We start from the raw sequence: 119,081 nt of genomic DNA, 5'->3' as shown, positions 1-119,081 counted from the left end.
CCCCGCGTTCACTCTCCTTTCAATATCACTATCACACTTGCCATCTGATGTAAACTTTGATCCTAGATAAACAAACTCTTTCACTTGCTCAACTTTTTCTCCTCCAATCAAAATATTACATGTTGTCATTTCTTTCTCCATTTCAAAAACCAGTGTTTTAGTTTTACTTACGTTCACTTTCAATCCTTTCTCTTTTAAAGCTTCATGCATACAGTTTACCATCTCCTGTAGCTCCTCCACTTATGACGCCAGTATAACGTGATCGTCGGCATAGAGCAGACATTTGACGAGTAACTCATTCATCCTTAATCCACTTTCAGACTCTTTCAAATCTGTCAAACAACTATCCATAAATAGGTTGAACAGCCACGGTGACGCAACACATCCTTGCCTAACGCCTTTCTCAATCTTAAACCACTCAGTGTGCGCTCCGTTTATCCTGACGCAAGCACTCGAATCCTCATATAAGGATTTCAGTGCTCGTATTAAGAGACTGCTCACCCCATGCATAAAAAGTGCTGACCACAGTTCATTCCTCTCAACTCTGTCATAGGCCTTTTCATAAATGCCGTATTCAACGTATTGCCGAAACAACTTTCTTCGCAAGTATCGAGCCTAGATGAAAAATGCGACATGCTGGAGAGAATTTCTCGCAAGACATGCATTCAAATAAGAAATGTCCCCAGACAGAAGGCGGAAACCAAAGAAAAGCTTTTTGAGATGGTCAATAGCCTGTCTTCTACGCTGGGTGTTCAGCTGACGGCCACCGAGGTGCGCGACGTGTTCAGGATGCCCGCACGTCAAGATAAAACCAACACAACAATAGTAGCTGAATTCTCCTCAACGCTTGTTAAAGGAAACATGCTTACCGCAGCCAAAAACCACAAATTATCCTCTATGAGATATAAAACAGAACAACTGAACTCGTCCCACATGGGGGCTGAAGGCCAAAAAATGGAGATATACCTCTCAGAGCATCTCACTCCTCAAGCTTCTAGGCTTTACTTCCTGGCACGAGAGTTCCGCAGGTCAATGGGGTACGACTACTGTTGGACTTCCAATGGACTTGTGTACCTTCGTAAAACTCAGGGGCAGCCCTATATTTTAGTTAAAACAGAAGCCCAGCTGCAACAGTTGCGGACTAAATGACTAACTTTTTTCATCATTATTGTTAAACTACTTATATTTGTACTATATTTAAAAAATAGTTTTGTTTATCTTTTCTCTCGTGTGCACTTTGTTTATTTACTTGCATGCACATATGGTAAATGTCAGTCATATTATGATAAATTTTTATTCAATCTTTGTGCACTGGATATGGAATGGTTTAAACTCAATACAATATTTGTTTTATGTTTAAAACTTACACAATATAAAAATAGTCTTAATGATTCCTTCTCTAGTGTGTACTTTTTGTATAGTATTTCATGCACATATGGTAAAAGTCGGACATCTTATGATGGGTTTATATTCGTCCTATATGCACTAAATATGAAATGGGTTAAACTCAATACAATATTTGTCCCATATTTAAAACTTATACAATTTAAAAATAGTTTTGTTGATCTTTTTTCTAGTGTTTACTTTGTTTATAGTCTTGCATGCGCTTATGGTAAATGTCATTCAACTAATGATAATTCAATGTTCGATCTTTATGCACTAAATATGAAATGGGGTAAACTCAGCACATTCCTACTAAGTTACCCAAATAACACTTTGAATCGTGGTTATAAACTCCTATACTTTTCTGACATTAAAATAAATCTTGAAACGACTTACCTCACTACTGAACTCATATATGGATAACAGACAATTATTTGATGAAATTGACCAATCGTGTTCCACCTCTTGTAAGCTAATAAATGACCCTAACCAACTGGGTTTGGAACTTTCTAACCGGACAACAGATAAAAATAGTAGATTTAATATAATATCCATGAATATAAGGAGTATAAATAAAAACCTTGATAATTTTTTGATCTATGTGACTAGAATTAACGCCAAAATAGATATGATTGTGCTATCGGAATGTTGGTGTGACGAAGACACAGTCCCTCCGACCATAGATGGTTTTTCAGTCTTCTTTACAAAAACCAGTCACAACCAAAATGATGGCGTGATTATCTACATTCACGACACTGTAAAAGCCACAGTACGAGAAATCAAGCTAAAGGATGCTACTTGCATGTCTGCTCAAATAGGTAATATGACTGTTTTTGGCATTTATCGACCATTTGGTTTTACCGATCCAACTGCCTTCCTTGATTCTTTGGACACATTGTTAACTACTAATAAAACAAGAAATATCGTAATCACAGGGGACATTAACATCGATACCTTGAACACATCCAATACCTACGTACGAGATTATTTGGAAATAGTTGGTTCACATGGACTGCAAACCACTATCGACATGCCTACCCACACTAAAACCTGCATGGACCACCTAATGTGCAAACTGACGGGTTCCTTCCAAAGCTATGTCCTTTCCTCTGACATCACAGATCACTACGCAACATTCCTGTCTATCAAATCATCCTTATCACCAAATACCAGCACAGCAACAAAATTGACGAGAACCAAAATTAATTACAAGACCTTAGAAGATGCTATCAAAAACTATGATTGGAATCCATTCTTAAATACTGAGGACCCCAATACAGCAGCAAACATACTAATCAATACTTTGCAAGATCTCATTCTACTTAACACATGCACATTGACTTTCTCTAAAAGAAAACGACCCCTTAAACCGTGGATTACAATGGGCCTAATTAAATGCTTTCGGAAACGCGATCGTTTGCACTTACTAGCAAAAAAGAATCCGGATGATATTGACATAAAGCATGTTTATTTACAATATCGTAATGTCTGCAATGATACGGCTAAAGCTGCTAAAAACGATTATTACAGAAATAAATTCAACCAATATCATAAAAACAGCAAAGGTACTTGGGATACTGTTAAAGAACTATGTAATCTAACAAGTAGCCGTTCCCTAGCTGAGCCATTGCTTAGTTTGCTACCCAAAAAAGAAGATTCCCTGAATCTTGTAAATAGCTTTTTTACTTCAGTCGGCGGAAACCTTGCAGCAGACATATTAAATAAACTAAACACCACTGAATCTGACCTAACGTTAAAATCTTCAAGTAATACTTCGCAAAGAACGTATTCCATGTTTATGTGCCCAACTGACTTTATTGAAATTGATAAAATTATAAGAAATCTTAGAAGTAATAGTGCTCCTGGTGTTGATCTAATTCCTACAATTATACTCAAACATTCACGCATAATTCTATCTACTCTCGTAGCTCACCTGTGCAACCTAAGTATGTCCACTGGATCGTTCCCTACCATATTTAAGAGCGCTGTTGTTATACCTGTTTATAAGGGTGGTGGGAGGGACTCGGTGTCGAACTATCGTCCTATCTCTTTGCTCAGTACCATAAGCAAAATCTTAGAGAAGGTTGTCAATATTCGGTTAACCAATTTCCTAGAGAACAAGGGACTGCTAGCGGACAATCAATATGGTTTCCGACATGGTAGAAATACTGAAGATGCGGTGGTTGCCCTGTCTGAAATTGTTATTAAATCTCTAGACCAAGGCGACAGATGTCTAGCTATTTTTCTTGATTTGAAAAAAGCCTTCGACACCGTGTCCATTCCGCTACTCTTAATTAAATTACAGGAATTGGGTGTCAGGGGCTCTGCTCTTGATTGGTTTAATGACTATTTAAATAACCGGTCCCAAGCTGTAAAAATTTCCAACACATTGAGCTCTAGTTTACCGATCACCCATGGTATCCCGCAAGGCAGTACACTTGGACCTTCCCTATTTCTCATATATGTTAACTCTTTATGCAAATTGAGGATCGACGGTAGTATTCTGGCTTTCGCTGACGATACTGCCCTTATCTTCAAGGGAAGTACGTGGTCCCAGGTGCAGATAAACGCTGAGCATGGACTCCAAAAGGTTATGACATGGCTTGACAATAACCTCCTCACCATCAATGTACCTAAAACCAAGTACCTTTGTTTCAGAACCTGCGGTGCCACTAAACCTCCTGACAATTTCCGCCTTAAAATCCATTCAGGAAGCTGTAATGAAGTCGACACCATAAGTAACATTTGTAACTGTCCCCTTCTAGCTCAGACGGATACGCATAAATATTTAGGGATTATTATCGACCAAAATCTCAACTGGGCACCACACATTACGTTTCTTAGCAAAAGAGTTCGCAAATTAATATACCTTTTTAAAAATCTTCGGGAGTCTGCAGACTTGAAACTTATGATAAGAATATACTACGCGCTATGCCAATCACTTTTGACGTATTGCATTCCAGTTTGGGGTGGGGCTGGGTCCACTCATCTACTTGACCTTGAAAGGGCCCAGAGAGCCGTCATCAAGGTCATGTTAAAAAAACCTAGGTTATATCCTACGGACAAACTTTATAAAGAATCTGGTTTACTCTCTGTCCGGCAACTATTTATATTCAACTCTGTTCTTCGACATCATAAAACAATTGACCCGTCTTCGCTAGTCTCTCAAAACAGGAGACAACCACGGCCGCGGGTACCATCATATAACCTTCAACTTACCCGTTCCCAAACTTACTACTCCGGACCTTTTCTTTACAGATATTTTAATGACAATCTGAGAATATTCCCTATGTGTAGGACATCACTAAAGACAGCTTTAAACCAATCTTTAAAAACCCTTACCTATGACTCAACTGAACAACTTCTTAAACCTGTAATTTAACTGACCCACGTGCCAGGCCATCTTCATTCTTTCTATTAGATTTGACTTCATTTCTACTTTTTCTACTTTTTACCACGTATCCGTGTACTAAATTTCAGCAAAATTCTACCCACTGACCTTCGCATGTTCGTGTTATAAACGTACCCACACGCGAAAAATACAGTCACACACTTACATACTTAATAACTGACCTACTGATTTGGTGCAATTTTACATCCATCCGTACATGTATTTCATACTTAGTGCAAACTTTCCAATAATTTCCCTATTCCATAGATTTATTTACCTATCTAAACCTTTTGTATTTTTAAATGTTCACTTATAATCTAATCTTAAAAGACCAATTATTGGGGTGGAGGGTTGGTAACCTGAGACACAGGTTTTCTTAGTTCAGGTGCCAGCCCACCATGGTCCTTACAGTGTGTATTAGCTCTTAAGACTATTGTCACATTTGTATCGGATTATGGTGAGAAATAAATGTTATTATTATTATTATTATGTTTCTCCGCTTGGATTTCACGGGTCTATACACCCCGGATTTTTGAGAGGCTTGCGTGGGGATATAAATCCAACACGTAGAGGCCCTTTGGAGAAGTTGATGTTATTATTATTATTATTATTCGACAAACTTACGGGTGACGAAAGCTGGATTTATTGTTATGATCCAGAAACTAAAAGGCAGTCGGCCCAGTGGGTGTTTCCGTTCGAGGAGTTGCCCACAAAAGTGAAGAGAGGTCGAAGTGTGGGAAAAAATATGGTGTCAATGTCATTGTCAAGAATAACAGTTTGTAATGGACATACAATAAATCAGTTTGTCATGGCGTCATCATGCGACCGAAGCTCGAATGTGTTTTATTTCATAAAGTCCTATATGAAACACAGGCCATTACGCAACAATTGTTTTAGAGAATCAAAAAACAGTTAATGCAGAGTGGTACACCAATATTTGTTTGCCACTTGTCTTTGAAAAAGTTCGGGAGAAACGACCTCGCAGCAGAATCCTCCTTCATCACGACAACACCTCGGCGCACACCGCCAGGCGAACCATTAACTTTTTAGAGACATCAAATGTGGAATTACTGGGTCACCTGCCATACAGCCCCGACTTTGCACCTTGTGATTTCTATTTATTCCCGAATATAAAAGAAAAACTTCGCAGTTAACGTTTTGTGAACGCTGAGGAAGCAGTCGCTGCGTCTGAAAGGGCCGTCGAAGAGACACCTAAGGAAGAGTGGGCAAGGTGCTTCTCCAAATGGTTCCATCGGATCTGCATCCGATGTATTGACGTAAAGGGACTATTTTGAAAAGATATGATAAAACTAATATAGTAGAATGCTAAGTTTTTGATTTTCTAAAAACTTTTAGTTTGACCCTCGTAACATCAATACGAAAGAAGTATTAAATAACAGACAGTCCTAAGCCTGCAAAGCAAAGCATGAAAGAAAGTTATACCTAAGCAAACCACACAGACACACATAATCACGTCGATATCCCTTGCGGGGTAGACAGAACCAACAGTCTTCAAAATACTGATATGCCACGTTCAGCTGTTTGGCCTGATAGAAATGCGATTCATATAAAAAGACAAGTTGCTAGCCCGTCGCCTTTTACGACATCCATGGGAAAGAGATGGAGTGGTCCTATTCTTTTTTCTATTGGTGCCGGGAACCACACGGCACGACAAAGCAAACCATAATAATTTAAACCAAAAATATACCATATACCATCTACGATATTTCGGGCTCAACCGTCACCAAAGGGAAGATGTTCCGCCAGACTAGGATCAACTGGATTTCAAAATTTTCAAGTGTAGAAAAAGCCATTATGTGCGCTCCACACTCTCGTGGTTTTCTCGCCTCCTCACCTCACACGGTTCTCGTGTGAGTGTGGGTGTGGAGGATGTGTGGTGTAGGAATGTGAAAAAAAAATCGATTATGGAAAAAATCGATTAAAAATCGATTTTTTTAAAGCAAAAATTGATTTTTATACGTGATTTTTTTTAAATTAATAATCGATTAAAAATCGATTTTTATAATCATACAATAAATGCACTCCGACATTACGTTTTTGTCTTCTGGCTTGGAGCCCGGAACGCGAACTGCCAAAGAATACTATCATAGCTCCATAATATTACATTAACGCCATCTGTGCATTCTTTCTTTGCTCTTAAAACAGTTTAGATACATACATACATATGTTCACGTCTATATCCCTTGCGGGGTAGACAGAGCCAACAGTCTTGAAAGGACTGAATGGCAACGTCCAGCTATTTTGCTTAATGATAGAATTGAGTTACAGTTTAGATGATTAATTTAATCAAACATTCTCTAGATGGAATTAGTCGATGAATAGTATTTTACCGACATTCGGTTGATATTTTATTCATTATTCGTTGCTGAAACTTCATTTTGATTCACACTTGATTGTTAAAAACTTTAATTTGTGTTGATTATATAAGAACTTGCTGTTTCTGTTGTTTATTTTTAATGAATAAATCTATTGATATAATGTATATGGCGTTTATTTTGACATAAATTGAAAAATTAGGAAAAAATCTATCAATATAATAAAATCGATTATTTTCTTAAGAAAAATCGATTATTTGTTAATCGATTTTTCATACTTAAAAAATAAATCGATTATAAAAAAATCGATTTTTTATCAGCAATGTCACATCCCTAGTGTGGTGTGTGGATCTTATAAAATTCGTTGTTTCATTGCTCATCCCCTAAACTAACCCAAAATTAAATCAATCCAATCCAGTGTTGCCAACATAACGCTTTCGGTGCTTAATATGACACGTTTTTTAACCCATTGTTAACTTTTACAACAAGCAATATTTTGTATAATATGTCACCGGAAAATAACAAGAATCGCAAATATATAAACTTCCTAAAAATTTATTAACTTTCGTTGGATTTTAAACGAGAGATGAATTGTATGGTTTTACCTCCATGTTAAGAAGGTTAGTCGTAAGATCTATTACACTTTTCACTCTCAACATTTCTTACCGTTTCAATCCAGGGTCTTATTCTTTCAATACTGGACTGTAAATGCTGATCCGTGCTTGCTGGTCGCATTTACCTACCATACTTACTATTTCTACTCTCGGGACTTCTTTTTATTCCTATTACTTTTCTGCTCATACTGTTAGTCTGTAGAATTAATTATTTATTATTTACCGCATGATATTCACGATTCCCAAATTCTTTCCTCATTTAAAAGAAGAGTTCAGAACTATTATCTCTCGAAATAAAATTCATATTTATGCACACGCCAAACTGCTCCATATTCTTCTCTCTTCTCACGTCTAATAGAAGAGATTTCTATTGAAATAAGTAGCACCTTTGTTTTCTATAATTCTATATTAATGCTCTTGTATGTTTTTGTGTAGGTACTTACATAAATAAATAAATAGAATCCCAAGTTTATTAGCCTTTCCCTTGATGGCTTTTACTATCAGGGAACGTAAGCACATACGAGTACTATAATATTTTTTCTTCGCATGAATACTTGCACTAGAAAAACGCCTATTCGCGTTTTACGACATCCGTGGGAAAGGGATAAAATGAACCTATTGTGGAGCCGATAACCACACGGCATAATATTAATTCATAAAATGAAAAGATTTCAAGGCAACTACAGGTTAATTTTTGGGAAAAAAAAAACAAACCTTTTTTAGCTAGTAACTGTCCTATCCGCTTGTTTTTGTCAATCTGGCGCTTTTTTATGATCGATTGAGCTCCTCTTCATTTGAGATAGTTGGCAACAGTGATCCAATCACGCAACAAAAGTTACGTCATTCATACAAATTCTAATTTCAATTTTCCGATAGGGCGCTAGGTACTTACCTAGATTTCTAAATACTACTTTGATTTTTAACATTTATTCAAAATGAGCGCCTGGAGGCAATTTGGCCTTACGTAAGTGTTATTGTTATGAATTTTGCAACAATACAGGAATCCAAGTTCAAAAGCTAACCTATATTTTAACCTTCCAGTTACATAAACTACTCAAATATTGCTGCTAAGGTTTTGCGTAAATCTTTAAAACAAGAACTGCGGAATGAGGCACTGCGCCGTGATGAATCTTTCATCCGTATAACTCCTTGGGTCAATGGCAAGCCAGCTCGTAAGTTTACAAATTACATTTTTTTTTAATAGGTACAGTAACAACTATATTATCAAGATACTTTTACTTTTTATCGCTAAATAAGTCCTCCACAATTTTATATTCTCATTCATCAAGTACAAAACCAAATTTTTTTTTCCACTGTCACTATTTACAATGTTTCAGATGAAAAGCAGTAATGGGAATAATCTGTAAGTTAGATTGCATTATTATGCAGTCTATGTGTGTGAATGCGCTTTTTTAACCATTATGACAACTGATGTTTTTATTACTTTCAATTTATTGAAGAACATAATGTTAACAGTTACTGCCTTACCTTAGATTACTAGAATGGCTGCTTTAAAACTTGCTAAAACCCAGGAAGTGTTAAAAATTAATAATATGAAATGTTGAATTCTGAACTAACCAACCATGTTTATTGCATCTAACTTGTAGTTTTAGACAAAATGACTATTATTAGAGTTCTAGTTTGTGAATTGTTCATTCAAATTTATACATGGGGTAAATTTTTATTGGGTATGCCATTAGTCACGGACTCATTTCTATATTTTATGAAAAAATAACAAAACTGTTTGTCTGTCTTATGTGTTATAATTTTGTAAGAAACCAATTATAATCCTTTTATTATTCAGCAAATTTGAATAGCTATTATATCTTATCCTTCACCATACAGAGGTTTAACCAGAGATAGACAGTCTGGATCTTATATTATGATAAGATCCAGACTGTCTATCTCTGGCCTTGTATGCAGGAAAGCATACAGGCTCTTTTTTAAAATACTATGAAAAGCTAACATGTGCTCTCAATCAAGGTCCATATAGAGGATACCTATTTTGATAACACAACATCATTATCATGTAGGAAAGAATTGATTTGATCCTATAATAGTGTGCAATAACCAAGGTGTATATATTTTGAGATTGATGTATATGTATACATCTGATCTCTGGTAATAATACAAGGGATTTATGGAATAATTATATCATTTCAGATTTACAACAAGCAGCGGCTAAGGCATAATCAGGGGTATCAATTGAAATGTGGAAGTTCAAGAATCAATAATTTATTTTAGAGCTTTAATTTAATAAAAACTGTGAAAAAAAATAATTTTTATCTAATTTATAATCACTTCCCATCCTCAATCCTGGAGTACAGAATCCTAAAGAATCACAATAAATTCTTCATAATGTAGGCACCTACTAATTGATTAACTAATCACTATCTAAATCTTAATCATTAAAGCACCCTTCAGTGGTATTAAGACATTAGTTCTGTCTACCCTGTAAGACATGCATGTTATGTTTTGATTATAAACACATTTTTCTCAATCTTGATACTCTAACAGGTAAGTTTGACTGTTTTACTTCATTTATTAAACTGTTTCCTAGTGGAGCCACTGGTTCAATAGAGCTGATTGGAATATCAGCAATAATTCCACATGGTTTTCTAAGTTTCTCAATTCCATTCCAAGCTATCATCACCCCATTATCTGTACATAATCTAGGTGGAGGTCTGTACACTTCATATCCTAACTTTTTAGTAACAACCTGAAGTGATTTATAAATAAAATCATTACAGGCAACACCCCCAGAAACTACTAAATTCCTATATTCACCTAGCAGAGTATTTTTCTCACAAAATATAACTGCCCTCTCTGTTCTATGTGCAATGTGCTCTGCTACTGCTAGCTGATATGCTGCACATAACTCATTTACTTCTGGAATAATGCCATCACCCATGACCCCATGTTCCAATTCTTTTTTCATCAAATTGCGGTCTAGTGCATCTTTTAATCCACTGAAGCTGAAATTACAATCTCTATATTTCGCTAAAGGAAGTGGGAATCTGAATAAGTCAGGATCTTTACAGTGCTTTGCAGCTAATTCAATAGCTCTCCCTCCAGCCATTTGGGAATATGTTGGTATATTTTTCAACTTCATTCTTCTGGCACCTTTATCTAAAACTTCTCCAGGGGCGTTGTCTAAACTTTTCCCGAGTAAATAAAACTCATCAACATCTTTCACTACAGCCAAAAGACAATGTCCTCCAGAAATTAACAATGACAAATAAGGGAATGGCACATCCTGTGACACCCTGACTACCAATGCATGAGCTTCCATGTGATGTATTGGTATCAATGGTTTATTGTGCTTTCTAGCAAGATATTTAGCATACTTGACCCCTACTTGTAAACTCATAAGCATACCAGGTCTTGTTGTTACTGCAATAGCATCAATGTCATCTACTGTTAAATTTGAATTTTCCAGGGCTTCAGCAACAGCCTGTTCAATATTTCTACGATGTAATTCATTTGCAATTAATGGATTAACTCCACCATAACGTACATGTACAGCATTTTGAGAGTGCAATGACTCTCCTAAAATCTTACCAGTCATATCAACTACAGCGCAACCCGTATCATCACAGGAAGTCTCTATACCTAAAACAGATGCATTGCGAAGAACTTCTTGACTCAAATATCTTCTCGGACTTAAAATCTGTAAATTTCTTAGCAATTTTGCGCATTGTTTTAGGCAATACGACATATTCTGAGTTTTCTGAATAACCAAAACTCATGGGAGTCTCAATTTGAGACTCAGGGTTTTCTTTAACCTCACTGTTATCTTAGGTGCATCTAAAATTGTATATAAGTTTGAATTCTAATTAGAAAACAATGAAATTTTGGTGAATCAAATTATGGGAGCAAAGTTTGTTTTCATGCAAATGAAACCACAGACTAAAAATATGAAATTTTTTTTTTTTTTTTGGATGCTGCATATATACCAAAATTTTACGCGTTCAAGTTTTGCACTCTGGTTTTTATGTACAAGTACGTAAACCAGGGTATTGCTCGAAATATTAATTATGCGCTTCAAATTAAATACTCGAACGCGCGTGACATTCCACATACTTGCACTGTCAATCAGAGCTCAGCCCGAAATAAATACTTGTTATCCGTTTCAAAGTATTTTACTCGTAATAAGCACGCTCAACAATGTTAAATAGAATATATATTTTTTTTCCAGACTTATTATGGATCTCAGCCATGTGGTTCCCAGCACCAGTACAAAAAAGAATAGGACCACTCTATCTCTTTCCCATGGATGGCTTACAAACTCGGGATTCTTTTTTTGGGCGATGGGCTAGCAACCTTTCACTATTTGAATCTTAATATCTATCATTAAGCCAAATCTTTTCAAGACTGTTGGCTCTGTCTACCCCACAAGGGATATAGACGTGACCATATGTATGTTATTATGGATCATAGTTGCGTGTGCAACTCTTAAACCATCAAGTATTTCTTTTTGCCAAACCCATTGTACCTAAAGTTTGTGTCAGTAAATATTGGGATTATGTTCCCATAAAATACAGCTCTCTTTGTTCCAGAGATGCCCCTAAATAGCGACAGGAATAAATAAAATAAAGAGATTGCAAAAATACGGTCTTTACTTTTCCTCGGACATAACGAGACACCAACAAAACACTATTAAAAATTACATTAAAAATAGAAGAAACATTCTGAAATCCAACTTTTTGGTCATCCCGAATTATACTCAAACGGGACCCTCGCCCTGTTACTCCTACTTGTACTTTTAACACTTTTAATAAAAAAGCTCTTCGAAAAAGTTAAAATAGATTGTTAATACGGATATTGTAGAAACATTCATCCATTGGTTTCATTGTTAGTTGATACAAGCCTATTATGGCTTGCCGCCACCGACGAGAAAATTTTCCGCTAGGCTAAGTCTGATGCCTGGGGAACCGCGCCACCGACGATGTAGCGTCTGATGTTTTAGTTATGCTCAAATTTGTGAAATATTTGTTTGCGGGTAAGGCTGCTGAGTATAATAGAGTGTCGGTCGAGATGCTAAAAGCAGGAAAAGGCGTCGTAGCTAGACAGTTGTACTGCCTTTTCAATTTGTGTTGGAGAAGCGGCCGAGTACCAAAACATTGGTGTAAGGCTGTTATCGTGCCACTTTACAAAGGAAAAGGGTCACAACTGGACTGCAAAAATTATCGTGGTATAAGCCTGCTTAGCGTCGTCGGCAAATTGTATGCTAAGGTATTGATTAATAGAGTCAGGAATGAAACTGATGATAAAATATGGGATGCTCAAGCGGGATTTCGAAAGGGAATGGGATGTACTGATCAGGTCTTTTCTTTGCGGTGCATAGCCGAAAAGTTTTTGGCCAAGAGTCAAAAAGTCTATTGCACATTCGTGGATTTGGAAAAGGCCTATGACAGAGTTGAGAGGAATGAATTGTGGTCAGCACTTTCTATGCATGGGGTGAGCAGTCTCTTGATACGAGCACTGAAATCCTTATATGAGGATTCGAGTGCTTGTGTCAGGATAAACGGAGCGCACACTGAGTGGTTTAAGATTGAGAAAGGCGTTAGGCAGGGATGTGTTGCGTCACCGTGGCTGTTCAACCTATTTATGGATAGTTGTTTGACAGATTTGAAAGAGTCTGAAAGTGGATAAAGGATGAATGAGTTACTCGTCAAATGTCTGCTCTATGCCGACGATCAGGTTATACTGGCGTCATCAGCGGAGGAGCTACAGGAGATGGTAAACTGTATGCATGAAGATTTAAAAGAGAAAGGAATGAAAGTGAACGTAAGCAAAACTAAAACACTGGTTTTTGAAATGGAGAAAGAAATGACAGCATGTAATATTTTGATTGGAGGAGAAAAAGTTGAGCAAGTGAAAGAGTTTGTATATCTAGGATCAAAGTTTACATCAGATGGCAAGTGTGATAGTGATATTGAAAGGAGAGTGAACGCGGGGAACATGGTGAATGGAGCTTTGCATGCCTTTATGAGCAGTCAGACACTATCCAAAAAGGCTCGACTGGCTGTGCATAGGGGCGTGTTGGTCCCGACAATAATGTAAGGGAGTGAAAGTTGGGTATGGCAAAAGAAGCACGAAAGCAGAATAAATGCAGTGGAAATGAGAGCGTAAAGGAGTATGTTGGGTGTGAAATTGAGTGACAGGATAAGGAACAGCGTGATAAGGGAATGTTGTGATGTGAAAGATGTTGTTACAAGAATAGAAAAGGGTATGTTGAGATGGTTCGGTCATGTGGAGAGGATGAATGAAAACAGGTTGACTAAGCAGATATACAAGGAGAGTGTGGAGGGAAAGGTCGGAGTGGGAAGACCTAGACGAACGTATCTTGATCAAATTAAGGACGTCCTGGTAAAGGGTCAGGTCAAAAGTACCCAAAACCGCCGAGCTTGTATGAGGAGAGTTATGAATGTGGATGAAGCGAAGGAAATATGCAGAGATCGTGGCAAGTGGAAAAAGGTAGGTCTCTGCCTACCCGAAAGAGGCGTGATTTTATGTATATATGTTTGTTTGCGCAATTTAGACCCTCCGCCTCTTTCGCCGCCTTTCTCCGATCAGAGTCCGAATCCGGAAAATAATATCAGATTCAAATCACTGTCAAAAACATTGACACTTGCCTTGACAGTCAGACAAAGAACAAAAAAGTGCAAGAGCGAGAAGAGGCGAGACGGCGGGGCGACCAGACAGAACCAACAAGAAATATAAATTACGGGTGACTTCACTTTCTGATTTGGCTTGGGTAATAAATAAGTTAAAATTTGAATGTATCTTACATTAACAAAGTAATATGCTTAATCAGTTAATCTTATATTCGTAACTAAATGGGAAAATTATTGATAAGTGAAGAATAATATCCTTCAAGCATTTTAATTCTTTTGTGCCCCACCGGTAAATAATCAAATAATTAATGTTGCTTTTGAAGAATCTTCCTATCTTTTGACATACGCATCAATTTAATATGATATTAATTTATTTTTTCTTTTAAAACGTCGCAAATAAATTTGGTTTCTAACCTTAAATTGTTCTCTTTGTTACGAAATTATGAACCCTGAATCGCAAAGTAGATTTCAAGTCAATTTACAATTAGATTTTTTGGAATTGTGATTACTATCTTTACTATACCTTTATTTTCAGATTAATGACTGCAAAAGGACGGTGACAAATGTGAAAATGGTTGACTTAAAAGTTTTAAAACAATCTACGATTGTTCATTTGTGTTTCGCGATATCATACTTCACGTCTGGTTTGATACTAAATGTTGTGCAGGCAGTTTTGTACTTTGGTCTTAGGCCTTTCAACAAGTCTTTGTACAGGAAAATTAATTACTATCTTTCATACTCATTTTATAGTCGTAAGTATATACATTCATTTATTTTATAAGATACCTGCTATGTTCTAATTCATTAAATCCTATAAAGTAATATTAAATATGTGGCATGATGAAAATGAACTTATTCTTGTTTGGCTTGAGTCTTGGATGTTTTTCTTTTAAATATCCTGTAAATTGACAGAAGTCTTGACCCTCTTTGGTCTTGCTTTTGCACATAGCCTTCCACAAAAATATTAGAATAAGGCTTTCTTTGTCTGTCTTTGTGCCAAATATCTGTAAAATAGGCATAGAAAATATTGTGTGTAAATGTATAATTTAGATCAGACTTATATTCAACATGTTATTTCAGAATTAGTGTTTATGTCAGAATGGTGGTCAGGAACAACAATGTCCATTTACATAAAGAAAGATGAATATGAAAAATTCTATGGCAAAGAACATGGCTATCTTATCATGAATCACAGCTACGAAATAGACTGGCTTATGGGATGGCAGTTTTGTGATGGCATTGGAGTTTTAGGTGTAAGTTATCTCAAATTATTATTACAAATTTGGCAAGAGTGATACTTAAAAACCAAAGCATATTAAAAAAAATATTTTCAAATAAAATAGATATTTTTCAAATATTGTGAATACTGTTCTTTAATTCATTATATACATTCATATCTTACGAGTGTCCTGGGGGGCTTTGTCAGCGATGCTCATGAATTAAGCTGTATATTTTTACCCGTTAGTTAGATAGTATGGTTTCAATTCAAAGTTTATAAAATCAACAAATCTTTTTTCATAACATAAATGCTTGAAACACTGCACCATACTTCGAAGCATAGAAATATTTATGTAAAAAAATCATCATTGACGTCACATCATAATATCCACTACCACTTCCAAAGCCCTTGTGTAGAAGAAGCGGCATAACAATCTATATCTATTTACAAATACCTATAAATCTCTTAAATCTTATTCATGGACGATTGATCATTGTCTACGTTAAAAAAAAATGTGTAAAAGATTAAAATTAATGATTGCAGTACAAATATTATATCAAATAGTATGATATGATATGTACATACTGTACAAATTATGTCAATACCATGTCAAAAATTCACATGCATTTAAGAGGCTATGATATCAAGGTCGGGCAACACATGTTTATCATTAATATAATCCTCTGTGCTGTAATATTAAAGACGAGCTTTCCTACAAAGCTCTTCTTTAATAAACTTTTTGAATATTCTACCAGGCATGTCAAGAACACTTTTTGGTAATTTATTATAAAATCTTATACAGTTAATCAGAATTGATTGATGATTTTGGAGTTCATAATTTGGTTTCAGAACTGCAAGGCATATGCGAAAAAATCTATACAGTACCTCCCACCCATTGGATGGATGTGGAAGTTTTCAGAGTTTGTGTTCCTTGAAAGGTCATTTGAGAAAGATAAGGAAATCATAAAGTCACAGATATCAGAACTATGTGATTATCCCGATCCGGTTTGGGTGAGTCAATGAACTTCTATTTTTGGTCGTAATCATTCCTACGATACATCCTTAATCTGTATATACTATTTTATAATTACGCAACATTTATGTGACGCAGATGCGAAGGTCAAGTTTTTCGGCGCGAACAAACGTCCGTGTTTTGTCTAATCTAACTGATATGTATTCATACACAAATTCATATGCTGTTTTATCTGAAGGTAGATAAAAGACTGCACTGACTGGTCGATCAAGACACGATTTTGTAAAAACCGTTCTTTTTTTTCATAGTTACTGCTGACTCCAGAAGGAACACGGTACACGAAAAAGAAGCATGAGGCGTCATTGAACTTCGCGAGGGAAAAAAATCTGCCTCTTCTAAAGCATCACTTGACACCTCGAACCAGAGGTTTCACTACTAGTCTCCAGTTCTTCAGAGGCAAAATACCGGCTATTTATAATATCCAGCTGGCATTTGGTGAAAGCAAGGTAACATTTAACTAATTTCGTACACAATTTCGTACCTATGTAATGGCGTCCAAGAGCTGAAAGGAAGAAAACTGGCACATCATTTACCTGGTCTGATGGCATAAAAAACCATGCTGGGATAACCTTGGTCAGAAAAACCCTTGATAAAGCTAAATGAAAAGATATTGGAGAGGCACATGTCCAGCAGTGGGCGAATATATGCTAAAGAAGAAGTACCATGTATGAGTCTCGTTTAAGTTTACAATTTTACGTAACAATCGATATTTTTTTAAACTTGTAAGTTTTTAAATTTAATTCACGATTTCAGTTTGAAAAAGAAAAAATAAAAACCAAACCAGTTCAAACCTAACGACCAAAAGCTATAATTGCTAGGCAATAACATTATCCTATCTTATTCTAAAAGATAATATCGTTCACGTAAATTGTAGGTACCTAATTAGTGTAATTTGCTACTATGATATCACGCCCGTCACGTTTGTGATAAGCCCGTCTAGGCACACCGGACTTTACTCTTGTCCATATAAGGAAGGGGGCAATGATTTATCGGCCAAGGAACCGAGTGTATTATATTATGTATATAATACATACCCTCGCTTAATAACAAGTGTTAAACAAATGAATCGATTGCAGATAAATGTACTAGTTTTCCCATGGCAAGCATATATCGCACCCCCGGTGCGACACTGTCACTTATGCAAAAACACAATTTAAAAGAGAAGCATTTAAAACTTTAACATCCCATAACATTGTCATATTTGAAGATTTTTACAAGATGAATAGCTTATACTGCGGTTACTATGTGTACTACAAAAGTAACGTTATCGCACCAAGTTAAGGGAAGCATTAGGAGAGTTATTACATATGTAACTCATTTTTGCAATTTTTGCATAAGTGACAGTGTCGCACCGGAGGTGCGATATCATAAAAATAATAGGATATAAATTTACATGGATCACAAAATAAACTAAGCTTCTCTGAATAAACTTTAGAGGAATGATTAATAAAATATAACACTTAGGTAAATTCATGGTGATAGGTACGTAAACATATAAATATTAACTAAGCTGTAAATGGCGTAATCCTATCGTAAACAATGATAACACTAGTTTACAAAATTCCACTTTTTGTCAGTTGCCGTGATTTAGATGGTTGATAGTGTTCACTTATGACTCGTTTATGTCAAATCTACCCTTAAAATTTTTCGTGCAGCTCGAGTTTCTTTTTTTATGAATTTTATCATTTGTGCTTATTTGTTTACCGATAAAGTACGTTTTTTATTGTATTGTAAATAATATCTAAAGTTTTTGCAAGATGAGTAGTTCAAAAAGATGTTGCTTAAATAATCCAAATCATTTTTGCTATATATGCGGAAAATATGTGTTTAAAGACAGTAGATAAGTTATATCAGAGTTGGTGAAAATACCTATTTTCAGTGCTTTGGGAAGCTCTTGGATAAAAATGACAAGTCTTGGGCTCCCAATTGTGTGTTTAAATCGTGCGTGGAATATTTAAGATTATGGAAAAGTGGTAAAAGAAGTGCCTTTAAATTTGGAACACCAACGATTTGGCGAGAACCACAAAATCATCACGAAGACTGTTACTTTTGTAGTGTGAATGTAAACGGTTTAAATGGCAGTACCCAAGTACTACTTGTGTTCAGCGTCCGGTTCCGCATTCACCTAACGTTTCAGTACCTGAATATGGATCTCAACCCTTAGAACAAGACAATGGAACACCTAGTACATCACACAATGATCCTGATTTTGAAGATATATCAAAAGAGCCAAAATGCTTTTCTCAATATGAGTTAGATGATCTTGTAAGAGACTTGAATCTTTCTAAACAAGCTTCAGAATTAGTGGCATCAAGACTGAAAGAAAAAAAATACTTACCTCGGGAACTAAAATAACTTTTTATCGTGAAAGAGAAAAAGAGTTACGGTGTTATTTTTCCGACGAAAAAGATATTTCCTTTTGTTCAGATATTACAAACTTGTTGATGAAAATGGGCTTGAAACATTACAAACCAGACGATTGGCGTTTATTCATTGACAGCTCTAAACGTAGTCTAAAGTGTATTCTATTACATAACGGAAATAAATGTGCTGGAGTACCTATTGCCACAGTACAAAGTTAAAGGAAGAATATTGTAACATCTCGTTAGTCTTGGATAAAATAAAATACAATGACCATCAGTGGCAAATTTGTGTTGATTTAAAAATGGTGAACATTCTTCTCGGTCAACAAAGTGGTTACACTAAGTTTCCCTGTTTTATTTGCCTTTGGGACAGTAGAGCTAAACTAGAGCATTGGGTGAGAAGAGTTTGGCCTTTAAGAACAAATATGATGCCTGGAAAGCACAATAAAATCCAGAATTAGTAGCTCGTGACAAAATTATACTTCCACCATTACACATTAAGCTGGGAATCATGAAACAGTTTGTTAAAGCACTAGATAAAAAAGGGAATTGCTTTTCATACATTTGCCAAAAATTTCCTCAGCTCACTATGGAGAAGATATGATGTCTGACTGTTGTTGGTCTCTGATACGCCATTTTCCTAAGTCTTCACATCAGAGAAAAGCTTTGAAACGAAGTTGTGTAGAAGCCAATGATTAATTTAATTTTTTAATAAATAATTTCTAATTAAATACATGTATTTTTTTCTGTTTTTACATCATAGCTGAAACTCAAAAACTAGAGCTGATAAAAAAAATATATTTACATATTTGAAATATGCATACCATATAAAGTTAGCAACAGCTAAAATTATTTTGGCAACAGATATACTGTAAACTAGTGTAATTTACGCATACCTAATCCGCATACATAATCCATAAATTCAGATATTCATATTTATAAGCAAACAAACAGTAGACAAAAAATACATACATACATACATACATATGATCACGTCTATATCCCTTGCGGGGTAGACAGAGCCAACAGTCTTGAAAAGACTGAATGGCCACGTTCAGCTATTTGGCTTAATGATAGAACCGAGATTCAAATAGTGACAGGTTGCTAGCCCATCGCCTAAAAGAGGAATCCTAAGTTTATAAGCCTATCCCTTAGTCGCCTTTTACGACATCCATGGGAAAGAGATGGAGTGGTCCTATTCTTTTTTGTAATAGTGCCGGGAACCACACGGCACAAAAAATACACTTTTACAATTATATCATTAGTAAGTATGGCTATTTCAATCCTATAAAAACATTATGTTTTAGGGCCTCTGTGGCGTGGCGCAGCGGTAGTGTGTTGCTATATATATAAGTATTGATTATAAAATATAGTATCGTTGAGTGAGTATCTCGTACCTAACACAAGTCTCGAACTTACTTCGAGGCTAATTCAATCTGTGTAAGACTTAATATGATATATATTTTTTCAAGGTCGCTCGTTTTATACAGACTTACTTATGTACAGTCATTATGACTTTTAAGTTTGTGTAACAAAACAAAAATTTTAGTACGAGTCGTTAGAAGAAACACGTTCTACAGGTTCTGCTGTAATTTTGTTAACATTTATGCCGGAAAATACATCAGTCGTACGTCTGGTATAGATAGTGTAATATATACATTTATTCTTAGAGAATTAAGCTAGTTTAAATCTATTGCTAATGATAATCAATTGTACACGTTGTAAAATCTGCTTGAAATCTTAAGAGTTGAGCTTTTAGACGTAAATTATATGCGATATGAATCTTCATAACACCAACTCTTATTTATATATGTATTTAAAAGAGCAGTCTGACTTACTGTACTGATAAACTGTAATATCAACGCACAAAGCCGAATCACTGCTGAACCTACCTCTAGAGATTTAAAGTTTGGTGTGTATGTTCCTTAAGCGTTCTAAAGGTGCACTACGAGAGAATGTCCAGAAATAACCGCGGTTTCTGTAAATGACGGAAGTATTCGTTTTATGAGAGCAAGATTAGGATAAAATTGTCTAAATAACTTAATAATTGAAAATCATTACGTGGTTGAAAATAAAAAATGCTTAAAAACAGACTATTGTCCTCAACACTTTACTTCAGTAATGTTCTCGTAATTGTTTTTTAACATGATAACTCATGTAACAAACTCGTACATGTACTAAAATATTATTATGTGGTTTCGATTTGTGTAATTTGTACAATTATCGTCTTCCAATAAACCTATTTAAAGTACATAACAGGGTAGGCTAGGTCATCTAACTCAGATAACGCGAGAGCAATCAGAAGGACATTAACTCCAATAATAGCATTAGCAAAACTAACAACGGGTATGTACATACATTTCTACTTTATAGTCCTCAACTCTCGTCATGCTATGCTATTACGATAGTAGCCACTTTAGTCACATGAACCTATTGCGTGCTATGAACGGAAAGTATACTGTATAATTTAGCCGTGCGGTCGTGCCACCAGCACCGGACTAAAAATAAATGAAATGTCAGTACTTTAACTCTTAGCAAACTCTTCATAATAGAGTTTTGTGTCCAAACACACCTTTTAAGATTTCGTCCATTTTAGGCATTGAGATTGTAAGAACTAATGCTGTTAGGTCCCCTTATTATTCATGTGTAAGATCGCTAAAATATTTATTTTTTATTTAGCCTGATGTATCCCTTCACTGAGTTTGTAGATTGTGTACGTAAAGTATTTCGGTTTTTGAATAGCTACCGATAATTCGACAATACATAGATACATTTTCATTGTTCAGCAAAGGTATTAATAATAAAATGAAAATTAGTCCCATTTTATGTCAGAATGCGGCCCTGCGTCCTCGCATTGACACAAATTAAACTTGTTTTTCTATCACGAAGGATGTTTATTTGCAATAGGAAAACTAAAAGGGATGTACTTACTGTAATAAGATAACTTACAATAATTTAAATCTGTATATGTACAATCGTTATATGTGTAATTCCATAACAGCTTGAAGGATAAACATTTACACCTTTTTTGTTACTATAAAGGGGAAAGATTTGTATTTTTAGGGTTCAGTAGTAAAAAAGAATTATAGTTTTGCTGTCTGTCTGTTTACTCCGAGACTATAAGTACGAGAAAATATCAAATTACAGCTTTCTAGTAGCTGTAATTTGATATTTATTATTAACTAGTGATTGATAATATATGTGTGATACTCGTTGCTCGCAGCTCCGTTTGCGTGTTATTGGAAATACAAAGGTTAAGTTATTAAATTTACTCATATTTCCGTACATATGTATATTATGTTTATTATGATCCAGATCATCCATTTTTTTCGCCTAAAACAATGCCCATCAGGTTAAACAACTTTTGTTAAGACGTCTTTTCCATAATTCGGATGATTTAGCAGGACTATAATGGTTCTGCATCAGGTGTTCCAGATCTTCGATTTTTATACAATAACAGAAAATGCTTATCAGGTTGAACAACTTTTGTTAAGACGTCTTTTCCATAAAATGGTTCTGCATCAGGTGTTCCAGATCTTCGATTTTTATACGCTAACAGAAAATGCTTATCAGGTTGAACAACTTTTGTTAAGACGTCTTTTCCATAATTCGGATGATCTAGCTGGTTTACAATGGTTCTGCATCAGATGTTCCAGATCTTTGATTTTTATACGCTAACAGAAAATGCTCATCAAGTTGAACAACTTTTGTTAAGACGTTATTTAGATATTTCCTTTAGTTTAGATGAGTTGTTATAATTCGATATCAGCTGTTCCAGATTCCAAAATAAATTATATCCTATATGTTAGCCAAAAAAAGTTTCATTCAAATCCATTTAGTAGTTCTGGAGATTAGCGTGTACATACAAACAGACACTTTTTTTTTAAATTATTGCTCGGTTACTATTTCTTTATCGTTATAATTTTTTTTTAAATATATTCAACTAGCGGCCCGCCCCGGCTTCGCACGGGTGGAATATTTTTGTGTTTTATTCGCTTGGGAACTATGTCTAGATAGTTGCACTCTTCTTTTTCTAGTCATATTAGCTAATTACCTATAATACTGATAAATAAAAATAAAATACTATATGTAGGCAGTGAAAAGTAAAACACGTACGGAAAAGGTTGATCAACAGAATATAGGTATGTAATAATAATTCTCAAAACGCACCTTTGAATTTACATAATTTTTTTACGCACAAAATACCTTGTAGTTACTAAATTATAGAAGTTAGATATATCGTGTCGCGGACTTTTTTATAGATCTGCAATAAACCTTTATTTTTGTAATACATTGTATGTCTGTATAATCAACGGTGGATCCAGCGCACGCACGGAAAGATTTCCGGTAGCGCTTTTTTTCCCGGATTACTTTATGAATGTTGAATAATCTACCTGAAAACTAATTTATTTCAAAACAAATTTATGCCTATGTCACTTTTGAAGGTCTATTCTATATCTGTGCCAAATTTTATCAAAATCGGACCAGTAGTTTTTGAGTTTATTCCACACAAACATACAAAAATACAAATCTTTCCTCTTTATTATTAGTGTGGATGTACATACATAATTTTTTACTGTTTTATTATATGTATTGATATTCATATTTTTCCATAGACTAGCTCATTCATTAATATACCAAGAAGAAAATTGCACATTGTTATTATTTGCAGACTCCACCCACCCTGACGAGTTTATTATTCGGCAAGCCGGTGCACGCGCATTTGTACATTCAGCGGATACCGGTCGAGAGCATACCGGAAGACGAGAACGAGGCTACCAAATGGATGCACGACCTCTTTGTTACAAAGGTAAAAATTGCAATAAAAATCCGCTCACGTGAATAACGTAATGTTATCATTTCCTTGCGCCCTCGTGCTATATTATATCCGATTTCAAAAACCCAATCATTTACAACAAGATTGTAGTCTGCATCAAATTAATACGGGAAAAATGCGACTTTAGCGAATATAGTCTAATTATTTTTAACTATATGAATGCTGTCAAAGTGCCTGTCGTTAGCGACAATAATTGTTAGTCATCAAAAGCGGTATTTAATGAAAGAAATTTAATTGATACGGAATGCAGTTGGCATTTCGTCTTGCTTAGTCAAAAGCAGGTTTAAACATTCAAATTGAAAATGTCGGTATCTCTCTTGCCACGTAGTATTTCTGACTGCTTGAGATATGCACGAACGTTATATTTTATGGGCTGTTAAAAGATTTGCCAAATTTTACACCTTCAGCAGCGATCTACCTTCTTGTTGACACCATTTCGTTATTTTGTAACATATTATATCATAGCAGGCTGCTTAATTATCAACATTTGATTGAAAGTAAATTTGTACTGCTCGAAGCGTTTTCAGGTGGTTGTGTTTAAAATTATCGAAAACAAGATTAAGAATAACAAAAGTAAAAAAGATTGGTAAATTTCCACAGCTGTAAGTCTGACTAACATTTTAATCTTGTATGACACATATTTTATTTTGTTATATTAATATTACATATGCTATCTGTTATTTATTTATCTTTAAACCTTTAATCGTTGTTAATAATACTACTGCACATCTCTATTCATGTGACTGTATATACATATTAATAACGATAAAAAAGAAATTGTGATTTCCATTGTAATTTCTAGATCTGAACTAAAATGCTATCAGTTTAAGTATGACAAAGTTATAAGTATGGACAACCTTAATAGCATATTATAGTTACCAAAAAATGTGACTGAGTCTGTATATTGTAGAGACTTTCATCACATAAAAACGAATAATTAATATGTTAAAAACATCGTTACAGGATAAAATGCAAGATTCCTTCATAAACACCGGCGACTTTTTCTTGCAATCCGGCGTAGAGAGGGTCGAGCCATTCAGCGTAGGCCCTCGTATTTATTCGCTTATCAATACTCTGGGCTGGGCTGTGGTCACACTAACTCCTATGTTGTACTACCTTCTGGGGCTTTTGTTCAGCGGAAAATTGATATACTTCTCAATCGCCGCCGCCGTTTTTGCAGCCTGTAAGTATAATATTTGGACTAATATTTGGTTTCATTATAATCACTCGTTTGCAAAAAAATGATAGGGAAAAGATATATAATAGATAAAAAATAATAGAAATAATAATATATAAAAAAATTATAGAAATAGTTTGTGACATTATTTAAATTAATTACACATACTTAAAAAAAAATTAGAACGACGGTGGTCGAATAGGTAAGGTTAAAGTGCGTGTTGCGCTTAAAGGCACCGGTTCGTTCCAACCTCGGCCATGTACCAATGACTATTTTCAAGTTTGAATACTAATCGATGCTCTAACGCGAAAGGAAAACATCGTGAGGAAATCTGTAACCAATACATACAGGTACATACATACAATATTAGTTTCCCTTGCAAAGGTTGCGGAGGTCAGATGGAAGTCGCTTCGTTTAAAAATATAACTCACTCAATCCACGATCCATTGTCAAAGACTTACCCTGGGCTCCTCTCCGGCGTGGTGCGGGTGTAACCATGACTAAAGCCAGAAAGAAGATACATACTTAGATAAACACATACAGAATATCACGCGTCTTAGATTTTGGAGGGATAGGCCGAGACTATATCTTTTCCCTTTTGCTTTCCTGCTTCTTCTGGCCACTCAACTTTTACCTTGGGATTGGAACCTTTGCAAATACTTACATCTTTATGAACCGCCAGACGAGCCTTTTTGGACAAATTCTGACTTCTCATAAAGGCATGCAAAGCTCAATTCATCATTTTCCCTGTATTTAGTCTCCTTTCAATATCATATCACTATCACACCATCTGCAGTAAACTTTTATCCTGGAACTAATATTCTAAACAACAAACTATTTCACTTGCTGATTCAATCGACCTAATATACACACATTTATTAGACTTGACCCCGAAGATATCGTGTGTAAGAGCTACTTTTCCATTTGCATTAGTGGATAATTCCAACTGTATTCTATTCTAAAGATTTTTTATATCTATTCTTTTGACACTAAACTAAACTAATCTATATTTGTAATTCATTATTATATTCAAGTGTGCTATCGGTATCAATCAATGAAAGTCATTTGTTTGTGTAATAAATTTAAAAAATTGTTTCAGTCTTCATTCTACTTCAGAAATCAATTGGAATGTCTAAAATCAGCCAAGGTTCTTCATATGGAGCGGAAAAGAAGTAACAAACATTCTGTGTATATTATGCATGTATACTAGTGTCTGTATACACATTCTCTTTTTAATAATTATTGTTTATATCTTCTAACAAAGATCATGTTTTGTAGTGTTCAGTCAAACGCGTAGAATCATAAATAAAAAAAATAGGAGTGGGATTTGATAAAAGTCGCAATAAATTGTATTTAATTAAGACTTCTTGTTGGCGGCAGTTGTTTTAAAAAATATTTTTATAAGAAATCTATGAAAAATATTCGAATATACATACCTACACTGTAATACAACAAAGTTTACTTATAAGTATACTGAATGTATATTTTGACGTTTTTGTCTTAATATTTTGTACAAAATTACAACTACACCTACATACAGGCATTTATTTTCTATGACGTTGAGAATAATAATATTTTCTTACATTTATTGCTGTAAAGTTATTATGTTTTGTAAATAAAAAAAAAGCGAAACATGGCTCTTTTAATGCTGTATAATGCACAAAGAGAAAATATGAGTAAAATTTTATTTTAATAGTTTTTGTTGTAACTGATGTCAAAATATTAATTTTAATAAACAGGTTTTTATTTAATGACTGAAGCTGCACAAGTTGTAAAAATAGCGCAAATATGTAAGTATAAATAAGAATTGTGTTTGTTAATTTGGAAATAATCATTATAAATATTGTCTTTGGGCAGTTCTGTGTAAAAGTATTTCATGTGGTGATTTTTTATAAAAGAAATAACGTATTTTATTTTTATGAAAAGACTACATTTTAAACATTTTGAATTTAGTTGTTTAATACGTATTAACAATGTGTATCTATGTAAAGCATGAATGTGGAAGAAGTTTATTAATTTGGAATAACTTAAATTGAGAAAGTATTACCATTATGAGATACTTTGTTTGTAAAATGTACAGATTCTGTCTACTTTTCATGGATAACAGTGGTCATAACACCAGAAAAAGTTAAATTTTAGTGTTTGTTCATTTGGAAATTATCAAAAGTGTTTGTCGTCTGACAACGTAATATATTGAATGGACACTATGTAGATAGGACTAGTAGGACTAGTAGGACTCTAAAAATGGACAGACTACACAACATTTGACTGTAACTATATTGCTCTTCCATCCATTCACATTTTACAAAGTATATTTGTATTAATATAATTTTAGAAACTTGGGTATAAAATGGTAGAGGCTTTAGAAATTCAAGTGTTGTCAATATCTAGAAATTTAATTAGACCCGTTTATATTGTTTAATATTTTTGTTATTATTGTATAACTATATTTTAATTTAATTACCTTGATTGAGAATATAGTTTTATATTTCATTATTACAAGAGCATAAACAAATACAGATATTATAAATGCGTTGTGCCAAATATTTCACGAAAACGCACCTATCGTAATTTTGATAATCATTTCATTACTTTATATACAAAATTTAACGTTTTATTGTTAAGCTATCATTTGTACTCATAGATTTTAAATAACGACTCGATTAATAAACCAAGATTGTTTTCAAGGTAAACACTTGCATTAGACAGACTTTTTACGTAGGGATCATATAGGTACGCAATAAACTTAGGCAGACCAAACATTACATGTGTGTGAATAGAAACAATGGCTATATATAATATTTCAACAGTTGCAGAACAATTTTTTGTGTTCTGTATAATAGGTTCAATATCCGGCATATAAATTGTGCAAATGTCAACGTATCTATCAATAAAACGTAGATATCAACTAAAAACAGAAAAGACTGTTTAAACCTACAACTAGAGACAGAATGGTTTATAAAGTATCCATTATTCGAAATTTTCCTATATTGATCGCGGGTTTGATAGCTTCACCATCTTTCAATCTGAATTAATAGTGACGCTGGCCGTAGAACAATTAACAGGGCGTGCTAGACGCTGTGAAAGGAGTTTTATTAGGTATCTGGTTTTTCGTTGCAAATAAACCTCACACCGCACCTCGATTTACATTTATAAACGCTAACAGGCCCCAAATTCTATAAACTGTGAACTTCTGAATCCGGATTTTAACCTATTCTATGCTATATTTTGACCTATTCTATGTATATCAACTACATACTTTATTGGTAGTAGTGTCGACTTTGGGTTTGGTACTGGAGTTCAAAATCTCCTTCCTCTATATTCACCTGAAACTGTAATTATTTGTGTCAGGCTTAAATATAAGGTGAAAATAGCTATAGAGAGATGTTGTAGCAACAATTGTTATTCAGCATTTTATATGTTAGTAACTTGGGTACTCAGGTGGTGATCCTTTGTAACGTTCTGAATACTTTAATGATGTACAAAATGAGAAATTAAATTCAAAACAACATTAATGTCTTTTTATCAACTTTTCGAGGTTGTATAAATTTTTTAATTTCAATATTTAGTAAAATTCAACCTTCATCCAAAGATAAAATCCAGTTTTAGTATTTTTTGTCTTGTATTAAATATCCAGCACAAATTGTAAAAGAAAATCACATACATATATTTTACGTCTTCGAGTCTGTAGGCTCTGTTCCAGTCAGGTATTGATTCAGCTGAATGGCTTGTTAGCCTATCGTCGCCTTATAGAAGAATCCCAAGTGTATGATCCTTTTCCTTACTTACTTTTACAATCTAAATGGGAAGTGAAGCAGCTTGCACACAATTTTTATTGCTACCTGACGAGCATGAAGTTTTTTTTGTGTTTGGCCTTTAAACAGCTCTAATACAGGGTTTCTGGTTAATCGCATTACATATTAAAAGGGTTATATACAAGTACACAATATACAAGTGTGGGAATTTAAGCGGGTGGCACTGTCAAACGACGAGTCAATAGCGCAGCTGTGTCCAAACATTCCGTGACATTGTGCCTTATATTGATTATTTATTCTTTGACTATTTTGATTATTTTGTTGGATTTATATTTTATAAAGTTAAGCATCACCATAATTTACTACATACAGGTATCCGTAAATATGTAATAAGTATGAAATGCGATTTACCAGACAACCTGTATAAAAACATAGTGCATTAATGGTTCCATTATTAAATAACAACACATAATTCTGATTTTTTTAAAATTATTATGATACTAAATATTATACAATATCCATCTTACTCAATCTAAGAATAAAGTCAAGTAAATACATTTGAACTTTCACTTCTATTGGCTTGTTGGTGACAAAGAATCCAGGAACTCCTGCTTTCTCTAAAGTTACTTGTTGATCACTGACCTGTAAAATGAAGTGATTGAAATGATAGATTGATTGAAAATTTGCTCAACAACATGGACAGTTAAGCCTGATATCTAGGATGAAAATTTGATTCGTTTTGGAATACTTACAAAAGAGAATATCAATCTTCAAATGAAAATAAATAATGTAATGGTGTAGTTATTATACAAAATATAGTTGGCAATATTTTTGGTGACAATATGCATTACTATTACATACCTTTTGATCTAATTGTATAACTAACTTCATATCTGTTTGTTTTAATTCTTCCCGATGTCTGCTTAGCAAAATACTTTTCTGTAATTCTTGCTGCTCTGGATTTTGTACAGAATCAATCATAGTTTTTATTTCCACTGAAATGTATTATTTTTATTATTGACTGTTAATAAAATCTAGCCATTAGATATGTACGCTACTTGACCCATGGCTCCAGTCCAGTGGGAATTTATAGTACATTATTATGTCATTCTTGGATATTCTATCTGTGCACCAAATTTTACCAAAATCTGTCAAAATAGATTTTGTACAGTAACAAACACAGAACTACATTCCCTCATCCAGACATCCTAACAAACTTTTGCATTTAAAATATTTGTAGGATTTACTCTTCATAAATATCTATTTCTATTTATTTATTTATAAAAATGAACTTCAAAAAGCTTTTAATAATTAGACCTTCTTTTTCTTTTTTAGACCTTTTCAACCATTTCGATGTAGGTCTCCTTAAATTTTTTACATTCCCTTCTACAGTGAGCTCTTTGGATCCAATTTGAGCTGGCTATCTTCTTGACATCATCTTTCCACCACATTTGTAGACATTTTTGACCCCAATTTTCAATCTAGGAGATCCTTGCACACTTAACAATATTGACTTAATTAAAAGGAATGTAAAAAGGGAAGTAATCATCATGAAAGTTTCATTATGATTAACTTACATGTGTGTCTATTTATAACCTGTAGTCGCTGCTGAAACAAGTGCTTTTCTGTAACATGTTGGATTTCCATAAGCCCCTTAACTATTTCAAATACAGTATCATTAAGCAGACAATTGGCAAGACCAGAAAGAAGTTCAATTGGCACTCTCATCTGATATTTCCTGGAAGTAATAGATAATTATTTCTAATATCTAACTTTTTGTTTTTTGAATATTGACATGATTCTTTATTGAGGTGATGGAACAAGCATGGTTTGGATGGTATTTACGACATTTCCAGTTTCATATAACTAATTAATCAAACTTACGGAGGAAGCTCCCTAGCCATTTCTTGTAACTGTTCCAATAAAAAATACAGTTTTCTTTGTAGTGCTTCAGGTGTCTGCTCATTGGTTCCCATAATCGTTTGTTTGTTTTATGTCAATATAGGGTAGTTTGGGGGGAGTGTCAACAAAAGGTACTGATAGTCTTCCATAAATTTTCACCACGAGTTTCAATTCAGCACTCGGCTTATAAACGGCGTTGGTTTTCGAAATCCTGATGTAATAAAACTTACTTTAGGCAATAATAACATTAAAATGTTTTAAAGAAATTACATAAATCCACCTAAAGTGAATATAATGAGTAATTAATGTTTAACTATTACTACTGCATACGTAAAAAATGTAAATTAAACATTGAAAATTCATAGCTAGAAAACCCTAAGCCTAGACTTGACCAAACCAAACATTGAATCAGGAATCAGCTGTCACACTGACAGTGACATGGTCATCATATTTAGGTGTAATTGACATGAATTGTTTTTTGTTGGTCCATAGCAATATAATGGCGTGCATTATTATTCAAGTGAATCAACTGCCTGTCACTATTTTAATCTCAATTCTATCATTAAGCCAACTGAACATGGCATTTCAGTCTTTTCAAGACTATTGGCTCTATCTTCCCCGCAAGGGATATAGACGCGACCAGTTGTATGTATGAATTAACTGATTCACGAACGTTGAGTAAGAGAGAGAGTAAAAGAAAGAGAAAATTAAGATATTAATTAAGATTTGTCATAATTTTCCTCTTTTCTTCTAAGACATGCGTGTGAGTAACTTAGATATAGTAAAAATCATCAATTTTATTAAGAAGACCACAAAATTTGTATATTATCTTATACAATTAATAAAATATACCTAATTAAATAATATACACTAATATTAATTATTTTATAATAATAAAAAAAAACTATTCTAATTACAAACTAAAAACATTATGTATTATAAAAAAATATATATTTATATTAGTAAAAATGATGTATGATACATACGTGACAAAATACGAACAAACAATAAGGAATACTATTGTCATTTATCAATGACACAAATATGTCATGTTTGTTTTGACATTGACTTGATATTAAAAAGTGAAGTGGAGTGACATCAAGTCATCAAGTTTTATTTACCTGAGGCTTTCTTTCACGAACTGTCCGCAGTGTTTGTTTTCTGAATTTTTTTCTGTTGTTTCTTTTGCCTTGGTTGGACTTGGAAAGATGAGGATTTGAATAAAACTTAAATTAACGGAGTGATTTTCAGCTAGAACTTTTGTTTCAGTAAACGCAAAGAATATTTCAGTTTTTGTATCTGCCCCTCTTGTCATAAACAGTCAGTGTAGTGTTTCAATCAAGTAACTGATCGAATCAAAACAATAAAAATGAATATCCATATTTTTAGTATATCCGTTATATTTGCTTGCATTTTTATACGTGCTGGCAATGCAGATATAAAATTTGATAAATCCTTATCAACCTGTAGTTTGTATGTATTTTTCTATCTCTACACTCTTCCATGACAAGACAGCATACTTCATTTCACAAAGTATAATGGTACATTTTTTTCAGATATAAAGACAATCAACCTGAAGAATGTTTAACACTCTTGGATAGTTTTGCAAAATATGCTTCAGACTTTACTATGTGTTCTATAAAAAATGCTCGCCCTGTAAGATTGTGCGAGGAGTGCATCAACCATTATGTGATGTTTATGAACAAGTATACAGAGTTACTGAAAACTGTTGTAAATGGCACATCATGCAGGGACATCTTTATTTCACACGATCGATTAGATGTTGTTTTAGAATCTCATGACAGGATATCATCTATGTGGTATAAAGGCAATTGCAATGGTTTGTATAAGTTGTTATTATCTCTGCAAATTCCAGAGAACATTTACAAAGCAGACATCTGATAAATTTGAGTCTGACTTAAGAAACCCCAGTGTTTCTTGATGGTGCCATTAATTGGATTTAACTAGATATTTTCTATTTTTTTCAGAATGTTATGACTGGACAGGAACAACGCCTATTTTGTCTAACAATACAATACTTTTTAAAAAAATGCTTAATGATACTGTAATTTGCATTGAAACTACCATAAATCCAGTTGGCAACAATACTGATGAGGTCTGTTCAAGGTGTATGGAGTTTTATTTAAAACTGGACAAGTTTTACAGATCTCTTAGCAAAGATTCTATAGGACTGGACAGTGTATGTTTCGATATATTGGATTCGGTAACTATCTGTTTTACCCTACTTTTTTTTAAATATAAGAGCAGTAAAAGAAAAAGTTCTTATCTTGAATATTAATTTTAGATGAATACTACGAGATCTATATGGAGCAAAGACCTTGATTGCTGTAAAAAGCTGAGATCTCCTGAAACAATATTCTTGTGGTGCACTGGTATCATATCCTTACTCCCAATACTGTTCTATGTTATGGTCAGATATTTGACACCCCTGAAGGCTCTACCTAACGCATTGAAAGGTAAATGCAGTAATACATAAAAGCAATGTAATATTTTATAATTTTAATATAAATACAAAGAAAAACATGTTTCTTTCCAGAGTCAAGATTCAAACAATCATTTTTAAGATCAAGTCGTGAAGGAATTAACTAATTTGTTTTAAGAAGAATAAAATATTTACCATAAGTAAAATTTATTTATATCAACATAACACCAAAGACGCCAATAATATACTTATTAATCATTTCTAGTTTTATTTGTGAATCACCAGTTCATCATTAATTCAATTTAAATAATAAGCAGTTGGCAAGTACACATGATACCACCACAAATTGTGGTTTGAGGCAACACATTTAGTTTTCATTCTTTTAAAATATGTTGGTGAAAATTTGAGTTCTTTTTACACCTGGTTAATGAAGACTTATTATCAATTCAATTCATTAAAAATAATAGCCACTTTTTAGGAATTAACTTCCCTTCCTATAAAATCTTATCTATGCCTTGCTTTTTTATTATTGCTCTTCTTTACACTGCTGCTGCCATTGCTATTTGCGAGTTTATGTTTTAAAGCATTTGGTGTTGTGTCAACTTTGTTTAATAATCCCATGACAGAATCTTTCTCTTTGGGGGTTCCAGGACGACTATCTAGCCCAACTGCAGACAACATTTTGTTTTCACTGCTAAATGGCTTTTGCAATATCCCTGATGATGCCACAATCTTTTGAGTAGCATTTTGTTTCATTTGAGCATGACTTATCACTTTGTCAATGTTACCATTTGTGTGTTGTTTACCAGAAGGCTTGGATGCAATACTTTCAGTAGAACCATGAATAGTAGTGTGATTCAGAGCTCCAATGTTCAAACCGGAGCTTATCTGAGTATCTGATGAATCCTCATTTGTTTGAGACTCTGTTTCACTATTCCTGTCATCTGCAAATTAATGGAAATTGTTTTTAATTTAATACTTATTTTATTTAATTAAAACATAAATATAAAATAATTTGTTAAGACACATACTTTTTGCTTCTGCAGGATCAACAAGGCCACTGACTGCCTGTAATAAAAAATTATAATTAAATTAATAATATTATAATAAATAAATTAATTAAATGGCATATAGGTTCCAAAGGGACCTACGGGTGCACTAAGAGGATATGTCCAAAAATTCTCAGGATATACCAGACTTTTTCCTTTTCCATTTGTAGAGCTGAAGGAGTGCTCTAGTTAAAAATAATACATTGAAACATTAGCATAAAATTTGAAAATGATACTGACCGCAATGGATGTAATAGATGACTTTGAAAACAGTCTTTCTGCCTCTTTGAATTTTCGGTTGCGCTTGTCTGCTTTGGAGTTTGTACTTTTATTAGTGGTAAGATATCTATCCCAACCACGAATTATGTTTCCATATAATTGAGTATCTTCCAAATATGACCCTTCAAAGGCATAAATTTGGCGTTCAAGATTTGCTAGTGTTTCCTGAAATTATAATAATCTTTAACTTACCACTGAATATGAACAATTTTAAAACTTAGCAAACATTAAATTATTTAATACAGCGAATAAATATATTGTGTACACAGTTATATACTTCAGATGATAATTGCATATTTTGTTATTAGGTATGCAAAATATATCATGCAATTTAGTTAAAATGGAGGGTTTGCTTGTTTTGCTACTAGGGCATATTGTGTAATAAATATTTAGGCAAGCAGTCTCTTACAGCTACTTCAGTTTTCTTTCTCACTAATTCTGCTAGTTCAGCCCTTGTATCTGCAACTGAACTTTGTTTAGACGCCATGTTGGATTTTCTTGCTTGTGCTGGTTGGCTTTCACTAGCGGGACTTTGTGGTGAAATAACCATCTCGACAAATCTGTTGGTTAATTCAGGCTTCCATAACGTGAATAAAAAGAAAAGATAAGTATTTCAATTATTATTTACAGTAAAGTCTTTTTATTTACATTACTTCCTTTGGTGTTGCAGTCACAGAGAGAGACGAACGAAGACAATAAAATAAAATTCGTAACTTGACAGTGGCATGTTATTTTTTTAATTTATCTGTACCTCTTTGGTTTGGACACCTACAACCTCGACTTATAAAAATATTTTCAATGAAAATTCGGCTTAATTAGGTATGCATAACTTCAGTTACGTTGTTCATAATAATATACATATACAAAAAATCAATGACTTCTGATCGACTACGTATTGTCATGTTCCTCCAGTTGGTCACCTCAAGCTTAACCTGTCTTTCTTTCAGGTTTCGGCTTTTGTCTTGTTTGATGGTGCACGTGCCATTTTGTTGCGAAGGGTGTAACTAAGAACACGCAAGTATATGAAAAAAGCGGTTCATTTTACAAGATAGTATAAAGTAGTTTGGCTTGGGTAGTAAAAAGCAGTAAACGTAATGCAAGTTGTGGAAGTTATTTTTGACATATGTGTTTCTATAACTACAAACATAAAATTCAATAACTTCAAAAAGCTTACACCTATGACCTGATGAAACAGGCATGGATTATATAGTGTAAAAGTAGTCCTGTTAACAATTGTTAATCAGGAACGTCAATGTCAAACGTCGAACTACGAGGCAGCACTGCTACGAATCACGGACTGCTTTCATCAGTCAGAGGTTTCATTTGTTGCACAAACCAAATAGAGATATGATTTGTTGTGAATATTAATTTACTCAAACATAATCGTATATAACATAATACTTAGAACCGACTAAAACTTCGAGCTTTAAGGAAAGAGGTTGAAATCTATTTTGAGATTGACCTAATGCTAAAATGAGTATTAACTATATTCCTCGTGTGACACAGGTACCTAAGGCAGAATCGTATCTTATATTTCACAGGGTCATATCGATAACGGTTAAAGTTGAAATAAATACACATAATTGAAATGCTGTGTAAAAAGTGGAAAAAAAACGGCACATACAAAACCACCCTTGTTTCTTTATCTTATATCTCCTAAGATGCGACTAATGCAAGAAGCATTTCAGTTGCAATGCTTCTTCCGTTAGTCTGTTCTGCTCCACTCTGTTTTGGCAGACAAAAGGAAACATACATTGTGTGTGCCAGATACCCTTCATGCGCAGATAGGAAAAGTTAATAAACTTAGGGTTCTCTTAGTAAAGGATGATTTTTAAACTTGGGATTCTTCTTTTAGGCGATGGGCTATTGACAACCTGTCACTATTTGAATCTCAATTCTATCTTAAAGCCAAATAGCTGAACATGGTCCATCAGTCTTCAAGACTGTTGGCTCTGTCTACCCGCAAGGGATATAGACGTGACTATATGTATGTATGTTCTCTAAGTTGATGGGCTGGCAGCCTGTCACTGTTTATGAATCTCAATTTCACCATTAAAACATCCAAGATAACATGGCATTTAATTTATTGTATGTTTATTACAAGAAATTATACTTCCAAAATTGTTTACTTTCAGCTTGATGCAGTACATCTTGATAAACAAGTAGAAGAATTATTTATACAACAAATTTTCCAAGCCACGAAATATTTAGAGGTAATATTTTTTTTACTCTTCATGAAAAAGATTCTTAATGGTTTTTAATGGCTGGTACTTTACATTATATGGATGAAAATTTACATAAAGTTTTGTTCAGTGGTACAACAGTTAAGTTTACTAATTTAGTTAGTTAAGTAAGTTAAACTAATTTGTGTAGTAAGTACACAAAGTGACTTAAAGACAGCAAATAAAATGCGAATACTAAAATTTGGTACTGATTCTAAGACTAATCATTAGTCTTAATTGCACAATAAATAGGTATACACCAACAGATAAAATATGCCATGAGAGTACAAAACAGTTTTTAATATTATTAATTTACTTTCAGCCAGGGATCCTCCAGGCAGTCCTTCCAGAATTAGAACTTTTGATTAGAACATGGATTTTCAAGTTCTCATTTTACAACAAGAAGTGTACTTTTGGACAGGAAATGTTATCACTAAAGTATAAACCAGAGAATATATCTACTAGCAAAATGTATTGGTATTATGGGTACAAAATAGGTTTGAATTATGTTAAAGACCGATGCCTGTATAGTTGGACATCTAATACAAGAATTCAAAATGTTATACATAAGATGGAAACCTTTCAATTAGTAGGAGACATTCTGAACTTCCTTAGATTTATACAGAGTGGAAAGTACCCTATGCTCATAGATTTTATTCTTGGACTAGAGTTAACAGCGGATAAGTTGACACGAGAAGATTTGACTGATTTTTCATGGACTAGGGAGTTATTGTGGCATAACTTTATTGTAAGTTACCAACAATTTTCCCATTGATTTACTAGATTAAATACGTACTTGTTGTTGCTATAAATTAATCTGCATTATTTGTTTAGGAATTAATGGGTACAGCTATATCATTGATGAATATGATTGGGCTTCGAAGTAAACTGTCTACAGTATTGAAGTATGTTTGGTGGAGAAAGCATACAAAGTCATCTGCAACCTCTAGTCAAGCTGTTATGACACATAGCACTGTATGTGCATGTTGCTCTAACAAGCCTGTTCTTCCATATACCATGGGCTGTTCACATATATTTTGCTACTATTGTTTGATGGTAAGTACATTAGTTTTTGAACGAAACTTAGATAATAACCTTGTTAACCCTGAATAAATCATTAAACAGCTTTCTTTAATGATTTATTCAGGGTTTGTAATTTCATTGTTTTAATTTTTGTCATAGTATGTTCAAATAATCATATTTTATATAACCAGTTAAAATCTGCATATAATCTGTGGTAGTTTTTATATAAAACATCTGATTTTTTCTTATTTTTCAGGCAAATAAGACTGTCGACAAAGATTATGCATGTCCAAAGTGCTACTTTAATGGCAAAGAATTGAATAAATTTGTTATGGTATAGTTTTTTTTTATATGGGGATTATTTATTAATTTGGAACTTAATTTATTTTGGTGCTGTGATAATCTTATAATTGTTATAATATAAGATAATTTGGGATTTAAGTAAATATATTTTTATACCACAGTTTTTTAAGACTTATTAATTTTAGAAACTCATTCTTTCCCTTTCTTTTGTTTAGTAGAGTAATTTGCCCCAAAAGCAGCTTAGCGAGAGTGGATGTGTTTCGTCTGAGACATGCGAGGACACAGCTGCGGATTATTGACGCATACATATTTTAATCATGTCTATGTCATTTTCGTTACGGGGCAAAAGTGCCAATAATATGGGTGAACTCTCAAGGCCACATTCAGCTAGATGACTGATGGAATTTAAGCTTGACACGCCCACACACAGAACAGCTTTGTGCTGGGCATCGGTAAGGTTCAAATAAGAAAAAAAAAAAAAGCATCGTTAATTGTACTTTATTAAGATTATATTTAACAGTACGACAATCATTCATATATATTTATATATAGTCTAGCGACTACAGGGCCTCTGACGGATAGTTGAGGTACAATTTCTTTACAAATAATAGGTACTTACACGAAAGTCGCTAGACTTCACAAATAATATTAAAATGGAAGCCGTAAAAGTTTCGAAAGACTAGCTTGCCTTCGTTCTCTGGGGATGGAATTTCTTAAAATCCTTAGGAGACAGACTGATATTTATTTCTGATTATACTTCATACTAAATATTTCAACGATAATTCACAGCATGTTTGGAAGATGATACTGATACATAGAAAAAATTGCAAAAGTGACAAGAAATTTTTACTCTCTTTAATTAATAAATTTAGATCACTTGATCGGTCTTAGTATAGGAAAGTAAAAAGTAAAAAAAAAAACATATTTTCTATGTTGTTATTGACACCCCAGTTTAATCGTTCAAACATGCCGTGAAAATTTCCTTAACTAATAAAACTCATTCTGTACCCTACAATAATTCTACAGAAAAACAATTTTTTTCTTTAAATTAAGTACATAGTATATCCTAAGCAATTATTTAATGTTTAGGTCTAACCAAACGAAAACGGAAATGTGCGTAACATTTAGTTTTTCTTTGAGTAAACCTAACTAGAGGCTAAATTGGAAAGACGGAAAAGCCATATTAGACGATATCCGGTGAACTTAAAAAACTCATTACAATTTCCAGCTAAATTCTAAAATTCTGATTTCCTATTTGTTTTTTGGTAAAATTTAATTAGTTGTAACACGTCAATCCAGAATACCAAAGACCCTGGCGATTCCGTAAAAGGTATTCTTAGTTGAAACTTGAATGTGGTCATTCTGAGATATAAATGTAAAAACATTTGTAAGATACTGAAATGAAAACTAGTTTGTACCTTATATTTTTGTTTATAAACAAAACATTTCCAAATTCCATTGCAGTTTCCATATTCATCACACACGATAACACAACTCGGTATTCACCAAAGTGGAGAGCCGAGAGACAAAAGTAAATAATAAAAAAAAGATAAGTAGATTAGGTAAGTAGATCTTCTTATTAGATCAGCGTGACTGAAAAAATGAGTGATTACCGAGACGAAACCTTCATTCTCAAACCACCACCAACACCAGTTGACGATAGAATGTTAATTTCTGATATGTACTCCTCAAGTCCAGCCGTTATTTTTAGGGACACTACATTCCAACGCACTCTTGGAGGCAACGGGAGACTTAATTTTTTTGGTTCGCAGTTCACAGTTCGCAGTTTTTTTGCTCAGCGTTTAAGCTTCGCGATACAGCGGGTGAACGCTGCCAACATCCTGGGCACGTTGCCTCCCATGTGGTGTATTGGGGGATTATTTTTATTTGTGATTTGTATTTTTATTATTAGAATGGACCAGCTGCGCTAATGTTGATTGTCTTTGCTGTTGCGTACGTCTGCGTGAAAACCGGTCTCCCAGTCAGCCACGTAGTTCACCGTCCGCACGGAGCCGTCCGGTTCAACAAGAGAATACTGACCTGAATGCAAACAATTTAATGTAGATCATTAATTTCGCTATCATTTTATTGATGAAGGTGGGTTAGCGTAGGTGATATGGTAACAGATGCTCCTTTCTGTGACCATTCTATCATGTGATCCTGTCACTATCACCAGACTGCACCAATTTCTAGAAATAAAATTTTACCAAATGTACACTAAAGACCACAGGTCTAATTTCTTCTATGGTAAAGGTCTCCATCTAGTTGTGGATAAATTAAGGTAAAGGTACTAAATGGTTTATTCGCCTATTGTTCTTTGCCATTGATCCCTCACTTACCTTGAAACAGATGGGTGTTATGATTTGAAAGCATTTGTTAACTGTTGAGTTTTGTATAAATTCCAATAATAGAAGTGGTTAGTATTGGTCAATGTGTCGTTTCAACAGCTGGTTGTAACACCATAAGATTTTCAAAGCGCGTCTCAATCGGTACAACTGCAATAAAAGTTGCGGGGGATGCAAAACGACGACACATCATTTTTAAAGTTTCATTGTCTCATATGATTACGAATGAATTCTACAAATTCGACCAAGAAAAAAAGAATACCTTTGACCACTTCTCCATCTCTTTCCTCCTTTTGCTGCTTGATATCACCGGTGTGTGGGTCATTGACTGCATACTCATAAGCGTACCGAGGGTGGGCGTCCTGCAACAAAAGTTATAGCTGTAGATAGGTGATTGTTTCTAATACTAAACCGTGAGAAAGGTTCTAAAAGGGCACGAGATGAATGAACTTTACGAGTGTTCGTGGCTAATTTATACTGCTAAATTTATGGTTAATATTGTAGCGGGAGCGATGATTCGGATTGCTCCCAATTGTCTCGGAGTCGCCACCGTAGCGGGAGCGATGTTTCGTCCGAAATAGGGAAGATCACCACACTATCAAAGATCCTTTAGCAGCGTTGTGCGCTTTTGGGGCATGTCCTATAGTTTGAGGACTTCAGAGTAGGATAATACCTAATATGATAAGGGTTTTTTTATGACTTGATAAAAGAGTTACGAATACATACCACCTTCGTGGAAGGCAGAGTCGATTGTTACAATGCTCAAATGCCACGTAAAAAGTGTAAAATATCAAAGTATCTATAAAACGATAAGAAGAAAAAGAAGGTTATGAGTATGATCCAGCTATATGTCGCTTGCGTAACTCATTGAGGTTAACGCGCTCCTGTGAAGTAGCACCAATAAATGTGACTGTCTGTGTACGTACAGTGTCAAGAAAGACTTATTTCAAAATCCCGAACTTCCTTATCACGATGAGCTTTCAAGTAAGGCGTTAAAAGTCTGTTACAAAATAAATTCTTGGTAAATAACGCTCTTTACAATCTTTGTAACAATTTATTGCAACGGTTTTCACATCGTTCGTGTCATTCCGTTTTCAAAGAATTGAAATGTAAGATATTAACAGGACAGTGGTAAAAAGTCTAAAGTTTCGAACCTGATGGTGGATAAGGTATTTCTTTAGGAAAAATGGCGCTTTTGAATTTTACTACAGTTAAAGATTTTAAGTTAAATATAAGTAGTTATTTTGTTAATACACTCTTATAATATAACGCAAGTTTCATTACCACGCAAAAAGTTTGCTTTATCCAAATCTTAACAACGATGCGTTTATGTCGTAGGTATACCTCTTTTAATTACTTTTAGGTCTGATAGTGACATTGACGTGGATACCAGATTTTGAAGGACACAGTGCAGTTTCAACTTCGCCATTTGTAATCGAGAAGAATGGAGTATAGGCTTTTAAGTCAATAATGTAATTATTAACATCAAAATACCTAAATTTTTTAAAATCAAAAAAAATATGAGACCATACGAGGGTCCTTCCCCGCTCGCAAGGGACTACCGTCATACCATCAGGACGCTTGCCATCATCGCGTACCTACCATCCCCATCGGTTCTAAAACGCTTGGGATGTCGATGTTCGCAAGCGCCCTTTGGATTAAGAATTGAATAATTATTATAGAAATGCAATACATACTTATAAATTTATGTCACCCAAAGCGTAACTGGTCCAATGTTACGTAAATTATGAATTTTGAATTAGAGGGGCACTTTTGGAGGTCAAACAAAAACAAAAATCCAAAACAGGTTTGCTTTTTGGTACCGCATGACAAACACGCACGCGTAAATAGAAAATTCTTGCTAATTTCTATTCAGCGTGGAAAATATTTGAAAAAAAAAATCAGTATATAGGTACCTAAGTACCTTTTTTACAAATGTTTTTGGTACTCATTTATTTCTGATGTCTATCGGGCCCAATAAAAGCTGTTAATTTATGTTTATTTTTATTGCTTTGGAAAACGGGTGAAATGTCTAAAGTAGTTTAGTTTAAAGTATTACTGCAAAACGTCCGGAAGGTAGCGCATACTTTTACATTACATTGATTAATCAGTGCATTGATTCGAAGTAGAAAATCAGGACACATTAGAACGATCAAATATTACCTAACTTAATCTGTTGCAGGGATGTGTGGCAATGCTAAATTAATTAAATGATATGCAAGTTAACTTATGCACATTAGAAGTCTATAACTATATATAACTATATGATGATATGATTTAGGATTAAGTTCTATAACTATATGAACAATAAAACACAATAGGTTATTAACTATCACAAAATATACAGCCTTTAGTACATTGTTTTTATCTTCCTAACCACAATCTATGGTGTAATGGTTCTTTTATTTAATATATCTACAACCAGTGACCTAGATGAGAAACCAACTATGAGTAATTTTCCCAAAAGCAAACTGAGACGAATTTAGGTAACTCATTGTTATTCTTTCATATGAAAATCAAGAAGTAATATAACATATTTTCAACAAGTATCAACCACAGTTTCGTAATCCAACACCTACATTTGCTTTTGTAATTATCAAAAATATTGGCCTTATTATGCGAACCGAGTTTCAGTATTTATAAGTATCCATTTGCATTTATCAGGTATTAAGTCATATTTATAGTGTCTTGTGATAGTTAAATCAACGATATCTACTCTACGTGTCATACATTACTATTAAATGCAAACGATATAACCACTAACCTAATTATAAAATCAAAAACTTACATAGTTCTCCAAAAATTCCGTGTGCACATTTTTCACGGTCGCCTGTGCTGGGACGACTGAAGCTACCTGAGCCACTGCTGGTGCAGCATATTGGGTTGATGCCACCTCCTTCTGTGCGGAGTACTGAGTCACAGCAGGCGCGTGATATTGAGCAACCGTGGGTGCTGAATACTGAGCTACCACAGGAGAATACTGGGCTGTTACAGGTGCTGCGTATTGAGCAACAGATGCCACTTTGTTTGTCGTATACTGAGCTACTGGAGAAGCAGAATATTGAGTCACTACGGGGGCAGCATACTGCAATGCGGGTGCCGCGTATTGAGCAGCAACCGGGGCGGAATGCTGCGTTACATATTGTGTAGCTGATTGACCACTTTGTGATACAGATGAGCTTGCGTATTGAGCTACTGCAGACCCTGCTTGGGCATACTGAGTCACTGGAACAACTTGTGCATATTGGGTGGGTGCCGGAGCATGGGCATATTGAATCACTTGAGCTTGTTGTTGCACTCGAAGAGCGGGAGATACTGCGTATCCTGACGAAGGAGCTGCATATACTTGAGAGACAACTGGACCGCCTGATTGCACAACATTGTTAGAATTCAATGAAGCCTTCGCTAAAGATCCAGTAGCGTATGAAGCTTGTTGACTTAATTGGTTTTGAGTCACATACGTTGTTTTGGCGGGAGCGATGGCAAACTTTGCGATTAGTGGAGCTGCCGTCACTTTGGCTATAATAGGAGCTTGGGCATATGTCGCAAGAGGTGTGACCGTCCTTCCTGATGAAGCTACAGCTGACAGACCGGCGGAAGTTGCATATCCATGTACTTCATTAGACGTGTATGTCTGAGGAGCCTGGGATATAAGTGAAGATTGGTAGTTGGTAACAGGTTGGGCAGTGTATGCCAGATTGGCTGCTTGGGCTTGATAGGCTGTTCCTCCAGAAAAGCCATTACTGGAGTACTGATAAACCGGTGCAGGGGCCGCAGCCGGCTGATATGAGAGAGCGGCAGGCGCTGCAAACTTCACTCCAGTGGTCGTCAGCTGAACAGCCGGGGCTGGGTATGTGTATCCATTATTACAGTTATGGCTATTTTGAACTTGATTTAAGTGGTAGTTGAGATCCGGGTCATGGTATCCAAAGACACTGGTTAGTTTAAATATTACAGATATCAGGATTACCTGGAACGAGATGTTATAAATAAGAATTAGTTGCTAGTGAGAGATATAAAATTACTTGTATTAAATTAGAATTGTCCAGGGTCAGTGAACGGTATCTGTCTTATATATTTCTACCTATCTATATGTATAACTCACCAACTTCATTGTTAATAGATTATGTCACTCTTATTGAACCATATAAATATTTATTGTTTCAAATTGCCAGTGACGATTTACATCGATGTCCTCGAGAGCTTAAAGTGTATTTGCCAAAGTTTGGCGTCAGTCGAAATGAGAGCAAAGTGGGCTTGCAATGACTTATATAGCAATCTCATATGTGTAAGAACGGGTCATACTTTTCACGCTCGCCGGCCGCTAGTGGGCGTGGTTATATGTGCGGAGTTGTGGTAAATCCTAATGAATTAGACAAATTTACAAATAACTGAAATAGTCCACTAGATGGGCTTAAATAACTTTATGAAACCATGTTTAAAAATTGTGTAGAAAATTTTAAAGACATTAAAGTCTATTTGTACCAAAGTTTGATAAAGTGTGAGAAATTCAGTAGAAAGTTTAATAGTAGTCGTAAAAGGCGACTAAGGTAAATGCAAATAAACTTGGGATTTCTCTTGTAGGATGGCCTTGGAACCTGTCACTATTTGAGTCTTAATTCCATCCAGTTTTCCATGAAGCCATGCAGCTGAACGAAAGAAAAGCTGCCAATAAAGCAAGGGATAAAGACGATTAAATATGTATATGTATGTACGTAAGTAGACAAAGCTAGTGCTAAGAAACATTGAGCGTAGGTTCAATTGAGCTTACAACCCCTTTTATAAGGAAGTAACTTTTATCCATGGATCAACTTCGAGCTTTATGATATGACCCGTAAAGGATAAATATGTGATATAATGCAAGTTAATTACAGCATTGATTGAGTCATTGAATATAGTATTAATTATACTCTAAAAGAGTATAATTAATACTATGACTTTTTTATAGTATTAATTATACTCTTTTAGAGTATAATTAATACTATAAAAAAGTCATAGTCAAAATAATCTAGTAATTAAATATTTTGTCCAATTTGTTACAACGCCATGTGGCACACGCTTACATAAAATTTAACAATGCATAAGAATTCTGGTGCATTTAGATTGCTTGATATTTAATAAAACCTTATTTGCAACTTTACATATAAAGCGAATGGGATGTAGATAATAAAACCCTTTCATAGGTTCCCTTATTTGCAAATTGCATACATTTAATATGTGTGTCAGAAATTGAGAAATAATTGGCGTTTTGATATAGAAATTATTAGCGGTGTATTAAGTTATTTTGTGTATAACGTTACATGATGTTGATTTAGTTATTCGTATTTTTAATACATCTAGCAACTTGTTCAACAATATTTAGCAAAAAGAGATTTGATGTTCCACTTTGTAGTGGAACGCAACATCATAAGCTTTTTATTTCTTATACATATATACATACATATAATCACGTCTATCCCTTGCGGGGTAGACAGAGCCAACAGTCATTAAAATACTGACAGGCCATGTTCAGTTGTTTGGCTAACTGATGGAATTGAGATTCATATAAAGTGACACGTTGCTAACCCGTTGCCTAAAAGATGAATCCCAAGTTTATAAACCTATCCCTAAGTCGCCTTTTACGAAAGAGATGGAGTGGTCCTATTCTTATTACTATTGGTGCCAGGAACCGTGTGCCGTGTGCACTGAACAAAATGATGGAAAGCAAGTTGCTTATTTTACCAATATTAGTAACACGAATTGATAAAAAGTAGATCGATGTGTCATTAAATTTTTATAATTACATTTGATTTCACCATTAAGCCATACAGCTGAACGTATTGTGGGAGTGTGTAACCTTTTAGTATTTTCAAGATTGTTGGCTCTGTCTACCCCGTAAGGGATCGAGTTGTGACTAAAAGTATGTAAACAAGTCGACATACTAGACATGTATAAAATACCTTCTAATCAAATTTTAATCTACGTTCAAGACACTCAGTTTATATAGGTAGCTAGTGAATTTCAAGCTGTAGTTAGATAGTTTTCGGGACACAGTACATTTAGAAATGGTAAAATTTAAAGTTCTTTAGTGAAGTACCTACTAAATTTTAAGTGAAAAACAGATAGCCTTTGTATTTTACCGATAAAAAACGTGAAAAGAAAAAATGCTATAACGTACATATGCGTAGTGTGTTGCTTTTTACGATGTGACAATCAAACAACGTTGACAGATTACTTTTGTCGGCCTCGGGTTTTATTTGTAAGTATTTATATTATCGAGCTACTGGGCTCGTGTACTAGTATAAGATTGTAGCTATGCGATTCCACAGAACCGCTTCAGTTTTTGAAATCGATTCAAAACAAGTTCATACTCTTATACATAATGCAATTCGGTCGCGTGTTAGGTGCGGGTAATTTAGCTATGTATATCACTTACGAAACTAATCCCCAATTAGGACTAACGCTCGGATTTGTTCTAAGCAATTATAATATTAGGCGGGTTATTCATTGAGACACCTGCGTTAATAAAAAATATAATGTCTGCAATGATTAATATTTGCACAGCTCATCAGTTACGCCTATTTGTCTTGTCTTTAAATGTAGAGCTATCGCTAAACGTTTGTAGTAGGAATAATATTAAGGTGTCTTGAGAATAACCAATTCGAATTACAACGAATTAAAACGACGAATTACGTTTATTCCCATTCCCGTGGGAATTTCGGGAAATCCTTTCTTAGCGCACCCCTACACTTTGTAGATACGATGTTAGTCCAGGTTGAGTTGTGTGGTCTTCAGTACAGTAGAATGGAATGACTCCATTGAAGTTGAGAAGATTAACAAAGAACAAAAACACTAGTAACTAGCCATGAAAACATCCTATAGATATCCTACTTTAAAAACTTGATCAAGTCTTTTCGCAGTAAATAATGTATTACTTTCAGTGAGATAATTATAGTCGTTATACTAGCTTACCATAAGTGACGTACATTATTTCATTGGATAATTAGGGGTGTTTTGTGATACTTAGTTGTTGTTTCAGTTGTTCACAGTTTGATCTTTTACTACTACTCTTATTTATTTTGCGTATGATTAGGTATTTATATGACCTTTTGTTTACAGTTCCTCCTCGTAAAAGTCTCATGGGAAATTTAGGAATGTCTTATATTAATCCTAATAAACAGCATTTGTGCTTTTTAAATTCCTGAGATTATTAGTTTGTGCGTAGGCTGTCAATCACTAACTACCTACCCAACGGAAGGGATTTATATTATATTGATTGTTTCAAACGCAAGGAAGTGAAACATTACCTTAAACGATGTTTCAGTGGCAAACTAATTTAGGATTAGTGCGTATGGAAGTTGCTCTCTAAGGATTCCACCCACACCTCTTTGGATTATTATAACTTTATAGTAATACTTAACAAAGGTTTAGAATAAGTATTTTTATACAATAAAGGGTTTTCTAGCCATTTATCTATTAACTAGCTCAAAATATGTGATTTGTCCAGTATTTATTAACTTTGTGAATCACACATACATAAACATATTTTTTTATATATAGGGGTAGACAGAGCAACAGTCTTTAAAATAATAAAAAGTCACGTGCAACCAGGTGGATTTAAAAGCAATTTGGTATTAAAAGAAAAATAGTGATACAATGCTGAAAACATATCCATTTAAAATGAAAAAAATCAGGTTATTTTGATATGAAAAGTTACGGTGGTGGTTATTCGATTATATCAGACGTGTAAATATAGTAGTACTTGTAATAGACTTGTAAATTTAGCATTATTCTTTTACTCGATGGGCTAGATTGTCACTATTTGAATCTCAATTCGATTATTGAGTCATCCATCCAGCTGAATGTATTATTTTGGTCTTTTTAAAACTGTTGGCTCTGTCTAAGCGGTAAATATAAACATGATATATGTAGTTTTATAGATATTAGGTCACAAAAAAGGTACTCATCCAAATAACATAATGCGACCTCATTGACATCTCTAACGAAACCCTTAAAAATCTAAGCTATAATTGGACGACCATCAGAACAGTTTTCTCTTCGTAATTCTTATCAGTACGAATACTGAGTACACGCCCTGAAATATAATCATCTGTTCAACGTAATAATTATTAGGATTATTACAGGATATTGTCCATTTGCGGGCAATCAGTATATAACATTATTCGTGCTATAAAAGGATGAAAATAATAGGCAGATATATCATTTGTTGTAATATTCTTCATTTCAGAATAACGTGATTTATCTCTCACGATGTTTTGGCAGGTAATTTTTAAAGGTTTTTTTTGACTACTTGTACTCATGATAGCAAAATTATTGAAAAAGTGGCAACCACTTTATTAATCGGACCACGCTCTAGTCAGTGTAATAAGATTAATAAAATTTTAAATGTTTAACATTTTTGAATTCAGTGTATTTTATAGAGCTGAATGAGAGAAGTTAGATGAAATTGAAACTATTCTAGAGATAAGAATTAAAACGTCAAGTCATACGTCGCAAATTGTATATATCTAATTAACAAACAAACATTGGTTTGGTTACAAATACCAACAAATAAAGAAATGAACTAAGTTACATACGTTTAGAGAAAATATTTTAGCAGGATTTTGTTTCATTAGCTGAAATTCACATAACAATTTGAGCTAAATCTTCATATTTAATTATTCTATTCTGTGTAGCTTGTAGCAATTACGTGTTTGGCGATGATTTCGCTGAACGAAGGCCGTGCGGTGTCAGAACAGAAGATCCGAGTGAAATATGAGAAAGAAGAAAAGCCTGAGCATCATGAGGAATACGTACGTATTTAGAGACCCCTTGTTTTGAATTAATGAAATTCCTTTTGTCCAATCACAGTACGACAAAAAATCTTATTGCCAGTATTAAGGGAACTACTAAAATGAGATCTTATTCACAAAATGGAAACATAATTAGGTGCTTACATTGAAAATTTTTACTTAGAACCAAATTTAACTTTATTCGTCAATATTGAATTGAATAGCATAAAGGCGGCCTTGTTGTAATGCCTACTTTTCCAGACAACTTTTGAGCGGAGCTTTATGGTTTTTAGAGGTATATTAGAAAACAGAGCATTTTTTCAAATTATGACGTGTTCATTAGTTAGGTCAATTCTGGAAAACCAAATAATTTGATAGACATGGAAACAATATTTTTAAACATCGATTATTACAACAGGCTTGGGCGTACCCCTCATATGAGTTCTCTTACAAAGTAGAAGATGAGCACACCCATGATATAAAGAGTCAGCAAGAACACAGACACGGCGACGAAGTGAAAGGCGAATACTGGCTGGTCGAGCCCGACGGTCGCAAGCGTCTTGTCAAGTACCACGCCGACAAGCACAGAGGGTAAGATCTTTTTCTTCTTCCTCCAAGAGTTAATTTTCACGACATATCACATGACACCTTTCGACTGTGATCTGTTTAAAATGTTAAGACATGTTTGGTATGGTGTGCTAAGAAACTTATGGTTAATGTTGTCTATCTAAAATAGTAACGCTGAGGATGAATGATTATGGAATTAAGAGAGAGAGGTAGCGTCAAGTTGCTGAACAACCTTTTTGTAGCTCTAATCTTTCTTTAAATTAATATAGAGTAAGAAAAGACGTTCAGGATATTACTACAGACTCTCAAAATTTTTAATGAAATGATTGAATACCTTATTTTCTTTCAGATTCCAAGCTGACGTGGAATACTCGGCGCCCCACAATCACGTGTACCACAAAAGCAAGCACAATGACGAAGACAACTCGGAAAATGCTAATAAAGAAGAATAGTCTCAACCCCTTTCAACGATATTGCCTTAATTCCAAGAAAATACCAACCGCAGCGAATGAATCGTCGTGATCTCCTTGTGATATTATTTATACTGTTTATTTATTTTGAGCATAATAAGAAATACAGTTTTAATGAGCTCAAATATAACTTCCATCTTTATTTAAAAAATCTTTTATCTTTACGTTTTCCCATTTGCATGCATTAATTCGTATTAAGGGTCGTCCCTGGAGTCAGACTATTATTGTCTAATGTTAACTTAGAGTTGAGCCAAGACATTGACCAATATAGTATAACTTCAAGATACATTTTATTATTTTGTTACTTAAGTAAATAAAGTGATTCATAGCTAGTAACATCATGAATGTCACGATGAGTTAAGAAATATTTTACACAAAAATTATGACAAACGCTAGTCTGCGTGATACCAGTAGTTTCCAAGATTGTCATCAATAAGATGGTTATCACCAAAAGCGCTAGACGACTCCATCTCTTTGTACCTACTCAAAATAGTATTTCATTCATATAGTGCAGCTTTTAATATGAACCAATATTGGGTTTCTCTGCAAAGGTTGCGGTGGTCAAACAGTAGTCACTTCGGGTAAAACCTCACTACCCAACAGTGGTCAAAAGGCGTGTGCCTTTTGACGACCGTGCTCCAGAGCAGTGAGTATGTCACTGGGATTTACGCCGGGAAGAAGTCAATGCAGTGTCGAGTCCTTCATGGACTGGAAGATATTATTTTGTTTTCTTAACTTATTTTCACATCGTTTACCTACCCCAAACGTTAAAAGAGACTATTTTTTTGTGATCATGTTTTTATTTCAATACCTTTTAAATCTATTGTATGGATAAAAAAATTGTGTAGGTTGATGTGCTAAAAGTATAACGGTTATTTCGAATGACAGACGCGCCAACCTTGTTGCTTGGCACCGTGACGATGGGCTGACAAGAGATTAAGTAGTTCATTGTAAAACAAAAGGTAATAATGATAAGGAAGGATCATGGGAAGGACCATTAGTATAATAATGTTATACAATAGTAAAACGCGATCGCATGCGGTAATGTGACCTACTTATAGAACGCGATGCATTTTTTGATTGAAATCATAAATACTATTCTGATGTAGGGTGTCCAGTCGATAGAAAAAAAAAATATTTCATAAATAATTTCTTTTGAAATAAGCATAACCTTTGTTATTTTGTTTCTTCATCAGTCTCGATGTTTTCTGTGTACATAAATTAGTAAAAAAAAAAACAAATAATACACAAATACAAGATTTTCCTATTTTTTTAAAATTTGTTTATATCATAGTCCAAAAAAATTTTAATGCAGTAAATACTTACTACCTTAAATACTGAGTTCAAATAAATTCATGAATTGACACTTTGATCTTTTGTATCTACGGCACGGGCTTGTTCGTAAATGCTCTCACGTTTTGATGTATGAAAATTTTGTGTTGGCAAGACAGATTTATATTCAGTAAATATAGTGTTTAGAATTATAAGTCTGTTTAAATTCATAGAAATCTACGCAAAGCCGATCGATACGGAATTCCTGTTTTAAATGACTGAATAATTGCAGCTTTAGAATAATAACTTCAATAAATAACACAATTATGTTGCACAGTTCTACAGTTTAGTGAGAAAATTAAAGACGTAACAAACAAAACAATGATCGCTTAGATGTAAGGGCACGATTTGTGTTAATCAGTTAAACCTTTGAGCCAAATAAATAGCATTCGAAAAACAAAAATTACACCACAATATAATGAAGCTAATCTCTTTATTTCTCACGTTAATGAGGAAAATTGTGAAATGATAAAGCCCTTCTTGACAAATTGTGTATATCCATAGTTCCAAGGTTCGACAGAAGGTAATACGTTATAGTTTTGATTTTTATACATATGTTTTGTAATTAAACCATAAACTAGCTCTATAAAATTTCTGATTAAAACCGGATGTAATTTAAAACTATCCAAAAGTGGATACTGACTGTCAAAAAGCAATAAACATATGATATCTTTTCTTACAAAACACTGTAATAAATATAATGTAATGTATTTATGAATGTTAATTTTCGTTTTTTAATCTAAGTTTTTTAATCACGTGCATACTACATATCAGCGACGGTCGATATTTTTTAAGAAAGTTGATAATTGCAAATTAATTATTGGTATACCTCAACTCAGATTTTACATGTAATTATATAACTTCTACATATTTATTTAAGAATATAGAAATGACGTTACTACTTATTGTACCTATAATAAATAAGGTTATAAGGTATAAAAAGATCAATTTGTTTGGGTATTATGTAAAATAAATTATATATAGTTTGGGGTTATCTAAATATCATGTGCAACCTAATCTTCAAACCAAGCGTGTGCCACACCTATCTAAAGCTCCTTATATGCCATGCAGCCGTCACAGAGCGTCTAAATCATAGCTTGTCCTGAAACTTTCAACTTTCCTGCTGTCATTTCCTCACTCATGTCCCAGTTAGCAATTTGCCTCACCAAAAAGGTTGCGATCGGGCACAGGTGGGCTTGCATAAGGCAACAAGCCCCTAAGCTCCACATGCAAATTGCGAAATGACATGCAGGATTTGAAACATTTAGTGATTTGCGATATTAATAGTAAACTGGCTCCTGTTAATTGCATATATGGTAATAGTGCAAACTTACTGAACTAATGGTAACAAATTGCACGGATTTCTAAATACGTTAGTTTTATATCAGCAGAATTGAAATACCTACTTAGATCAATTTAATAAAACTTGACTTTTTATCTATGCTTCGCGCCTGCAGCAACTTGTGCTACTCCTGAAGGAATATTTTATCTTTGTGTCTAATTTAATCAAAAATGCTGAGGTTGTTGTTGTGGTTGGATTGGTTTTGACATTCTTCGTTCCAAACAAAAATTATGAAGTATAAATTTTCTCTCTTTTTAAATTTAATGCGATAGTATATATGGTAATTTGCCGTGTGGTTCCCGGCACTATTACAAAAAAGAATAGGACCACTCCATCTCTTTCCCATGGATGTCGTAAAAGGCGACTAAGGGATAGGCTTATAAACTTAGGATTCCTCTTTTAGGCGATGGGCTAGCAACCTGTCACTATTTGAATCTCGGTTCTATCATTAAGCCAAATAGCTGAACGTGGCCATTCAGTCTTTTCAAGACTGTTGGCTCTGTCTACCCCGCAAGGGATATAGACGTGATCATATGTATGTATGTGTATATATGGTATGCGATTATGATAAAACAGACAAACGACTCGTGAGAGTATTGCAAAAAATAAGAGCCGCACATATCTCCTTATCCGCGATATCTTGTAACACTGAACCGCTAACACTCAGCCAGTAGCTAACTTGATTGTTAATCTGTTTTATTGACTTGTTTAATACAGTAATCATTGCACTAAAATCCTTTACGTAACCGTCAAATGGTTCGAGGCTCACAAATTGATCGAGTATAAATTATTGTCGCCCCCAAGGTCACTTCATACAACGAATGTGGAACGGAAAATGATTCTGCGTTAGTTTTTACTGTTACCTACCTTGAAGACTTTTAAGATTAATGAACTTCGGTGTATGTTATTTGTCGATAGTATTGTTCGATAAAGAATATAAACAAATATAAATTATAACAGATTGAGATTCGATGACATGTGTGTAGTACTACCAATAAATAGGTTGAACATTAGACACCTACATAAAACTTATGCTGTTACTAATGTAAATATACTAATATGCAAACATCGAACATTAAGTTATATGATCACGAACACGTAAACCATAATGTTGGTTGGGTGTAAGACACTGACCACGCCATTAAAATTAATTTGATCACAATTGCACAACATCCATACATCCTTGTTAAATCATAAGCGTTATATATATTAGCAGATAGTCTTAACATTGATCGATTAGCCGAAAGGGTAAAATTAAAAGCGTTTATGTAATGTTTAGAATAGAACTAGTTCGAAGATAAGTAATAGCGGCGCAAGGATCGATGATATTAAGCTTTTAGTAGATTAAGAGCTAGGTCGTTTGTTAAGCCATTTATAATGATTTGATCTCACATAAGAAATAGGTCATTGTAATTGCTTCGCGTAAAACTAAAATTCTGGTTAATTCCGTTTCTGTTTTTCGTTTTAATATATATTCTTGATCCCCAGATCTTTATATATATATAGATTTGAAATCGGACATGTGGTGTACCCAAATTTATCAAATCGGTTTGGGCTGTGCGTTGATATGTCCGTCAAACAGTTAGTGATTATCCTTTTTTATAAGTATTAAGGATTTATTGCTTGGGCGCTTCTCATACCTTATCTAATTGAATTTAACACAGTATAATAGTAAACTCTAAAGGTTACTTTTTGATCCATTTAACCGTGGCACTCTCGGATAGAGTTGCAAGCAAAAGCTTGTAAGTGATAAATTGAATATACGTGGTGTATTGTTAAAGAATGGTATCAAGATGAACGCATACGCATTGTGCAAAGGTCACGGGGCTCGGTTCTGATCGATAATCTCGATCACGATGTGGGCTGCTTGGCTACTGATGGCGCTGATCTGTGAACTTTACTCCTTTTCTAGGTGTGTACATGTTAAATGTAACAAATACCACCGGTGAACATTTCGAAACTGTTTAACTAGTTATTTTACAGGTAATGATCTCATTGAAGTAAATTTGCAATTTGCCACCGTCTGATATCCGTTTAGTTAGCAAACAAATTCTTCTGTATTTCAATAAAAAATGCTTGCTTAGTACTTAATTCTTGTTTTTTACGTTGCATATTCTTTTTATTTAATTATTGGTCGGCGGTCTGCTCACGATCTATCTTGAGATTACTTGGTGAATTAGATGTTCTGTTTGTCTTTTTCTCCCTTCCTGCGACATCTAAAGAAAGTACTGGTCATATTGTTCTTTGCTAAAAACACTAGGTATGCATAAAAAGGGTTATGAATATGAATAAATCAAAGAAAATGTGAAGTGTCAAGTGGAAAGATGCAGTCTCTGCCAACATCACAGGGAAAAGGGCGAGATATAATGTATTCATTTTAAACAGAAGTTTAAAATACTAATGGCTAAAGTACAAAGTCCAATTCTGTTTTGGTGACGGAAAATTAGTTCAAGTAGAATTTTCATCAACATCTAAATATAGTAGACAAGGTTAACACATTCCTTTTGGAAATTCTGGTTGCTTAACCTGTAATGAGGTTGATAATAAACATTATTCAGTAAAGCTGATATTTACGACTTACGGCTTGCATAGCGAAGACATTCGACTGAATATTACCTGATTGCAGATACTTATCGATGTCTTTGTACCATTGTTGTCGATGTTAACACCTCTCTATTAACATATTCTGTGGGATTGGCTCGATGGTGAGTGAATTAGTACGTTGATGGTTACCAAATCTGACGTTCATGGTGCTCCCACACTACTGTTGGAAAATGTTTACTAACGTTTTGTTAGCAAACAAAATTGTAAGTAAACTAATTGTAAAATGAAAAAACTTATGTTTGTAAACAGTTAGTACTGGTGACAGCGGAGGAATTATTCTCTCTGGTTCTCTGGTATTTAGCATTTGGCTCATCCAGTAAGAGTTTTTTTTAAAACCTGTTAATACAGAAAGCTTTTCCTTTAAGAAAACCTTAAATTTTGGGAAGTTACTTCATATCTAAAGACCAAACTGCAAATCAATGTTAGTTCTAAAATGTATGTTAACATTTTCGTGTAGTGTGGAAGCATTGTGTATAAGAGTTCCAAATTGTAACAAATGTTAACATTTGTTAGTAAATGTAATAATATTTATTTGAAAACATTTGCAAGCGCAAATACTTACAAATAAGTTAGTGCTGGATTAAACTATATGTTTATGTCTACTGGCCTCTTTACAGGGCATCATCCTGTGTTTGGTTATCAAAATTTCCTGATTTTGAATGTTTTCCAAATTTAATCTTCATAATAGTAAAAATAAATGCTCCTATTCTGAAAGTATCCCAAACTGATGAAACAAATAACTTCACTAAATTTTATATCATTATCAACATTTTTCTGGTCGCTACTTCATGGATAGAGCCTAGGATAGATAGGACAACAAGCAGAAAGTAAAGGGCAGATCTCTACTCTACCTATTTATCACTGCGTTAGAAGAGATACTTTTAAATACTACTAAACTAATTTTAAATACTTGAAAAAACAGTCGTCAGAATTTGTTCGAAACACTGAGCAATTCAAATTGATTAGTGAACATTGGCTCATTATTTATTTTTAACAATAACAAAAACAACAAGTTTCTATCCTTGATCAATAAATGTTATTGGTAACTGGTTTAAAAATTGTTGAAATATTACATTCTAATGTATATAATGATATAGATCTAGTTCTGATTGCTAGACTAAAACCATTGAGGAGAGTTAGTCCAGCTAAACTTTAGGAAATATAGAAAGAACTAAAACCATTTAGCCACGCAAAAGAAGTCATGGGCAAAAATTCAAAAATTGTCGTAATTACTTATTAAGACGTTAATTTAATAATGCCCCGGGTCTTGCACGATAGTAGATAGAAACTAAGTTTGGTTTTTATTGTCTGTGGCTTCGGGTGTTTTGTGCTAAGGTAAAACTAAAAGCTCATACAAATGTCTACTAGTGTCTAGTCTAAGTCTACTAGTCACCTTTATGAGCAGGACGATGCAAGAATAACAAGCCATGTAGGAATGGCTTGTTATTATCGGCAGAGTATAATAGGACCAATATGCAAAATAAAGCAATATTTGCAGATAGGTATGTTGGTTTATTTCGCAGTCATGTCTAAGTAATTAATTACTATTGGTCGAATTCTTCAAGTTTAATATCACTGACGTTGCCTAACAGTATCAATTAAAACTGGAGTGAAGAGATCTTGGTCTCGCCAATTCGTCATTGCGCATTTTTAAAGTGACATGTCGCAATATGATACCATTTGGCAATTTGCTGCACTCGGTTGGATATATTTTTGTTGTGTCATTGATGCAATGTATTGTGATAAGAAAAAGTCTTTCATGATGCTAGATGAGCTTTAAGCTTACTCAACAGTGAGATCAGGGCTAATATAAAAAATTATTCTTATCTAGAAATTTCGTATAGTTAGATATATGTAATTTCATAATACATTGGTAATTGTGTACACAGATACTACAGTATCTAGTGCTTGGGTTTTAATTGCAATAATTTGCAAATGTATGATTTTTTTTAATTGATTAAGTTAAGATAATGTCTATGACATTTGCACTTTCATCTTTTCTTTTGGGTTGGAAATCTTAACTAAACATTGCATTTATGTGCTTATATCTTTAACAAAATTTTGTATAGATCTTAGAGTATCGACTTAATTATAAATAATTAAAGATTTAATATTTGACTTAACGGAGTGTCTATTTAGAAATGTTCATTTTTCATTCAATAATCCATCCCTAAAATATTTGTACTCTGGCGCCATCTAGAGATTCGACGCATAAACGACTACAACTTTGCTTAAGATTTGAAAGTAAAAGTATAATATAAATAAGTAACCATTAAGCGTTGCTTGCTAGTTGTTACTTAGTTATTTCTACAAAACGCACACGTTTATTAACTTTATAACGACATTGTTTCGCAGACGTCCACTAGATGTACCTAATATTGATACATTGTAGATAAGCTGTACCTAGATAGAGCATTAAAATTGGACGAATATTGATACTGAACTTTCTATACACTACTCTTGACATACAAAGTTGGTACTCCAATTCTGACAATATCGCCTTACAATCTCAAGTGTTGAGACGGCATGACTGATGGATACAATGAACTGACATTACAAGGATTTTCAGTACTTGCCTCATTTACCAAAGGTTTGCATACAGTAGCATCAGCAATTTTAATTGACAACAGGACCTTTGTCGATGCAAATACATCCGCTGCCGACCACATTGTTTCACTTATCAGATTACCCGATCCTATAAAAAGAGGGCTATACTGATATGGCCCTTCAATACTACCGCAACGTGATTCAGTTACGAATATGGATTTTACTTATTTCAAGGCAAGTTTAGGTTTGAAAAATGATCAATACATTTCCGGGTGAACTATATTTTTTAATGATTTTTGAAGTGATTAGTTTGGTAAAAGAAAGTGTGGACATAGAAAATAGAAATGCGGATGTTACATTTATGAGATAGTTTTTCTTGTATTATAATTACCGTCCTGAAAGAGCTCAAGAGATTGTCTAAAATAAGGCACAAACACATTGTGAGCATGTCCGTGTCGTTTAAGGGTCGGATCTTGAGTACAGCGACGGGAGTAATTTGTATAAGTATTTTATTAGCTTTGCAATCAAATTTCCGATTTTCTGGAATTTCTGTTGGTTTTCAAGTTTTTAAATTTTAGAAAATTAAGGGACCTATTATTATTTGTCGATATAAAGTCTATCTTACCTATTGCTTGAATTTCTAAGTCCAACAAAACATATAGGTGATCTGTATGAATTTTTCCTAAGCCATATATATAGAGTATGCATGTGCACTTTATCGCAACACCAACTTAAAGTTTTCTGTTTGGTCAGCTGGTTGATTTAGAGCAAGATCCCAGGGCCGTAAGACACAACTTATTTTCTAAAGAATGGATCTTTCGATTCTCAGTAGTCTTTCATGTACATTTAATACCTGCATGTTTGTGAGACTTGCCCGGTGACACCTGCGCAGGTACCAGGCGAGAAAGGTAACTAAAAATCACAGTTACTTAACTTAAATTTTTATGACTGATTTTTATATATATTTTATAGAATATTACTCTGAAGTCATATCAGAGAAGTCAGACGCTTTCCATGCGCCAGAACTTTTGTCAGACGCTTTAAAGCTCTATCAAAAAAAAATTAACTTAATTTATTTTTAAATGTCTGACTTTTATATATGTTATTCAGATAACTATTACAAAGTTGTATTAAATCAGTCAGACAGTTTGTAATGACCAAACACCCCTTAAACACAAGAATTACTCAGCCTCGAGTATGAGCGCGATAGCACAATGCGCATGCGCGTCAGAGTAAAATATCTAATATTTGAAAAGTACTTACTGTTTTCAATTTCATATTTTTGCATATCTATTCAAATACGATGAAATTTATAATTAAAATAATAATTGATCATTTTTAAAATAATATAATATATTGCATATAAATAGGGGAAAATGAATTTTTTTGTAGCAATAGCCTTTCAAAAAGAATGAAAATTTTATTTTATTTTAAACTAGCGATCCGCCCCGGCTTCGCACGGATGCACAGCCGATACTAAATATATGTATCTCTATTAGAACTAACTAAAGGACCGCCCAAAGCGGCTAAGTCTTGCTCCCGGCAAAAGTGTCACTTCTGCCTGCAGTCCCGCAGCGCAACCTGTTGTTTTAGGATATTGTTTAGATCTAAGAAGAACTTTTGCGTAGGTGTAGTTTTAAGAACAAAAGCTAAAAATAATCTCATGAAAATTATTAGACTTCGTGCACGACCGCTGCGTAGGGAGTAGCCGGAGCACTTCGCAACGGACCGTGCAGCAGAAATCGTAATATTTTAATTTCACCACAACTTCAAAACCAAACGTCCAATTTTAATCATTCAAGACCAAATATTATCTACATAAACTGTACTTATTGATGAAATTATTTATTTTGATAAGGATTAATATCATGAGTAAAAAAAACGCGTTTAAATGTAGACCAAAAAAAATTCAAGATTTTTAAATAAAAATGTGGTTGTTGTGCCTCACTCGACATAGATAGGTATAGTGTGTCGCGGACTTTTTTGTAGATATTTATAAGATCTACAATTAATTAAAACATTTTATGGTTCTATCTTTTGTAGTTTAGGCAGCGTACGCAAAATAAGTAACTTTTTGGTTGATTTTTTTCAGTTTGTGTCCGAAAAATCCAAATATATTACGGAACCCTATTTTTTTCCAAAATAAAATATAGTCTATGTTACTCGTGGATAATGTAGCTTTCGAATGGTGAAAGAATTTTTAAAATCGGTCCAGTAGTTTTTGAGCCTATTTCATCAAAATAATCATTTGAAATTTCATCATTTATTAAATCTCTATACTGTCCATTCAAGTCATCGTCCTCATCATCAGTTAGATTGTCGTTGCTGGCAGCATTTTCTGTAAAAATAAAATCATAAACAATTAAAAAATAAAATGACAAATATAATAATAGATTTGCAAAAATATGAAATTGAAAACAGTAAGTACTTTTCAAATATTAGATATTTTACTCTGACGCGCATGCGCATTGTGCTATCGCGCTCATACTCGAGGCTGAGTAATTCTTGTGTTTAAGGGGTGTTTGGTCATTACAAACTGTCTGACTGATTTAATACAACTTTGTAATAGTTATCTGAATAACATATATAAAAGTCAGACATTTAAAAATAAATTAAGTTAATTTTTTTTTGATAGAGCTTTAAAGCGTCTGACAAAAGTTCTGGCGCATGGAAAGCGTCTGACTTCTCTGATATGACTTCAGAGTAATATTCTATAAAATATATATAAAAATCAGTCATAAAAATTTAAGTTAAGTAACTGTGATTTTTAGTTACCTTTCTCGCCTGGTACCTGCGCAGGTGTCACCGGGCAAGTCTCACAAACATGCAGGTATTAAATGTACATGAAAGACTACTGAGAATCGAAAGATCCATTCTTTAGAAAATAAGTTGTGTCTTACGGCTCTGGGATCTTGGACTAATTGGTAGAGAATGCCAAACGTCATTAAGTCCGCCTTTTGTACTTTTTTTTTGTGCAAAAAAGTTTTAAAAAAATAAATAAAAGAGCCAATTGTCGACTCAAACAAAGCAATATTAAAATCACGAGCCTTTGGTTATATACTTAGATCATGGAAATCGGGATGAAATTGCCTTATATTATTTCAATGTCTTTATTGCAGATATTATTGCTTTTCAACGGCTGCCTGGTGAAAGGATCTCCCCTGGCGATGCTCCAGCATGCTACTTCTTCTCAGAGTTTCGTGTTTCATCCAGCTGCTTCCACGCATGCACCAGCGGCCGCTGGTAATTGTTTTTTAAAAAGAAATTAATTTGTATTTTTTTTAATGGTTAAAGCGAATGACTTATCTTCGTGCCGTGCAGTTTGGTACCATAAGGAAAGCTGTTTCAATGAGTGCCATCAATTTACTTTTTACAACATTTTATTGGTATCTTAGAAAAAGATATAAATTTATTGTAGTATCTGTTCAATAAATACAAATTGTGTGTTTAAAAATGTTTTTAATGTTACAGGTCCATCCTCGAATGATCAATATGGCACAAACAGCGGTCAGGTAACAATTTTGTAATTTTTAACTTGATAAAACTGCTGTGATAATTATTTTTTCATGTACCAATGTCATGTCAAGTTTCTACAAAATTTTAATTGTAACTGCTGATACATTTCAATTTATTAATTCTTCACTGTTTAATTTTTTTTATTTTTCACTATTCTACGACTTGTGACCCCTTATTACCTAGTTGATTTTGCATTTCAACAATTTATGCAGCAACTATTAGCTATTATAATTTTGTTCTTTTTACAAGTGCTTTGTCTTAACATACATATAAATATACAGTTATTTATTTTCTTATGAGACGTTTTTGGTCGTTTTTACCTGTGTTCATTGATTTGCAGGCTAAATACGAATACAAATATGAAGTGTCAGACCTGCAGACTGGAGACAGGAAGTCCCACTGGGAGAGCAGGGAAGGGGACCGGGTGAGGGGAGTGTACACTCTCTACGAGCCCGATGGTGCGCTGAGAACCGTCGAATATTCGGCCGACGCTGTCAATGGGTGAGAATCAGCCTTATTATGTGATTTTACGCTTAGAGAATGATGTATGTACTTCGATCATACATTCCAGAAATGTATGGTCTATGATGTAGAAATTTTGAATTTTTTCTTTACTTTAAATGCTTAAGAGCACCAGCAAATTTTGCTTGAATAATAAATTTTACAAGAATTTATTAAACACATTTATGTTACACTGTTTTCCTTATTGGGTTTTACATTTTGGTAGGAGTTACGATAGTCACGTTTACATAGTCACCTCTCATCTCAATGGAGAGAAGCCTGCGGTGCGGGCTGATAAATTTATAATGATATAAATCCAGTGAATACGTCTTTACAGATTTAACGCAGTTGTAAGAAGAGATGAACGCACAAGGCACGCCCACTCCCGCGTCGACTCTCCTTTTAAATCTATTACCAATAACGTCCAAGATGGCTACAACACGGGCCAGACAGACAATTCAGCTAATAGGAGTTACTTAGCACCGAACCAAGGTAACGAATACTCAGGGTATCCGCCGGCAAGTGGCTCTTACAACTCTGGCTTCAGTGTCAACCATCCGAAAAAGGGCGGGGAAAATCCGTCACCTCCTTACGGTTATGCTGCTTAAAGAACACCTTTTAAAAGAATCAGTATGTTTGCGAATGCTTAGGTTAATTGGCGATCGTAACATATTATTTGTATGATTGGTCAATTCATGAAGGTTTCTCTTAGAACTTTGTATAGAGTGTAACAAAAAGGCCACATGTGTACTTATAGAGAGATCACCGATCAAATAATTTTACCCGACTGCAAAGGACGGGTTATTAATATTTTCATTCTATTCCCCTTGAAGAAAATTTATCGTTTTTATTTGAAAACTGAGTTTATAAGTATAGATTTGCCTTTTATACTAGAATTAATACTAAACAAATAAATGATACTGTTGTTAGCGATCAACGCAAGTTAAACTGTTGGTAGACATATGGTCTTATATACATAACAAAACTGCAACGACAACGCATCTTGCATGTTACTTGATTTCATGTACTGCGCAGATGCGGTTTCTGCTGACGGATTTATACACAAGAGAAAAAGTGAATCTCAACGGATTAGTACCTACCTATTCTAGTATGTAAATAAGTTACCTTTTAATTTATATCGTGCTGTACGTGGTATTATTTAAGTTTAATAAACACTGTCTTACGGTTATTTTTTGTTTTAATAGCTTAATAGTTAATATAAATTCGTCAACTACGAGTTTAAAATTTTGCAGTGACCTAAGTAATTTACTTTGAAAGATTCTTAATTAAACTTATTGGTCTTCGATCTTACCCCACTTTTTTTGTGAGGTCACTACAGTTTGTAAGTTTGTGTTGTTTTTTTACACTATTCATATTATTGACCACTTAATAAAAAAATCTTGTGTTTTTTTTTTTATAAATTTTATTCGTTAGCGCTACCGATTTATGCTTTATATTTACAAATTTTATGAAAGTTTTATCTATCTTGAAAGACGTCGAAGAAGTCGAAATGAAAGATATTGTGTTCGGTCTAGTGATGGTGACCATGGTGAGGATTGTGGATATGATGATGATGCGTCTTGTGATGGACATCAGCATTGAAACTGTAAAGAATAAAAATAGTTTAATTTTAACCAATACATATGACGAATAATAGTTCTCGAAGTGTCACATTGTCATCGTCCAGACCTTTGCTCCGGTTGTATGAAGGTCAAGACCTCGGAGTCCACATACATATTTCCGACTCGAAAGTGGGTAAGCCAGCTTATTACACGAATTGATTTTCGATAGATTCGTTTCTTTAGGGAAAAGAAAAACCTAATTTTTTTAAATCATGTGTTTTGCTTTGTATGAAGGCCTTCTTATGTGACTTTAACACTACCCTGTCTGTCTCTGTAAAACCCGATGTGATACACGATGTTATCCTGCTACTCACGAAAAGAGAAAATACTGTTGTACTATGTTTTTTCTTCACAACTAGATCAGAGCTTCTTGTATTAAATCTTGCGTTAATAGTCAATCATATCCTAACTGCTCTACATCTTGCTTACAAGAGGATAAGGAGGCAAACGATAACGCGATTGCAATGGTTACTTTTAGGGCAGCACGGACTTGATTTGAGCAAGTGCGAATCGATAAAAGAAGAAGTCCAAAAATGCTAAGGTATAAACAAAGCTGCTTACCCATGGTGATCATCAGCAACGTAATGAACAGACCGCAGGTTGCCATCAGGTTCCACCAGGGAGTAAGCGCCCTTCACCAAGTCCCCATGGCGCCATTCCGTCTGGGCCTTCTCATCTCCTGTGTGGTGGTCCGACACCGAGTACGAGAACTGGTAAGAGGGTATGTGGTGCTGGAAGTAGTAGAAAATAAATATAGAAAAGTTAAATAACAAATAATTATATAAGGGTTAGCTTCTCCTGAATACTTAATAACACGTCTAGCTTACCTTAACTGTTGATGACTAAAATATACTAGAAATTTTAAGGCTTATTGAAAATGAAACAACAGGTAAAATTTGATTTTAAGGGTCACAGTTGAAAACAGTACAAAAAATTAATTTCCTTTATTAATTTACTCACGTGTTGGTGGTGGTCCAAGTGTACAGGGTGACCTAGGTCATGGTGTCCGTGATGTCCGATGTGGTGAGCGTCGTGGTGAATCTGGTGATGATGATCCACGCGGGACTGGTGAGACACGGCCACGGGGTTGGCCTCCGTGCAGGCCAGGACAAGGCAGGCGGCTATGATCTGAAATTATTGAATTACTTCCTTAATCATACCTTTGTAAATAATTTTTGTGTTAGGTATACACTTTGGGGCAAATTCGTATCTCTGTGTTGTTGCGATTTAGATTTTTGAAGGCATCTCGACTAAGACGTTCCCTGTATGATATCCATAATGATATAAGTTTTGGGGCAAGTAAATTATCCCTAAAAAACTTGTGACAGCTATGGTAAGAGAGAAAGAGATAAGAGTAACTTTCTCCTCCTGTTTTTTGTAGCGAAGATTGCGTATTTTTAAATTAAAATAAGCACAATCAGTTAAAACATATTTCTCTTAACTTACTTGGAACCACATTTTGTATGTTTATCCCTCTTTGTTATACTTCTGTTCGAACTCAAATGATGTTTGTATCAAAGAAGAGGCTCCTTATATTTGGCTAGAAGACCGGGGTAATGACTTAGTACTCAGTAATTATAGCGACATTCAGTAATTGTGCAGTTGATTGGCAGCCGCTGAAATAGGCAAGTGCGAAACATTGTTGCCTAAAAGTGCCTGCTTGATGAAAAATTGTGGTTCAAAAATTAGATACTAATTTTTATCCGAAGCTTCGCCCGCGAGAATTTAGCTCCACCAACAAAAGATTACAGATTTTTCGCAAATCCCGCGGGACTATAGTTTTAGTAGAAGGAGTATTTAACAAGATATATGTATTTGGCATAACAAAATAGAATTCAGGTGATAAGATGTATAATAATCTCGTGGTTGATTGTTAAATCATTCCAACATGGGTTTGGTTACCCTGTAAGATTGCGGAGAACAGACGGGAGTCGTGTGAAATATGACTTACATAGAACCGTGGTTACAGGAGGACCCTGAGTTCCTCTCTGTTTAGGTAAGGACGCAACCGGGAATACCGCCAGGAGGATTATAAAAATGAGAAATATAAAAAACCATATATCCAAAAAATAGTAGGCATCTCCAAATATTTCTGCACGGAATGCCAATATGACGTATAATAACTGAGTAATCCGCGAAAGCGTTTCCTGACGAGCTGACGGGTCAAGGGGCCGGAGATCTAAAAACTAGCTATGATTATAGCCTACTGATCGAACTAGATAACGCTAATTAACTTACATTAGTCGTACACATGCATGTTTTACCTTCTGATTTCGTTGATTTCTTTAAGAATAACTTATGACAGAAAAAGTCTCATTCAATCCATAACTTTTATTTTAAGAACACAAATTTATTTCACAAAATACAGACTGAAAGTTTATAAGTATTGAATTAAGGACACGAATATCTGTTAATTTTTTCTTTAAAGGTTTTGTTACGAAATGTTAATAGAAAATCATAATGAATATGCTACTGAAGTTGTGTTTTAAGTATCCATAATAGAGGCTTCGGTATCTCCGCGCAGCCTCAGCGTGATCTTCTTTCTGTGCGTTTTAGTTATACCCTGAGTGACCTTGATATCGGTGACCCAAATATTCTCCATTGCGTGTTTGATGATCTCTTAGATGGTGATCATCGTGTCGATGTTCTTCTTGAATGTAACCATGATTTTCTCTATTATTTTGATCTCTGATGAGTTGCTTCTTTTGCGCGTAGTCTAGGAGTTCGTCGAAATTTCTGAATTTTGTGTTTTGTGGCGATTTGATGTGGTAAGGTAGGATAATGTATTGTCCGCCTGGCCCTTGGATGTACTGTCTGCCTCCGGTCCTCATGTATCTGTAATCGAGGACTAAGGTGGGCTGGTGGAAGTCAGGACTGTTGAACTCTTCGAGAATCCTGTGAATGTGATTTTGGTTTATTTTGGTTTATTAAGAGTTTAATAGTTCGATATCCTTTTTCATTTTAATAGGAATTTAAGGACATCCCTATCTTAAGCGCTTGTCTAGACTTATTATGGTCATAAAGAATGAATTATAAAGAAAGAAAATTTTAATACTCACTCTTCCTCTCGTTTATCCTGGAACAGTATGAAAATCAAATTACTTAAATTGAAATTGAATATACATCGTTAGAGTATAGATAAATTTGAAAAATATGATGATAGTGATAGCCACAGAACATTGTTAGCCCAGCAGGCAACCTACGGTAACACTTGATAAAAAACTCAGATTCAGGATGTAAAGAAGAAATAAAAATAGATATAATTTCAAAATTGGATACAAGGTAACGCTTTTTGATGTTAACATAACTTCAGTCTAATTATATCTACTACCGCTTCAATCGAACAAAATAATATAGATCTTTATTATAAATCATGGACGAATGCATTTTGTCTACATTAAAAATATATAAAATATTTTTATAAATAGTGCATAAGATATAATGAGAAAGAAAGAGAGAATAACAAGCATATTAGTATAACATTACAGAATTTTACTTACATGTTCATTGTAATTATAAACACGGTTGTGGGGATTGAACCTTAGACCTTCAGGATCTTTCGAGATTTGTTCTCCTTGTCCCAGGGCTGTCGCCACAGCAGCTAATACATATAAAATCTGTAAAAATATTTACATGACCATTAATTACGGCTTTATATTATTTTTATGAAAATATATATTTTTTTGTTGATGAGCTAATATAATGTCACTTATCCTTATGTGTGAGATATGAATAGGAAAAAGGTAGTTTAAAATCTATAAAGTGGAGGAAAAAAAATAATTTTCTAGACATATAGTGGACAAGACGCTGTTCTTATGTACTTAATTCTTAATATACAAGATGTTTGGGATTCTCACCCAAATCATGACGACTAAAGCGTTTGTATCCTCTCGATAATAAAACTTCAATGATAATAATATACAAATAGGGCGTGTGTTACACTTGTAAATCTGAGATAATTAACGGATGAGGATGTTACTATTAAGTAATTATTCTTAAAAGATTATGCAAAATGATTAATCATCTGTTCTTATTATAAAACAGTTGATAACGTATTTTTAAAATAACTAGGTATGTGTAATGAAGTTAGAAAAAAGATACTTATCTTACGGTACACAGTATGAAGGACAACTTTTAAAAGAAAAAAAAATGGGGCTTATGTCTGTTGATACCTTATCCATACATACATACGGTATATAAAGTCAATAGTTTTGGAAACACCACGTTTAGCTGGTTGTTGGCTAAAGTATGGAATTTAGAGTCAGTGTCGGTTTGCTTGCCCCTCGCCTACAAGAAAAAATCCAAGATTTTAAAGGTAGGATCTCCGCGTGGATGGTTTATTTCTCCATTTGAGTAACTCTGACAATGAAATCTTAGAAATATCAGTTGGACCCAAATACGGCTAGGCGTATAATAATTAAGGAGATCCCTCTATTGAGCTACTGCTGTTAAGCTCGTGTTCTGTTGTAAGTATTTTTTCATAGTATGTCCGACCTTGATAAGTAGCATGTAGCAGTAAATTACTGACAGTGACGAAAAGTTTGCAAAAATAAAAAAGTGATAGCGACAATGCGACAGAAAGTTAATTGAGAGCTTCAGTATACACATCATACTATATAACTTATTTATTTTCATAGCGTAACACAGGAATATGTTCTCTTAAATTGAAATGGAAAATTGTTGAGAAACGGCGCTGAATCCACTGCGGATAACGCAACGCGTGTTCGCGGTTCTGCAGAACGTCTATGGATACAACTGAAAAATTAAGATTTATTTTTTTTCTTCGTATTTTTCCAGGATAAAAAGTATCCCATTTACCTATTACATACAATTATACCAATATTTCATCGAAATCGAACCGTTAGTTTTCACGTGATTCCTGAACAAACAGACTGCTATTTATTTTTTCAATATTTTCAATGTACAGAATTGACCCTTTTACAGATTTATTATATGTATATAGATAATATGAATGGGACAAATAACACGAGCTGAGCTAGCTTCATCGTAAGTTTGTGTATTATAAGATTTTAACTCAACGAAACTATTAAGAGAGTAATATATTCCATCATTTAAAATTATATTTGATTTATGAAGGCAAATGATTTAATACTTATTGTAATTATATAATTATTTGCATGAGTATCTTAAGGCTGAAACGATTTCGTCTGATATTACGTGAACCAATCCGTACTTTACACGCGTCTTTAAATAGATACGTGAACGCATCTATATAGGTATATCTATTATTCACTGTTCCATTATTCCGTACGAATAGAATTTTCATTTTATAAGTTTTGTTTCATGATTTTTTATAACACAACGCAGTATTAATTCTAGTTACGAAATATCACATAAATTGGTCATAAAGTCATACACATTTTTCGCTTGTGACACTCGATTGTTAATTTACTCGTACATCCACGTAATCCAGGAAATAATAACAATTGTGAGCTAAAATGGTGAAGAGAAAGACAGAAGGATGCAGAGATCGTGGCAAGTGAAAAGTTGATGTCTGCCCCTCCGGGAAAGATTGAAAGCCTACTAAAATATATCGGTGTCAGAGCCACTAACGTTCGTACCGGGACCACGCTTTTAAGCTCCGGTGTTAAGTCTGTATTATAAAATTGCTCGTTATGGAATGGTGGTCTCCAAGAAGAACTGGGCCTGCCACTAGTATACCAAAGCTTACTGCGGCCTCACACATATCATAACGTAGAGAGAACGTAGCATAGAACATATTGAAATATTAAAAGACTTATATTTGAAGTAGTTTGAAGGTAGACTGAAAAAGGTATTTCGCATCTTTTTTTTAAATAACGAAAATATGTATTTGATTCGAAGATTACGATTATGAAATTAAACGATTTTATACGTTCAAAAAACTTTAATTGCTTTTTCATTAAAATTCCTCTTTATTATGCCTTTATACGTGTTTTCTCGAATTTCGATAGCAGAACAGGAAGTTTTAATTAAATTCTTATTGCCTAGGAGTCCTGTAGTAACGAGGGTGGTGGTAGTTCTCTTCCAGACGTCTTAGGATAGGCCTATTAAGCGGACGGTGATGTGGTTCATGACGGTATTCCTGATGTCGATGATGAATCCATGGCTTATGGTCATCATGATGCTCAATCACTTGCTGTTCAATATGATGATGTTCAATCACCGGTTTATGTTCAATATGATGATGTTCAATCACCGGTTTATGTTCAATATGATGAGGTTTAATCATCGGTTTATGTTCGAGATGGTGATGTTCAATCACCGGTTTTGGTTCAATATAATGTTGTTCAATTTTGTGATGTTGGATCACGGGCAGTTTGTGTTCAACTTTGTGAAGTTGGATGATTGGTTTGTGTTCCTCGTGATGTTCGATCACTGGCTTATGATCCTCACGATGATGCTCAATCACTGGTTTGTGGTCCTCATGCTTGTGTGCCTTGATATGGACGTGGTGGTGCGGCGCTGAGTATTCTACGTGGGCTTTGAATCTGAAAATGGTTTAAAAGTATTTAAATATTGGGTTGATAGAGTAAGAGAAAAATTTTAATTAAGGTAACATTCAAGATTATGCGATAAAACGTTTTATTTAACTTTGTCTGCCTTTGTCATCTTTCTGGTTCTACTAGTAAGTCCAAATTAGAATCAAATTGCGTCTCTAAATTATCTTTATTAGAACTAGGACTTCACCTGTTTTCTTTCTTTATCGGCAGATATATAGTTCATTTGCGATTCTATAGCTCTTTTCTTTACTTCTCTCTTTATATCATAAATAAAGATCTTACCCGCTGTGCTTGTCGGCGTGGTACTTCACAGTTCGTTTGCGACCATCAGGCTCGATCAGCCAGTACTCTCCTTTAACTTCATCGCCGTGTCTCGACTCCTGCTGGCCCTTCTGGTCATGGGTGTGGGGGTCATTCACATGGTACGAGAATTCGTATGAGGGATACGCCCATGCCTGTTAAAAGATTAAGTTCAATTTAATATTTTCTTCACTAATGTAGATGAATTAAAAAACGTATGCAGAGAGCGTGGCAATTGGAAAGATATATTCTTTGCCTACAAATCTTCTGAAAATTAATATAAGATGCTCTGCATGAAAATGAATAGCTTGGTCTTATCATCTAAGATCCTAAGCAACGGCTAAGGATACAACCGAGAACAGATCAAGATGATGATGAAATACATTTAAACACGTTGGAGGCAGGTCGATTTAAATCAATCAAGATTCATGAAAATGGCCCGGGACAATGACCAAATACATACGTATTCCTCATGATGTTCCGGCTCATGTGGTCCAATGTGCGAGAGATCTCCATGATGGCCGCTGTGCTCCTTAACATTGGAAATCTTCACGCGCTGCTCTGAGATCGCTGGCCCATCTCCCAGCACACACAACGCCAGACAAATTACACTTGCGGTCTAAAATAACACACTAGTTAGCTTTATCATGCTTTTAAAGTATTAACTATGTCTTTTTAATAACAACGAAAAGATTATCTGTCAAAGCAAATTGATATGTCGGAAAATAATGAAATTTGGAAAGTGGATTTCAGGAAATATTATTGTGTTTGAACTCGGTAAAAAACCGTCCGTATAGCCGATGCTATTAGCTCGATTTTTGTCAAATAGGAATTGAAGAAATCGAAAGAACATAAGAAATATGATTTGAGTTTAATTTTTTTATTATTAAACACCCATATTTATTTTTGAACTCCTTAAATTTTTATTACTTATTTTTTTGCTATCACACGTTAAATAAGTTTAATATTATAATTTCATATTCTGCATGAATTAAAACAGCACACTAATGCATTATGCATTAGTGTGCTGTTTAAATTATTTTTTTGTTTCAACTATTTTACTTGTGTAAATTTTTGTTCACTGATTATTACAAACATTAATTTACCTTCCAAATCATGTTTCAGATATGGATACCCTAAAAATGATGAATGATGAATCTGTTCAGTATTCCCCTTCTTATATACTATGTGATTATATTCAAATGATTAATATCCTGTAATAAATACGTCTGTAATTGCAAACAATTTAAATCTGTAATGTAATTTATAAAGGCGTATATTCCAAGTGTGAAGAGAAAACTTTTCTGATGGTCATTTCAAAACAAATACATATATGTTGTATTCATTACATCCCTTACAGGTTATATAGAATCAGTCTGGTCGAAGGCCATAGGTATACAACTAGATGCTTAAAGAACGAAATTGTAATGAGATGTAGTGATAGGTTGCTAGCCCGCCTGATATAAAAATACCAAATTTACTTCTAAGCATGATCCATTATGATCTATGATCGCTAGCTTACACACCAGTATTCCGATTTTTTATATTTTGAGTCCAATAGTCGCAATCACTTTACCGAACTCAAATACCACAGTCTTAGATAGTATAATAATAATATATGGAACAAATACTCGATGTACTGAGAATTGACTACCGGTATAGCGGTCTAGTGTGAGCCACTACATACGAGTAACACATCAGGCTGTCAAAAAGTTTATGTTGAAAGTATTTAGTGTCAGCAAGGTTTCACTTAAAATCATCATTGCTTTTAAACATAAGAAGGCCCGGAGCATTTCTTATCAATATGGTCATGACTATGGGTTGTAATAAATAACTTATTGCCTCTATTCCTATGGTGTTTTGGAGCAAGTGTAAAAAAAATAAAAAGGTATATTTTTGCTTAGTAACAATTGTTAATTTTTCTAAGGATAATGTTTGAAAAAATATTGTTTGTTTTACTTTTTATTACTATCTTTAAATGTGTCAGGTTTAAATAAAAATAAGACACTTTATTATTAGCGCTAATAATTTTAATTATTCGTATGAAATATTTTACAAATTTGCTTTGGAGCAGACACAAGTCAGTCTTATAGGAGAAGTGGACGTCGGCGATAGATGTCGCTAGTAGTACAATCAGGTGATTATATTTGATGATGAACATGATGATGAGGCGAGGAATGATGGACGATGGCGTTGAATCTAAAAAAGAAGATAAATTTAAGGAAAATAAAAATAAGAATTATCTTTTAAAGAAACTCGATGGTTCTTGATGAAATTGAGACACAGATAACAATAAAAATATAGATGTTATTATAAGGAAAAAAAAGTAGACATAGGTTTTAATAGCAGAGGCCTGATACCAGAACGACGACCACAAAAATCTGATAACTTAAATATATACAAAGTGAAAAGTAAAGTCATGAGTACCCTCTCGAAAAACTTGCATAAAAGTATTAAATAATGAGGGTAAAGCAAAAGAAGTATGCAGAGATTGTGGCAAGTGGAAAGATAAAGACTGCGGGAACCCTCCGGAAAAGAGGCGTGATGCATATTCACCTTTTAAAATTTAAAACAAAAGTCTTACCCGGTGTCGTGTGCCGTGTGGTTCCCGGCACCAATAAAAAAAAAGAATAGGACACTCCATCTCGTTCCCATGGATGTCGTAAAAGGCGACTAAGGGATAGGCTTATAAACATGGGTTTCTTCTTTTAGGCGATGGGCTAGCAACCTGTCACTATTTGAATCTCAATTCCATCATAGCTGAACGTGGCCTATCAGTCTTTTCATGACTGTTGGCTCTGTCTACCCCGCAAGGGATGTAGACGTGATTATACGTATGTATGTATGTATGTCTTACCCGGTGTGATCGTCCGCCTTGTACTCCACCTTCCTGAACCTGCCGTCGGGTTCCACCAGCTCGTAGCCGCCCTTCACCACGTCCCCGTGCCGGAGCTCGTGTTGCGACTTCACGTCCCCGGTGTGGTGGTCGTGCACGGAGTACGAGAACTTGTATTCTGGGAAGGCCTGTAAAATATATGTTAAAATAAATTATATCTGAACATGGCCCTGTGGAAATTCCACGATAGCGTCATTTACTACTCGTACTTTCCATTTCATATATGATAATAAAAAAATTGGGATATTATATACTATATTTTACTCTACACTACAGAAGCGTCGGCTTTTATTTAATTATTACTTTTTACTTAATTAAAATTGCCTCGCTGGCAGGTAGCTAAATTGGGATTTGATTACTTCTTAGATAAAGTATTATTCTCCATATTCCCATGTCATGTTATTTATGTACACGATATGAAATATTGGAAAAGTAGAAAAAGGTGGTAGACTCGATTACAACTCTAACAAGTGCAATAATTAAAAATATGCCCAGCATTAGAAACTTTCCTTTTTGCACATTTGACTATATGCAAATGTGCAATAAGGAAAGTTTCTAATTGTTATCAAGAATTCACGCCTTTTTAAGTTTGAGGAACGTGTAATAGTGAACTCATTTGGAATCTAAAAGGTCTCCTTCCACAGGGACCTTTTTAATCTGGGGTCAACACCTTCCCAATACATTGATATTGCTCTAGTTTCACTAATAGAATCGAAGAACCTTGCCATTTAAGTAAATAACACAATAAGGTTTTCTATGAGACCTAAGAACTATACTTTAGAATTCACTATTATTTGCCAGAGATTAAGTTTAGTATTTTAATTAATATCAGAATCTAGATAAAGCAGTAATTATATTTTGACCTTCTGTGGTTTTATCACCTATAATATCTATTATCTACGTGGCATAGGCGGCCAATAAAGTTTCGTGGGAATTTTAGATTGATTTTAATGTGCCCGAAGAGTATCAAAAAGTAATATAAAGGCATTAAGAATAGGTTCTGAAAAAATGTTATCAAATATAACTTATCTAGGATTTCTGCCTATTTAATTAGGGCTTAACTGCAGGAAGTTTACTAAGTAATTATAAGCCGTTCACTTAATTTCTGCATTTTACATTTACTAGTAAAATTCCCTTACTTCATGTAAAATATTTCTTAATTCAATTACGAGGTTGCAAGACGGCGAAAACATTTGTGATTGAGCTTTGGTTTGGAGACAAGACAGCGTTTTCAAAAAAACAATATTTAAACCCAAAAACTTGGAGAAATAAAAGACAAAAATAATCCAATATTTCTATGGAAAACTTTCATGGAAAATTGATTTTGCTTTATTATTAAAATAAGTTGGTACTCACATAGTGATCATGATGAATAGGCGCATGGTGGATAGGCACGTGATGATGAATAGGCTCGATCGGGTGATGAATGGGGATTGGGTGATGAATCGGGATGTGGTGGTGAATGGGGATATGGTGATGAACTGGGTGGTGGTGGCCATCGTGCTTCTGGAAGTCCTGGTGGGAGATCGCGGGGTGGTGGTGATGGTGGTGGTGGTGGAACGGGAAGATCGCCTGGCAGGCTGACATCAGCAGGCAGACGGACAGCACCTGTAAATAATACACATATATTTCATCACACCATTTTCAATTGCTTAGACTATTTCCCTCTCGCTTAGTGATGATCTCTTTCGCCTCCTTTTTACACACACATCATGTATTTTATTACATTATTCCGAAAGCCTTTCAATATGTTGTATAGAAAAGTTAGGAAGTAAAGTATATGCACCTCCAAAATAACACGAGAAACGATCGTGTTAGGACTAAATTCTATTGAAGCCGATAGCATCACAGCATTATCGAAGCAAACATGCATCAAAATTTAACTTAATTTCTTCTTAAATTTTTGATCTCCTGATGAGATCATCAATCTCCTTTCAAAATTTGCCATTGATGCGATAGGAGGAAGTAGATATAACCACTTCTTCGATTTTACGGGGCGATCACAGCCTAAAAGTTATTACAATGTACTAGTACACTTACTCTTGTCAACATTGTCGTGGTTTCCAAGCAAACAGTTAACTTGATGTGACCCAAGAAAATAGTGCGAAGTTTACTCTGCTTCATTAGGTTATATAGAGTTTATAATTGTGGGAATTATTAGAGCAAAAATTCATTGATCAATTTCTCAGGGATTGCCAACAGACCTATCGTAATATGTATGTTGCGTACAATATTAGTATTCGTGTGTGGGGGTTAATTAATTGTTTTATTGGAAAAGTATGTATTGGTATAATTAATGTAATAAAAATCATCAAATAATAGATCAGATAAAAATAATATTGACCTTATTATTATTATTTTGACCCATAAAATAAAGTTACTTGTATGATGAAAAATCTCATTGGCATTGTTGAAAATATTACATTTTTAGACAATATGCCAACCAAATATAACCAATTAAAGTGTTCTCTAGCAGTTGTTTATATAAATAGTAATTATTTGTATGAAGCTTTCATTTAAAAATATTGTTCAGGGCAAACTTCCCAATGTCTTTTTCAAGTAGTTTATCTGTCAAAATCTGTAACAGAAAATGGTCGAACCGAGCAATTTAAAAAAAAAACGTTTGTCACGGAATTATAATAAAACTTGGAATGTAAACATTGCTATTGCAAAAAAAGTGTAAAATAGAGACTGTAACAGATATAGGGTATATACAACAATTTTTTAATTTTGTGAACATTGACTTGATCATGTATAGATAATGTGTAAGTTAAATTACGTTTAAGTGAGAGAATTAACCAGAAAAAATATTTTTTTTTTGTTTAAAATTGGTAGACAGTAAATAAACTCAACAAATTTCAAATTCACATCCACACTAATAATAAAGAGGAAAGATTTGTATGTTTGTGTAGAATAAACTCAAAAACGACTGGTCCGATTTTGATAAAATTTGGCACAGATATAGAATAGACCTTCAAAAGTGACATAGGCATAAATTTGTTTTGAAATAAATTTATTTCAAAATATAAAACACAAAAATATGTCCACCCGTGCGAAGCCGGGGCGGGCCGCTAGTAAAATATAAATTTATTAGCTTGACTTTTGAAATAAAACAACATCCGAATGAAACTTTGAATGACATTAATTTGGCTTTAGTTCATGGTTTGAACGTATTTTTTTCATGTGTAATCTTTCTGTTCTATGGTTAAATACGTAACAGTATCTGCGGCAGTTACTCAAGTACATTTTAATGTATGAGAATGTGTGTATAATTTCGCAGTGAGTCATAGAAAAAGCGTGACAATACGTTGATTATGTCGTTATATGAATTTATCATGTGTTAATAAGATAACCTATTGAGAAATATGTTCAACACGGCTAGTTAATATTTCGTGTAAAAAAGAATAACTACATAAAACGTTTTTGTAGGAAAACTTCTTCAATAAATATCCAAAAACTATGAGTACTCTAAACATCATAATTAAATAATATTTTTATAAATACCATATAATAATATTTTTACAAACACAATACCTACCGTAGATCATAATAACTAGCAACAATCGTATGAAAATTAAACGTTTTATAATTGATTCGTTCTTATTAAAATTATAATTGTAAGTGGGCCAATTTTATAACAACAAATTAAAATAACGACTGTCTTTATTGTTAATACCAAAAGTACTTTAGGTGTACCTTATCATTACCTTGCCCAATAAAGCTTTTATACACTGGTGTTGGTGGTTGGTACATTTTTTTTTTTCAAACTTATTAATCGAGTATCATGTATCATACACATTTGATGATTACTTCCACTATTATTTGATTACACTAACAATTAATATTTAGATCTTTCGTGTAAACAAAGTGCACTTTTCACAGTGCAATATATATATTTTTTAATTTATTATTTAAGAGATATACAAAATTGTAGCTGGCTCAGTGAGTTAAGGTAATTAATTCTTTTTCGAAAATATTCATCGTAAATTTTAAGATTAGCATAAATAGGTACGTTAGGCATACTTTCATTACGCTTTTCATACTAGAGGATTAGATTAATGTACAGAGATATGGAACCCCAATCCATACTAATATTATAAATGTGAAAGTAAAGCTCTTTGACTGGCCGTCTGTTACGCTTTCATGCCGACACTAAACCGATTTTGATGAAATTTGGTACAGAGATAGAATTGATCATAAAGAAGAACAAAGGGGAAAATGGTCAGAAGGCATTTAAAGTTGGGATGATTATTTTGAAACCCACCTTCCATCGCTAATACAACGCGGACGAAGTTGCGGGCAAAAACTAGTACAACTACACATATTTGTACTATAAATGATATGGATGCGATTGTGTATAGAGCTTTATTTTCAATATACACTGCCGATCCAAAACGATATCCATTTAGATTTCAACTTGCTCTAACCTTGCCTTTTGTTTCCTGCGTTTACCTACTAGCGGTTCACACTGCGGTTTCTCACGGGGTCGCCATTCTCTGATGTACAATGGCACTCATGTTTGCTAACGTTTTATGACTTTATTGGCCAAATATGCATGAAATTACATGTGAATTAGAAACAATCTCCTAAACCAACAAAATGTTGCAAATTTTTAATGTTTGTAGAAACATTGTTTCGTTTTTTAGTCACACACTCACACATTTAATAGCTTCATCTCTTTTGGGGTAGGCATAGGAAGTCTCGAAGGTCACCTTAAGCTGGTCTGTTACTGTTTGTATGTTGCTGCAAAACCAAATTTTACTTCACGAGCCGGATTTTCTTTTTGTTTAAGTTTATCCTATATTGTTTTCCGTTAACGGTAATGTGGCTAGAATCAAGGTAATGTGGCTAGAATCAATCTAGAATTATGAAAAAGAGCAACAAAACTGTTATCATGACCTTTTGTTAAAAAAGTTTATAGAGGAATTTGTATGTAACAGGTGTTAACTAAACCACATTAATAACTATAACGACATGCAAAAATTAATTAATCACAAACGCAAAGGTAACTTAATTCCTTGGTGGGCTTGATTTGACTCTAAATAACGAAGGCTCAGTAACAATGAATTACACAATGCTGCGCTATCGTAATACATACTTATTTGTTTTCAGGTCAATGTCTCAAATAGCGAAAAAAATGACCAAGAGTGACTTGGTATCGCTTACAAGAAGCTCAAAACCGGAATGTTTATTGCACAGAAAGTAAAGTTAAAACATCATTATCATCCTAGTAGAGAAGCCTAGGGTTCGCTTGTTACTACGAGTATTCCGAAGACGGTCAGGTTTTAAAAAAACGACTGTCACCTGTCAAATTTTGGATTTAAATGGATTAATAGGAGAAAGAGCTGAATAAATGTAATAATTTTAATAGTCCAAAACCTACCTAGATAAAATAATTTTATCTAATATCAAAATAATTACGTTTTTCTTTTTTTTTAAATAAGTGCTACATATTCTTATACATAGTTAAAACGGCTATTATTTTTGCAGGCTGTTTAAATTTTTGGTCATACAAATATCGGATTGCTGAATATACTGCCAAAACAGTATTTAGTGGTGGCAGATTTGCAACAAATATTCCGTCATTTCCTTCATCGTTAGCTCAACAAGCGTGAGGTTTGATTGGCAGGCGTGTTTTGGAACGATCAATTACATCGAGCATTTTCCAGGATATGGTCAAGGCTTCAGTTACTATCATAATCATAATAGTTCAAGAAATCCATAAAAACAATAATTATGTTCATTAACTTTTTTAGAGTAATATTAGAGCTAACTCATATAAGAAAAAAAAAAGGAATATTACGTTTATTTATCACTTTTAAAATATTAAAAGTTTATCAAATTCATTTTACATAGACAATTATAAGAATGTCATCTCTAAAAGAGATTTTGTGAAGAGAGGTACCTAGTAAGAAGGAAAATCACATTTTCATGTATCAAATTCGTAATAAATTTTAAGCCATTTGTAACCTCGCTCAACGTAATGAGAAATTAACCTTTATATACGTCCGTATACGTCAATATAAGACTAGGAAAAGCATAAACGCCTGATTATAATTCGTTTCGTAAAAATATTGATATGAATTGAATCCGGTTCAGTGGTGTTACATTTAATTTATTCCAAGTTCAGTAAACTGTTGCTAGTCGGTTATAGGTTGTATAGCGGCCGAGACATTGAAAGATCGTTTTATTTGTGTTTTATTTCATCTCGTTCTTTAAGAATGACCTAGTTTTGAACTGGCTTTACGTGATCGCACTTGAATCTTACTGCTAGCATTTTATTTTACAGCATTTTAAGTATTTATTTTTAATTTTGTAAATCGTTTATGTAAAAAAGAATAACATCAATTCGAACTTTGAAACTCGCATTTTTCCTCTTCCGTCATTCCCAATATTCGGTAAGTAAGTTCGTTATTAATTTAGTAATCACGTATGAGATTAGCGAGTTTAGTATCTTGAAAAGGTTGTATCGATTGTCAAATAAATAACCAACATAGTCGATTCCAATTTGATATTTACCCTCTCCATTAATGCACAAAAGAGTCTAAATTTGAGTCTCATATTTCAAGTGACTGTAACAAAGCTCTACCTTCTCTTTCGACACTAGCTGCATATCTTACAAGCGACAGCAACGACATGAATGAACTAAAATCGAACCGATTGTGTCTGCGAACAATGCACGGAGCACGATTGTCACTAAAGATTTATGCACAAAGTTTTAGTGGTACGATATTTTCTTCTTTATTCTTTTGGCAACTTTTCAGTTGTAAAAATTTTTACGTACGGTATATATAATATATATTTTACTACTTCAGGTTTCTATATTGTTAGTTTTATATCACGTCTGGAATTTTATCTTATGTGGGTGATTTGGTGACAAATAAAAAAATATATGACATGAGTTTTGCTTTTTTTAGCCCCATTTGTAAGTAACGCGAGATGATTTGATCTACTTGACCTACGGTAGTGGGACTCATTTTTCATTAAGAAGGTTTGTTTAATTATCATATAGTCAAACCATGATCAATTTCAAGTATGATTCCTCTGCTAAGATTTCGGAGGTCAGACAGGAGTCGCTTTGTGTTGAAACCTGACATACCCAATCTAGGGTCAAAAGGCGCATCTAGGGCTCGTCTTCAAAGAGGTAAGGATATGACCGGAACGAATCCCTTGCGCAGTCTACATCTTTTCACTTAACCAAGTTCTTTAAACAAGTACTTCATTTTCTTCATGTATCTACTGGTAAACATATATTCACATTTGTCTTCATCTACTTACATATTTTTTTCATGTGAAGTTGTCGATGGTCAGTATGTCAGTGTGTACGCTTTACTAGGTGAAGATATTATCTCACGAACGTCAAGGTCGCTTGCCCGACTTTGCTTAGATTCCGTACCGCATTCTCGCCAGTGACGGCTTGTGGACTGAGATCCAAGCATTTCTATTGACAAATAGTTGTGCTGAATGTGACAAAAATATTGACATTAACATCAAGTTCTGTTTATTTTGCAATCATGTTGTTTATAATTGAGTGAATATTTTTATTTTTTGTTCGCTGTAACGTATTTTTATTTGTTCATTATTCAAAGCAACTGGCGTAGTTCGTTATTATAATTCACTTTTTCGTGGGGTCATCACAATTTCTAAGTTCATTTCGTTTCTTTCTTTTGCTAGCAAGTTTTTTGTAATTACACTCTGAGATTTACTTAGATAGGCATGCAAGTGCGTATGTCCTTAACGTGTTAATTTACGTGGTGTATTCATTATACTTATAACTAAAAAAGAATTACAAATTTAAAACAATGTTAAATTTAAAAGGAAAATTAAGGTATCTTTACCTACTCATTTATTTATTAGCATGTGAATATTCGTAGCCTCGGGAAGTAATTACAGATTGATTGGTAATGTTGCGGTTTTGAAACATGGCCCTAGTCAATATTTGTAGGTTTTCGATGCAATTGTGGCAATGTTTCGCGAGATTTACGCATAATGTAGGCCACAGGACCTATTTGTTGGTAGGCAATTCTGCGTCGTTATTGTGATTGCGTTTAAATTGACGTTATTTATTCTAGGAATTACGCTAAGAATTGTATATTACTATATTTACTACAATTTTCATTACTTAAAGACATTATTCTTGTTTTGGGTCATTTTCTTGTACGCTTCTTCCCTCAAATGTGTTCTTTTTAGGCAGTAAAATTCCCTTGGTCGCTTTTAATCCCATGGTCTCCAATCCAGCACCCTCCTTCACCTGGATATCCGTATTTTGGGAAATTCAATGCTTTTTAATCGACCATATTTTTTGGAAAAGCTTTAATTACTACATACATATAATCACGTTTATATTTCATGCGAGGTAGACAGAGCCAACTGTCTCGAAAAACAACCGAAAGAAGCGACGCTATGAAAGGCTACATGGAGCTGACAGGTTGCTAGCTCAAGCCCGAGAAGAATCCCAAGTTTATTAGACATCCATGGGATAGGTACAGTGGTCCTAATGTGCCGGGAACCACATGGCACTTTTTTCACTTTACTATTATTTACTACTAGAGACCGCCCGCGACTTCGTTCGCATGGAAACCCTATCAATCCTGCGGGAACTCTGGGATAAAAAGTAGACCATGTGTTATATCGTGTTAGTCTGGGTCTTCAGCTACCCACATACCAAATTTCATTGTAATCAGTTCAGTAGTTTTTTTGCGTGAAAGAGAAGCAAACATCCATACTGACATCCTGACATACTCACAAAATTTCGTATTTATAATATTAGTTGGAATATAAATACGAAATTTTGTGAGTCTGTATAATATTTTGAGAATTTGCAGTATCAAGAGAAGGTTCTTAGAAATAGTTCTAAGAAATGAGGTTATTTCAAAAGCTTATCTTAATTATTTTATGGCATTTAGCAACTTTCCTACAATGCAGTAAATAAACTTAATACACCATGAGATAAGACAAACCGAGGACTTAATTTAAATATTCTATGTGAAATTGTGGATTAGCCAACATTAATTTGCTTATCAGATAATGTCGCGGCCACATCGATGTGTTAAAAGTCACAGTCAGTTGAACAATTAGGTTTACATAGTTTAATTGCTCATTTTCAGCTTGGTTTCACTTTATTGTTCACTTTCGACGTGTTGATTTGTAAAGAACTTTGAAACACTACAAGACACGTAAATTGATGTTATGAAAGGCATTGACAAGTTTTTTAGTCAAAGGATAGACTTATAAACTTTGATTTTTCTTTTAGGCGATGGTCTAGCAACCTGTCACTATTTGAATCTCAATTCTATCATAAAGCAAAACAGCTGAACGTGGGCTACCCCGTTGGCTTTGTCTACCCGGTAAAGGAATTGGTGTGGGAATTGGAATTGGAAACAGGAGACCCGACCCCACATAACGGGTCCAGGTATGAAAGAAGAAGATTACATATATCAGACGTTTCTCAACGTTAATCATGATGAAATTGAAACTCGGTGTCGTTTGTAGTATAGAAATTTCAAAGTAAGGAAAAATAAACGAGCATCGTAGTTAAACCACCATAAAAAAACCGCTAATTCATTGAGCTTACCGTAATACACAGGTGCAATCTCTAATTGTGAGTTTTTCTAGGTCGTCGCGCAGTAGTAATATGAGTAGTACGAATTTTCGTAATTCTCCTTACAATGCTGTAATTATAGTTCCAAAACATAGGCTGTGGTATGCGTCTCGCACGCAACCACGCGTGGCTTCAAGCAAATTAATTATCTACTGTATTATGTGTAACCTCACTTTTCAAGGGTATTATGGGCGTGTGAATTGTTATCAGGTCTAATAATGACATTTTTCATGATTAATTTGAATTATTACCATATAGAATGGGACAAGGTGAGAAGGACGCTAAGGTGTATTATGTCTATACATATTATTGGACTTTAGATGAAAAATGCAAGTTGATTTTTTCAAGAATGATTTATTTCATTAAGGTATATAAGATACTAACTGAGATATAATTATAGAAAGAATAACTTTTAAATGCATAGCAAAACTACTACGTCGCAGGTCTTTGCCGATTGGTTAATGAATATCTAATAGTTAACTCACTTTTTGTACGTATTCTAATCATTAGCACATGTCACAAAATTGTAGAACATTTTAATGGTACTAATGAATTCTATGGCAACGTAAGTAACGATGACTTAGAATTCATTAGTACCATTTTAATTATAGGCTATGCTCATACATTTTTTTAAAGTTTATTTTGCATTATTTCTTTAAATGGTCTTTTATTGAATATGTGACGTAGGTTTTGAGCTTTTCCGATGTATGTGAAATATAATAATAGGTTTTATTAATGAATTTAAGTTCAAACTGTATAACTGTATTTTTTAGAAAACAACTGCTTAATTGCAATGAATTTGTGATAATTTACGAAATTGTCGTACGGTGAACGAATTTTACTAAGAACTTTGGGCCTGAACTTTAATTGTTTTTTAAGAAAAAGCTGTTGCATGCAATGGCTACACAATATGAAAAATTTCTATTCTTATACACTTCCAGGAAAAATAATATTGATATACGTATTCGGTATTAATTTTGTATTATTTAATGGAATTTTTAAGTCTGATTTTTTTTAAAGTAAATAAAATGGTATTTCGTACCTATCATATGATCTTATAAATGTTCACAAATTAGTTTGAGTACTTTTAATAAAGGCGTACGGGGTACATACGCTTTAGAAACTATTTATACACTATAGTGCTTGATATTTTCATGGCGAATGGTGCAACTGGGAACATGCTAAGATGAGAGAGAGAGCTTGATATTATCGGATATTTATTAAAATAAAATAACTAAGTTCTTTTTGTCAGCTGAATATATTTACATTCGAGTATAAATCATATCATCATCATTATTTACACATAAATATCACAATCATCAGTCATCCGTCATATCACCAATAAAGCTAGTCGTTTAGTAATGTCCGAGGAGACCATGATGGCCATGGGCCAACGGGGCGAGGGCGAGGTGAGCCAGAGGGGCGGCGTGGACCACGGGGGCGTGGACCACGGGGGCGGGGTGGTGGCCGGGTGTCTTGTGCACGACGGCGTTGAAACTGAAAAGAATCAACATGTGTCATAAATTTCTTAACACAAATATTAGCCGTAGTTTTGCTCCCAAATATCACTTAAGTAATTTCAAATTAAAGTCTTGACTTTAAAGTATAGAATACGGTCCCACCTCAAAGTTATTAACATATTTGTTCACATAATGAGATTATTGTACGCTTTATTGTAAGAATAATCATAATGACTGTTATATGCCCATTATTTATTATAAATTAAATGTAGATTTAATTCTTACCCATGGTGGTCATCAGCGGTGTATTCTACTTTGCGGACAGAGCCGTCGGGTTCCACCAGGGAGTAGCTGCCATGGACGGCGCCACCGTCGCGGGACTCGTGCTGGCTCTTGTGGTCGCCGGTGTGGGGGTCAGCCACGGAGTAGGCGTAGTCGTATTTGGGATGAGACTGTAAATAATTATACGTATTGATGGATGATTTGCGTAAAGGCAAACAGCAAGCTTTGTGTAAGTTAGAATTACGAGTTTACTTTAGACGTTTAGAGTTTATAACTTAAATATTGATTTTAGTCGAGTACTTACGTCATGAGCAACTGCGATAGGGGCAGCGTGGACTACGGGAGCAGCATGAACCAAAGGAGCGGCGTAGTGGGCTGGGGCAGCGTAGTGGGCTGGTGCAGCGTAGTGAGCTGGGGCGTAGTGGGCCGTAGCGTAGTGAGCCGGCGCATAGTGGGCCGAGGCGTAGTGGGCTGGGGCGTCGTGACGCACGATGCTCTGTGAGGAGACGGCGGCGTGGTGCACCGGGAGGAGACCGGCATTGACTGCGGCCAGCACGGCGCTGAGGGTGAATACCTGGAAATGTTTTTTTTTATTAAAACACAATAAAGACTAAAATAAGATTGACTACAAGAGTACCATGATCTTACCATGATCTTTATTTTAAAATCATAACAATGTTATTATAACATATTAAAAAGACTACAATAATCCACATTTTAAGTGAATAAAGATAGACATACATAACAAACATTTAAAAACTTAAACTACAAATGCATCTCATTTAGATTTTTTACATCTTTCTCTTTTGTACCATCATTTCGATAAATTTTGCATAGTTCTGTGCTTCAGGGAAATATGTTTTGTTTTTTTACTCGTACAACAAAGTTCAATTGTTATTATTCACTGTCTACCAAATTAAAGTGTCTAAATAGTAAACTAGGTATGTAAAACAAGTTGTTACGAATAACCTATCTAGGTGACAACCTTAAACTTTTGTATACTATTAATCATTTCTAGTGTAGTTAAATCTTTACAGTTATAAGTAAGTATTAAGGGTTGTAAATATGCAAATACAAACAAATTTTCGGTAACAGATCGGTTAATTGGAGAAGGTTAGATAGAAGTTTATCGTGGTGAAAAGTAATTATACAGGCTTTCTCTACCATTTGTTTTCGTGTTTGTATATGTCAGATTTTTCAAAAATACGAGGTAGTTAATTAAAAAGCACTTTTCAATTTTCACTAGAAAAATACAGACTCTTTAACCGTTTAGAACACAAAATTGGAACTATTCGAAAATATGTTAAAATCATGCACAAGTAAGCTAAGTTTAAAACTATAATCGATAGGATTGATCAAAATTTCAGAACAAATTTTCTAACACTTCGATTATAAAATCCTTCAAATTGTCCTACTTACTTTGGTGAACATTTTGCACTAGTTAATCAGAGCAGGTGACTGATATTATTATCGGGCCAGTGTGTACTTTTATATGAAAAGCAAAACGGACCGAGTCCTGCGAGTGGTGGGGACTGCGGTCACCTTAGTTCCGCAAGTTTGACACCGCGAGGTCACAACTACATACCTTCAAAGCTCAATAATTCACTAGCCTCTCTCGAGCCCTCAAGCCTCCAATAATTATTTGTGGTATCGATGTGGCGTGAGTAATTGTTGTAAACTATTCGATTGTTTATTTCAAAGGTCTCAATGTTTAAACGTTATTTATTTATATATGTTCAATAGGGATAAATTTGAACTTAAGAGTTTAAAGAAAGTTTTAAACGAAGCACTACTGTCTAAAGAATTTTCTTCCAGTAGAGCTGCGACAGGAAATTGAACTGTGTGGTATGCCAATCTGTGGATACAACATACGGCTAATACAAAACATATTCAAAATATATAAACCTACACGAAGTAACCTTTAATTATTATACGGTATTTGACAATGTTTAACTTTATTTCAATTGCCATCACATCACACACGTTCAGGTCATACTCCGACAGGTACTTGTGTAACTGCTTTTTGTCTTAGTATAGAATTTATTTTCACTTTAGGAATCAGAAATGTGATTCGACCTTTTCAAAGTTACAGTGCCCAAGATATGATGTGATAGCATATGTATACACATGATTCTATATCGCGGTTTTAGTCAGTTCGCTAAATTGTTTATTTTTCGCTTCATTCACTATAATTTCTCATACAATCACCCAAATCTTTATAAGTGTAAGTATCCTTTCTGTACATTAGGTGAAATTATTATTTTAATACTTGTGCAAAAAGTATATAGCAGTCTATATTTCGCAATATTGTATTGAAGCTGCTGGACATTTCTACGCCTTGAATTTGACGTGACAATATAAAAGAACAAATAAAATAAAAATCCATTAGGTGTTTGTCATATGCGCTAATTAAACGGAATTCAATTAAAAGTTTGACACATTGGCCGTCCTACATATTCAAGGGCATACATAATTAATATTTATTGAATCAATAGCTTAATCTTAACCGATTCAAGAGATACTAATACTTAATATTAAATTTAATATATTTTTTAAACCTAATCTATAGACTATTTGACCTACTGCGTTTATATGGTCCCTCCTTTTAAACCTTTTAATAGTAGCTACTTTTTCTAAAACCAATTTTCAAGCCTAAAAATATATTTTGTCATCTGCGCAGAGCAAAACTGCTGGACCGATTTTTAAAACGTGTTTATTAATGTCCAAATATTTCTTATACACGTAATAGTAGTCTGACTGAAATAGTAATGTACAATTCCATAATAAGATACCATAAGCATGACATACAAATAAATATTATGTCTATTCATATCAATACGTTATTTCACCATCACGACATCCAATGCCCAAACCACACAGTGGTTTACCTACAACCTACGAGCTACTACCTACCATCGGCTAGTATTTAATTTCCTAACATTCGTAACGCGATCAGAGAGAGCTGATATCATAAATAAAGTGTTGTAACAAAAACAGCCTTCCTTTTAACGAAAATTCATTGTTTACAAACAATTATCAGCAATCATAACTGAACAAGTTTAAGTGTTACTCGCGCTCCGATGGTTCCGGACAGCTAACAATTTAATTATGCATGTTTATTTATGAAAAGTATTATGTTTATTTATTTTATTACGTAGTTGGTTTTTTGTTCAGTTTTACGTTTTGTTTTTCATTTAAGTACCCGCCAATCTGCTCCAGTATTCCATTGAAATGACACATAGCGCTGTTGTACTAAAATTATTGTTTTGATGTTCTTATGTAAAATTTGTGTGTGTACATCAATAAATAATTAAACAATATAAAGCACGTATGGTGCGCAAGTAAATCTGTAGGTATTGATTAAAAAATCACACTCTTTTGGTATGGTTAATATGAATGTATACGGTTATGTTTTATTACCACTAAATAAACAGGAAAGAGGAAGTGCGCTACATGTTATGACAGTATTCATGCTTGATATCGACATGATACAGACAGTTATCGTATTAATTTAGGAGTATTTTTTTAAAGTTTTAAGCTTTTTACTTGCATGCGCAATGCAGCAGCAATTAGCTCTTTCATATAGAAGTCTGTATTGTTTCTCTGGAAGAGATCGAATCCAATAAATACTGGTTTTATCAGTAAAAAAAAACATGTGTCTGAAATATTTTTTGATTTCCTTTTCATATCTCGAGTGAACCCTAATAAAAGCGCCCTCAGCAAGAAACCTATCAAACATCGACGTTTTTATATCTGCTCAATCACGAATTCGGTCGGTAATGGATTCAAGTAATTGTGTCATAGTTGCATACTAAAGGGCCCGATTACTGAAGCACGATCATTGCCCATACCCATTCTATTGTCACAGATCTGATTCTGATATTAGATTTAACGTCACCCACATTGAGACTTGTGTAAATATTATTTGTTCAGCAAAGTACAAACGCAGTCCACAAAAGCTGCAGTATCATTGCTTCCTGGGTATGTTTGCGGATCTGAACTTATTCACATTATGGTCAACATTTGACACTCCGACAGTTTCATTCTCAGCATTGTGACTATCCTTAAATCTTTTCACTTAGGTATTTAGACATTGATATTAATGAACAGAGGTCATAGCTTTTTGTGCTTCCGTTCCATGCTGTTTCGAGAATACACTTTTATTAATTCTAATTTCGAAATTCAGAACACGAGTGCAGATATTGGATACGTATTAACGGATTCGTGAGGTAGTATCATTGAAGCGTAGAAGCAGTTCCGCTTATTTTTGATTATAAAACATTATCTTTGTTCCCGCAAGGCCACAGGTGGAACATAATAAGGATTGAAAGGAGTACGTAATTCGATCAATAGTTCAGAGGTCACTTACCTTATCTGACCGTGGGTGCATAACAATTAATTTAGATCAAAGCTTTTGTTAGCAATTCAGTATGTAACATTTTAATAACATTGTTTTAATTGGTCTATCTTGTCACTGTCTGATACGTAAAAAACATAACATGAATGTAGGTCACGGCAAGCTAATGTAATTACTCAGATTAGGGTTTTTTATTTTTATTTAATTTGAGAAAAAATATTTATAAAGGAACTAACTAAACCCTAATTAGTAAGTTCCTCAAGAGAAGAGTCCAGGGTGCACCTTTCATTATGATTCTGATTTGGGTGGGCCTACATTTCTGTCTATGATGGAATCTGGCTTTGCTGTTCACTTTGATCACGATCGTGGACAGGGAAAGTCAGTAATTTTAACGAAGTGACGTCCATGTGACGTCTACAATATTTTTATCTAATAGGTGCGCACTGTTTTGCATTTTAACTTATGTAAATAAGTAATTCTGGAAAGAGTATATGGTCACCTATATCTTAACTTCTAGACCTCTATTAATCTTTTTATATTATAAAGTTCCTATTAAAATAGAATAAAAAGGAAGTGAAACAAGGAACGTGTGCTGTTAAACTTGTTTCTTATGACACCAGTGGATGTGGGTGAAAGAGACCAGTTATCTTAACAGGGGCGTAAACAGAACACGAGGAAATTATACAAGTCACTCCTCGACTAAGGCCGGGACTCCACCAAAGCAGAGATGTGTGCGGTGTGCTGTGTGCTGTGCGAGAAGAGATGTTTTTCAGCTCGCGGGACTCCACCAAAGCGGAGATGTGTGCGGTGTGCTGTGTGCTGTGCGAGAAGAGATGTTTTTCAGCTCGGGTGCGGGGCGTTGAGTGCTCAGTACGCACATCTCTCGTCTCCACTGCGCGTCGTCCGCGCACAGCTCACATCTCCGCTTCCATCGCGACATACAAATATTACACATCTCCGCACAGCGATCTCCACTGAAGCTGAGCGGAGAGGAGACGTGTCAATAACTCAATTCTATTGGTTGTTTAAAAAACATCTCCTCTCCGCTCGTCTCGTCTCCGCTTTGGTGGAGTCCCGGCCTAATACTGCGCAGCGGCAAACTGCCTGCGTTTGCGCAAGATGATCTTGTTTAACGCGGGGCGATCATATCGAGATGGAATGATTTGTGATTTATACGAGTACTCATACCATAACTACAGTTTTATTGCTTGTCGATAAGTACGAAATCGCCTGATTTGAACAATTATGTCTATATAGCTTTAATGCATATATCACTCAATTGACCAACATACATTTTTATTGAAGAGTAATCAATAGTAATTTAAACATGAAAGAGAGAAGTAATTACAGTTTAATAGAAAAAGGTATGATCGTGACTTTTGACATGTTTTAAAAACTATTTCAAATAGGTATTCTTTTTTTCGTTCCTCAAGTGTAAAGTAAATTATTATTTTTTTCACTTAAAATTTAGACTTTCTTTTTAAGTTTTTAAATATAATGATTTTTGTTGTATATCAGTTCCTCATAAATTATGCAAAAAATTCGGATAAAATATATAAATATATATGTACGGGACAAATTACACGGATTGAGTTAGCCTCGAAGTAAGTTCGAGACTTGTGTTACGAGATTTTAACTCAACGATACTGTATTTTATAATAAATACTTATATAGATAAACATCCAAGACACGGGCCAATCAGAAAAAGTTTTTTTCTCATCATGCCCTGGCCGGGATTCAAACCCGACTTCCGGTGTCACAGACAAGCGTACTACCGCTGCTGCCACGATCGTCATGTGAATGGAAACATGCTTGCAAGTGAGATGATTATTCACGCCGGAATTAGAAATGTAGTAATTCTATTAAAGCACATAATGCTATCAACCTAAATTCCTGAGCATTTCAGACAAAAGCTTATGTCTTTTGAATTCCACCATAAAACATTATTCTGGACGTTTACGGCATGGCAAATATTTCCAGATAATATCTTGTGTCGGACAATTTTGATATCTAAATGCCGGATATGACTAAATACAGTATCTAAATATTCAATTTAGCATTTGCGGTGGTGAATATAAAATGAAATAGAGAGCTGTGATAAATGTATAACATTTGAAATGCTTTCGACATACTAATGCATACTTGAAATAATTAAAATACAATTTCGCAATCATTTCGTCATACTTGTAGGAAATATAGTTAAAGTAAATATATGATTACGAATCATTGATTGCAATTATTTTATACCACAGTTTTATACATATTACCGTCGAGACAAGCTTAAATGAGAGAGAACGGTTGTAGTTGTAATAAATAAATAAGCAAATCAACTAATGCATAAAAATATTCAACTAGGTTTGGTAGTTCTTGGAAGATACTTATAAAGTGGAAATAAACTGTCAGTCATATGGTATTGACAGTGGTCAACTATCTTTAAAGCCGAGAACATCTAAAATCCTTTTTTCATTGAATGATTTCCAAAACAATACATTATATACTCTATTTATGTTTAGATATATTTCGCTTTAATTTGTTCTGACTCCTTCTTATGTCAAACAATTTTAAAGTGAAGATAGAAATTATTAGTATAATTTCGATAAAGTGCTTTAAGTAGAGCAGAATTGATTATCGGACTTGCAACATGCAAGTTATATATTTTTTAAATGGTCAAGATAGTATGAGGAATAGATTTATTTACATAGTTATCTAAAAGGTCCAGTATGTTTTACTTGAACTTTATTTATTCTAGGCCTCGCTTTATCTATATAAAAGAACACAAGCACAGAGCTTTGATTTTCAGTGCGGGCAGGGTAGTACTTTGTTTTCACAGGTATAATCAGTGGTTTTGTAATTTTATTCACGAATATCAGCAAGGAATATTTATTATTGTTCTTTTTTTACTTCGGTTGACTTAAGAGAGAGAACGAGAGTTAGGATATAAATATAGAATATTCCTTGAAGTGTATTGCAATAATCGTAAAACACAAGTTAGGTTTTGTACTTTTTAATGACTATCATATTAAAATAACGAGTATATACACGAAGATCACAGCAAGAATAAATAGTCGAGATAGCTTATTCTAGTTCCATATCTAGTAATGGTGGTATTGGGAGGAGTACACGTGATGGCTAGGTCCGGAGTTGTGGACCACCGCGTTGAATCTGAAATGAAAAGTGTAAGAAATTAATGAGACTAGAGCTCTTCGATTTTTATTGATGTTAACAAAAATTGATCATTTACAAAATTGTCTGTTATACTTAGAATGCAATAATGGCATATGATGAGGAATAGGATTTATAGAAATAGGCAGATGAAACGTAAAGCCAAAATAGGTGTCTACAATGCCAAAAGCACTTATATCATACCACCGTTTTACTACAAAAACAATTGAGAATAGAATTGGCATGTATCATGGACCAGTTTGAAACTGGTTCGTAATTGTAGCACCTCGTAGACTGAGGTCTTGAGAGGTCATTACTTCTCACATGTGCCGATACCGGTTAGACCGCCATATGATTTAATGTAAACATTGAGATGTTACGTTAAGTTACGACTAGTTTCGCGCAAATAAAGCTTCAGTAAACATTACAAGTTGGTCTGTTTTACGCAATTTGGGGAAAGCTGCAAAATCATCGTTAACGTTAAAGATTGTTTTTTATGTAATTCTGTTTGTTTAGATGAATGCTGAAATCTAACAAAATAATTAAGAAACCAATAAGCTATTTGTTTCATTAAACTGTTATGGTTCTAAGACTAGTGCCTCATCTAGCGCTACGCTTGGTTATTGAGTCCAAAACATAAGGAATATTAAAAAAAAATTGAACCTTATCAAAAAGATATGTGTAAAAAATTAAAATGTGTAATTGATTTTGAGTGTATTTTGCCGATTGTCATAAATATATATTTTTTCAGAATTACTAAAACTTACACCTACATTTTTTAAGAATAGACTTTGAAGTGACTATTTGGGTAATGAGACACTTAAAATCATTTTGTATACTAACCCATTGTGGTCGTCAGCGGAGTAGGAGACTTTGCGGAAGGTGCCATCGGGCTGGAGAAGAGAGTACTCTCCCTTCACGACGTCACCGTCGCGGCTCTCGTGCTGGGACTTGTGGTCGCCGGTGTGAGGGTCCTCCACGGAGTAAGAGTAGTGGTATTTAGGGTGAGACTGTAGAAAAAGAAAATTAAAATGTAGAGCACGACTTCACGTATTTTTATTTTTGGAAAATAAATTTTTGAATATTATGTTTTAGTATAAGTAGTACTATAAGGACTTAAAATAATGTCTACGTACATAGTAATCCTCATGACCATGACCAGAGTACGCATGGGACACGGGAGCGGCGGTGTACACGGGAGCATGTTCCACGGGAGCGTAGTGGACTAAGGGGGCAGCGTAGTGGGTGTCATGGTGGACCAAATTGCTTTGAGACGACACAGAGTATCCCCCGTGACTCAGCAGGCCAGCCTGGGCCGCCGCCACCATAGCTACGAGACCAACGATCTGCACAGACCAAAAATATATTAATTCCAAACACTGAACATTTCACTCGACACCTGACTAAGTAATCCAGGACTTACTTTAGAGAACATTTTTTTGTGTGTAATAGTTGTGCGTGACTGACATACATTTGATAGACACCAGTGGGTTTTATAAGAAATGGCGCTGGTCCGGTGGGGCGCGCACAGCACGGGGGTCCCCGCGTCCGCAAGGTCGCGAGCTTTGTCTTCACATTCTCGCGTTACATACCATCGGCAAAATTACTAAATGAAAAACGCTGTGAACCATATTATACGTTGTTATTGTAGGTCAATGTGGATTATGATAAGATTATTAGTGGGCTGTCTTTCATAGTGAATACTTGCGTAGGTGACAATAATAGTTTGACAATGGCGTCATAAGTGGTAGAAATATCGCAACAGTATATAAATCACTGCCTTTAGCTATGCAGTAGTAAACATAAATGGAAAATAATGAATATAGAAAACATAGTGTTTAAAGCTATTCAAGTATTATGAGATTAAAATTGGCTTTGCAAGATAAAATAAGTTGGAAAGTCCTTGAAATTAGTATTATTGTTTCAAGTAAGGGTCGAGATTACCTCGAAATTAACGATTGTTCCTTTATGATTACGATTTCGTTTGAGGTAATGGAAAATAGTCACCAAAGTATTATAATGTAAATTTAATAGACTTTATTATTCGAACTCTAATTTGATGTAAATTTAATTATGATGATTTTATTAACTATTCCTGTAACTTTACCGACGTACTGTTATTAGTAAAATAGCAATAATAGAAAATAATTTTAAATACTTAATCCGTACTAATATTATAATGTGTGAAAGTGTATTTGTTCGTCCGTCTTTAACGGCGAAACTACTGAACTGATTTGCTTAAAATTTCTCATACATAGTGTGAAGCATGGAGAAGATAAAGAGTGCTTTTCACGCAGGCGGTGGACCCGCGAACGAAGTCAGCTGTATACTGCCAAGTAATAAATTTAAATGTATTGTTTATTAAAAAAGCTTACAAAAACTAATCCAATGACTCAAATAATCTTGCACATGGAAAATTTTTACTAGTGTCGTGGATTGCCGCGGAGCCACCTATTTAAAAACATAAAAATTATACTTTTTTTATCATTACATTATTTTTTATTATCATCATAATGACGTACCAAGCCTTTGAAACAATTATAAGTTAAGGTTTTGTGGTGAGAAATAAATGATTTATTATTATATTATTATAAGGTGCTATTAGGTATGATTTAATCACTGAGTAAAAGTTGGCCTTACATTGTGAGACTGTTGGCTAGGTGTAGTACCCCATAAGGGATGAAAATATTTGGTCATATAAGTAAATAAGTATATTTTATCTACAAGTATATTTTAAGTATATTTTATCTACAAGTATATTTTAAGTGTATTTTATCTACAATTGTATGTTGCATCTAAGGTTAGTCAATTTGACAAGCTAGGTGGACATGTTTGAAACAAACTGTTTCAACATCAATACTTCTCTGATGTGTATGTACGCAAACAAATTGTACTCGCATTTGATTTGACACTATGTGTCTTAAGGCGAATGCCTATTTCTGAGAGTTAGGAACGGAACATCAATCATACTATCAAGAGTTATCTGCATTGTAAAATTTTCAAACAACATAGTTTGACTTTAATTTGCAAATGAAATATTAGATTTCTATGAGATTGTATGTTGTATTATATTATTGTATACATATTGGTTACTAAATGCAAATCTTCAATTTTGAGTCGAATTGGATTGACTAATATTAATGTTAAGCCATTTAAAAAAAATATATATCAAAAATAAATATGATTAAGATTAGGTGCTTTCAGATCTAAACTTCTCTATTGAATTTGATAAAATATAAACCTCGAGTTCAAACATAGACTACATCAGCCGTTGTACATACATACATATAATTTCATTATTATCGTCTCATTATATCGTCGTATTATTGGAAATCATACATTTGGTACATACATACATATAATTACGTCTATATGCCTTGCGGGGTTGACAAAGCCGACATCTTGAAAAGACTGAAAGGGCTTTGAGCTGTATGGCATAACGATGGAATTGAGATTCAAATAGTAACAGGTTGTTAACCCAACGCCTACAGGAAGAATCCCAAGCTTAGTATTTCCGTTACTTGCCTATTATGACATAAAATATTTCAGATTTCTGAAATTTGTGAAAGTGCACTTGCACCTTAATCTAAGAAGTAGGAGTGACACATTCCGTAGTAAATATATCGATAGTTGCCTCAGGCATTAACATAAGTTGCAAAGCATTAACAAACAATAGAACAAAATGGTACCAATACTACATACTTATTATAAGTATTTCCATTTTTATTACACACTCTTTTCTTATGTTTCATTTTCAATAGGTCATTTATTTTGGTTAATTTGACAGCTTGCATTCAAGCAGTCGATCATTTTCATCGTTTATACTTCTAAGTTTTGAATAATATATAAATATGTTTATATAAAAATATAAAATTATTAAATCAAATGGTGATCTTGAAAAGGAATATTATTTTAGAACTTACTTGTGCGTAACTAGTTTTCGCTCTGGGCTTTGCTACCATGGTAATTACCAAAACATGTAGCCTATGTTTGACCTTGGATAATCATATAACATGGAATATTTGTAAAGGCAGCAGCCCAGCCTACAAGATGGTCGGATCAAATCCGATCGTCACTAAACACCGATCTCCATAAGGCCCTCCACGACGCAAAGGATCGCAACAGGTGGAAGGAAGAGATCAAGGAGAAAGTGATTCGGCGGGGGAGTCACGACCCTCAGCAATGAGGTATACGACGCGAGGAGGAGGATTTGTAAAGGCTTCTGAACGTATAATAATGATCTTGACAAGAAAGGAAATTATAATGTAAATGTCTCTTAACCACAAAAAAAAAATATATATTTTTGTTATAGTTAAGAATTTTTGGATTGTTGTTGATTCCTAATCTACACAAATATTATAAAGAGGAAAACTTTGTTTGTTTGGTTGTACTGAATAGGCTCAAAAACTACTGGATCGATTTTAAAAATTCTTTCACCATTCGAAAGCTACATTATCCACGAGTCACATAGACTATATTTTATTTTGGAAAAAAATAGGGTTCCGTAATATATTTGGATTTTTCGGACACAAACTGAAAAAAATCAACCAAAAAGTTATTATATATAAGTTATAACCAAGTACTTATTTTGCGTACGCTGCCTAAACTACGAAAGATAGAACCATAAAATGTTTTAATTAATTGTAGATCTTATAAATATCTACAAAAAAGTCCGCGACACACTATACCTATCTATGTCAAGAGAGGCATAACAACCACATTTTTATTTAAAAATCTTGAATTTTTTTTGGTCTACATTTAAACGCGTTTTTTTTTACTCATGCTATTAATCCTTATTATAATAAATAAGTTCATCAATAAGTACAGTTTATGTATATAATATTTGGTCTTTGAATGATTAAAATTGGACGTTTGGTTTTGAAGTTGTGGTGAAATTAAAATATTACGATTTCTGCTGCACGGCCCGGGACTGCAGGCAGAAGTGACACTTTTGTCGGGAGCAAGACTTAGTTAGCCGCTTTGCGGGCGGTCCTTTAGTTAGTTCTAATAGAGATATATTTTGTATCGGCTGTGCATCCGTGCGAAGCCGGGGCGGGTCGCTATATTTTATATAATAATTTCAATTTTTTTTAACAATTTAGGTAAAATCGATAAGTTGAATTTTGATGTAAAATGTAAATCAAAAAAAGGCATGGTTTAAAACATGTTTAATAAATTAACATTAAATTATTTGGTAGTTGCTTTGAGGTAATAAAATGTAAATTTAATAATCGTGATGATGTTCAGGCTCCAGGTGAATGGTTGGAGCCGAGTTCAGTACTACAGCATTGAACCTGAAATTTAATTGAAAACGTTATAATATAGGTATTTTCTAAAAAATAGATACATTCTTTACAAACACATTATTACATACATACATATAATCACGTCTATCACCCTTACGAGGTAGATAGAGCAGACAGTCTTGACCTAAAGGCAATGATCAGCAGCATTATCACATAAATGGAGCGTCTCTATAAGTTTTTAAATAATAATATTTCTTTTATAATATGCTGCTGAAATTTTAAAAGAAAAAGGAGCGTTTATTTTGAAAGACTAATGGCTAGAATGAATCTTTGTGATCTGAAATTAACTTTTGTCTTTATATGATTTTTATCGAGCCAAATGCGCGTATAAAATAGGAACATTCTTAACCGACTGACTTATAAAAGACATAAACGCGCTTCTTTTGTAATCAAATAATTGAACAATGTTTAGTTTGGTCTAATTTAAAATCGATCTTTGCTTCCTAATCATAATAAAAAATATTCAGTCTAAAACAATTATTTTGTATAATTAAATTCACATTAGTTTCTTAACTATTTAACAAATTTCCTTGATCCAAATTTGCGTTAATTAGAAATTAAGAAACAATGATTATAATATTTCATTCATATTTAACGAGAGTCGTAAAATACACTTCGTGGCATAGCCAATATGAGTTACGATTACGAGCTATGGGTGCGGTGTTGACTGTGACTAATTGTCAGTTTGAAATGACGGGGAGCAAAAAATTATTTCAGCGATGATTGATCTTATGTCTATAAGTTTAGTTTCACTGAATAAAATGAAACATTCCTTGTTATTATTTTGTATGTGCAAGACTGAATTTCTAATGTAAGGTTTGTTTGGTTTGTGTTTGACTCGGTTTTAATCTAATCTTTTACGGCAGATACTAAGGGATAGGCTTACAAACTTGGGATTCTTTTTTAAGCGATGGGCTAGCAACCTGTCACTAGTTGAATCTCAATTCTATCGTTAAGCCAAATAGCTGAACGTGGCCATTAAGTCTTTTCAAGACTGTTGGCTCTGTCTACCCCGCAAGGGAGATATGTATGTATGTTTACGGCAGATTTCATTTTTTCAAAGGGTCTACAATATGTTAAACAGTTTTTCAAATTATTGTAAAAGCGTAAGAATATACCATTTCCCGATTTGTTGTAATAAAAAAAAATACGAAACAGGAAACAATAGTTATTTATCAGAAAATATATAAAAACCCGCGTGCACTATCCAAATTCATTCTTACTTTGTAAACCCGATTAATAAATGACATAATTTACATAAATACAAATGTCTACCGTTACAATTGCATTGAACTAAGGTAATTTCCTCAATTGAAGCGTGAAACGTTCTTTTTTGACCGTGGTCGTCAACCCAACCTTGCAAGGTTGAATTGAACGCATGAACGAATGAGTAGAACTGCTGCATTACAGATTATTGTCAGAAGGGAATCTTTTCGTGTAACAACCTGATTGACTCAATCCAGGATGATAGTCCTAGTTTTATATCAGGCTTCCCAGGATAAATAAGGAGAGATTACTTACCCGTTGTGGTCATCAGCTGTGTACTCCACCTTGCGGACGGAGCCATCAGGTTGCACCAGGGAATAATACCCGTGGACCACGTCACCGTCACGACTCTCATGCTGAGACTTCACATCTCCCGTGTGAGGGTCAGATACTGAGTATTCGAAGGCATACTTTGGATAGTCATGGTCCTGAAATGGAGATGTATAGTTTGAAAACGGATCTTAAATATCACATTTATATGTTTTTCTAATTTAATAAGTATAGTGATAGAAAAATATATATATATTTAAGTTATTATAGTCGGTTTTGTGTAGTTAGTAAAGTAGGTCATGTAAGTTATCATCATATTACCTCATATTTTATCTTTGCCTTAGTAGGGTATGAAAAATATAGCCGCAAACATCCCATTGATAAAGAGGCCTGATTTGAAGTATGTTTTTATGTAAATAGTAACGACCACGCAGCGTAGTGAAAGGGTGCTACTAAGTGACCTAGTAAACAAGTACATAATCATTACCTTACACTTATATCATCTTCAAGTTCATGATCATGATCTCTTCATATCTAGCGAGAGGATAGAAGCTGTAAAGTGGGAGTGCGGAGACGCAAGCACCAGGCGCGCAGCAGAGTGAGAAGGTGCTGCCACTGTAACCTAATAAGTATGTACATAATCATTTTCTTACACTTATATGGTCTTCATGTTCATGATCATCTACATATCCCCCATATCCAGCAAGAGGTAAAGGAGCGGCGTAGTGGGCAAGTGGAGACGCGTGTACCAGGGGTGCAGCGTAGTGAGAAGGTGCTACCAGGTGACCGAGGGCGTAGTCTCCGTCCTGGCGGATGATCGACTGTGAAGAGACTGCATGGCCGTAATCGTATTCAGCCGTCACTACAGTTACTACTGCGATGAAGGTTATTAACTGGAAATAGAAGAAGGTATAAAAATGTAAATAGTATTTATCACTGTACGAAACTTTCTGTTTTATTAAATAATCGGGTGCAAGTGATCGTTCTGAAATTTCAATTGTTTCTTTGTTTATTTCTTGTAATGGTTGACAATAATTTTAAACAAGATTAATAAAATGTACAGAATACAATATACAGTTAATTTTATTACAAGTTTTAAACTTTAAAGTTCACATCAACGTATCAGAGAAACAGTTAAATAATTAAATAATTAATAAATAATTAATAATTAAATGTAATAGCTGTTTGCTTTGATTCTTTTGATGGGAACATTTGGGTTATAAATCATTTATCTAAAATACATTACACACGAAACACTTACCCTGTGAACCATTTTGCTAGAGTTGTCGATCGATGATTGTCGTCAGATGATATTGATCACCGGTTTTTATATAAATCATTCAACAAGAACAAGTGGGGCCGCGGTGTGAGGACCTTCATAATGACAATAGAAAACCGTTATTATAGAAAAAAACATCATATTATAGAATTAAAATATGTCATGGTATTGGAATAAACTTTTTTATTGGTTACTAGTATTATGCCTGCGGCTCCGCCCGCGCATGTCATAAATACCCCTTAATTTTCATTCTTGCGAGAATGTTGGGAAGTCTATCTTACTGCATCCTAGCATAAATAAGAAACCTCATGTCTAATGTCCACACCTGGCAGCGTGGGCTGTTCGTTGACCCCTATATCCTAGTGTTTGGTTTTGGGTGTACCTAATGCCACTGTAGCGGTTATGTTCAGTACGTAATTATTTTTTTTCAAAATGATATTTTAATTTTATCTTTTAAATCAGTATTATCTTGGCGGTACATGTTAAAACGATAATTGAATAAAAACGTTAAATAATTAGCTGCATTGGTATAATAAACAAAATCCTACTTACGTGCGTGTATAATTTACCTTGTCTGTCGTACATTGTAGCAGTTTTATGCCTCTATTAGATCCTGGCAGTGAGTCATCGAATCTAAGTCGGATGCAGATATCGGTGAGGCTATGGCATCCGACAGATCTTTGATTGTTACGCTTTTACCAGTAACCTGTTACCAGTGCCACAGAGCAAGGAAGATCATGTAACGGCAAGGCGGTGCTTGGTGCTCCAGTTATGAGAAAATTAAAGAATTTGACGAAATTATTTAAACATATAGATAATATATTTTGTGGTCATGATAGATGCACCCCAGCACGAAGTATTATGACGGAGGGTGCATCTGGGAACACGCGAAGATGACAGAGAGGGAGAGAGAGATTTGGCGATAAGACAATTTTAGCAAATCTTATATATATATATGTCAGACTCACTAATCTGCTATTCTGGTAAAGGTTAAAATCAGCCTGTCACCACATGAATTTAAATTCAATCATTTACCATGCAGCTAAGTATTTATACAGGACACATTTGCGACATCATAAAAGAGAATGAGTAGAGTACTATTTGGAACAAATCTCTTTAAAGATTTATTACGATAATTAAGAGTTTAGCAGTATATTATTGAGTCTTCAGTCAAAGATATCCGCGAGACAACAGAATCCCGCATCTAAATCTTTGATTGTTACGCTCTAGTACTGATGATCTTACAGAAGTATTTTATGACAGTATTAAATAATAATGCCGATAAGTTTATTTGACTGAATTATTGATCTATTATAATGTTCCTAATTGTTAAAAGAAATAGTTTTCTTTGATTAGATTAGATAAGATAGAGTATGTTTTAAGTTTCACATTAGCTAGCATTTGTGTGGGGCTATGCTCCCGTGGAAATTTTAGAAAGAAAGTAGTCTATGTTACTCCTAAAGGTCTTTTTTATCTGAGTACTAATTACAGTTACAAACAGACAAACATAAAAAGTACAAATCTTTCCTCATTATTATTAGTGTGGATGTGGATTAACAACAATAAAATTAATTACCGTTTAAAATAATAGAAAATTCCCTTTTTTCGATCTAAAATACTGTGAAATATTAAAAACAGTTAGTATTTTTTCAATTAACAATAGCAATTTGCATAAAATTCGCTAATATTTCTACTTTAGACAATGTGCATCGGTTCGGCTGCAAGCTAATGGAATGTGACAAATCGCTGCATAATCACTAGCCGGATGCCGTCTTGGTCTTGAGCCACAGTAAATATACCTATTTTAAGAATATATCAGTAAGAGGTATGCGATTCAATGGACTGAAGACTGAGGTTTTTTCAGACCGGACAAAGTGGAGGAAGAAATTTTTAAAAAAGCGGGTCTCAAAGTATAGCGGTGGCGGGTGCACCGGGAACACGGGAAAACAAGATCTATGTTTTGTCTGTTTTTGTCTCTTGGCTAATTATTGGTTTTCTTCAAGATTTTCTTGAATGAGAAGGTATACTTGTACAAACCATGAAGTCATTATTTGTAATTAAATTTTTGTGCTTCAATTGTTTAGGGGAAAAAGATAGTATATAAAATTCACTCATACTTTATTTACAGCAATCACACATCATGTACAAAAGATATAAATATTGCTTTCAGTCAATCGACACATTGGGCTAGATCACGTATAATTTTTACGTTTTTTTTTTAAATAAATTAATAATGGTAGTCGTGCGCAGGCGCAGGGTGGACGGCGGGGGCGGTGTTGTGGACTACCGCGTTGAATCTGAAAATTAAAAATATTAAATTAATATAAGATTTTATCATTAATATTAAATCAACCCCTTATATAAATATTGGAAAATTTTATAAAACAATCCCAAGACCCCCGAAATCTAACAGCTGATAGAAAAACTGGGATTGCACAAGATCAGAAAGATTTATAATTGAAGTTTAGTTGAATTAGCGGTGAAATATTGTGCTGAAACAATTTGAACTGAAATTTAAAAAAAAATAAACTAAAACTTTTTGTCACTTGGCCACAACATCTTTCTTTAGGCAAATATTCTCTTTCCTTGTTTTCTATAGTAGTAATAGTTTTAGGACACTTTTCTTACCCATTGTGGTCATCAGCGGTGTATTCAACCTTACGCACGGAGCCATCAGGCTGAACCAGAGAGTAGAAGCCATGCACGGCGTCACCGTCGCGGGACTCGTGCTGGCTCTTGTGGTCGCCGGTGTGGGGGTCAGCCACGGAGTAGGCGTAGTCGTATTTGGGGTGAGCCTGGAAATAGTTGATAAGTGTCCGTAACTTCTCGTCATATTTGTTCCACATTGCATAAATAGGTTGCAATATGTTTAGTTATCATTAGCTGAATTTCCAGTAATATCTTACTGGCCTTGCTTTTAGAGCTTGGGGTCCGCTGTTTATGGGTATAATATATAATATTATTTATATATTATACCTACTATTTATATAATATGATATAATATTATTTTTATATTATACCTAGGGATATGACGATAGTATAGATGCGAAAGCTCCATAACAAAACCATTGCCAATTTGTCATTTAGTTGTTTTTTAGAATTCAATTGATTCCCATAAAGGAATGCACGGATATCTAGTCTTGATCTATATGCTTGCTATTGTTAGATTCAAGTAGATTTTCAAACTACTGATTCATTGGGTGTATGTATTTCTCACCAACAAAATTGACTTTTTACCATAATTCAGTAAACACAAAATAAAACTTACGTAGTAATCATGACCATGCTCTTCATGCGCTGGGGCAGCGTAGTGCTCAACGGGGGCGTAGTGAGCGACGGGAGCGGCGTAGTGGGCGGCAGGAGCGGCGTAGTGGGCGACAGGGGCGGCGTAGTGGGCCACGGGGGCAGCGTAGTGGGCCACAGGGGCAGCATGGACTAGCGGAGCGGAGTGGTGGCTTTCGTCGTGACGGACGATACTTTGAGAAGACACAGCGTGGCCGTGGCCGTACAGGCCAGCGTTGGCCGCTGCCACGAGGGCGCCGAAAGCTAAGATCTGAAAATTAAATGAAAGAATTGAATTAATGTATTTCGAGATGTAGCTAGATATTATAATGCAAATTAAAATGTTTTCTGTCGGCTTTCAAATTTAAATAAAATAAAGTTTACTTTCTGCACGTTTATATTTATTATGCAATTTGTTAATAATAGCTTTTATACACAATGTGAGACACTTAACTAAAACCAAAATATGACCCTCAGTTACAATTCTACTTTAAAACTTTTTATTTTATTATAAAAAAATTTATATAGTAAAACTTACTTTGCTGAACATGTTTATTGTTTAATTATCAAGTGTTGATTGATGTCAACGGTCCTGGTGTATGGTTTTATAGAACACGGCTAACGCGTGCGGTGCGCGGTGGGGCAGAGAAATGCGTGCGCGCACCTTGACTCGTAACTTTGACACTTTCAAGGTTACGTTACTGATTCGATACTAATGTGAACTCGTTGATTATTATATCCGGTTTTTTGACGTCACAAACTGACAGCTATTGATACTGAGCTGACGGATATTGTTGAACCTATAGACTTTAATTCGTTTGTGCCTATTTTGGTCTGTAAATGAAAAAGCCGAAGATAGGTAGGACAAAGCTCGATTGAAATATTTTTATACATATATTAATTTTACTTAAAATTTTTGTTTCTACTTTATATTTTTTTATTATAATTTGTGCAATATTTAAAATTAGTTTAGTTTGTAACGATATCTTTGTAAATATATCTAATAGTGTCATAGTCTTATCACTGAGCTATTTTATTTGATGCTTATATTTTATGGAAATAACTATAACTTTTAGGTTTATTAATAGAAAATAGAACTCATCTAGCTAAGTTACACGTTTTTTGTAGATGGTTATATTTGTGGTGTACCTATGTACTACACTTCGCCTTTGTTTGTTTCCAGTTGCTACCACTTAACATCACATCTTAATTAGGCCGATGCCTAGACCATGTCAGTCTATGGAAAATTTTAAAGTAGATTAAATTAAATTTAAATACCTACCATTTAAATAAATTTCATTATAAACACTGGAATTAAGTTTTGAACTTGATATAATTTTGTTTAATATAATGTTTGTAAAGATAAGCACGTGCTTCTTGGCTAAATAGTTGCATAAATATAATAAAACGTATTTAACGCGCCTAAGTGTAAATATTTCATCAATTTAAGTAGATTTATAACACTTCTAATTGTTGTTTTGAATGTTAAACCACTTGAGAAAATACATTAGTTTTGAAACTATATAAATATTCTCAATTCTTAAGCCAAATGCTTGGTAGTAATGTGTAAAACATAAGCTTTCATTGAACTAACTTGCGTACATATGTATGTGTATGGGACAGCTAACTTGTAATGACGCGCGAACATTATTACATAATTGACCTAGAACTGAAATGACTAGAACACTATCGGTCATAGAAATGTTAAAGGCGATATTAAGAATACGTGAATAATTGGTGAAAAAAACGTCTCCTGTATTATAAACACTTTATTTGTTTATCCTAAAGGTTCATCATGTTTCTACGAGTATATATATGCGTTACAGAGGGTCTATGACTATCATAAACTAATGTTAACTTCAATTAAACTGTCATGTAAATAGAGTTTATTTCAAAAAGAATTCATTCTTAGAAATAGAACTTTCATTCTTTTAACGTAATGGACTGTTACAATTCTACTTAATATAACTTTCTTTGCTTGTAAGGTCAGACTAGTCGTAATAGAGCCGATTAGAATTATTTGCTTACAAAACTTTAACGAGATGATTATCGTGGTGTATTAAAAGCGGACTTAAAAGGTTCGATATGATATTGATCGATTGGTCAATTGAAATTGTTGCAAGGTTACTCATTATAGCAGTACATTGTAATTTTATGCACGTAGGCGCTACTCCTACGTTTATTGAAAACTTCAAATTTTAGATTTTCTTATGTTTATATATTAGTTGAATAACAAATATTTGGTTTACTCTAAAAGGATTTAATTGCTGGGGGTATTCAAATACAAAAAAACAAATCATTTGCATTAATTTATTCAGAAACTTATCCAATACAAACAATATTTATCATTTAGAAAATCCAAATAACGTTGGATAATATTTAAGACTAGAAATTTAAACAAATTGGTAACATTTCTTTAACATATTTTGTTGGTACCAGGCAGTATGATGTATGTAAGTGGAGAAATATTTGATGCATTCTTATTTGCTATTGCTGCTTGAACACATTTGATGATATCATTGAATGCTGAAACTCCGTTCAGAGATGAAACTTGAGGGTTCGTAGCCTGAGCAGCTTCATGCGTATGTGTTTTGTCATCACAATCATCTTTGTTGGAACCCGGAATCAGTTCTGTTAATGCTGGTAATGTGGTCGGTTCAGCGTTGGGATTTGTTGTAATATCTAAAGACTCATATTCACTAGCCTGGAAAGAAACGTCGGCTGGATGTTTGCCATGTTTACCGTATCCTTCCGGAGATTCCGTAACATAAAGAACAAAATTAGATGTTTGAGTTTTGTTTTGTGGGTCAGATTTATTGCTAGCTTTATTTTCAGGAACAACTGGTACTACTGCCAATTCACTATAATTTTCACGAAGAGGCGTCTTTGAACTTGTCTTACCGTCATCATCTAAATTCTCCTCTTTGCTGGGTTCCGGTTCTACTATTAACGCTTCACTTTTTGTTTCCTTGCAAGGTAGTGGGTCGTTCTTGATTTTTACTTCTGGTGTCTTTCTAGCAACACCAAGTGCAGATTCCGGTAGAAAGCTTTTTACAACAGCGTTGAATCTATAAACCAAAAATATTAAGAATGTTTTGAGTAAAGAATGACTAAAATACAAGAATTTAAAAGTATGTTTAACATTTACCCTGTGAGATCATCAGCGGTATATTTCACCTCGCGTATATAACCATCTGGTTGTACAAAAGAGTACTCTCCATGGACCACCGAACCGTCGCTTAGTTCTCGTTGTGCTTTTCTGTCTCCTGTATCCTCATCATAAACCACATATGAATATTCGTAGCTTGTTTTTTCCTGAAGAGCAAAGATATTGATTAGTCTTTTGATTGATTGATATATTTAATTTGATCGTAGATTCACTCACATCCTTAGGCGGTGCTGCTACACTTGGAGCACTCGGTGTATTAAATGATATGATTCTAGCATTTTGTGGCACAGGTGCCAATGCTTCAACAGTTTGTGGCACGATACATGGAGCTACACAGGGTACCACATTTGGTAAAACAGATCCGACTGGCGGTGCTGTGAGAGCCGCAATTCTTCCATTGGAAATGGCTCTCGGTGCACCATACTTGACGTATTCTGCTGGAATTGATTCTGCTCCACTTTGAACGTAAACTTGTGAATATCCTCCATAGACTGCTTGTAGCCAAAAAACACCCAAAAGTAATCGAAAAATCTGAAAATTTAACGTTGACATTATTAAAAAAAAATAATTGAAAATTGGTATCTCTGTGTAATAATACTTACTTTAGGAATCATCTTGTCTGGTGTTCGGTGGAAGACTACTGATATTTTTCAGAATGTCCCCCTCTTATAAAAGCCGCTTTGTTTGTCGTAAAATATGCTGTTCGGTAATACCGAAACAAAACATCAATGTCGTTGACTAAATGAATATAGTAGTTAACAATCAAAATGTAAATGAAGACTTAACACAGGCTCACAGTTTTCTATCCTGTATTCAAAGCACGCCAGTCACAAAAACTAGGTAAATACAGCGTAACATCATATATTGTCTCGACAAAGCGTAACTTATGAAATGTTACAGGGAACTATTTACTATTCCTTTATTTCATTACGGGTAGACTCTGTCGAAGTGCTTCCTAGGAATCCCTTGCAATTATTCAAATTTCCATTATACTTGTGTGGCCCTTTGGCAATGACTTGAGCAATTTACACCATGTTAAGTAGGTAAATTTCTTCAACTTGTCCGTGCAAAGTTGTAAAATAGCCGTTACGAAGGAAAATAGTGTAAATGAATATATTTTTAATGATTTCTACGTTTTAACACTGCAATATATACGTGGAGTACCTCGTACCATTGTTTTTCGTTACATAAGTAGGTAATGTTAATGGATAAATGACAAACAGGCATGTACGCGCAAAAACTTCAGCTATATAGCCCAATATTTTTTTGTTCTTCTAGTAACTAGTCGAAATTTATTAACTGATGATTAAAAATAGTATTTATTTCTAAAAAGTTACTCCCTCGAGGCTTTGAACATTTGTATGCAGAATAATAATACAGAATCACGCCTTTCTTATAACGTTAGCAAACACTTAACTTTACGCGAATGCATTTCTGATATGGTGTGGGAATTTAAAGTTTTGAAGTCAGAATATGTACAGTTATAATCCCATATATCACAATTTTTAACCCTTATGGGGTAGTTCAGATCAATCTCGAAAAGACTTGTAGTGCGAGCGATTATTCGGCTCGACTGCCACCAAAGGGAAGATCTTCCGCCATACTAGGTGTTATGCCCGGGGAACCGCGGCTCCGACGATGTTGAGTCGAAGGTTGTTTTTATGATCCAATCCGTGAAATCTTTGTTTGCGCGATTTAGATTCTTCACTGCTATTGGCTGAGGGCGTCATTTTCTTCGCGATGCTTGACAGATGGTGTGTGACATTAATGATGTCGCCAAAGACTCCTAAGGCTCGATGGCTCTTTGATGGAAAAGATAGAAATTTTAGATTTGTATGTTCTATAGTTACCGTAAAATATATAGATAGCTTCGTAATTTTCTAAAACAATGTTTTGAATACTTATTTCATTTAATTGTCTATACGTCTTATCGACCAAAGGCAAAATAAATTAATAGGTATGTCGTATGTGTCCGTACCTAATTGCAACGAAATTCTTGACATAACTTTGATAATACCTAATAACTATTTATTTCTATTTTAATACGCTCGGATTTCAACAGCTTTGTAATTCGTCGGTCAACAGATCATCATGCTCTATCTACAATTTGCTATGTCTACTAATACCAAATAATCCTTCACAAAAACCCACATCACAACTAACCCAACGAGAATCGTCAAGGTGGAAAGTATAAATAGAAATCCATAAAATTTTTATTTCGTCTTTTTAAATCTTACTTCTGAATTAAAACATTATTCTTTTCTTCCCTTCCAGAAGTGAATGGAAAATTGCATTTAATGGATTTCCTTATGCGTATACATGTTAATAATAATATCTCTATTGAATGTATGGTTTCCATGGAGGATATAAGAAAACCAATATTTTTATGTATCTTATTCTGTTGATCTATTTCCGAGTTTAAAATTCCCATGGAAGTGAAATCCTGGGGAAAAGCTATTACCAGTATCAACGGTTGTATTATTTTAAACATTAAGTTTTATTTCCAAGAATTAAACGCAATGCCGCGTTTTGTTGGTAATAGAGTTCAGGAGAAAAATAAGAGAAATAGATAATGACGGGAGAACTTGCTCAGAGAAAGCTAAGAATTTTCGGTGAAAGGTTAGATTAGATTCATCTAATCAATTTGATTTATTTAAATCATTCTTTTTTTAAATAAATTATTGTTTAAATAAAAAGTACTTATGGTTTAATTTGTTTACTCGGTGGTGGGTTTGTTAATTCTTTGTGTATTTTCACAAATGGTGGTTGATATTAGTAAGAAAAGAGATTAGCCTAAAATAAATTTTAAAACCTTTGTAAAGGTAAATTGATGAACCTGTTTGAATATATTACATACTTAAAAATGTCAAAAAAAGTTTTTGTTAACAACAATTTGTTAAATGGAAGGTATTTCATGGGGTTGGATAAAACAGAAATAACATTATATAAAATACCTCATAAAAAACTACCTTCTTAACAAAATTCAACTGAGTTCCAATCTCCTTCTTAATATTTGTTTTATACCTCTAATGCCTATTAGATACGTATGTCTGTTCAAAGCCTTTTCTTAACTTTTTACTGGTTAGTTTGAAAGTTTGAAGGAACGTTTTAATTTTTTATTTTTTGTATTTACATTACTTTTGTGTTCCTTGTCGTACACTAACGTAGTAGAGCTACAAAATGACCTATAGATAAATAAAATTTTTAATGTGAATAAAATAAAACAATTTTTTTTCGAACAGTTTATTTTCGCCGCAGTCTTAAAATACAAGTCATGTCAACTAAAGACTATCTAAAAGTATTAAAGGTTTAATATCACATAAATTATGGCTCTGAGCGAGCCCAGTTGCTTAGTGGTATGAGGCGTGGTGAGACGGCCCGCTATTTTCTACTACTGCGTTGAATCTGAAAATAAAAAAATAACAAGGTTAAGCATTTTTCATTACAGGTTGATAGGACCCCTTCTGGAGAAAAAAACATCGTGAAACCTGCACACCCAGGCAACTGGATGAAGGGTAGGGTAGTCGTGACAAAATATGGGTTAGGTTATCCTGCAAAGCTTGCGGAGACCAAATGTGAGTTCCGTCGTGTAAAAACCTGATTTACACAATCCAGGATCATGGTTACCCATAGACACACTTCCAACTCCTCGGAACTAATTCGGGAAAGACGATGTAAAATTAAGAAAAGATAAAAACAATTCAAAGCAAATTTAGGAAATAGAGGTTTGTATATTAGGTTTGTACATATAACCTTTTCATAAGAGGTTTTGTGATATATTGTGACTGTTTAAGTTGAAGCTATAAAAAAACATAGTTATCACATGCCTAATTTGTATGTCCCGCTTTTTGTATGTATTTAGTTCATCAGGACAGTGAAACAAGTATTGCAGATGATGGTATACATAATTTAACAAAATATATAGTTTCGACCTTGGCTTCTGAAGAACAGGAAATATTATACAATCAGTGAATAAGTGATGAAATTGATGACATTTCGATCAAGTTATGTCTTAGTTATGCACATATTTAACGTCAGTAGATCAGGGTTGACATCGTCATTTTTAAAAGCTACCTTTATATTCGATTATAAAGTGTCTGTAAACTCAACCTTTAAAAATCTGAATGTGGCTGCTATTTTTGTAAATATGTTTATCAAATTAAATTACTAGCATTAGTTTAAAATATTGTTTTTATGCATTTTCTTCGTAAATAATTAAACTTTAACCGTAATTTGCGATTTGGGAAGTCTTCGTCGCCTCTAACGGCTGCCACGGAAAGTGCATAAAGAGGTCCTATTTTCAGCAATGAAACTTGGTTATAAATTCATCTTTACCCGTTGTGGTCGTCAGCGGTGTAGGTGACCTTGCGGAAGGTGCCATCAGGCTGGAGAAGCGAGTACTCTCCCTTCACGACGTCGCCGTCGCGCACCTCGTGCTGGGTCTTGTGGTCGCCGGTGTGGGGATCTGACACTGAGTAGGAGTAGTCGTATTTGGGGTGAGCCTGGAAAGTTAAATGGGAAAGTGTGAATAACTGTTGCTATGTAATGCAATATTTTTATATTGAATGGAAGTGTGAGAAGTTTAATCATATAAGATATATATTAAGATAAAGTTTAATGAGAAGGTTATCAATGAACGGGAGAAAAATGTTATATAAGCGAATAATTAGAAGTTATTAATATATATAATAAGTTGTCTAAAACCTAAGTGGTTAATTGAATTGAAGTTAATATAGAAAAAGTAGACATAAGAAATTGTTCAAAAACTTTCAATAAATTTTTTTTAAAGTCCGTGGGATATCAGTGGGTTCCAATTCCAATGTAGTTCAAATCATATAAATCAAGAAGGAGCTAATTATTCAACCTAAACTATTAAGCTTGAACTAATGCGCTATTTATGATTTCCCGAATATGAAATCCAATGCCGGACTTAAGCCGCTTACCTACTATATTTCCACTTTGACTAAGAACCTGCACGATTATTAAATAACTACTTAATAACATCTATCTGCGTGTCAACCGAGAAATATTTAAAACTGTCAAACGGCGATTTGCGCAACGCAGTATTTGGGTCAGCATAAGCCGTCAGAATCCAGATCTGCCATTAAACGAGCGTGAGAGCACGGTTTATGCAAACAACGGTCCGTTTCCCTCATGACAGTCATTACGTCCCTATTCAAAGGCGAACATGTCGCAACGCTCCTGGGAACTCGCTGATATCGGCCCTTCAGTCACGACAAGGATATGCCTTATGTAATGCCAACAAGCCAGCATTATGCCGAATACCCGCGGCGTACGATTTATAACAGCACTGAGGACAGTGTTGTGAAGTTCTGAACTTTAGAGCAAATTAAGTAGAGCACAGAATGATCTCCTACGGTTTTAAAGTGAATTCAATTTGTTTTGAATCTAATTTGTAATTTTTAACTTTAACCCTTTAAGATTACTGACGGTAAAATAATTTTTAAAATACAGTAAAGAAATTATTATTAACAATAAGGACTATCCCATTTAAGTGTTACTAAAATAGCAGTAGTTTAGCGCTTATTGCCCTTTTTATAAAGAGCTTATTTAGCCACCGCATTGAAATTAATAAGGTAGGCTGGTTATTGCTAGACATCATGTTCAAATTCTTACTCGAATCAATGAAATGAAAATAATGTATAATAATAAACTTAAAATAAAATTCCTTCAAGTAAGTAAATTTATGTTAACCTTCCATATTTTGTACCTAAACCGTGTCATTTCTGAGCTTAGACCTTCCATAATGCCGATTGTTATTTAATAATGTGAAGTAAGTGCCGTTCAACTTAATCTTTACTGCAAGATATTGTTGTTGTTAAGCTATTGTTGTCGTCATATTATGTAAGATCATCTTTAGCTTTAACACACCGTACCAACAAATATTTTTTATGAAAAATTTATAATATACTCGTATAAATTCACCTAATCCAATTTTATTTGGTGTATATATTGAATTTAATTAATAATATTTAGTAAATATACATTTATGAACAATATCAAACAAAACATCAAACCTCGCACCGGCGTGGCATGTAAGAGTTGCATTATACAATAATTATAAAACCTCAATCTATAAATTATAATACTCAGCTATTTGACTGCGTTCACATTAAAATATAGCCTAGAATATTATGATGCAACTGACATGAGAATTTTGTACTCTAACAAGAGAAACAAGTATGATATCGCGGAAACAGCGCCGATTGTGTTGATCGCGGCGCACGCGCAGTTTATGCAAGCCATCAATTAGCTTGTTACTATTGTTTTACGTCACAGACTAGCAACACAGGCCTAGGGGAACAAATTTGGTTCGCGTAATCCTTATTCATAGCGTAAATGTAAAAACTCTTCCTACTGAAGTCAAAAAAAATATATAATGTGTGATAATGTATAAAAAATATTAAATATATTAATAAAAATCGGTTGATTTAGAAAGACACATTTTTTGAAGCAATTTATTTAAAACGGTTGAAAAACATGTGACATAAAATGTTTTTCAACCTTTTGAAATAAATTTAATTACAAATTAACCCTAATTTATACACTATTCATACACAAAAACGGATAAATTTAAAGAAATGAATTAATTTATATAATTTTAAAACATTAGTTTTTGTATTAAAACCAATGTCGTTGATAATTAGAATTACGCACCAATTAGCAGATTGTATCATCACAAAAAATGCTTCTATTGCTTTTCTAAATCCTTGACGATTTTATAGCTTATACGACAGTTGTGTGGTGCAATAACATTTGAGACGATTACAGTGCGCATACGCAGTTACTGCAACTCCCCACAATGTTCATTAGCTGAAGGTTGTTTATAATTCAGCGTCGGTGTTTGTTTTATTTTGATTTGGCAACGTGGCCGAGATATTAAGTCGTTTAAATCTATTGTCTAAATATGTAGGCCATATACTCCTGCGCAAGGTCGTCGGTTGCATTAAAATTTTTGATAATGATTTTGTTGTTTCAAAATTATTTAGTGGGAATTGTAATTATTTTTTTGTAACGTTTCCTTTGTCTAGTTTTGTTTTTAATTTTCAGTTTTCTCCCTGTACTAATTTAATTTTAATATTAGTTTAGTTAATAAACACATGTAAATTAGGTTATATTTAATATGTGTAACAAAAAAAAATTGTTTCTGTTATACTTTATGTTTAATTTAAGCTCGACAAAAATCGAATTCAATTTAATGCCGAGCTTCACTCTCATAGGCAAATCGAAACTGTTTACTAAAGTAATATGAATTCTACTTAAGTTGAGGTTTGAGGAGGAGGAGGTGAGAGCAAACGCAGGAACAAAAATAGTCTTTGTTCGATCATTTAACTTTCTTCTCTAGGGGTGTAAGGATTCAGAGTCGCATCGTGTCTTTAGAGTATATTGCGTATTGTATCTTTTAACACCATCTTCTACATCTCGTCTATCCCGTGATTGATAAACAGTAAATATAGGATTTCTATTCCTTTTTTTATTCTTTGAACCATGGAAAAAGCAAACTTACATGATAGTCGACATGTCTGTCTTCGTAGCCGGAGTAGTGTACTGGGGCGGCTGGGACCTGCGCGTACGCAACTGGTTCCTGTTCGTATCCTTGGTATCCTGAGAGTTCCAGGACGCCGGCCGCCGCGAACGCGACCACTGACAGAATTACTGCGGCCTGGGGAAAAGAAATTAAACTTAGCTATTATTACATTTTTGAACACTTATCCTATTAAATTTTTTATTAGACCGATAATTTAAAGATAAATTATTTAATAGTGTCATGAGGCTTCTCATGAAATAAAGCTCTATCGCACATCTTTGTGGGTTCCCAGTTGCATCTTCCGTTACTATGTTTCAGGACTTGGGGATCCGCTTGTCCAAATATATCTTACCGGTATGTAGCGTATTGAGTTTAAAGACTTTGTATTCACAAATAAAATATTCTGATGCCCATTAGATTCGCTGCAGATTCATCATTTGGTGATATAGTGTCACTTGTAGAATAATCCATACTATCAAATGTAGTGACCTCATTGTAGCGACCTATTTACCCAATTCCCGCGAGAGTAGCAATTTGTGCAGATTTGCAGCCACGTAAAGAATCACTATGCTTTAGTCAATATGATGCATGATGATACATCATTGATATGTAATGCATATACCGTTCTATGGGTGTGTGTTATGCGATTATATTAGCGATGTTTGAACGATTGATTAAGAACTACTGTACTGGTACGGCATCAATTTGCAAATCAGAAATTTAAATTTATTAATACTTTCATAGGCCTTGAAAATGTAGAAGTTTGCCTAATTTTTACGTAAATATCGAGATGGCTGTGCTAGCGTAACGTTAATATTAGATTTTGCATGATATAAAACAAGTTTTGAATATTTAGCTTAAACAAAAATTTGATCATAATTAATGGTGCCACAAAACTATGTGGTTGCTGCATTTCAACGCGATATGCAATATGTTATCGCTATTAGATATTGTATATCTCTCAGGTTAACGAATTTATGTTACTATTGTTTATTGCAAGCCTTAGACGAACAATAAAGAACATTGTAATAACAATAATATTATATAGTCATTGTTCTGTGAAAGTAGAAAAATAGTGAAAATAGGAAACGTGTGTAAAGGCCCGTGCTAAAAGTCAAACTGATAAGTGATTATTATCTGCAAATTAACTAAGTTTATAATAGTTTTATATATGAGTGAATGTGTTGTAAACATTAATCAAGATAGAAACTAGTCGATAGAATGATTGATTAAAAAGTTGCTTTACACATTGAATGCATGTTGAATGTAAAGCAACATAAAATTTAAATCATTGTGGATTATAGAATGAGCACTGATTTTTTCACACAGACAAAATTGACGTAGGCATCTTTTAAAATTTTTGACTTAAACGCTCTATAAGGTATATTCTGAAAATGGATTCTTCCAATTTAAAAAAAAAAAACAAATTTTTAGAAAATATAAAATTTTTAAAGTAATACACAAAGACGTTTTCCTTCTGCATCTATTTTCTCAACAGCGGGCTAAGAGACCGGCAATCCTTGGTGTTGCTCCAAATCGCACGAATCTTCGACCGATCCTTTCACTACAGGTTATATCACGGGCACTTACTTTAGCGATCATTTTGTGTTTGAATTAGGTTTGCTGCGTCTCACCGACCACACACAACTGTTGGTGAAGAGCGATACCACCGACTTTTATATTACCTTAGCGGCGAGATGCGGCGCATACGATCCATCTACGCAAGAATACGGTAGTTTGATATTGCAATTACATAAATTTTGAACCACTTCGGGTGGTTCAAGGTTAATATAAATATTTCGGATTTTCTTGATCATTTTGATGGAAATATGAGACTGTCTGAAAACTCAAGACGGCTTGACAACTTACAGGATCGCAGGATAAGTTTACACGTTGGAGCCTTTTGGTGTTAATATGATGGCAGACAACTTTTTCGTTCAAAACTCCTCCACTACTTAGAAAATGTTACCAGTGTTATCAGCTTATCCATGTTGTAAAGACATGAAATAGAAAGTACTGAAGAACTTAATGATTTTACCTCTATATAAAAAAAATATTTCCTTGCGCTCATAAATATTCGTTGAAGAATTTGGAATATTAACACATTTCTACCTACTAAAAGAAAATACCCTTTTTACCTATTTTAACCAGGGTTTCATACGTGTTTGCAGATTCTTTTAAAGTTTGAGCATGTGTGTGCGTATGGAAAATTTTTAATTCCAAATGGATTTTTCAATAAATTATTCAGATGGAAAATGATTTTGATTAACAAAGCGATCAACATAAATATTTTTTTATTTCTTAAATAAGGATATTTAGGAAACGGGGTAAACAGAGACAACAGGTTCCATGTTACTTAAACATTAGTGACAGGTTGCTATCCTATAGCCTAAAAGAAGGATCCCAACTTTATAAGCTTTTTTCTTTATTGATTATTTTAACCCGGGAAACGAAGCAATATAATTTAATCGAATAATATAGTAAATAGCGTATGACAGTGACCTTCATTCAGGTTCAAGTGAGATCGTTAGCCAAACTTCATAATGTTCGTAACAGCATGCGACCGGAATTGTGTTTCATAAATTCATTCATAAGAATTTATGAAACACTTCTATCTTTACAACTCAAGAGCAACTAATAAAATGGCACTGTTATGTGATGAAAAAAATGTCATACATAATTATAATTACGTATCCATCCTTCACGAGGTAGAAAAAATCAATAGTCTGGCAAGACTAAAAAGTAAAGTTTAATGATGAAATAAGATTCAAATACAACGAGTGACAGGAGCCTATATAGCCTACAAGAAGAATCCCAAGTTAATTAGCCTATTCCTTTGTTGCCTTTTACGACATCGATGGGAAAGAGATGGAGTGGTCCTATTCTAAAGGAAATCACACGGCGCTAATAATAAAATAATTATCATATTATATTTTTTGTTTCATTGGTGCTTCTTACAGTATACCTACGATTTAAACAATTTGATCTCTACATGAAATATTTAAAAGTTACGATGAGGTTACATTATAAAATTTACTTAGAGCACCTTAAAGTGAAAGTTAGATTTTTGAAAAAGTAGTTTAAAAAAACAACTACAATCGCAGATGAAAATATTCTTAATTCTGTGCTTAGTTCCAATAACCTAGAGTTTTGAAAATTAAGGTTGTTGTAAAATGATTTTCATACACTCTTACACCAAGCTATTACGTTGACTCTTCTCTATCTAATCGTTTTGTGACGTACCGTACCTTTCTTTACAATGCTATTGACATCCTGGGCCCGCCTTCAGAATTTTACCTATCCTATGGGTCCGTTCTTCTTTATAATATTTATTACTAGCTTTTGTGCGGGGTTTCACTCCCGAGAGAACTTCCTAAAAGTCTATCTGTGTACCAAAATTTTATGAAAATCAATTCAGTACTTTTTGTGTTACAAACAATCAAAAATGCAAATCTTTTCTCTTTATTACTAGTGTGGATGTGGATAAAAAATGGTATCGTTTAGTAATCATACCATAACACAAGTCTTAAACTTACTTTGTGGCTAGGTCAATTTGTATAATTGGTCCCAATTATTATTTTTTGTCTATTTATAACTCGGTCAAAAGATAAATTTTGTGTTTTAGTCAAGATTATTGCATGTCCAGATTAAATTAATAATAAATGTAACGATCTACATATTGAATTATTTAACCTTTCGTGCCGGAAAATCTTAAGTTAATTATTCGATTCGTAGGCAGTAAATACATCATGACCAGACATATTTTCATGTGTGATGGTTGATTATAAGTATCTTGCAATAACTAAGGCGTAAGGACATCGGCCGTTTCTATGAAATTTATGTATTAATAAAATTTATTATGGAAAATATTTTTATCTATCGACAAGAATAAAAGAAAAAGCTGACGTCATTCCTTACACTCTCTATTGAATACATTTTTACCCCATTTCTTATCAAATTCAAATCCTGTATACACATTTTGGTTCTTTTGGATATTTTTGCACACATGTTTTTGATACTTCAGATTCACATGAACTATATAGCGTTATTTCAAAATGTTTTTCGTGAAATTGGCCGTAGGGATTGTGCTGACGATTCTTCTCTATACAACTATTTATTTATAATTATAAACTTATATAATTATTTATAATTAAAATTATTAGGACTATTGCCAAAGGCCGTGTTCTTCTTAAAAACGAAAAAAATGGGAGCGTCTATATGTACTTTGTTGTAAAACTAGTGGGCAAGCAAAAAAGTTAAAACTAGAAAAACATGTATTGTGAATGATTGTATATTTTCTGTCAAATTGTTAATCTTATTTTAATAATTATATGGCTACTTGGTTCTTCAATATAACGTATTAAGTTAAACGGCAAATGTATTGGTAAGTTTGCTTTAGTAGGGAATAAAATGCATATCTTTGTTACTAGTATTTACTCACAGAATTGTTGAAAACAAAATTTGAACATAATTACATTATAATTTTGTATTGGTACTGTTTAATAAACAATGAAAAATGGGGAAAAATATAATTCTTGTTAGTTCATTTTCTAATATAATATTTCTACACAATATTACATATATACAACTTCTACGCGTAAGTTGTAAAACGGTGACTTTCAATTTGGTTAGATAATTCCTTATTGTTCCGTAATTTTATGGGACAGCGTAAAATGTTTAATCTAGAACTCATTTCTCAGTCTAAAGGCATTCGTGACTTATGTCTGGTGATAGAAAGATAGTGTAGTTAAATCGTACTTAAATCTTGTTGGTAGTTTTACTTTTGGCACTAAAACAGCTTCCTTGATCTGATAAACTGTGTTGCAATCCTTA

General features: G+C 34.0%; 17 protein-coding genes across 22 annotated transcripts; 6 read left to right on the top strand and 11 right to left on the bottom strand.

Moving 5' to 3' along the window:
- The first annotated feature begins 8,520 nt into the window (after positions 1-8,520).
- Positions 8,521-10,003, top strand: LOC106132301 (protein stunted). 2 transcript variants are annotated; one of them, XM_013331677.2, is made up of 4 exons: positions 8,521-8,688; positions 8,766-8,896; positions 9,062-9,087; positions 9,888-10,003. In XM_013331677.2, the coding sequence occupies exons 1-3, from the start codon at positions 8,660-8,662 to the stop codon at positions 9,073-9,075; spliced, it is 174 nt and encodes a 57-aa protein (XP_013187131.1). In that variant the 5' UTR covers positions 8,521-8,659; the 3' UTR covers positions 9,076-9,087; positions 9,888-10,003. The 2 variants fall into 2 exon arrangements, with proteins under 2 accessions (XP_013187131.1, XP_013187124.2); XM_013331670.2 differs by lacking the exon at positions 9,062-9,087 and having other exon boundaries at positions 8,524-8,688.
- On the bottom strand, positions 9,971-11,640 carry LOC106132293 (tRNA N6-adenosine threonylcarbamoyltransferase, mitochondrial-like). The gene has a single exon (XM_013331660.2). The coding sequence runs from the start codon at positions 11,440-11,442 to the stop codon at positions 10,204-10,206; it is 1,239 nt and encodes a 412-aa protein (XP_013187114.2). The 5' UTR covers positions 11,443-11,640; the 3' UTR covers positions 9,971-10,203.
- Positions 11,641-14,351: 2,711 nt separating this feature from the next.
- LOC106133555 (1-acyl-sn-glycerol-3-phosphate acyltransferase gamma) lies at positions 14,352-28,484 on the top strand. 3 transcript variants are annotated; one of them, XM_013333341.2, is made up of 8 exons: positions 14,352-14,457; positions 14,880-15,096; positions 15,425-15,597; positions 16,413-16,574; positions 16,845-17,042; positions 23,632-23,769; positions 24,760-24,979; positions 26,073-28,484. In XM_013333341.2, exons 2-8 carry the CDS (start codon positions 14,916-14,918, stop codon positions 26,147-26,149), a joined length of 1,149 nt encoding a protein of 382 aa, XP_013188795.1. In that variant the 5' UTR covers positions 14,352-14,457; positions 14,880-14,915; the 3' UTR covers positions 26,150-28,484. The 3 variants fall into 3 exon arrangements, with proteins under 3 accessions (XP_013188795.1, XP_013188804.1, XP_013188785.1); XM_013333350.2 differs by having other exon boundaries at positions 14,356-14,484; XM_013333331.2 differs by lacking the exon at positions 14,352-14,457 and adding an exon at positions 14,491-14,633.
- Positions 28,485-29,200: 716 nt separating this feature from the next.
- LOC106133576 (gonadal protein gdl) lies at positions 29,201-31,046 on the bottom strand. Its single transcript, XM_013333361.2, has 4 exons — positions 30,613-31,046; positions 30,306-30,466; positions 29,590-29,723; positions 29,201-29,370 (listed from the first exon to the last, which is right to left on the bottom strand). The coding sequence occupies exons 1-4, from the start codon at positions 30,702-30,704 to the stop codon at positions 29,236-29,238; spliced, it is 522 nt and encodes a 173-aa protein (XP_013188815.1). The 5' UTR covers positions 30,705-31,046; the 3' UTR covers positions 29,201-29,235.
- A 666-nt stretch (positions 31,047-31,712) lies between these two features.
- Positions 31,713-33,331, top strand: LOC106134142 (osteopetrosis-associated transmembrane protein 1). The gene is made up of 5 exons (XM_013334113.2): positions 31,713-32,103; positions 32,187-32,470; positions 32,619-32,854; positions 32,936-33,107; positions 33,188-33,331. The coding sequence occupies exons 1-5, from the start codon at positions 32,000-32,002 to the stop codon at positions 33,238-33,240; spliced, it is 849 nt and encodes a 282-aa protein (XP_013189567.2). The 5' UTR covers positions 31,713-31,999; the 3' UTR covers positions 33,241-33,331.
- Positions 33,262-35,117, bottom strand: LOC106134159 (chromatin modification-related protein MEAF6). Its single transcript, XM_013334131.2, has 4 exons — positions 34,811-35,117; positions 34,363-34,566; positions 34,105-34,141; positions 33,262-34,017 (listed from the first exon to the last, which is right to left on the bottom strand). The coding sequence occupies exons 1-4, from the start codon at positions 34,949-34,951 to the stop codon at positions 33,578-33,580; spliced, it is 822 nt and encodes a 273-aa protein (XP_013189585.2). The 5' UTR covers positions 34,952-35,117; the 3' UTR covers positions 33,262-33,577.
- Positions 35,118-35,688: 571 nt separating this feature from the next.
- Positions 35,689-38,112, top strand: LOC106132767 (peroxisome biogenesis factor 2). The gene is made up of 5 exons (XM_013332295.2): positions 35,689-35,907; positions 36,537-36,614; positions 36,946-37,371; positions 37,458-37,679; positions 37,903-38,112. Exons 1-5 carry the CDS (start codon positions 35,875-35,877, stop codon positions 37,984-37,986), a joined length of 843 nt encoding a protein of 280 aa, XP_013187749.1. The 5' UTR covers positions 35,689-35,874; the 3' UTR covers positions 37,987-38,112.
- Positions 38,113-39,876: 1,764 nt separating this feature from the next.
- LOC106131853 (paternally-expressed gene 3 protein-like) lies at positions 39,877-44,408 on the bottom strand. The gene is made up of 4 exons (XM_060945111.1): positions 44,400-44,408; positions 43,083-44,264; positions 40,557-40,656; positions 39,877-39,989 (listed from the first exon to the last, which is right to left on the bottom strand). Exons 1-4 carry the CDS (start codon positions 44,406-44,408, stop codon positions 39,877-39,879), a joined length of 1,404 nt encoding a protein of 467 aa, XP_060801094.1.
- A 4,136-nt stretch (positions 44,409-48,544) lies between these two features.
- On the top strand, positions 48,545-50,084 carry LOC106131860 (cuticle protein 8-like). The gene is made up of 4 exons (XM_013331102.1): positions 48,545-48,556; positions 48,970-49,086; positions 49,484-49,656; positions 49,982-50,084. The coding sequence occupies exons 1-4, from the start codon at positions 48,545-48,547 to the stop codon at positions 50,082-50,084; spliced, it is 405 nt and encodes a 134-aa protein (XP_013186556.1).
- An 8,056-nt stretch (positions 50,085-58,140) lies between these two features.
- On the top strand, positions 58,141-62,552 carry LOC106131868 (larval cuticle protein A1A-like). The gene is made up of 5 exons (XM_013331114.2): positions 58,141-58,161; positions 61,047-61,170; positions 61,399-61,439; positions 61,784-61,944; positions 62,282-62,552. Exons 1-5 carry the CDS (start codon positions 58,141-58,143, stop codon positions 62,550-62,552), a joined length of 618 nt encoding a protein of 205 aa, XP_013186568.2.
- A 923-nt stretch (positions 62,553-63,475) lies between these two features.
- On the bottom strand, positions 63,476-65,024 carry LOC106131876 (adult-specific cuticular protein ACP-20-like). Its single transcript, XM_013331128.2, has 4 exons — positions 65,013-65,024; positions 64,527-64,694; positions 64,128-64,297; positions 63,476-63,548 (listed from the first exon to the last, which is right to left on the bottom strand). The coding sequence occupies exons 1-4, from the start codon at positions 65,022-65,024 to the stop codon at positions 63,476-63,478; spliced, it is 423 nt and encodes a 140-aa protein (XP_013186582.2).
- Positions 65,025-69,546: 4,522 nt separating this feature from the next.
- Positions 69,547-71,487, bottom strand: LOC106131881 (histidine-rich glycoprotein-like). The gene is made up of 4 exons (XM_013331142.2): positions 71,476-71,487; positions 70,833-70,988; positions 70,352-70,524; positions 69,547-70,057 (listed from the first exon to the last, which is right to left on the bottom strand). The coding sequence occupies exons 1-4, from the start codon at positions 71,485-71,487 to the stop codon at positions 69,547-69,549; spliced, it is 852 nt and encodes a 283-aa protein (XP_013186596.2).
- Positions 71,488-73,222: 1,735 nt separating this feature from the next.
- Positions 73,223-76,744, bottom strand: LOC106131887 (cuticle protein 8-like). Its single transcript, XM_060944952.1, has 3 exons — positions 76,733-76,744; positions 74,622-74,873; positions 73,223-73,393 (listed from the first exon to the last, which is right to left on the bottom strand). The coding sequence occupies exons 1-3, from the start codon at positions 76,742-76,744 to the stop codon at positions 73,223-73,225; spliced, it is 435 nt and encodes a 144-aa protein (XP_060800935.1).
- Positions 76,745-84,206: 7,462 nt separating this feature from the next.
- Positions 84,207-86,062, bottom strand: LOC106132347 (cuticle protein 7-like). Its single transcript, XM_013331718.2, has 4 exons — positions 86,028-86,062; positions 84,913-85,182; positions 84,612-84,778; positions 84,207-84,363 (listed from the first exon to the last, which is right to left on the bottom strand). The coding sequence occupies exons 1-4, from the start codon at positions 86,037-86,039 to the stop codon at positions 84,222-84,224; spliced, it is 591 nt and encodes a 196-aa protein (XP_013187172.2). The 5' UTR covers positions 86,040-86,062; the 3' UTR covers positions 84,207-84,221.
- Positions 86,063-92,011: 5,949 nt separating this feature from the next.
- LOC106132360 (larval cuticle protein A2B) lies at positions 92,012-93,584 on the bottom strand. Its single transcript, XM_013331745.2, has 4 exons — positions 93,551-93,584; positions 93,264-93,473; positions 92,971-93,137; positions 92,012-92,127 (listed from the first exon to the last, which is right to left on the bottom strand). The coding sequence occupies exons 1-4, from the start codon at positions 93,560-93,562 to the stop codon at positions 92,058-92,060; spliced, it is 459 nt and encodes a 152-aa protein (XP_013187199.2). The 5' UTR covers positions 93,563-93,584; the 3' UTR covers positions 92,012-92,057.
- A 3,767-nt stretch (positions 93,585-97,351) lies between these two features.
- LOC106131895 (cuticle protein 18.6-like) lies at positions 97,352-104,080 on the bottom strand. The gene is made up of 7 exons (XM_060945108.1): positions 104,069-104,080; positions 103,517-103,801; positions 102,877-103,043; positions 102,497-102,545; positions 99,656-99,862; positions 98,955-99,127; positions 97,352-97,421 (listed from the first exon to the last, which is right to left on the bottom strand). Exons 1-7 carry the CDS (start codon positions 104,078-104,080, stop codon positions 97,352-97,354), a joined length of 963 nt encoding a protein of 320 aa, XP_060801091.1.
- Positions 104,081-105,840: 1,760 nt separating this feature from the next.
- LOC106132319 (cuticle protein 19) lies at positions 105,841-115,886 on the bottom strand. Of its 3 annotated transcripts, none has more exons than XM_013331696.2 (4): positions 115,839-115,886; positions 114,228-114,383; positions 111,035-111,201; positions 105,841-106,598 (listed from the first exon to the last, which is right to left on the bottom strand). In XM_013331696.2, exons 1-4 carry the CDS (start codon positions 115,848-115,850, stop codon positions 105,947-105,949), a joined length of 987 nt encoding a protein of 328 aa, XP_013187150.2. In that variant the 5' UTR covers positions 115,851-115,886; the 3' UTR covers positions 105,841-105,946. The 3 variants fall into 3 exon arrangements, with proteins under 3 accessions (XP_013187150.2, XP_013187143.2, XP_060800975.1); XM_013331689.2 differs by lacking the exons at positions 111,035-111,201; positions 114,228-114,383; positions 115,839-115,886 and adding exons at positions 106,679-106,845; positions 106,916-107,230; positions 107,302-107,359 and having other exon boundaries at positions 105,849-106,598; XM_060944992.1 differs by lacking the exon at positions 105,841-106,598 and adding an exon at positions 110,014-110,104.
- Positions 115,887-119,081: the final 3,195 nt, after the last annotated feature.

This window comes from Amyelois transitella, chromosome 7 (genome assembly GCF_032362555.1).
Source record: "Amyelois transitella isolate CPQ chromosome 7, ilAmyTran1.1, whole genome shotgun sequence".
In the NCBI taxonomy this organism is placed as follows: Eukaryota; Metazoa; Arthropoda; class Insecta; order Lepidoptera; family Pyralidae; genus Amyelois; species Amyelois transitella.
This window is presented reverse-complemented; position numbering and strand designations above follow the sequence as displayed.

What these genes read in the sequence shown, in the direction of transcription:
- LOC106132301 (XM_013331670.2), top strand. Translation starts at nt 8,660, where the DNA reads ATGAGCGCCTGGAGGCAATTTGGCCTTAC. An exon ending in TGGAGGCAATTTGGCCTTAC is followed by an intron (nt 8,689 to 8,765) that starts GTAAGTGTTATT and finishes TTAACCTTCCAG; the next exon opens with TTACATAAACTACTCAAATA. An exon ending in GGTCAATGGCAAGCCAGCTC is followed by an intron (nt 8,897 to 9,887) that starts GTAAGTTTACAA and finishes ATATCATTTCAG; the next exon opens with ATTTACAACAAGCAGCGGCT.
- LOC106132293 (XM_013331660.2), bottom strand. Translation starts at nt 11,442, where the DNA reads ATGTCGTATTGCCTAAAACAATGCGCAAAATTGCTAAGAAATTTACAG.
- LOC106133555 (XM_013333341.2), top strand. Translation starts at nt 14,916, where the DNA reads ATGGTTGACTTAAAAGTTTTAAAACAATCTACGATTGTTCATTTGTGT. An exon ending in ATTATCCCGATCCGGTTTGG is followed by an intron (nt 16,575 to 16,844) that starts GTGAGTCAATGA and finishes TTTTTTTCATAG; the next exon opens with TTACTGCTGACTCCAGAAGG. An exon ending in CGCCGCCGTTTTTGCAGCCT is followed by an intron (nt 24,980 to 26,072) that starts GTAAGTATAATA and finishes AAATTGTTTCAG; the next exon opens with TCTTCATTCTACTTCAGAAA.
- LOC106133576 (XM_013333361.2), bottom strand. Translation starts at nt 30,704, where the DNA reads ATGGGAACCAATGAGCAGACACCTGAAGCACTACAAAGAAAACTGTAT. An exon ending in GGTTATAAATAGACACACAT is followed by an intron (nt 29,724 to 30,305) that starts GTAAGTTAATCA and finishes AATACATTTCAG; the next exon opens with TGGAAATAAAAACTATGATT. An exon ending in TTATACAATTAGATCAAAAG is followed by an intron (nt 29,371 to 29,589) that starts GTATGTAATAGT and finishes TTCATTTTACAG; the next exon opens with GTCAGTGATCAACAAGTAAC.
- LOC106134142 (XM_013334113.2), top strand. Translation starts at nt 32,000, where the DNA reads ATGAATATCCATATTTTTAGTATATCCGTTATATTTGCTTGCATTTTT. An exon ending in TCCTTATCAACCTGTAGTTT is followed by an intron (nt 32,104 to 32,186) that starts GTATGTATTTTT and finishes CATTTTTTTCAG; the next exon opens with ATATAAAGACAATCAACCTG. An exon ending in GTTTCGATATATTGGATTCG is followed by an intron (nt 32,855 to 32,935) that starts GTAACTATCTGT and finishes TATTAATTTTAG; the next exon opens with ATGAATACTACGAGATCTAT.
- LOC106134159 (XM_013334131.2), bottom strand. Translation starts at nt 34,951, where the DNA reads ATGGTTATTTCACCACAAAGTCCCGCTAGTGAAAGCCAACCAGCACAA. An exon ending in CATCTATTACATCCATTGCG is followed by an intron (nt 34,142 to 34,362) that starts GTCAGTATCATT and finishes TTTTTATTACAG; the next exon opens with GCAGTCAGTGGCCTTGTTGA. An exon ending in TGATCCTGCAGAAGCAAAAA is followed by an intron (nt 34,018 to 34,104) that starts GTATGTGTCTTA and finishes ATTAATTTGCAG; the next exon opens with ATGACAGGAATAGTGAAACA.
- LOC106132767 (XM_013332295.2), top strand. Translation starts at nt 35,875, where the DNA reads ATGAGTATTAACTATATTCCTCGTGTGACACAG. An exon ending in ATATTCCTCGTGTGACACAG is followed by an intron (nt 35,908 to 36,536) that starts GTACCTAAGGCA and finishes GTTTACTTTCAG; the next exon opens with CTTGATGCAGTACATCTTGA. An exon ending in TATTGTGGCATAACTTTATT is followed by an intron (nt 37,372 to 37,457) that starts GTAAGTTACCAA and finishes TTATTTGTTTAG; the next exon opens with GAATTAATGGGTACAGCTAT.
- LOC106131853 (XM_060945111.1), bottom strand. An exon ending in CGGAATTTTTGGAGAACTAT is followed by an intron (nt 40,657 to 43,082) that starts GTAAGTTTTTGA and finishes CTTTTGTTGCAG; the next exon opens with GACGCCCACCCTCGGTACGC. An exon ending in AGATGGAGAAGTGGTCAAAG is followed by an intron (nt 39,990 to 40,556) that starts GTATTCTTTTTT and finishes GTTTGCATTCAG; the next exon opens with GTCAGTATTCTCTTGTTGAA.
- LOC106131860 (XM_013331102.1), top strand. An exon ending in CTGAGCATCATGAGGAATAC is followed by an intron (nt 49,087 to 49,483) that starts GTACGTATTTAG and finishes TTATTACAACAG; the next exon opens with GCTTGGGCGTACCCCTCATA. An exon ending in CACGCCGACAAGCACAGAGG is followed by an intron (nt 49,657 to 49,981) that starts GTAAGATCTTTT and finishes ATTTTCTTTCAG; the next exon opens with ATTCCAAGCTGACGTGGAAT.
- LOC106131868 (XM_013331114.2), top strand. Translation starts at nt 58,141, where the DNA reads ATGGATTTTACTTATTTCAAG. An exon ending in GCATGCACCAGCGGCCGCTG is followed by an intron (nt 61,171 to 61,398) that starts GTAATTGTTTTT and finishes TTAATGTTACAG; the next exon opens with GTCCATCCTCGAATGATCAA. An exon ending in TCGGCCGACGCTGTCAATGG is followed by an intron (nt 61,945 to 62,281) that starts GTGAGAATCAGC and finishes ACGTCTTTACAG; the next exon opens with ATTTAACGCAGTTGTAAGAA.
- LOC106131876 (XM_013331128.2), bottom strand. An exon ending in ACTTGGACCACCACCAACAC is followed by an intron (nt 64,298 to 64,526) that starts GTGAGTAAATTA and finishes TACTACTTCCAG; the next exon opens with CACCACATACCCTCTTACCA. An exon ending in GTTGCTGATGATCACCATGG is followed by an intron (nt 63,549 to 64,127) that starts GTAAGCAGCTTT and finishes TATTCTTTACAG; the next exon opens with TTTCAATGCTGATGTCCATC.
- LOC106131881 (XM_013331142.2), bottom strand. An exon ending in CGGAACATCATGAGGAATAC is followed by an intron (nt 70,525 to 70,832) that starts GTATGTATTTGG and finishes ATCTTTTAACAG; the next exon opens with GCATGGGCGTATCCCTCATA. An exon ending in CACGCCGACAAGCACAGCGG is followed by an intron (nt 70,058 to 70,351) that starts GTAAGATCTTTA and finishes AACCATTTTCAG; the next exon opens with ATTCAAAGCCCACGTAGAAT.
- LOC106131887 (XM_060944952.1), bottom strand. An exon ending in CTATTCATCATGATCACTAT is followed by an intron (nt 73,394 to 74,621) that starts GTGAGTACCAAC and finishes TATATTTTACAG; the next exon opens with GCCTTCCCAGAATACAAGTT.
- LOC106132347 (XM_013331718.2), bottom strand. An exon ending in CTATCGCAGTTGCTCATGAC is followed by an intron (nt 84,779 to 84,912) that starts GTAAGTACTCGA and finishes AATTATTTACAG; the next exon opens with TCTCATCCCAAATACGACTA. An exon ending in ACCGCTGATGACCACCATGG is followed by an intron (nt 84,364 to 84,611) that starts GTAAGAATTAAA and finishes GATTCTTTTCAG; the next exon opens with TTTCAACGCCGTCGTGCACA.
- LOC106132360 (XM_013331745.2), bottom strand. An exon ending in ATGGTCATGAGGATTACTAT is followed by an intron (nt 93,138 to 93,263) that starts GTACGTAGACAT and finishes CTTTTTCTACAG; the next exon opens with TCTCACCCTAAATACCACTA. An exon ending in TCCGCTGACGACCACAATGG is followed by an intron (nt 92,128 to 92,970) that starts GTTAGTATACAA and finishes TTTTCATTTCAG; the next exon opens with ATTCAACGCGGTGGTCCACA.
- LOC106131895 (XM_060945108.1), bottom strand. An exon ending in CCGCCGTCCACCCTGCGCCT is followed by an intron (nt 99,863 to 102,496) that starts GCGCACGACTAC and finishes TTCTATTTCCAG; the next exon opens with TTAATAACCTTCATCGCAGT. An exon ending in TTGCTGGATATGGGGGATAT is followed by an intron (nt 99,128 to 99,655) that starts GTAGATGATCAT and finishes TCTCCATTTCAG; the next exon opens with GACCATGACTATCCAAAGTA.
- LOC106132319 (XM_013331689.2), bottom strand. An exon ending in TAGCAGCACCGCCTAAGGAT is followed by an intron (nt 106,846 to 106,915) that starts GTGAGTGAATCT and finishes TTTGCTCTTCAG; the next exon opens with GAAAAAACAAGCTACGAATA. An exon ending in ACCGCTGATGATCTCACAGG is followed by an intron (nt 106,599 to 106,678) that starts GTAAATGTTAAA and finishes TTTGGTTTATAG; the next exon opens with ATTCAACGCTGTTGTAAAAA.